Source organism: Dermacentor variabilis, chromosome 9 (genome assembly GCF_050947875.1).
Source record: "Dermacentor variabilis isolate Ectoservices chromosome 9, ASM5094787v1, whole genome shotgun sequence".
Taxonomy (NCBI): domain Eukaryota; kingdom Metazoa; phylum Arthropoda; class Arachnida; order Ixodida; family Ixodidae; genus Dermacentor; species Dermacentor variabilis.
Genome location: NC_134576.1, coordinates 60,720,170 through 60,831,649, shown reverse-complemented (window position 1 = coordinate 60,831,649; position 111,480 = coordinate 60,720,170). Strand labels below are relative to the sequence as shown.

Sequence of the window (111,480 nt, the reverse complement as noted above, 5' to 3'; positions counted from 1 at the left end):
AGTGGCTCTGGATTTACATGTTTTGCATTTGTCCGTAGGATATACATCCAGATATATGATGTGCGAGAGCGCAGGATTCGGATACGTCCTAGTTTGTAACTGCCGCCATGCGACAGACTGCTTTTTTGTCAATTTTGCGTGAGGTCGCGGGAACATGCGCCTCTCTAACCTATAATGTTTCGTGATGTCATTATATGTGGTCATTCTGTCCTCCCACTCCCACTCATTTACTGCACGTCACGTCCGGAGGGTGTTGGGGCGTCACTTGCGACTGCGGCTCGGTCCGTATGCCCTCGAGCCGCGTCGTGTGCCACGTCGTTGTTGCCGTCCTCCGCGAAGGTGTGAGCGGGTGTCCAGGTGATGTATATCTTTCTTTTGTAATTTTGGCCTCCTGCAAGAAGAATTCATAGTGCCTCCGGGGAGATTCGGCCGTTGGCAAAGTTTCTTATTGCCATCTGAGAGTCGCTGACTATCACGGTTGCGTTAGTCTGAGCCGCTGCGAGCGCTATGGCTACTTCTTCAGCTATCTCATTACTTGTGGTGCGTGTCGTCGCGCACGTCTTGCACCGTTTATCCCTATTGATTACCGCTGCCGTAAACCCCCGTCTGCGACTGTATCGAGCCGCGTCTACGAACACTGCGTCCTTGTCGCTGCCGAATTTCTTCTGTATTTGCTTCGCTCTGTTCTTTCTTTTGTCCTTATTGTGTTCTGGGTGCATGTTCTTTGGTAAGGGAGGTATTACCAATCTTTCCTTCGTATCTCTCGGGATGTCCACCTTGACACCATGCTGTGTGTGGCAACCTATGTCTAATCTCTCTAGGATGTGTCTGCCGGCTCTAGTCTTAGAGAGGCGTTCATATTGTGCCGTACATTGCGCTTCAATGAGCTCGTCTATAGTGTTGTGTAGGCCTAATTGCAGCAACTTGTCCGTGCTGGTGCTGATCGGTAGTCCTATGGCTAGTTTGTATATTTTCCGAATGAGGCATTCTAGTTTGATCTTTTCTGCGACCTGCCATTTTAAGTACGGCGCTACGTACACTATTCTACTTATTACGAAGGCCTGATTAACCTGATTGTGTTTTCCTCTTTCATGCCGCTATGTTTATTTGTTATCCTTCTGATTAGCCTCATGATTTGCGCTACAGTTCCCTCCAGTGAATAAACAAATGATTTTTACACAGTACAGAAATAAATGCGCACCATGCATCAGTCTACCACACGGAAGAGCGTCGCAACATACGGTAGCTGATTCACACAGGCCGTGTAGCCCACTTATCAGTCGTAAAGGGTATTATGGCTAATTCAAAATTTCAGACACACATGTGTTTATGTTTACGTTTGCACTCCTTGCTAATAAGACTCCCAGAACTTCCACAATAGAAACTACAACACACAAACGCAAAGAACACAGACATATGTCTCGTTTTCAACTCGGCCGTCATGCAAATGACATATAGTGCGGAAAAACGTGGACATGCTGTGTGTTAGCATCGTAAACTTCATACTAGGCAAGGAGCTAGCACACCACAATCCCGCGACAGCCGCTAATGAGACCAAGACGGGAGCACATGTCTGTGAACGCGCAAACGGAGCCCCTAAGCCACTCTGCTCCTCCACCACCCCCTCTGCACGGCTACATCACTCGTTTCAAGCACAGCACACCAAACACACATTCAGCGCTGAACAGTGGGTGGTCGACGCAGTTGCATTTGCATGACTTGCAGCGAGCAGCACATCCCTCGATGTCCGTTAAGCAAAGTCGGACACGGCGACGCCACATCGCGGTTCGCTGCCTTCGCTGGCAAAGCGCTAGGCCACTTCATTATTTCAATTGTCACCACTGCCGGGTTCTCAAGAAAGCACGGGTCACACAACGCAGATTCTGTACTGCCAGAGCTCACCGAGGCCAAAGCCGCATTGCCGCACCGCCACTACTCACGGCTTTCCGCCAAGTAACACAGAACCTACAACCAACACACAAGCAACGCACGCACAATCACATGAGCAATGTTGAACAACGCGCGGTCCAGAGAACGATCACGCCGAGGACGAACACGCCACAGCGTCGCTCGGCGCCAGCATCGCGCCTTCTCAAAAATCCCTAATCGATGCTGTAGCTAGGCACCTAGGATCAGGTCACGTGAGGGATTTTTGTACGATAAATAGACGTACGCGTAATATTGTACAGATGACGGTAGTCGACACAGAAGCGCCACGTGCCGTCCTTCTTAACCAACACCACAGGTGACGCCTAAGGGCTCGAAGAAGACTCAGTGATGTTTTTATATAGCATTTTGTTCACTTCAGTTTGAATTACTCGGCATTCCGATGCAGAAACTCGATACGATCATCAGTGAATAGGTGTAGCATCGCTAGTAGGAATCCGATGCAAGAGCGTGAGCGTCTGGCCTAAAGGGCGATCGTCGAAGTCCAAATATCTTGGTAGGACGAAAATACTTGGCAAAGGTCTTCAGTCTGCGCAGAGGACCAGTCCGTTGCAATAATTTTCTTTATGTTGGGATCGGCGCCCGAGGCTGGCGCCTGCTGAGCTCGCAAGAACCATCGGTCGATAACGCTGCCAAGTGATGGTCGCCGAGACAATCAATGTTGGCACGGCAAATACCTTGTGGTAGAATTTGCTTTGCCAATCCAAAGTTAAAGACAGACATGCGAGTGCGGTTTGCAATAACAGTAAGCATACTGTGAGGCACGGTAACGTCAAACCATAGTGGAATGTTGGGCAGAGGAGTGACGAGGTATTCACCATCAGGCACTGGTGGGGAAGACAACAGTTCAATATAGGCTATTGACTTTGGCGGCAGACGAAGAAAGCCGGTGGGTCATAAGGGGCACTGGGGTGCGTCAGAAGGTTCGGTGAGAATTGGTAACTCAAGGCAAAGGGTACTGGCAGAGCAGTAAATAAGAGCAGAATGCACGGAGAGAAAATCGAGGCCAAAAATTAGGTCGTGTGGGCAATAAGCAATCACGGTGAAGAGCACAGGAGTGTGCTGGCCGGCGATGCTGACACGTGCCGTACACATTCCGATGATAGGCACAGTACCACAGTACCGCCATCCGCAACACGGACGACGCATGCCGATGCTGGGGTGACGAGCTTGTTCAGCTGTCGTCCGAAGGCAGCACTCATAATAGAAAGATGTGTTCCTGTATTGATGAGTGCCCTGACAGGATAGCCGTCAACGTCAAGAAAATCTTGGTTCATAGGTAACGTGAGCAGAGGATTCGAGGGCAGGGTCGACAATGCAGCTTCACCTCCAGAAGCTGCAGTGCCTAGTTTTCCGGCTGGATCCGGTGGGTGATAAGCAGCGAAGAGAAGCGACGGGGTTGGGGCGAACAAGACTGATGGCGTCGAGGTGAGGGCGAGTGGCTGTAGCGAAGGTTCGGAGCAGGAACATCAGCGGCAGTGGGTTCATGGTGGGTAGTATAGTGAATAGAAGGCCCAAAGGTGCGAGAATGAGCGACGGTGTATGTCCGAGAAGGTGGTGGCCATCAGTTGCGGCAGTGATGAGCGACGTGGCCGATGTGACAGCAGTGGATGCAGGTCGGCGTGTCATCAGGGGTACACCATTCGGACGGGTTGCGGCAAGATGTGGCAAAAAAGGACTGCCGGGGACGAAGAGGGCTGCTAGAGAACTGGGGAACAATAGGTTGAGAAGCTGAACACACGGAGTTCAGACCCATGTTCGCAAATTCCTGTCTGACGAGAGCCTGAATCATCGCAATCGTGGTTGCTGGTGGATCGGGAGGTGTCGCTAAGAAAGCTGGCGAACAGGCGGCCTTGAGTTCGCGGCGAACAATACGGGTTACGTCGTCACATGTGGTAGTCTGACGCGGTCAACCCTCGCATGTCAACATAGCAGCAGTGCTGGGTAGCGGCGTGATGTGCTGTGAGATACGGCGGTTCTTCGCTTGTTCAAGGCGATGACATTCTTTTGTGATGACGTCGATAGTCGAAACGTTGCCGAAAACAAGTAAATTGAAAGCGTCGTCGACAATGCCTTTCAGCACATGCGCCACTTTATCGGCTTCAGACATAGCATCGTCAGGTTTGCGGCACAGAGCCAAGACATCGAGTATATGAAACGTATGGCTCTGTAGGTGTCTGAATACGAGACGCAGAAGCCTTTCTCGTGGCAACCTTGCGCCCAATGGGGTCACCGAACAGTTCCCGTAGCTTTTCTTTGAAACTGTCCCAACCAGTTATCTCGTCGTCATGCGTTTGGTGCCGCACGCGTGGGGTGCCGCCGAGATAAAAGATGACATTGGCGAGCCTAATGGTTGGATCCCACCTGTTATTAGCGCTGGCATGTCCATCACACTTGATCCATTCGTCAACATCCTGTCCCTCCAGGCCAGAGAACACACCAGCGTTGCGATGTTGGGCAACTGTGACGACTGGAGCAGTCGGACAAGCTGAAGCCATTGCAGAGGCGGTCTCCTCACCGGGAGGCATGGTGACAAGCACGATGTACTGACCACTTCGGAATTCCTTGGCGAGGACGGGAACCGCTAACCTGCACCAGAATGTTACGTGTGGAAAGACAAACGAAAGAAGCCATTTACAGGCTATTTACAGCGGAGCCAGAGAGCCAGGCCGACACTCGCTTGCGCCAAGGGCACAGACCCCCTTCGTCGTTCTTGCGGCGGCTCGTCTCTTGGGCATCTCGCGGATAATATCATAATAATATCACTAGCAGGTTATGAATAACATTTCCCAGGTTGGTGGCAAAAGTTTGTTTCCAGAGGTCTAAGCGTGGGTTATACCACAACACTCAGTAGTGTGAATGTTGCGCTGGCTGCATACTGGGCTGCAAAAGTGAGATGAAGGATTACATTATATTTGAAGGATGGTTTCTGGTATAAAATTACCCGCTGTGGTGCCGCAGTAGCTTTGGGGTTGCTCTGCTAAGCCCGAGGGCGGGGGATAAAATCCTGGCCTCGGTGGCTGCATTTCTATGGGGGTGAAATGCAAAAACACCTTTGTACCATGCATTGTGTGCATGTCAAAGAACTCTTGGTAGTCAAAGTTATTATGAAGCCCCCCACTATGGCATGCCTCACAATAATACTGTGGTTGTAGGATGCAAAACCCTAGAATTTCATTTTTGTAATGTTTCAAGAGCTGGTCACCACGCAATGAAAGAAAAGCATGTGCTAGATTTGTGGAATGCGGCACCTTGCATGAATAAGTGTGGGTGGGTGGCTAAAGACACAGACAAATGAGAGTAAATAACCGACATGCCGATTTTTTTACCTGCAATGTGCTGTGCCAATTAGGTTTGTGAAAATGAATCTCGGCATTACTTGACCTGAATTGGCCAGTTTTCATCTAGTCACGTTGCAAGTGAATTGTGTTATTCGTGCTATATGTGCGTCGGCAAACACTGCAAGCTGTAAAGAAATGAGAACGCGAAATAAGCAAACAAGATTTACAAATAAACATATTTATTACAAAATGTGTCTATCAGGAACTCCTAAACATACAGGCAAAATTTGTCTTTTGATAAACTCTGCACACTCGCTCATAAATTCTTAAACTTTTCATAACAACTCCAGGGAATACAAGCCCATTGCATTTGGCTATGTGTGCAATCAAGATGCATTTACACTCCTTTAAGATTGATTTTCTGTTAACACGGATATTGTGACAAACTAGTCATTCCATCTCAACCGTAGAGAGCATTTTGCACTTTTATTTATTTATGTTTTTTTTTTTTTTTTTTTGCTTGAGAAAGGCTTGCAGTAGACTTCTACTTCAGTTAAGCTCTTGAACACACATGAATGCGACAGTACAGTAGAACCTGCTTGCTTGTGAAGACGACGACATGGCTGCTAGAGGAGTAGGTGTGTGGAGCAACTCATCTGGAACATAGTTAACCACTTCTCCGCATCATGGTGCAAAAGTGACACTGTGCTCATTAGAACGGTACAAAGGTGCTGAACGGCATGTACTGTCTGGTGCTTCTGGCAGCCGGCGCACAGCAAATAAAGCAGGCAGAGTGAACAGTAGTCACTTGTGGCAACCAGTTTGTGCAGTGATAAGCTACAGGTGTCTGTTATTGCGTGTTTAGAAGTTGCTAAAAGATGTGGAAGCACATCTCCGAGGCTGAATAACGGAGGCTGCATAAATTAGTGGCAGTATTGCTGCCTCAAAGAAGATTGACACACACACTTATTTTTTTGCTCTGAAGTGTACGTCAGGGGGCCTAAACCAGCATTGTTCTCAGCTCTGACAAGAGCAGCAGCGGACATCAGTTGCGTGCCAACAGCGCTTTTACCAAGAGCTCCTCAAAAGTGATTTCACTTAGGTAGTCAATGAAGATGTGCTTACCAAAAATGTAATGATATGGTGTCTTTGCTCATTTCTATATCCTAATGCCCGAGAAAAGAAGAGCGAAACATTATATGGGACTGTTCTCACATAATGTACATACGTGATAAGCACCGTAAATTTACGCTTGGAGATATAAAAACAAAAAGCTGTGAATGAGGCTGCCTGCACAAAGTGCGATCGCTTCAAGATTTATGTGCTGGCGTTTGCGGAGCTAGGCAGCGCATACGTTCTGCCTCATGCTCACAGAATCCAGCAGTGGAAGCTTCTACGGCTGCCCCATTTTCTGGTTGTGCAAAAATTAGACTGTACCATTGCCCTCAATAAAGTTCAATTGGAGGTGAGTGTGTTTCTACAAAAGGAACCAATGGCCACACCATAACTCAGCAAGAAAGGTAAGTTCGCTTGTTGCTGAAATAGACAAAATATTGCCACCTACAGCGTCAAATGTAGTCAAGATTTTTCACGACTCTTTACGAGAGGTGAACGAATACCAAGACTGTATTATATGGGAGCAATGAGTTCAGCTCCAAGTGCAATATTTCTGCTGCAAACGGTTCTTACCAGCCGTGACGCCTAAGTGCGACTGTGCTGCCAAGAATGGTTGCGGGTTCTATTACCTTCTGTGGCAGCACATTTAAATGGGTTTGAAATGCAAAACCCTCGTATATCTACGTTTAGGTGCATGTTAAAGGACTCCCCGAGGGCGCCACAGTATGTGTGGTAATTGCTTCTCAACGCTGAACCTAGTAATTTATTAGATTCAAACAATACTTCGCCTTTAGTGATACTTTAGTGCCGGCTAGGTTTTTGTGTATAAGCTAGAAAAAACACGCATTTCGTATTTTCGAACAGCAAAATTCCCCATGCACCTTTGCTTTCACTGTTCAGAACGGCAATTTCTAAGCGTAAGTCATAGCTTAATCACAGCAGAGATAACCTCTAAAACGCCTCTGTCTACACTGCAAACGGATGACGATGTAGAAAGGAGCACCGTTCTACTGAGAGCAGCACCGTTCTTGTATGATGATGCGGAGAAGTGGTGGACTACGCTCAGTCGACACCACCACTCCCTTAGTCACCATAACGATGATTAGGAACTTTGATGGGGGAAATGCAAGATGTATCCAGGCTGACTTTTCACACCTGCCTTCAATTCTTGATGTGCAGTTCAAACCTCCATCCTTACATCTGCATGTCACTGCAAGCTGCATAATAATTTGACTGTACTGTATATGTATGGCCTCATTCGCAAACAAACAAGAAGCCATAAATAATATGTTCCATTAACTGCTGGCATGTGGCCTGGCACAATGGGATTGTATCACCTGTGGCACAGTTTAAGATATAGCAACCCTTGGCAACTTGTACTACGATGAGAACACAACGTATGTGAAAGGTTGAAATGACTTGCCGCCTAAACAGAGGAATGACAAAAGTGTGACTGTTGCAAATGTGTTTTGGGACCATAGAATGAGTGCAACATCTATTTAAAAAAAAATGTAATAGGTATTAGTATACTCACATTTATATTAAAACTTACTCTAATAGGTGACAAGTCAGGAAAGCAGAAGAAACTACCCCCAGGAAAGCATGATGCATCTATTTCATGTCCCTGCAGGTCATAAAGTACAGCTTCTACATGACGTCACCAGTGCAAAGATGAGAAGACCAAGATGTTCAAAAACAAAAAGCATCCTGCGATAGTATGCCATATTCACAAACAGAAATAAATTGCTAAGCACGTGGATGAAGACGGCAGCTCCACAGCTCAAACAGATCGTTTGTAAAGGGCTAGGAGATGCATTTGCATAGTAGGGCTTTTTTTCAAACTGCTCGAATTTAATTGTTAGAAGTAACCTTGATTGCATTTCTTGATATATGCTCTGAAAGGCAATGTTGTGTCCCCTTGTTGATCATGAGTTTTGTGAATGTATCTTATCTCTGTATAAGGCTATTGAGACGCTTTTTTTCCCCTTGTGTCGCCTTCATTACGCAGGTAAGTTATTTCTTTTGCAACATGCTTGCATTTTCTGTGCTTTGCGGACTTTTCACAGTGGTGCATCTCAGCTGAGTCCTTTTTGGCTTTAAAGTGTCTTTTTTTAAAACATTTTTTGCATAGTCCATGGATTTATCCATCGTAATCTGCTGCTTCCTGCACATACACCATTTACTAGTGTACCACTGCTTACTTCCTTCAAATGCTTAAGGGGCCAGGAGCCTCATGAAGCTGCAAATTGTGGGTTTTTTTTCATTACCACCGTAAGTCTCATGGAGAAATAAAAGTTCCTTTGAATGATTGAGTGATTTGCCCTAATGTCCTGTACAAGGTATTGTATTTATTTGAATGTAAGGCGAGGTTTTTTCCCCAGAATGCTTAGCCTTGAAGTCACCCCCCACTTTATATATGGGGCTGATATATTCAGTTAGCGTTTAAATATGTTGGCAGAGGCACCAGATATCCAGCGATTCAGATTTTAGACAGCAGCGCAAATTGTAGCAACTAATTAAATGCAGCATGTGAAGCAGTACTGTACAGAGAGTTCAAAAAAATTTAACAGCAAAGACAGATTGTAGGCTATTTGCGAAAGTTGCTCTGAGGTGCGACTTCAGGGCAGCGAGAATTCCAGCTTGTAATGTAGCTTCACGGCAACGCGGCACGCGCTGCCAAAAAGCCACATTATAAGGCGAAATTCACACTGCCACGAAGTTGCACCTTAAGGCGAAATTTGCATATAACTCGCACCGATTATACTGGGGGCTTCTGATTATTCGATACATTGGGCAATCCCTGTTGAGTTTAAAGAATTCCTCGGCTACTCTATATTGCCTTACATGAGTCTGCATACCTAAGTTAATTTTCTAAGGTCCCGCAACTTGGGCAACCTTGTCGTATAATAGTGACTGCCATATAATTAAATAAATATGGTACTTCCTTGCCAACACTCTCTACTCCCCAAGAGCGCACCACAGACAAGAAGGCTGAATGACCTGGCTGATCCCTTGACAATGGGTATCACTGGCACTTTACAAATGTGCTTCTCCTGCAAGGGAGAAGTTTCAGTGAAAGGAAGCAGATAACTAGCATATGGACGGAAAGGGATACCAGGGATGAGGGCATTTGCCGGCTCATGTACACACATTCCCTTTGAGAGCCACTTACTACTGCATTCCTGACCTGTCGTGACTAGGGACGAAGCATCAAGAAACGGCTGCATACGATGCTTAAACAATTATACAGACAAGCAAGCCCTTTATGACCATAATAGCCTTTAGTGGCCAGTACGATTAGTATAGACTGGAAGATACTTCAATTACACCGGTGAATTATCTTCCTTTCGTATCTCGATGCTTCAACATCATAATAAAAGGCTGTGCATGGTGCACTAACCAATCTTGCAAGCAAGTCATTTACAAAAATACCTTTCCTCAGTGGCTAGTCTTGACTGGAACGTGACTAAATATGAGGGCAAACAAGAATTCTTTAGCACCATACGCAAATCACCTGAGAACTTTTGCACCACCTCATTTCACTTGTTCAGGCTCGGCAAAGCTGTGTTACAGTGCAACGCTTTACTTTAAAACAGCGGCATTTGAAGTGCGTGATATGTAAATATAGTGTGACAAAATTCTGTGGTGCCCTGGACGTGTCTTCACTGGGCTTTGCTATCCCAGGCATCAACGTTGTAAGGCTCCAAGATAGGACGACAACATCACGCTGGCTAAAGGCGTCTTTTTGGACCACCGCTTGACAGTCGCTGACCTAAAGAAAGCAAAAAAGAAGGAAAACAAACAGTAAATGTGTTGCATGTAGCAAGGACCTGCACTAAAGGTGTGCAGATGTGTGCCGTAAACTCACAAATTTAAGGTAATGGTTTAAAGGCCAACTGGGGCTAAAGTGGCTATAAGTGCATAGCATTTAGCATCATCAACATTTGCTGGTTGATCGGTGTCTCTCTCGGCGTGCTTTCTCGTTGCAAGAATGCCAACGCATTGCTTGGCTGTTGGGTGCCTGAACACACACTTCAGCATGAGCGATGGCTGTCTAGTAGTACACAACACTGCGCAGAGGAATGCAGAAATATTTCCTATCCCACCTTTCAAGGCACAAGCGTGCCCCACACCGCAGCAGGCGAGTGTGCTGTGCAGCCAAGTATGTTAGACCTACGACAAAAGGATGCAAGCTAAAAACGGGCACATCGCCAACAGTTGCTCACTGTGTGAGGTCACAACAATTTGGAAAGTGCCCCATCCAAATTAGCCCACTGTCATGTACAGCTGGAAAGCGTGGTAACAGGCAGTCGGAGATGTTAGCTGAACACTGGGGCCCTGTTTGAAATGTGAAAATGCAAAACAAGGAAAGGCACTTGGAAAGCATTTTTAGCAGCAGCGGACGAGAATAAAAGGAAAGCGTTGACAACACCAATCTGCTAATTTCAACAAATTTATTCCTAAAAAAAACTTTTATACCCCATGTACAGTAGTGCTACACCCAGGGCTGGGCAAAGATACATTGCAATTGTATCATGATACGATACCAGATACTCTGGCAACAAGTATTTTTGATACAGATACAAGATACTTTTGGCAATTATTGTATCCAATAGGATACTTTCCATTTGTACCTTAATATAGTTCGATATATTCACAAATTTTTCATTATAGGTCTATACAATGTAGCAGCAAACGCATAATAACAAAAATGTTTGTTTGGAAATTTCATAACTCCAAGCAACCTTGTTTCATTTGAATGAAATGGCTGTTAGTATCTAAAAAATTTTATTTTTCTTGCTCAAAGTATGACATTTTCATTCCAAAACAGTTTGTATGGGTTGCTTTAGCCGCCTAACATGAAAGCTCTGTGTACACGGTGCTTTCGGCGATTCTTGCTTGTCCCTTTTGTATTTCATGGGAGTCGCCTCTCTGCTTGCCAACCAGCTAGCGAGTCACCATATAATTACAAGAACGTTAATAAGAAGCCCCTGCATGATGGCGTGAATACCACTGTGAAGTTTTACCTTGTATGTAAACATATCACCATTTACACAACACCAGATCACCGGACAGGTGTATAGCAGCAGCGACGCTGGAAGTGACATTTTTTGTGATGCATCATGTATACAGAGAGCACATGAGGCTACAATAACATCTCAAATTCAACTTATCTGCTGGCATAAAGCATTCGTTAGTGAATTATTCATTTATTCAGGTGGCTTAGTGGCAACAGTATAAGCTTGAGAAGCCGAGTTCAGCCAACATTTATAGTTTCGCATGGTGATGTTGCAATTGCCAGTATCTTGTAACTTAGGATACACGGTACATTCTTTCATGTATCAGAAATATGGATACTGATACACGTTTTGCCAGACGTATCGTGATGAATATACAAGATACCCAAGGAGTACCTAAGATAGTCCTTCATGCATCAGAAATATGGATACTGATACAAGTCTTGCCATATGTATCATGACGAAAATACAAGATACCCAAGGAGTACCTCAGATAGTATCTAAGATACATGTATCTTCGATACTGCACAGCATTGGCTACACCTGATTAATGTGTCAAACTGAGCTTACCCAAAAGGCCGTTTCTTTATCTAGCAGTTGGACAGATGGAGTACTTACACAGCTTTGACCACTCTGATTGATATCCTGTGTCTCAATAATTTCGAGTACATCTTTATCTCTGTGCCTGGCTAGAACCAAACAATGCCTGAACAGAGAAGCGCAGCCACATTCCTGAAAGTGAACAGACAGATCACCATCACAGTGATTCTTCACATTTAATCGATGCTCTCTTAAGTGGTCACTAACACATCGTCCTGTCCTAGGTACTCCTTACTGCAGGATAGCAGCGACTCGTATGCCATTTGAACAAAGCTTTGGCGCATGTAGAGCACAAAAATTTGGAGGACATTTAAGCTTCGCATTTAAGAGTGGAACGCGACAGCATTCAAATATCCTTGACTGCTTGTCATGCTTCCCGGCAACTGCAGCTTTCTTGCGGATGCACAGAGGTGAGCACTATCTGGATGGTGTTGTTGCAAGGAACCAAGTGGGCCACACCGCTCTGTGAGTTGAGTAGTAGAAACGCTGAAAAAGTGGTTTGTGTCTGGGCTTCTGCATAACAGAATTACGTTTCCTGGTACATTTAAATTACAATCCGACACTATCACGTCAGTAGGTTGTGTTCAAGTTGTACTTTACGATTGCTCTGATGCATTTTACTTTGAGGAATTTGTTCAGTAACGCCTCTGCACCACGCGAGGGGCCTACATTGTTGTGGTGCAGAATTGTTTTTCACGAAACAACGTCCGACGCACGATGCCGACACCAGGTTTTTTGCGACACAGGGCCCTTAACACTATCACATTGTTAAACTTTGCTGTATGTACTTCACATTTAAACAAAGCAAAGCTTTGTTTAAATGTGAACAAAAACAGGAACTTGCTGACCTTGCTGGTCAGCAAGTTCCTGTTGAAGTGCCTTAATAACCTAGAAGTGAAAGACCCTTTCCTTGTTCCTAACTTGAATGCTATCACTTCCTTTTTTCACGACAATAATATTTGCTTAGTGTTTTCTATAGAATAGAAGACCTGTTTTATTCTATACCGTACCGTGAATTGTTTGCTCCTCTAGATACACGTATTGATGACCGAGGTGAACCCAAGTTTCAGAATTGTGGTGGTCTGAGTGCTGATAATTTCTCAGCTTTACTAGACGGCTATCTGAGTAGCACTATTATCCTTTTTGACAACCAACTGTTCTTGCAAAAGAAGGGCATTTGTATTGGCTCATGCATAGCACCTCTATTATGTGACCTGTTTCTTTCTCAAATGGATAGAAATCTTGACGACTGCCTTAAGGGCACAAGTGTTAAAAGGTGTTAGAAACCGCTGTTTCTAACATCTCTGTGCGCAGCCTGTTTCAATGGTGTGCGTAGTTACATTGGTAGCATGCCTAAAAGAGCTCGCCGATGGATCTCGCGCTTCGTGCTTGCATCGAGCGGATGACTAATGAAATGGGCTTCGGCTCTTATGGTGCAATGCCTCGAAGGTGTACAACTCGGGAACCGGACAACCAGAGCCTCCAGGACCTCCACAATCAGACGTTCACAACATGAATTGGTACGTGAAAGCTTACATCATCATTGTACGTTGCCTTTACTGAGCGAGAAACATGCATTCAAGCTTCGCATCTATGTTGCTATTTTCCATGTGCTTTGCAACGTCTGTTATAATTGGCGCAAAAGTTTAGTTGCTGAAAATGTGGTCGGTTTCGCTTGTTTGCTTCGCTATGCAGACGCTGTCTTCTGCAAAATTCATCATTTTCTGGAAGCCTGTGTGCGAACACATTTGTGTGGGCAATGGCTGCTGGTATATGTGCTACTCCGCACTGACACACAACTGTGCTGTTGTCTTGCAGAGCATTAAGCGAGCTGTGTCCAAGCGGGTTGTTTGTGCTTGAACTGTCGTGTGCGTCTTAATAAGCAATATAGTGCGGCTGGACCAGCTGCCCGACTGCTTTTTATACTCTTGCTAATGAGCGCCAACCGTACCAGCAGCGTTGCGGTTGACAAATTGGTGGGGCAACAATGCGTAGTTACATTGGTAAAACACTAACATCGCTTGCTTTCAAGAAATATCTTGTTGCGTGGCAATGAACGCAGGTGTACCTGTAGGCTGTGTGTGGCGAGTGAAAACGCTGTGGATACCATATGCTGCTGAGATATTTCAAAGATCACTGAAAAAGGCAACGATGACTGCATAACTCGACATGCACACTTTTCAGGCCTTTGCTTGAACCCAGCAGTATTAGAAGAGATGTACTGGGAAGTGATGGAAAATGGCACCAACGCCACGGGGGAAATCCACAAGTATGACCTGCAAAGCATGCTGTTGATGTGGCTTTTTCATGCATACTTTTTGCTTACAGAAAATATCGCTTCGTGGCCTATCGGATGTTCACCCGGTGGATATGGAAGAGGCTTGGTCCACACAACCGAGTGGTGTTGCCTGCTTGCGTTGTAGTAAGAACAAGGGAAGAGTTCCCAGCTGCATCTTATGTCAGCTCCCAGAACCTGCACTATGAATTGGGCTTGAACAAGTATGGACATATGTGGCACACTTGTAGGGGTGTGCGGATATTCTAAACTTTTGAATAACAAATCAAACATGGTCCAATTTGGTTCCATCCTTGAAATGAATACTCACTATTCAATAACGAATAGTCACTATTCGATTAGGTCGTCAAATTGAACAGCCACCACTTGAAAATGCAAACATTTTGCTAATATTTAGTTTTGTCGACTGCGCACAATCAAGCATGAAACTGAAGCAAAAATGTCGCTTTTGCCCCATCCACAGAGGATGTGACGTACTAGAGCACATTGCATTGCTCAGGCCACCATACCTTTGCAGCTAAACAAGATCACTCGCAATAAAATGTTGTCAAGACATGGCATTCCGTAGTTGCGATTGTTGGTAGCCTATAGAAATCCAGCACCTTTGTCCTCTCAACCAATTAAATCAGGATAGCTTTTATTGCAACATACTTTATACAATAGCGTTGCCATCTGCTCGACCATTTGAGCTTGACAGTGTTTCTTTTTCACTATGCTATAGCTGCAGACAGTGCATATCTGGTTTGGCTGCGAAGGTATACACATATAATAAGCTGATCCACAATGTTACCTTTATCATCCTTGTACCATAATGCATGATCACATATGCTCGGAAGGGCCCCAATTTTCGGAAAATTATTAGTTGTTCCTAATCGTTCCTTTGCACTTTTAAGGAAGCATGGTTTATAATGAGACGTGTGCCGATAGAATATTTTCATTTTTTATGAATACCGAGATATGAAAATTGTTGGCGAGAAGGTTGTACATTGTTTGCAAACTATTTTGAAAGATATTCTACATTTGATTCACTTCTGGCACTATCATATTCTATCCGTCCCCAAAAATTGCTATTCGCACACCCCTACTAACTTGTATAAATCAAGAGGAGGCATGTGGTTTAGCAATTGCTGTGTTTCCATTGGGTACTCATTAACTTAATTGTTGCCATTGCAAAAGCTTGTACATTTTGAATTTCATCAACAATAATAACAATTCATAATGACCACAGTGTGCACACAGTTAACGTTGGTGAACTGCTGAGTTTTTTTTTTTTATTATGCATTCTGATCTGTGTACCTTCAGAATTGTTCCAGGCCTACTGCTTACTTATGTGAAGAATTTGACTGCAAAGGGATGACTCATAAAGTGCAGTTTGATTTATGTATTTTAAGACAGTCAGGGCCCAGGGGATGTGGGTGCAACAAATTAGCATAAAAATTATGCACAAGCAATGAAATCAAATCATGGGGTTTCACGTGTCGAAACCACTTTCTGATTATGAGGCACGGCGTAGTGGAAGACTCCGGAAATTTCGACCACCCGGGGTTCTTTAACGTGCACCTAAATCTAAGTACAAGGGTGTTTTTGCATTTCGCCCCCATCGAAATGCGGCCGCCGTGGCTGGGATTCAATCCCGCGACGTCGTGTTCAGCAGCCCAACACCATAGCCACTGAGCAACCACAGCGGGTCCCAAGCAATGAATAGGAATACGTGTACTTATGGAACAATATATTAGGTGAAATATCTCAAGATGTATTCACTAACAGCAGTCTAAACAATGACACATCTTCAGTGCAGGTAATGGGGGAGGGAAGGTGGTCCCACTCCGTGTGAGTTTTAGGAATGAGTAAAGTAGAAATTTTGTTTTTCAGGAGGGAATAGAAACTGCTTGGTCAAGATGTGATGGCACATAGACAGCTCTGAAATCACTTCCTTTTTTAGGGTTGGAGATTTCAAAAAAAGATCTTCTGGAATAAACAGTTGAGTAAAATTATTCTTCAAAGCTGTAAATTAAGAACCAGATGATCTGTCTACATGAAAGCAAGACCGGCTGTGCAGGAGAAGTTGGAAGAGGCAAAGTAAGCTGATCTGTTCTGAGCAGGTTTAGTGACATCGGCTAACATAATTTGTCCAGCATCCCACACTGATGACACAAACTCGAGTTTGATATTATTAGTGTACATTAACAACCTTAAATGGTGTAGAGCCTAGGAGAGTTCCTGTGTATCTAGCCAAGGGCTGAGTTTGCATCATAAGTAATATTGTTAGTGCTACGAAACAGTATATGCGATCACGAAGAGGCGAGCAGTGTGAAGACGACGACGACGATTAGAGGCTAGCGCGGGCTGTTGCCTCTTGGCCAAGTCCAGCGTATTTTCTTGTAAATACACTTGTACATAGCTTTTTGTCTGCGTCTTCCTACGTAACATATCTGGTGGAGGTGGACGTACCCTGTACCTCGTCACGAAGCTTTGCAGTGGACGGTACGTTGAGCCTTCCTTCAAGGCTCCCGGCGACGACAACTCGACTCCCCCGGCTCTGACACCTGCTGCCACTTCGAAGACCTACATCACTCTCCCCGCTCCCCGTGATCCTGGCGTATTCTCGGGCAAAGATGGGGAAGACGTCGATGACTGGATCAGCCTGTACGAACACGTCAGCTGCAATAACCGGTGGGACTCTACTATCATGCTCGCCACTGTAGTCTTTTATTTCGGTGGCACAGCTCGAGTTTGGTTTTGGGCGCACGAAGATGAGCTCACCAGTTGGGATTCACTTAAGCAAAAGCTTCAAGACTTGTTCGGCGACCCCTACGGTCACCAACTTGCTGCGCAGAAGGCGCTTTCAGGCCGTGTGCAAACATCAACAGAGCCCTATGTCACGTACTTTCAGGACGTCTTGGCTCGGTGCTGCAAAGTTAACGCACACATGACAGAGTCAGACAAGGTTTTCCACATCCTCAAAGGCATTGCCGATGACGCCTTCAACTTGCTTGTATTTAACAACGTGGCGACGGTGGATGCAGTTATAAAAGAGTGCCGCCGCCTGGAACTCGCTAAAAGCCGACGTATCGACCAACAGTTTGCCCGTCTGCCCAACACCCCAGCGACATCTTCCTGTGCCGACGCTCCTCGTCTCAACAACACTGGCGATGATACCAGGATCGTCCGGCGTGAGATTGAGGCCGCCTGTCCGGCTGCCTTCAACTCCAGCCCCATCAACGCATCTGCAGTCACAGTTTCACTGATCCAGGCAGTTGTCCGCCAGGAGTTCGAAAACATGGGTTTTCACACCATCTGCTCGGCCCATTGCCCTGATACTCGCCCAACTTCTTCGATTCCACCCCGTCCCGCATCTTCTTACCCACCACGGTTCTGCAACCAGTCTGAATGGCGCACTGCTGACGACAAGCCCATTTGTTTTCAATGCCATCGAACCGGGCACATTTCTCAGCACTGTCCCAGTCGCTGGAGTTCTCCGAGCCGGTCTACTTATACTGCCTACTTTTGCCCCCCAGGTGGCCCTTCTCGTCCCTATACTGCATGCTCCGATAATGCTGCCACTGATTCTCCTGCAACGAACTGCCCCTATTCTCGTTCGCCTTCGCCTCAACGACGACAATCTCGCTCCCGCCAGCCCCGTCGGTCCTATTCGCTGACTCCCTTCGGACGCCGCTCCCAGCCAGAAAACTAGACGATGCAGCGCCTCGAGGTGACGCTGCCATTGCTCCCTACGCCACCAAATCCTCTACTGACGTTGTCCACTCATCTGAACCTTCTTGACGTGCAAGTTGACGGTGTTTCTGTGTCTGCTCTTATAGACACTGGGGCGCATTTGTCAGTAATGAGCGCTGACCTTCGTAACCGACTCGAGAAAATAATCACGCCCGCCACGACGCCTGTTGTCCGTGTCGCCAATGGCGGAACAGCCCCCATAATTGGTATGTGTACCGCCCACGTCTCCTTCGCCGATCGCTCCACTATCGTGCTATTCACAGTCATCGCCCACTGTTCCCACGACATCATCCTCGGCTTAGACATCCTCTCCGCACATTCTGCTCTCATCGATTGTTCCGCCAGTACTCTCCGCTTTGACCTGCCTGTTTTGGATCCCACTGAACCACACCCCAGTCACCTCAGTTTTGTCAACTTTGTTTAGTTGCCACCTTCGGCACTGACATACATTGACTTAGTGTCATCCCCACCAGTCCCCGACAGTCACTACATCGTGACTCCTATGCAAGACCTCATCCTTACACACGGGATCACAGTACCTCATACAGTTTTATCTATTACGGCAAATTGCGTCTGCCTGCCAGTGGTCAATTTTGGCTTGACGACAAAAGTGCTGCCACGGGAGATGTCTCTGGCCCAGCTTTGCTCATTCGAGGATCACTAAGTAGCATCTATTGCAGTAGACAACAATTAATCTGATCCTCCTCTACCATCGCAGTCGGCAACTTGTACCATCGCCGACTTACAGAAAATGATTGCGCCCGACATACCGTCCGAGCACGCTCGTGAGCTCTACCACATTCTGTTTTTCTACCACGATATTTTTTACTTTAACGATCATTAAAATCGAAATTGTTAGAAGGAACTAAGTTATAACAAGACATGTTTGGTTAGGATAGGTTAGGTTAGGTTTCTTGAAGGCTGAGGGAGAGGGAAACAAGATTGATCAAATATTAAGTAAGTTAACAATAAGCTTATACTGGGGAAGACAATAGATCCGCAAATTCACAAGCGCTTCGCTGATCGAAGTGTGTTATTCTAGCTTGATAAGTTTGCCAAAAAAAAGTATTTTGCTATAATCTTCAGGTTTCTTCTGATCTCGCTTGCATATATATATTATATATGAAATACGCCATGAGAAACCCCTTTCTTCTTGTACAGACGCTGCTTGGACTGACAGGAACCATTCGGAACTGCGACCAGTCTTTGATTGTTCGGCACCATGATTCCGGAACGCTGGCTATCCTGCATCATCGTGAGCAGCACCCGACTGGGCTATCAACACGGCTGACAACGACAATCTTGCCGCCCGTGCATCAAGCATCCAGGACGATCACAACGACGCACCTGCACGCCATCCCTTCGGTCAACCAGTGACAGCGGCAACATCGGACGAAGCGTAAAAAAGGCTGCAGCAAGCGCAGGCCCTCTTCAGTGGGCTTGGTGGCACCGTCAAGGACGCCATGAAAAACCATTCTTCTTCTTGTACAGGTTAGAAAGAAATGTCCGTTTTCTAAGTGTCACAAAAGCGATGCTATTTGTTTTGTGGTGCTACCAAGCCTTGAGTGTATTTCGTGTTGTGTTTGTGAGTGCTTCCACATTGTCTGCTAGCTGTTGTTGCTTAATGGTGATATCGAGGAAAATCCGGGCCCAAACATGCTCGATGAGATCTTAAAAGGGGTTACGGAAATTCAGACCTCGCAGCACACTTTAGAAGAAGGATTGCAAGGTGTTCAATCTAGATTGACAGAAATTGAATTTACTTTAGCATCGCTTAAACAATATCGTGAAAAGCTGGAGCAGTGCGAACAGTAGGTCACCGCAATGAGCAAGGATATCCAGAGTCTGAGCAAAAAATAGACATGGAAAACAAGCCGTAGGAATAACATTATTATTTAAGGGTTGGAAGAACAAAGCGATGAAAGTAGTAAAGATCTAGAACAAGCAGTAGTTAACGGTGTATTCAAAGACAAACTCAGTGTAGAAACGAGATCAGTCGAGCGTGTACACCGTATTGGGAAAAAGAAGGAGAAGAGCACAAGGCCTGAAGTATAAGGTTTTACAATTTCACAGAAAAAATGTTCCAACTGTTCAGACAGACAGACTGTTCTTCGTAACTGTAAGAAGCTTAAAAATAGCAAGGTATCTATATCAGAAGACTTTTCGGCCTCAGTACGTGACATACGTAGGAAACTTTGGCAGTCCTTCAAAGCAGAACGCTGGTGATAAGGTAACACTTCTTTTTGATAAGCTTAAAGTGAACGATCAACTGTATATATGGAATGACATACAGAAATGCAGGCTACCTTTGAACAGCATAAGTCGCAACGACGCTGAGAAGTCCAGTGCTGACAAAACATGACGAGCAGGAGTTGTAAATTCACTTTCTTTAGTATGTTTCAATACAAGGAGCATTGTTAATAAAGCTGAAAAATTAGAAGATATCTTGCTAATTTACTCTCCTGACATTGTCGTCATAACGGAAACATGGCTGCACACTGATATTCATGATTCAGAAATAGTTCCTCCCTCTTATTTTCTTCTTCGCTCCGACTGCGACAGTCGCGGGGGCAGAGTCGCTATAGCAGTATGGCAGGGCTTATCTTTTCGCAAAGAGCAAGGTATTGCGGTATTTATAGGAAACCAAACGCGTCCGACGACTACATAATGAAAATTCACGACTTCCTTTGTGGCAGGTTCAAAGATCGTACTAAGCTAATTCTTACTGGTGATTTTTATCTAGCCACTATTGATTGGAATATGTTGACAGCCAGTAGCAGAGATGTTAATAGTTCTGAACTGCTTTTGAACATAGCGTTTAGTTTTTCGCTATATCAGCTTGTCACAGAGCCAACGCGCATTCAAGAGCAAACATTTTCAATAATAGGCCTTGCATTTGTCTCTAATGATCTAACAGCCGACATTACACTCAAAGAGGGCATATCAGATCATAAACTGCTGCTGTTAACACACTATCGGCATTAGCGGACCAGTTCCTGAATCACGTGTAGCTGTTAAAAACTACAATAGAGCTGGCGATGTCAGCATCATCGACTACCTTTAAGTAGCGTTGGAAACGTTTTCCATTGCAAATTATGATACAGTGAGTAATCTATGGCTTAAACTAAAAGACATAATAACACATTGTGAGGGAACGTTCGTTCCCACAGGACTGAAACGTACAAAACGCAGAAGCCTATGGATTACGCGTAGTGTGATCCACCTAAAAAGAAAACTACAAAGGATTCGGAAGAACAAAACGTAATCCTAAAGATATTCGCCGACTTTCTGGTGAGATAGAAAATTGCTTTACGGAAGGCAAGAGATGTTTTCTTTTCAACAACACTAATAAATTTTATGACACAGCATCTACAAAAGTTTTGGCGCTACCTATCCAGGTCCGAGAACTATGCGACTCAGATCGATGTAAATGACATTTTAGGTGATGCAGCTCACACTGTCGCTAGCACATTAAACAGATACTTTCAATCCATTTTAACATCTACCCCTGCACTTACAGAAAGTGAAACTGTGACAGATCCTCTGTTATCAATGTCTGAAGTAGTCATAACTCAAGAAGGAATACTTAATTTATTGCTACAGATTGAGGTTTAAAAAATCTTCAGGTCCTGACTATCTTTCAAATGCTTTTCTGCGGCGTTACACAGAACAGATAACTCCTTTCTTGCATGCAATTTTCGTAGCATCGCTTCAAACGGCCACCTTGCCGATGGATTGGCTGCGTGCCAAGGTCCTTCCGATTCAGAAAGGAGGTAATAAGTTACTGGTAAACACTTGCAGGCCGATTTCACTCACTAGTTCTTGTTGTAAAATGATGGAGCATATCATTAGCAAAGCAATTGCCACCTACTTCGAAGATAACAATCTACTTTACCCCAAATAACACGGATTTCGTAAAGGTCTTTCTACCGTAACTAAACTCCTCGAAATAATGCATGACTTTGCTACAGTAATTAACTGGAGACTTCAAGCTGACGCAATATTCACAGACTTTTCCAAAGCATTTGACAGGGTGCCCCATCCAAAATTAATTGACAGGCTTAAGAATATCGGAATTGACACTAACACAGTACACTGGATAACTGCCTATCTCTCAAACAGCAGTCAGTACGTTAAAATAAATGACACTGAATCTGAAAAGTTGGATGTCTACTCCGGCGTTCCACAAGGGTCTGTGCTGGGTCCAATTCTTTTTGTAATATTTGTTAACGACATTCATTCTCATGTTGAACCTGATGTAACAGTAAGGCTATTTGCAGATGACTGCGTCATCTACACCGCAGTACAGATGATTAACAACCAGATAAGTCTTAATTCCTCCTTAACTAACATTGCCAGATGGTGTCAAGAATGGGGAATGAAAATTAATGTAGCAAAAGCTTCATCCATGTATATAACTCGAAAAAAAGTACCCTTAACATTTGAGCATAATCTAATGGGATTAAATGTAATAGAAGCCGACACAGTTAAATACTTGGGTGTTACCATCACAAACAAACTAAAATGGGACATTCACATTAAACAGACATGCACAAAAGCATATAGACAGCTGGGATACTTTCACACGAAACTTGTGCTGGCACCTTCCAAAGTTAGGCTAGCAGGTTATAAGGCCCTTGTAAGGCCAATCCTTGAATTCGGCAGTATTATCTGGAATCCGCACCAAATCTACCTTCTTAATCAACTGGGGGGAATTCGAAATAAAGCTCTCCGGCTTGTGTATTTGCAGTATTCACGTTACGTCAGCATAACCGCACTACGCAACAGAGCAAACATCCAAACTTTGGCGATTCGCCAAGGCATGGCTGCCTTAAAGTTTCTCTACCTTCTTTATCATGACAGCATTAATATAAGCAAACACGAGTAGCTAAAACCACCATACCAGCACTCAGCCAAAACAAACCACGACAAGAGTATCAGGCCATTTATCTCCCGCTCTAATACATTCAAGTATTCCTTCTTTCCGTCAGTAATAGGATTATGAAATAAACTGCCAAGTGACATTGTGTCCTCAGAATCTGTCATCACATTTTCTGTCAAGATTGAAAATTGTTTTGATCAGCAAGTTGCGTCGTTGTAGAAAAAAAAAGAAGCGCTGCACACAGAGTGTGTTTTTCATGTGTATGCTGATCGAAGTTCTTTTTAGCGTATGCTTTTACTGTGTATGCTGCTTGTAGTTCTTATTCCGAAATCAGTGTATAATGGGGGAGTACCCTTTCCTGTTAGTCTGTCCTGTTTTAGGATTTTCGTTCATTTCTTATTTTCGGATCACTCTTCTTTTTTGTCTTGTTAGCAATCTGTACTTGTTTATTTTGTTCCTACTCCTGTAAAAACCTGTCAAGGCTTACAGTATTAATAAACAAACAAACAATACTCATGCACACTGACCAGCATGGGATCTGCCGTGTTGGAACTAAGTGGCAGTGTCGCGTCATAAGCTTCGTATGGTTTGAGACTACTTCTGGCGTTCAAAACCACTCAGAACAAACGAGGCACGAAGGCGGCGATGACGAAAAGGCAGTGCAGTCAAAAATTGTTTGGACTTAAGCGGGCGCGCTGGCTCTGGGTCAGACGACAGTTGGTTTCGCCCAGAAGTGCGTCATCCATATGAAAATTTAAAGCAAAGTTTTTGCTTACTTCAGCTATACTTCAGCCCATTTAGTTAACAGTGTCAATTAATATCCACGGTAACAGTAGGAACAAGTGCACTGATCCAAACACCCTTCTTGATTGACGTCAGCGATCGGCCAATAGCAGCCGTCTAAAGGAATGCGCTTTATGATGCAATAGAGCAACAAAAGAGAGCGAGAGTTTGGCTTCTTTTGAAACGAGAACGTTTGAGAAAAATGTGACTTCGCACTCCGCTTCTGAGCGCCATGTGTCACGCACGAGTGCAAAATTTGGCTCAGATGTTCCCAGCAGCATATGCCATCTGCTGAATGTGTTTTTTCGCAAAGCCCAAGGGGTGGTTCAGGGCCCCTTTAACTTGCCTTGACGAAATTAACAAGACTTTGGGTCTTTTAAGCTCCATGGTAATGGCCTATCTTTTACGCATGAGGTTCCAACTGATAATCAGTTGCACTTTTTAGATTTGAACATCAAGTTTGTAAATGAACATGCTTGTCGGTGCTATTCTCCGTTAGTGCAAAAACAACTCTTGCCCTACGACTCTGCCCAATTGAAGATTGTTAAAAGAGGTATAGTGACGCTCTGCCTAGAGTCCGCGCTTAGAACGATGTGTGTTCACCAGCTCCAGTCTAGTTTCAAGCATCAGGTCCAGCGGCTTTTAAATGCCGGCTTTTTCCCTGCCTTTCCCATCTTCTATTTCTCTCTCTCTCTTTTCCTCATTCGGCCATCACCTCAGTGGCAGGAACCTCGCTGCAGAAGCTCAAACGTAACAATAATTCCAAGGGGAGTGAGGGAAACGAGCAGGATTCCGGAATAAAGGCTCAGGTGGTACCTTATTACCACAAAGTGAGCCACGAGTTCAAGAAGGTGGCAAACAGGTATGGGGTACCTGCTGTGTTTTCTGTCCCGAACAAACGGGAAAACCTATGCCCCCAAATCACGAGATGTGCAGTGCGAATGTGCAAAGTCAAGCATGCAAAATGATACATGCAAAAGTTTTCCACTGCTGTGGTTTATCAGATACCGCTAAGTGGTGGGAAAACCTACATCAGACAGAGTGGCCTTTGTGTGAACGACCGAATGAGGGAACACGCAAACAATTTACAAAAGGATATGAATGCCCATCTCTCTGCGCATTGCAGATCATGCTGCTGTAAGCCATGTTTTTCTGAGGTGAGAATCTTAGGTAGAAGTAGAGATAGAACCGTGCGGGAACTGCTAGAGCCATATTGTCACGACTAAAGGCTAGCAACAGAAGAAAACGAATTGAAGGACACGAGTAGCGACCACACTCCTTTTGAAAGCTGAAGTTCGAGCGTCGCCTCTTGCAGTCGCTGATTACAGAGCTGGTTTTCGTTTCTATAATCCTGGTCCTGCGTCCTGTTTTTTTGACATCGTGAAACTGGTGGAGGTGCTGGACTTCAACTCCTGATGCGCGGGACTCCTCTGCGGAACGACAGTTCCAGTCCGAACCCACAACTACATACTCCTGTGCACCGCTGCAGTCGTCGACAGCGAGGTCTTAGCCCGGAGGTAATTCCCTTGGAACTCCCCAGGCTAAGCGATCCTCCATCTGAAGAAATGGCAATGGCAGGCACTTCACAGGTAACTGTTGAGCACCCTCGGATTCCCAAGACCTTCGATGGTGAGGCTTCCACCTGCCGTGGTTGCTCAGTGGCTATGGTGTTGGGCTGCTGAGCACGAGATCGCGGAGATCGAATCCCGGCCACGGCAGCCGCATTTCAATGGGGGCAAAATGCGAAAACACCCGTGTACTTAGATTTAGGTGCACGTTAAAGAAGAACCCCAGGTGGTCTAAATTTCCGGAGTCCTCCACTACAGCATGTCTCATAATCAGAAAGTGGTTTTGGCATGTGAAACCCCATAACTGTTTTTTAATGGTAATGATTTTGAGGACGTCGAGGACCAGCTTGAACAGTATGAGAGAGTTGCCAGGGTGAATCGTTGGACCTCGGAACAGATACTCTCGCACGTGTACTTCGCCCTGGCGGACTGCGCTCGTACATGGTACGGGAACCGGGAAGGCACACTGTCTTCCTGGGATGAATTTCGGCAGCAACTTTTGGATACCTTCGTTAAAAACAATCGTCGTGATTTGGCGCAGTAACTCATCTAATCGCGTATACAAAAACCAAATAAGAGTGTCACCATGTTCGCGGAGGACATGACCCGCCTCTTTTGCCGAGCTGACCCCATGATGCCTGAAACGAAGAAAATCCCACATTTGATGCGAGGCGTAAAGGCGCAACTGCTCGCCAGTCTTCTTTGCAACCCGCCGACAAGTGTTGCGGAGTTCATCAGGGAGGCTACTACGATCGAGTGAGCACTTCAACAACGGTGCCGCCAATACAACTGACAGAGGCAACCATTAGCGCCTCTGCACTGACCTTCGGCAGAGAGTGTTCCCTGCGTGAGCTCATCCAAGAGGCCGTTCGGGAGGAGCTTCGCAACCTTGTTACTCCGCAAGAACCTGTGGTGGCTTCTGTCGTAAAGGTTGTACGGCAGGGAATCAGCAAGCGTTTTCTTTGCCCGAATCACTGCCAGACCAGCGTTCTATAAGCTATGCGTCGGCGGTCTATCATCCAACCTCAGCAATGCACAGCTCGCAGTCCCTGCATCGATCTTACAATGAGACGTTAACCCTTCCATACTAACCGCTGCCGTCGCCAACCCCGCAGCTTAATGTGTCCATGGAAACGCCATCCTACTACCCTGCACCGACTAGTCCAACTTGGTCGCAAAGGCCGCCCATCAGTCGACCACTTGTTTGCAAGACGGACTTGTGGCGCTCCGTCGACCAACATCCACTGTGCTTTTATTGCTGGGAAACCAGCCATATTTACCGTTTTTGCCTGTATCGTGACCCTGGTTACCATACCTTAGCAGCCACCTTCCCTCGTGCCTGTTGGGACAACCGACGCGACACCAGCGTATCCACGCCAGCACAGCCATTCACCCCACCATATCCTCGACCCCGATCTCAGTCACTTGCACCAAGCACCATCGCAGTTACACCAATGTGGTTCAGGGTAAGTCCCCTAGTGCTCATCGAGGAAACTGAAAGCAGCGACCTCCAGGAGGAAGGTTGCCGCCCGTCAAGATGCTACAACACCCCAATGCCACCAGTACGGCCAGACGATATGACGTTGCCGACTCCAATAGATATTGTCAGCACCTATCTTGCCGTTTACTCAGACGGATGCCCAGTGACAGCGCTAGTACATACCGCCGTGGATTTCTCTATCATAAGTCAAAAACTCACCGATTGCCTTAAGAAAGTCAAGACTTATGTGGACGGATTCCCATATAAGAAGTGCAGGAGGGCAGTTGATGTCCACAGGCAAAGTTACCGCTAGAATATCGGTGTCTCGACCTTCGTTGCTGCTTTTGCCGTTTTGCTGGAGTGCTAGAGACCTGGTCTTGGGAATTAATTTTATGCGTGAATACGGTGCCATTATAAACATTCTGGACAGGTCGGTCACGTTTAGCATAGGCCCAGGTTCAGTTGTACTCTGTACAGAGCAGCGATGTAGTCCTTCACGTGTCCCTGATGAAAACATGACCATCCCACCGCGCTCATGCTCTCTTCTGTCGGTGACATGCGACATACCGAGCGACTCCGACGCTGTTGCCAAACAAATTCTGGCGCTGCTATTCAGCCATGGCATATCAGTTGCAAAAGGAGTCGTCAGCATTAACTGTGGACGCACAGAAGTACTCATAAAAAACTTTAGCCATGAGTGCTGGCATCTTACAAGAGGTATGAATTTCACGTACGTAGAATAGTTCAGTCAGGTTACAGACTGCTTGACTCTTGTAGAGCAAGGTGGTTCCACCAGCCTGCCTCCCGTGCCTCCATATCTATCTATCCATGTTGGCCGAAGCTTGCTGCGTGCGCAGAAACGAAGTCTCCTGGAACCTGCACATCAGTTTCAGGAATGCTTCTCATCGACATCGAGAATTCTTCAAATGCCGTTGACCAAACATCGAATTATCACTGATGATACAGCCAGGCCCATACAGCAGAACCCTGATCGGGTGGCCCCACCGGAACGCGAAGCCATAGAAAGTCAGGTAAAAAGAATGCTTGAAGACTACGTTATTCAGCCGTCGAAGAGTCCTTGGGCGTCGCCAGTGGTGTTAGTAAAAAAAAAAAAGGATGGCAGCTTACGTTTCTGCGTTGATTACCGCAAGCTCAATCTGAAGTAACCACATACTCCCAAGATCAACCGAGCAAAGAACGTTTATTACGGGTATCGCGTGCAATATACAGAACACAGCAAGAAAGAGGGGAAGGGACAAATAGAGAGTAAGGGAAGAATGTGATTACAGCAGGTGCGCCCAGCTTCATAGGCACGTGCGGTGCCATGACGATACAACAGTCCCCTCTTCTCTTAGGGAGAGAACATGTCAGGGGAACGTCTCGAACGGGTCGACCTTCGTAGTTCCAGGATTGTGGTCCCATCCGTCGTATTCGCACTAGCGGTCTTCTTGATGGCTCTGTCACCTCTGGATGAGAGACGCAGCTGCACTTGCTCCGAGTCCTGCACCATCACATGCAGTTGCACTTGGTCCAAGTGTCGTCACATTAGTTCACCCTCCGGTCCCTCGGCAGTCACCATACGAGACCTCTATGTTGTTTGGACATGTGCTTGAGTCCATGGGTCTCCGAGGCAACCGTAGTTTCACAGCCAAATTGGTTTATCCTTCTGCAAGAAATCATTGGCAAAAGGGTAACTGTAACGCTCTGTTTCTGACGGCAACAAGTTATCTAATCGGGAGCGTAGCTCACGCCCCATCAGCAGCATAGCCGGTGTTTTTCCGCCCGACAGTGGAGTTCGTCGGTAGCTGTGCAAGATCCTGGCCAGCCGCGTTTGCACTGATCCTTGCCTGTTTTTCTGCAGGCTTTGTTTTATGGTACGCACCGCTTGTTCCGCCAACCCATTCGATTGAGGGTGATATGGTGCAGCGTGCATGTGCTTTATTCCATTCACCGTAGTGAAAGTCTGGAATTCCTGGCTTGCAAAATGCGGCCCGTTATCTGTGACGATTGTGCGCGGCAACCAAAAAGTGCTAAAGAGGGTGCGCAGGGCATCTACGGTCGTCCCAGTTGTGGAAGTTCGCAAAGGCACAGCTTCCATCCACTTACTGTGGGAATTGACCGCAATTAATAGCATGTAGCCATCCACCGGACCCGCAAAATCAATGTGAAGACGAGACCACGGCTACCTTGTTTCCGGCCACGGGACTGGTACCTGGCGGGGAGGCATCGGTGCAGCTTGAACACATAAGTGGCACGTCTACCGAGCTGCTCAATCTGTTTATCAATGCCGGGATACCAAAGCAGTGAGCGAGCTAGTCTTTTCATTGCGGTTATTCCTTGATGTGTCTCATGAATCAGCTGCAACACTGCGTTCCTGGCTGCTTTAGGCACGACGACTCGGTGGCCCCAGAACACCAGGCCTTCTCTCACAGTTAGCTTGTCCCTCCGGACTAGGCACGGCTTCAGAGTGACTTGCTTCGCATCTAAATGCCGAGGCCAGCCTTCCTGCACCCACTTTCGCACCACAAGTAACTCCTCATCTTCGGCCGTATAGCGGGCCAGTTGTTTGGCTGACAGCACTCTACTGTCCAAACAGGCGGTGAGAAGTACGTACTCACAGTCATCAGCGCCGTCCTCGTCTCCGGACACTTCCTTGGAAGGCGCCGCCCGTGGCAGGCGGCTGAGTGCATCAGCCGGAACATTCGCCTTGCCGTCCTTGAACTTGACGATGTAGGAGTAGGTGCTCAACTGGAGGGCCGACCGTTGTATGCAGACTGCCGCCATGGCTAGAACCAGCTTATCTGGATTGAAAATACTGACTAATGGCTTGTGATCAGTCAGAAGTGTGAATTTCCTACCCAACAAATATGTCCGGAATTTCGCCACACCAAACACTAAAGCCAGGGTTTCCTTTTCAAGCTGCGAATACTTCCGCTCTGCGCCTGTGAGTATGCGGGAGCGGAAGCCAATGGGTTGCCTCATCCCGTCAACTGTGCCGTGAGAAAGGACGGCTCCAATGCCGACTGATGAAGCGTCACATTCTAGTACCAACGGTTTGTCCGGGTCGTAATGGGCAAGAAATTCTGCTTTACTTATCAGTGCTTTGACCTCTTGGAACGCCTGCTGCTGAGCAATGCCCCACTTCCACTCCGTCCTGGCGCGCAATAGTTCGTACCGAGGTGCAAGGATCGTGGCTGCCTGCGCTAGAAACTTTTGGTAATAGGTGTCCAGACCCAAAAATGACCTTAACTCGGGCACTCCCGTGGGTGTGCCGAGCCGACGTCCAGAAGAGCCTCAAGATTTTCCCTTTTGGCATGCACGCCCTTATCATTGATTTTGTAACCCAAAAAATCAACTTCATTCTCATGAAATCTTGACTTCTCCCGATTCAGCCGCACGCCGAACTCGCGGAACTTTCCCAGAACTCGGTGTGAGGTGGCGGCGTCATTCCGCTTTTCTGCAATGATTACGTCATCCAAATAGACCTGTGCTCCGGGCTGTCCTTGCAAAATTGTTTCCATGCATTGTTGAAATAGCGCTGGCGCAGAGGCTACTCCGAACGGAAGGCGTGTGAAGCAAAAAAGGCTCTTCTGTGTATTCACCGTCATGAGCAGTTGCGATTCTTCGTCTAACGCAATTTGATTGTAGGCGTCCCGGAGATTGATAGTCGTAAAAACTTCACCGCCGTTTAACGTCGCCATGATGTCCTCTATGCGCGGGAGAGGATACTGGATCGTATGTCAGGCTTGGTTGACAGTAGTTTTGAAATTGCCGCATAAGCGAATGTTTCCGTTACGGTTTACCACCGCCACCATGGGTGCCGCCCACTCCGAGTGTGCGACCGGGGCAAGAATTCCATTTTCAACTAACCGATCAATTTCGGCCTCCACTTTTGAGCGCAACGCGTATGGTATCAGCCGCGCCTTACAGAACCGAGGAACAACATCATCTCGCAATGGCAACCGGGCGGGCGGTCCCTTTATGAGCCCTAACTCGGGTCGAAACACGTCGTAAAATTCTTCTAACAAGACTTGAACGCCATTGTCAACTTCACGAATGGCTGCACTCTCACCTTCCTGCGTTGCGCTGAGCACTGGCTCCCCAAGAAGGTCGAGCACTGTCATGACGTCCCGGCCACACAGGTTCGGCCCGGAACAACTCAGCACCGCTAATGTGACTTTCGTAGTTTTTGAACCCAAGGAAACATCGAGCTGTAACTGGTAACGCACTGGCAGTGGTCCAAGGAAGCATGACAACTTGAGCGGCAATTCTTGCAGTTTCGGCCAGGCATCTTGATGCTGTAGGTAAGTGGGCCAAGTGATGATAGAAACCGGGGACCCTGTGTCCAGCTGCATCTTGATCGCTATTCCATTCCAAAGTAGAGTGCACATTATTGCCTTTACGGTGTGAATGTTTCCAACGAAATTATCTGCCATTTCAATGAGGAACAGAGCTTCTGATCCCGGATCGTCGCAGTTTCCTGCTGACGGATGCACGGCATTAATTTGCTGGTGTGGCCACGTGAACGATTCCCTCGTTCTGCTGTCTGCTTGTCCAGGACACATCTTGTGAACATGACCGCGCTGCTGGCACTGGTAGCGCTTCGCCGAGCGGAACCGGCAGGTTCTGGGGTCGTGCCCTGTTTTTCCACAATTGAAGCATGGTGGCCGACTTTCACGTCGTGCATACATGTTTCTTAACATGTGTACGCCTTCGTCTTCAGGCGCAGTCTTCAACGTCTTCATGTTTTCTTCCGCCATTTCCACTGCTAAAGCGATTTCCTCTGCTTTGCTTCTTGTTAAGGATGCCTTCGAAAGCAGTTGACGACGTACCGAGTCGTCTTGCAAGCCACAAACTATACGGTCCTGGAGCATCCTGTCAAGTGAAGTGCCGAAGTTGCAAGTATCCGCCAATTGCCGAATGGCTACAAGAAAATCTCTGACTGGCTCTCCTGGCATCTGGTTGCGTGAGAAAAATTTGTAGGATTGGGCTATTTAATTCGGCCTGGGCGAAAAATGCTTCTGCAGTATGTCGAGTGCTTCATTGTACGACACCTCGTTCACCTTTGTTGGTGCGCAGCGTCCACTAACGACGGCCACCGTGTGAGTGCTCAGCCCTGCTACGAGCAATGCTCGCTTCTTCTTTTCTTCCGCGATGCCGTTGCTTTCGAAGAAAGCTTCTAGCTGCCAGTGGTCCGTAGCTTCCTCGAACTGCGGTGGGTTTGCGTATCCAGCCATGGCTACCGGGGTGTCGCTGCTGGGTGGCAGGCTCATCCCATCCTCGTCGCCACTGAAGTAACCACGTACTACCAAGAAGATCAACTGAGCAAAGAATGTTTATTACGGGTATCGCGTGCAATAAATAGCACACAGCAAGAAAGAGGGGAAGGGACAAATAGAGAGTAAGGGAAGAAAGTGATTACAGCAGGTGCACCCAGCTTCATAGGTACGCGCGGTGCCATGATGATACAACACAATCAGATAAACAAGACATTTTTCCGCTACCTCATACAGACGATTCCCTCGATAGACTGTGACATGCACATTATTTTGTTTCGATGGATTTAAGGAGCGGGTACTGGCAAATAGAAGTTGATGAGAGAGACCGAGGAAAAACTGCATTCATGACACCTGAAGGACTCAATGAATTTAAGGTACTTCCCTTCAGCTTGTGCTTTGTGCCGGCAACATTTCAGCGGCTAATGAACACAGTTCTCTTAGGCTTCAAGTGGCAAACGTGTTTAGGATACTTGGATGATATGATGTTTTCTGCAACTTTGACGAGCACCTGAGGCGAGGACAGGCAGTTTTTCAAGCCACCCGATCTGCCAGTCTCATGCTGAAGCTGTAAAAATGCCACTTTGGCTTTGAAGAGCTTCTCTTCGTCGGTCATATGGTTAGCAATGAAGGTGTATGGCCTGATCCCGACAAAATAGCTGCCATTGCAAATTTTCCAGTGCCATCTGACAAAAAGGCAGTTAGACGATTTTGAGGACTGCGCCTATTACCAACGCTTCATTCGGAACTTTTCACAAATTGAGTCACCGTTGGCACGCCTCACCAGGGAAGACGTTGCATTTGTATGGGGTGAAGGACAGCAGCAAGAGTTCAACGAGCTGCGGCAACGTCTCCAAAAGCCCCCAGTCCTCGGACACTTTGACGAAGATGCCCAGACAGCGGTTCACACCGACGCCAGCAATGTTGGCTTAGGAGCAGTACTCGTGCAGCGGCAAGATGGCACTGAACGAGTAATAGCTTATGCAAGCAGAACCCTTTCCCGTGCGGAAGCGAATTATTCCACCACGGAAAAAGAGTGCCTTGTGATGGTGCGGGCCATTATGAAATTTTGCCCTTATTTGTATGGCCGCTCCTTTAATGTCATCAGTGACCACCACTCCCTTTGTTGGCTAACGAACTTAAAACATCCGTCAGGACTATTGGCGCGCTGGGGCCTTAAGCTTCAAGAATTCGACAAGGTTATTGTTTATAAATTGGGAAAGCGGCATAAGGATGCCGACTGCCTGGCTTGCGCCCCATTTGAATCTGCCAATGCAGAAGATGATGACGATGCAGCCTTTGTCGGAGTTGTCAATGCAGCTACAATCGCACAGCAGCAACACAACGACCCGGAATTGCAACCAATTATTAGTTTCTTGGAGGGTCGCACTTCCGTTGTCCCAAAGCTTTCTGCAAGAGGACTACCATCATTTTGCTTGCATAACGACGTCCTGTAGAAGGCGAACTTCTCTCCGAAAGGAAGCACCTACTTACTCATTGTCTCAACACCTCTCAGGAGTGAAGTATCACAGGCATGCCATGATGAAGCAACATCCTGTCATTCATGCTACACACAATTGCTGTGTACAGTGAGGCAAAAATTCTATTGGCCAAGACTCATGGCGACAGTTCAATAATACGTCCGGACATGCCTTGAATGCCAGCGGCAAAAAGCGCCATCAGTCAAACCAGCAGGCTTTCTCCATCCTTTTGAAGTACCCGTAACACCATTTGCTCAAGTCGGAATGGATCTTCTAGGCCCATTACCACCTTCTGCTGTGGGCCACAGATGGATTATCGTAGCCACAGACTACATCACTTGCTACGCCGAAACCAAGGCTCTGCAGCGGAGCACGGCAAGTGAAGCAGCCCGATTTTTTATAGAGAATGTTGTACTGAGGTGCGGCGCTCCAGCAATAGTATTCATTGACAGGGGAAGTGCGTTTACCACTGAGCTACTGGACACAGTATTAAGACTTCGTGGAACAGCTCACCGGCGAACAATGACGTAACATCTGCAAATAAATGGACTGACAGAACGCCTGAATAAGACGCTCGTGGATATGCTCTCTATGTACGTGGATGTGGAGCACAATAAGTGGGATGAAATCTTGCCGTACGTCACCTGTGCCTAAAACACGGCTCAGCAAGAGACAACATGAATGACACCGTTCCGTCTCCAACATGGTCGTGAAGTCGCAACTATGCTAGATGTGCTGCTGAATGCTAGATGTGATGCGACGAATGCTGAAGACCTTGAAGACTTCACTCAGCGTGCTGAAGAAGTGCAACAACTTGCTCACATACGTATTCATAGGCAGCAGGATTACGACCCGAGACGCTATAATCTTCGTCGCCGACCAGTCTCCTACAAGCCCGGAGAGAGTGTTTGGGTTTAGACTCCCATTCACCGTCGCGGCCTTTTGTAGAAACTGCTAAGGCGCTACTTCAGGCCGTGTAAAGTTCTTCGGCGACTCACTGATGTCAATTATGAGGTTGCTCCCGATAGTCCACGTTGCTCAAGGCATCGACGGCACTTACCAGAGGTTGTGCACATGGTCCGGATGAAGCCCTATTTGTCCAAGTGAATTCACTGCATCGCAAGCGTGTCCTAGTCCGGTTGCCGTGACGATAAAGCATCGGAACGATGCTTTCTAGGAAGAGAGGCTAATGTCACGACTAAAGGCTAGCAGCAGAAGAAAATGAATTGAAGGACACGAGCAGCAACCACGCTCCTTTTGAAAGAAGATGAAGTTGGCGCATTGGCTCTTGCAATCTCTGAACACGGAGCTGGTTATCGTTTCTATCAACCTGGACCAGCATCCTGTTTTTCTGATGTCGTGACAATATCGCATTCATATCAGTGGCCAAGCACGTGCTAGTCAAACATCTGTGTCGTTATATGATGCAGAAATGAAAATTTTGGGTTTGACGCAAACAAGATGACCTGTCACTTGCTCGTTGTTGCCCCTGATGTCGAGAGTGTGCGCTGCATATATGTAGCAAGCTTTGTGCCTAATAAGCAGTTGGGAGTGTAGTGCTGTCTCTCTTTCCACTCTTTCTGTCCTTTAGAATCTTTCTTTTTACAGTTTTTTGTGCTACAACACCACGTCGTTCAGCAAACACCAACTCGCCCAAGAAAAGTTGTTGTACTGCTAGGCAACTGTTCTCTTCCTCAACATATTCATATTACGGAGGTGTTACGTGCACAACTGCATTGAAAGTGCGCGCTCAAGTTGTGAAATGCAATGTCAAAGCAGTGCTCAGGTCACTTGGAAACTTTGCAGTAACACTGCAATAACACCTGAAAGCAGGCTCTGATCAATGCAAAGCGACTGTGTTTATTGTTCTGGTTCTATACAGGGATACCCAAGAATACGGACAGAAGGGTGGCACCATTGTAGCTCAAATGCTACACCACTGCACGTATAATGAACAAGATATGGGTGTGGCTCTCATCTGCAGTAAGCTGTCTTTTCGTCCACTTTCATTTTCCTTCACCTTATTGTCATAGCTTAAGCATGAAGAACAGAACACAGGGCAAACCGATCAACTGCACACGGCATTCTGTGACGTCATGTTGCTGGGCATACAAGTGCCGCTCTGCCTGTATTGGCCTGAAGAATGTGAATTAGGATCAAGCGACTGCATCGATGTAAGGTGTTTATGTAATACCACAAGACGTCTAACCGGTGCAGTGCGGAAGCGGTTGGATTCCAGGTGACGACAGCAGATGCCGAATTATCGAGAAGGCAAGAACACAAGAAGTGCCTTCTCACCCTGTTTTAGCCAAAGCTACGTCGAAGTTAGGCAGAACTGACCGAGTTGAAAGTGAATTGAATTGTTGAAAGAGTTGAATTCCAAGGTCCATATGTCAGACTCGTACTTGGAGCATTCTGAGCATTTTGCCAGTACCAATGACATAATTCAGGCAAAGAAACTCAGTATTCTTGACCGCAATCAGGGCAGAGGTGGAAGAAGTTCTTAAAAATTTTCTGGTACTATCATCACTTTCTTGGATGGAGACTTTCGAAGAAGTTCAGGTTCTTTTAAATAACCATTACAGCCCTCCGATATAAGTCATAGCTGAGAGGTGCAAGCTTAATCACCAGGTGCAATTCATGAAAGTGTGGAAAACCGTATTGTCGAGATAAAGCACTTTGCTCAAAAATACAATTTCATGCATTTCCTGCAGGATGCTATGCTTGACTGTGTGACAGGCTTGTGGCAGTGAACCATAGCAAAGAAATTCAAGGGGTCCTTTTCACGAAAAAAACATTTAACCTTTGACAGTGCTTGCAAGATTGGACTATCATAGTGAGTTGCTTCGCCCACTAAAAACCACGGATGACATAAGGTGACTCGATTGTGTCGTTTTAGCATTTGCAAAGCCAGGTTGGCCATAGTTTCTAACTGACCACGTGGGATCGATACACAGGTAAACAAGATATCGCAGCAGGCTGAAATTCTTGGTAGGTTTTCCTCTTTCTCATGTAGTTTGCTCTGATGGAATCTATAATGATGCGAGTCTCGACAAAAGTTATAGCTCCTGCAGTCTAGGCCTCTCCTCGTCATCACTTTCACTTTGTAGTTGTCAACGACATTTTCATGGCGCAAGCACGGGAGCATGCCAAGACTGACACACCACCTATCTCGTTGTGGGCGACCAACCTTGCATTCACAGAGCCATGTTACAGAGCGAATATGCTACAAGTATGACAAGCTTAACGAGACCTGTAGCATGGCATAATCAGCTCACAAGCCTTCTACATGTGTCTTGCACATGGCCACACATCCGTCCTTCACAATGGTGGCATAAACCCAATGTGCACACAAGGTTGTAGACATTATGTGAAAGGTTGAAGTTGCGGCATGCACTGTCAGCAAAGTCAATTAAACAGCATTTTCAATAGTACCCTTTTTCAGTCAGGTTAACCATTTCAACCAATTTTTAGCCGGCGATGGGCGACAGGTCAATTTTTCGCAGCTCCTTATTGGTGCATCATTCAGTTAACATCTCACAGAAATGTACCTGATCAATCACAGAATTTAAAGTGAAGTTCCAGGTTCTGGAACTTCACTTTAAATTCTGAGTTCTGATGTTCAGAGCCTGGAAACGATCAGCAAGACAGCAAGTTAGAAAGGATAGGAACAGCAAATCTGCGGCTTTAGGAGAGAGGTGGTCGATTTCTGTGCTGTGGTGACGATGGCCAGTAGCTGAGCTAATCGGAGTGGCACAATAGTCGACGGCAGACGTTGATTGCAGAATGGTGTATTGGCCGAGATAACAGCACTGCGTCAGGTAAGGGGAGGTATAGGGCAAGAGCGGTGGCGGGAGAAAGACAGCCAGAGGTGACAAATGCCACTGAGGAAGGCACCCCGCAAATGGGGGGAGGCGATTGACAAGGCTGAGAGATGTACAGCCACACGACGCGGAGACGGACATGCGGAGAGCCATGGATCATGCGCGAGGCGGCAAGGAGTGCCTGCCGCCGACAATGTGGCACTGCCGTGACAGCGGGAGAAGGGATGGGCGGAGTGGACGGTAGCGGCAAGGGTCACGGCAGCGGCGCTGCGCGGAGGAAGGGGGCGAGAGGATAGGCGAGAACACGTGATCCGGCTTTGGAGGACAAGGGGAGAGCAAGGCTCACGCCGTGCGCGAGAGATGCGCCAAGAGCGCGTGCAGCTGGAGCAGCATGCTGGCCCTGGCTACGGAACTGGTTACGGTGAGACACAACGGCCAGGTTGATTGCAACGCAAAACGTGGGAACGGGCGCCAAAGAGCTGCACTCTAAAATCTCAATGACGCGGTGCTTTGTTCCAATGTATTGCACTGGAGTGGCTGTCCCCAGTCGTGTATTCTGAGTAATTGCACCGAAATAATATTCTCAACAGAGAGAATATATAGAAAGCAGAAGTTCTGCAAAATAAGCGGGAGAGACAAATGAAAGTGAGCCAATGTGAATATATGACAAACGGGGTACTTTATTTAAATGTAGCCTCCATGAGCAATTAGACATTTTCCCACTAACTAATCATGTGATTCCTGTCTCATAAAACTCCTTGAGTTGCTGCTTCAAAAAGTCTGTAACTGACTGTTTCACGTGATCATCCAACACAAATCAGGTTCCCTTGAGCTGCTTCTTTCAATTGCCCCAAAATATGGAAGTCCCAAGGCGAGAGGTCTGGGCTGTATGGGGGATGTTGCAGCGTTTCCCACTTGAACTTTGTCAGTTTTGTGTTAACCACATCAGCAACGTGGGGACGGACATTGTCGTGGAGCAAGATGACCCCATTCGTCAATTTTCCACATTGTTTGTTTTTAATTGCAACACACAGCTGATCCGGTGTTTCACAATACCGGAAATCATTGATAGCCTCTTCAGGTTTAGCAAATTCGATCAGTAATGGCCCCTGTCGATCGAAAAAAAAGTCGACAACACCTTTTGGAAATGACGGCCTTTGCTTTCTTTGGGGGTGGTGAATTCGAATGTTTCCATTATAAGCTTTAACATCGTGTTTCAGGCTCATAGTAGTGACACCTTTGAAATTGTGTTGCGGGTGATTGCAAAGGTTGATGAGCTTCTTAGACAAGAACGGAGGATAAGCGTAGATGAACTGGCAGAGCGTGTGAACATCAGTCACGGCTCGGTTCACGCCATTTTTCATGAACATCTTGGTTATTGGCTGTTGTGTGCGCAATGGATGCCCAACATTTTCAACCACCACCAGAAGACGGAGAGGTTCGGCGCTGCCTTGACTCACCTGGTCTGGTATCACAAAGAGGGTGACAACTTTTTGTCTGCAGTTGTGACCGGGGATGAATCATGGTGCCACTACTACGAGCCTGAAACACGATGTTAAAGCTTACAATGGAAACATTCGAATTGCACGGTGGCCCTGGCCCGATCTTCGATCGTCTTTGCAACTTTCACATCCTTTTTGTACCGTTAGCTTCAATGCCTCACAGTGGCCAATGAGATGTAATGTTCAACGTAAAAGGCAGCCATACGGCTACTAATTTCTTTTTGAGGAACACCTCCAGCTGTCAAAAGCCTTGCGACACCATGCTGTTCAACTTTTGGAGCGTCCATTATGTCACGCAATCATGTTCAACACAGTGTTTGAGAGCATTAAAGAACATTTATGCTCACACCTGCGTGTCACATTTGCAAATGAGAGATGCCTGTGTGCTACGCACATGCCTCGCAGATAATGAACCAAACCATTGTTGCGCGGGGTGGGTTGGCTCACTTTCATTTGACTCGCCCTCCTACATTATTTGTTTATTTATTTATTTCAGAATACTGCAGGCCAACAGTTATGGCTCATGCAGGAGGGGCCATACAAGGCATGGAAATACACTGTGACATAAAAAAAAAAAAAAGAAGGGCAGTTTAAAAGATTGCCGCTAATATCAAGCAGAAAAATATGTGCACACATACACACATACATATTTATACATATATACACGTATACTGGCATATACAGCACTCATTCACTCAAACAAATGTTCTTCTAGAGCTTTAACAAAATTAGGGGACTGGAAAATGGCCCCCTGAAGACAGTCCTAGTCGGAAACGGTCCTCGGGAAAAAACTGTGTTTGAAGGTTTCAGTTATCGCAAAAATTGGTTCCAGTAAATGACTTCCTGTGTGGTGTGTTTGTCTAGACGATAACTGTTTAAGTACTGTGAGACGCGAAATGTTTAGTTTATGTGCTAAAAGGTTATGCATGGACAACAAACAGGACATTTTCCTATGTACTTGAAGTAGTTGGATGTTATTTGTTTTCATTAGTGTCGGAGGTGAATCAAGACTTCTGTATTTATTATAAATAAACCTAATCGCTTTCCTTTCCACCATCTCAAGCTGGTAAATGTCCTTCTTTATGAACGGGTTCCATACGACCGACGCATACTCTAATTTTGATCTAATAAATGTTATGTATGCAAGACGTTTAAGCTTACTTGGAGCGCCTCTAAGCTTCCGCTTCAGAAAGCACAGCTTAGAAAATGATGAGGAACAAATGTCCGCAATATGCGCAGGCCAGGTTAAATCGTTTGTTATTGTAACCCCTAAGTATTTATGATGTGTGGCCTCCATAACAAAATAATTAAAAAGGCTGTAAGAGAAAGGAGAAACCTGCTTTTTGTGCGAAATTCGCAATATGACAGTTTTATCTAGGTTAAGTTGGCGAAGATACAATGGAATCTACAAATGCGAAGATAAAGCTCGATAAAGGGCAAAAGAGTGTCAGTAGAAACAAAGTTCACTGCACGTATACACAATATCTCATAAGAAGAAAATTGAACATAAGAATAAGTCTCCAATAAATCTAGGTAGCTAAGAAAAAGTCACTATGTATAATGCCTCAAACAAGGCAAGTAAACATGTTGCGATATCAGATTCACAGATTAGAAAATCCTAAGGCCTGCCCCCACCCTCGCTCCACTCGCCCTGATAATCGCCAACGACCGAAGGCGGCGCACTTCCCCCCCGCTTTTCTCTCTTGCGCACACAAGACTGAGCCGACCCATGCCACCATCACCCCCCTACACTTTCACTGGCACTCGCAGCATGAGGCACATTGTCACGATGTCATCGCCCTTGAAGTTTACACGGAACATGAGGGCGACGGCAATGGCAGGAATGCGCCTGGAGTGTCCGTGTAATTGCTATCACAATAATATAAAAGAGTGTCCGGCAACTGAAGCGTCCCGTGGCCCATTACTACCCGCAAAAGAAGAATTGACACTATCGAACTTTCACCATGCGATACTTTGCTGCGCCGCAAAAACGTCTTTTTTTTTTCTTTTGTGGGGTGGGGGCATCAAAATGAAAAAAATGCGTGAAGGAAAGCATGTTGACCACAATCGAATGCCTACTTTGGGAACCTACCGAAGGAATATTGAAGAAAACGTGACACGCTTGGTCCACAGAGAACCATATGCATACTGCTCAGTACCCTACACCATTGAGACAAAATTTTCCGGAGAGGTTGCATTCAAGCGAACGCATTGCAATCCGTCGAGTCCCCACAGTGATGGCGGCGAGGGACCATTGTTTCTTTTTTTCGTCTGCTAGCCAAAAAGAGTCCAAAACTCTGCCAGGCAAAATTCCACTCGACCAGAGAAAAACGAACTCACACCGAAGTGTGCCTCGCGGTGGTCGGGGCCACACGAGAAAAACGAATGCACTCTGGCTGGCTCTGGCAGCCTGTGGGTAGCGAGAACAAGAAAATTGAGGTTCCTCAATGTGTCCTCGCGAATAAAAGTCGAAGCAGAAAAATAAATAAGAACGTAGTTACCTTTGCTGGCTTTAGCGTCTTCGCATGGATGCTTTGGCGCAAGTGAAAAAAAATTTTGATATTCTTTTCTGTGACATGACAGCACAAATGAACCACCACAACGCTTCGTCTCATCAGACTTTGCTGGATGCTTTGTCAACTTTAGAGTAGTACACTCTAGTCGGCTTGTCTGATGGTGTGTTGATTTGGCTTGTCTCGTTGTATGGTCCTATGTATGACTTTAGAAAAGTCAATGCAGCTTAGGCGTCTAATGTTTATAACAACATTAATGCCACAAAGTTCCGGAATTGAAAATTTAAAGCATGACTTTGGAAATGTCAATGCACCTTTTGCATCAAAAGTTTATAAGAACTTTATACCCATAAAATTTCAGAATTCAAATCCATGTGCTCCACAGATTCTGCGAGCTTGGCAAGATGCCGCGACAAACCTGCTCGCCACCGAAACGCCTTTGAAATTTTGTGCTTAGATGAGGCTCCTTGCTTTCATGACTCCCGGTGCATGAGCGTTGCCACAAAATCCAGCCAGAGTTTGCAATGATCATGCCGAAATGTCTTTTCGAGCATAAAAAAAAGAAGACATTCTAGCGAAAATCCGGAATGATTTCCGGTGACGGGGGTTGTTTTAGTCGGTGATGCATGAGAGCACGAAAAAAATTTCGGGAGGGGGGCTGAGGCCCCATAAGCAATGCCCCCTCCCCCTTCTGGAGGGGGCCCTGTGTGTCAGTGAATGCCACAGTAGCTCCAGAGACATCGGGAGAGCAAGAGCACGCAGGAATCGAGGCAGCCTCCACCTCTTATGAGTCACTGGAGGATGCGATGCTCTTATTCAAGAGCAACTGTATGAGACAGAGCCAAAGGAGGCGGCGAGCCAAAAGATAATGATCCGTATATGCAGATGACGATGACGTGCACAAATGGCGCTCACAACACTGACAATGATACAGAGCGCTCGTCTACTTTTCCATCTTGTCCTTATTACCTTATTGAAAAGCTCCACTTTATAATTTAGAGGCAAAAACCAACACGCCCAACTTGCTGTATAACTAGAACAGCTAGTGCTACTAACGGTAGCCACTTTATAATTGTTTCCTAATAGGGTGACCTGCAAACTTTAGTCAACCTGTGGGACCAGAACTGGTGCTCACCTGTATGCATCCTGCTGTGCCGCACCAGGTTGCACCGCTGGCTGAACGCCTTGGAACAGTATTCGCACCGGTACGGCCGCTCGCCCGTGTGTGTCCGCATGTGGCGCTCGACGAGGCTACTGGCGGCAGCCGTGTAGGAGCACAGGCTGCACCCAAACCGGCGGGGCACCATCGTTTGGCCAAGGTCGGCCATAATTGTGTGCATACAACTTCCTGCAACAAGCAGAGGTGAAGGAACACTAAAGCTAGACCTGTTCTAGACTAGCAATACTTCAATTCGGAGCTACACCGACGTTACTTGGGAACAGAAAGGTTGAATCAAGGAATGCATTTCTGGAAAGGTTGGTTTGCATGCAGAGAATCAATAATAGTAAAAAGTGAAACTATCAGGTAGATAGTTGCGATTTATGCATGCAATGTTGATAAGCTACGTGCATTCCTCAAACTTGGTTCGCTGTTTTCGGAGTGCCGTATTTTTGCACTAGCAATTGACTGCATCATTTTCTAAAATTTGACTACTAAAATGAAGGCCAAATTTTTATGTCGGCATCAGTGCGACATCATAGATATTTCACAGTGTTTTCTATATTTTGGCAGTCTTCAATAAGGAAGAGTTGAAAAATTCTTAAATTTGGAGCCCCGTTTGGTTTCAAATGCAATGAGATTTTCCTTATAAATAAACGCACTTGACTTGCCCCCATACCAGGCATTGTCAGAATTCATGACATTACAAGTTCATTGCAAGAATTTTCAAACTGGTGTTGTTAATACCGGACTTTTTTTTTTCGGTCACCTTGCTTCTGGCACACTTAGCCTTTGTTAACAGTAAGCCTGAGCTATATCATATTTCTAAAGTGTAGTCTAACAGGCTAGATAAACATCTTGTTGAGCAGTTAACATGAGTGTCACTTGCAATGTCAGCAGTGGGGTGTAAAGTGTGGCTTCAAACTTAACAGCTTTGTGCAATTTCACGTCCAGCTTTACCTATGCTTTGTTGAATTTCTGCACTGCATTACCGACTTCCCATGATATGCACCACAACCATCTCAGCATGTCAAAAAAACAAAAACGAAAGAAAAAAAAACAAAAAGGAACTTCGTTTTTAGGCAGTGAAGAAAAATCTTGAGGTTGCACATATACACTTCTTTTTTTTTTTTTTATGATCCTGGGCAATGAATTTTCTGCCCTTACCAATTACCGAAAATTAATTGAGTACTTTTCCAAAAGTACCCAAACTGCTATCAAGGGCCACAGTAAAGTAGTACCAGCTTTTGCAAGGCTGGAGTGAAAATGGATGAAAATGAACAAGTAGACGTATTGATTAACAAAAAAAAAAAATCACAGTGTACAATACAGGCACACTGAAATATTTGGAATATAAATAGGGTTGCAAATCCAGGATGCGTGCATATGAAACAAATTTAAAACATAAACACCAAGAGAGGCATGGGATTGTGAAGCAACGAAAACAAAACACCAGTGTTCGCATAATTTGCGCAAATTTGTCTGAACCAGAAATTAGTCACATAGCTGGCTGGTTAAGGGTAAGTACACCTAAAACACATAGCAATGAAAGATGGTGCTTGCTTCTGAATTGTGTGACATAAAACAAAAATAAAACAGTTGTAGTCCTATAAAAGAACCAATGGGGAGGGCACTGAAGATTTTGTCTTTGGTCTAAAAAAAGAAGATTTTCATAAAAGCACAAATAGCTGAACTGAACAAGTTACTAAAAGAGAGGTGAAAAAAAAGAATATCCAGAGCATGTACACTAAAAGCAACCTCCATAAATGTATTTACTTTTTCGCTGATCAAAACAACAATTTCATCACAACCTTCAAACAAAAGCCAAGATAAAGCAGACCCCCATGAGTTTTCACCATGAGCTCAGTACACAGGATGTTCAGAACTCCAGCATTATCAATAATGGTCAAGTGTTGCAACAATAAATCCTAATTCCTGCTAGTTTGAATGTATTTTCATGCAGGTGTACATTGGTTTTTAACAGCATTGCAAGTGTTATGTGGCTAGCATACAAGCCAGCTCCATAGAGTCAAATTGTAACGTACCACTTTAGCACTGTAAAAATATGCAAGACTAAATAGGTTTTTACAGGTCAAAGCAAAGAGATCAACGGTGAAAGGGAATGGAGGGTGGTGCACGACAACCTGCAACAGTTCTCTGGTTATTAGGAGCACTTCACAAGCAATATGGTTTCACAATGTAACTTCACTTCATGAACACTTTGCATTCTGATATTCTGTCCCCTTAAAAGAGGTAGGTCATGTCCAGAGACTAGATGTTAAGGCACTAACACTGCAGTTTTAGGTGCCTACAACAAGTATTAAAGCTACCATTTAAGACCTATATATACACCAATTACGGTCTTCTAGGCATGTATAGGCTCAATGAAAAAGAACTATGATGTGCATCTGTAAATTGTGGTTCTCCAAGAACACAGCCCACTAAACCCATGTGTTGGAAAATTAATTTTATTTTCTCAATAAGAAGGAAAGAGGCAGGTTGCATAGCTTACAAGGTTCATCTGAAACCTAGTGTGGTTAGACGCTACGGTAAAAGTTGAGAAAGCAGCAACAAACAAGCACCATTCCAAGATTTCCGGGTTTCATATTGTGCCTATTTTCAATGAGTATTAGTTTGCATCCACGAGAAAAGTAACACTCAACATCCACCAAAGTTAGCTTGAGAGAATGCTACGGGCTGCACAATGAGCGGCGGAACATAAAACGAAAAATGCAACACTAGGAAACGGGAAGACTGCAGTACGGACCAGAGAGCCAAATGCAGGGAGTTTACGATAAATAGGTTGACTTGCGTGCGTCATGTAATTTGTAGAGATGATGATCGGTGGGCTATTTAGAGTAATGAAATAGGTGCCATGGGAAGAGATGCACAGTTTTGGGCAGTGGACGATTTCGTGGCCTGATGGCGTGAGGAAACTTGCAGGCACAAGATGTAGTTTGTGGACATAAGGCTGCAGAGTTATGAGGAAAACAGAACATACGACGACCACGGCGAACAAATTATTAAAAAGCTTGACATTACGGAGCCAACACGAGAGCCTTGTTCGCAATGAATAAGAAACAGGAAGGGTGTGAGTTTACTGTGAATGAGCGCATAATGTAGAGTGCAAGCACAATGTGCTCAATCCCGTATAAGTCTGCGTTCTTCTTGTTTCCTGTTCATTGTGAGCGAGGCTCATGTATTTAGTAATTTCTTCAGATTGGTTGGTGTCTGTTCTGTTTTCTTCATGATTCTTCCCAAACAGATGAAAGTTTGTCAGACTCTTGACATTGAGGCAGGGGTAGCCGGCAATCCCTAGGTGAGGCCTTCAACCTGCAAAGTGCATAAATAGGCTGATGATGATGGTGACACATAAGGTTGGTGTTCGAATAAATCATCACCACAAGCCCAAAAAGTCGCCAGGCTATAGCGACTCTTTGACTTCCTAAACTCAATTCTGGCAAACAGCGATTATAAGGTCCCTGATTCCCGGATGTGTTTAGATAATCCCACATGCCTGCGAAGGACTCCAGCCCTTGCGGAAAACATTAAAGAAAATGCCAGTGCTGCTGGGACAACTCCTGGAAGCTCAATGCTAAAAGGAGGCTCCCCCGCAATTTGAAGACAGCAACAGAGTGCCATTCATTGAAAGCAGGAGACACAATAAATTTCCAGTTACCAAGCACTCCAGAAGGTGGCTTTTACTGACTGCGCCACTACTCTCAGTGCATTACTTTTTTGGTGACAGAACGATAAAGTTTTTAGATAATTGGAGAGGTTAGCTTAGTGTAAGACATGGCATGCTACTTCAGGTGAGATGAGCAGGCATGAAAGGAGAGTGAGATGAAAACAAAGTGCGTGCACACACACACATGCCCACACAAAAATGTACGGCGATTACAAAAGTGGTAGGCAGTGCAGAAGGAAAATTGAAAACCAGCTGTCTTGTAATCTATAAATCACTATTCACACAAGTGTTTGGTTGAAGCAAACAAATTACATGCACGAATTAAAAAAAATACGTAAGAAGAGGACATAGAGCTCAAAGGGAAGAAGTACTGTTTTCAGAAAACATGACAGTATTCTTCAGGAGAGATTTCCACATTAAAACTCAGTGACAGTCCTGATACGATACAACCATGTTACATTTGGTGGCCTCTTGAGCTCAACGTTCTCTTCTTCCATTACAATATATAAGAATAAAAAGAATGTAGCTAATTCTAAAGCAGCAATACATGATGCATTGAAATATCAGTGGTGCGGTCAACACAGTCATCATTCTTGATGGCCCCACAAGTCGTGCAGCCTGTAAAAGATATCCAAGTTTCTTAAAAGAAGCGCTGAAACATTCCGCATTGTACTCTGGCAACAATGTTATGTGTAGACGCTCTGTAGCGCCTTTGTCATATTTCTAGGAATTTCAGTAAGAGCTTGGCAAGCTACGATTATGTTTCAAGTTCTACTCCTACAGGAACATCTCGCACATGCACGTTTTTCCCCCACCGTGGTTGCTCAGTGGCTATGGTGTTGGGCTGCTGAGCACGAGGTCGCGGGATCGAATCCCGGCCACGGTGGCCGCATTTCGATGGGGGCAAAAACACCCGTGTACTTAGACTTAGGTGCACGTTAAAGAACCCCAGGTGGTCGAAATTTCCGGAGTCCTCCACTACGGCGTGCCTCATAGTCAGAAAGTGGTTTTGGCACGTAAAACCCCATAATTTAATTTTTGATGCACATTTTTCGAAGTGGTCACCTTGGTGACCAAAACACCAATCTGTTGCTGTCTCCAGCTGACATAACAAAATGTCACAACATTGATCTCTATGACAGATATTCTATCTCTTGCGTTCACAAATGCAGAAAGTTTGGCCAGGCTGGATTAAATTTACATTATGAATACATTACATTACAAATTATTTTATGAATAAGCGCGGCTCATAGAGTGAAGGAAGCAAGACGAACACGAGGATACAGGGGGAGTGGGGGGCAGTAATCTCCCAACTGATCAATTTCGTAAAGCCAGAGAAAGCCGACATGGTCAGTGCAAACAACAAAACACACACCTCATTGTACACGCGCCGGCAAGCTAAGAAACGTCAATTCTTTACATGATAAAGCTACAGACAGCGAGCAAACATACATCTGTCCAAATCTTGATATAGCTTCAGCTTCTTTTATTTCACGTTTCATCTGAGGATGACGTCCTACAACCGCACATATTCTGAAGCCTTGGCTGCAGCCACAACTCGTGCACTGAGTTCAGGAATTTGCAGTGCAAATTTATGAGAACGTTACGCAATACCAACTAGCTGAAACTGCCATCAATGCTTAGTGAGCGAGCGAAGAGTGAATTCACACACTCAAGAAATAGCAGCAGATCACAAGCACGCGAGTACCTTCATTAATGTCTTATTCACTGAAACATCAGAAGAATTAGAAAGCGACGAAGGAAAAAAGAACAGCCAATAGCTAACCCCACTGCGACCATGACTGAGTTGATTCAAAACATCTCCAAACCTGTGAGGCTACTCCATTCAGCATGAATCAGCATGCATGGCTTAAAGCGAACGCAAATCAGTCGCATATTCAGGCTGTCAGCCATATATTGCGGCTAAATCATTTCTAATAATCGAGAGTGGGTCAATGGGCGATTCTATTTCGCTATAACAGCCAGCAATCGAAGCTGAGCGATCAAAACGTTCACTAGTGATCATCGGCAGATAGCACTGGCATTGTAAAGTAGCAGTACACGGTGCGCTTTGTTCTAACAAAGATTTTTTGATGCAATGTGACGCAGCTGAGCGCTCACTATTCAAAACGGCGATATTAGCCTGCATTGTGACATTGCCACACATAGTACTTGACATAAACGTTCCTCAGAAGTCTTGAGAATATCTGTACAGTGAAACGAAGCTATCTATAATCTTATATGCCGCGCGTAAGAGAGTTCGAAAAGTGTCGCAACTGGTTTAAAGTTTTGAACTTACTTTGATGTTCATGATGCGTTACTTACGGTCTTTTCAACACTCCGATCGATTGGAACAACACTTCACCTTGTCATCTCCACGCGTACCGCTAGCTAGCTGTAAAGTAAGTTGTTTTCAATGATTCTGAGAGTCGACGCTGCTGTTTAACTTTATCACGAAGCTAATTTAAGCTTTCAAAGCGCGAACGCAAGTCCAGGTGCACTCACTCTTGGGGGCAGCCATCGCGTGGTGCCGATGTCTATAGGAGGCAACTGAAATACTTGGTTTCAGTTTTGGTTTCCAGATGTACTGCTCTCTAAAAGATGGATATTTGTGGGATGCAGGACGGAAATGCAAGGACCATAATTCTAAGAACTATTCTATATCTAGCTCGTGGTAATATAACAAGTCAGGAAGCGGCATGCAAGCTCGGAGAAACACAGAGCGTAATAACTGCGAGACATTAAGAAGGTGACGCACAACATCCTATCACATAGCGTCTGATGGTTGTTATAAGAAAGCATCACACCTATGCTTATGAAATTGCGACAAATTTCCGCATGTTCACGAGATGTTACGCGCCTTCCGGATTGATGCGGTCCACAATTACAACGTAGGTAATACGACCATGACGGGGTATTTGAAGTGGTCGGTGCCGTCGCCATTCCCTTGAAAGCTCCTCGCGTCGACTCTGCCGCCAGACATAGATCGCGGCATTCATCAAGCGGTCTTTCTACAGAATGCCTGGTTGTTGCGTTCGCCAGTGCACTAACAACGGAAAAATGGCTTATTAGTATTTCCATTTCCTAGAGACCCGAAAAGACGGCTCCCATTAGGTACGACTCCCTTAAAGGGACCCTGAAACGCTTTTGACGATTTTCTACAAACGTATTGAGTCGTTAGAGTAGGTCCTTCTGATCATTAATTGACACATATAAGTGCTCCGCGTAAAGCGTGTAATTTATTATAAGGTTTTAAATATGCACATCGCTGCCGATCGCAGCGCACTGCTCGGCGGAATTTTAAGCCGCCCCTACCCATATGACCGAAATCACCCACACGACGTCAGTGGGGCGAGCTATCCGATTGGCTGACAAGGGCGCGTGATCGATAATTTTTCCAACTTTATGGTAAACAAATGATCTTCGTAATAGTTTGAATGTTAGTTAATTTGTTTTTATCAAAAGAAAGTAACATAAAGAGAATGCACAAGAATAATTTTTCAGTACGCTTAAGCACTTCCGGCACACAGCATGTGTCGTCTGCTTGTGTTACAACGTACTCCATTTTGAAGAGAGCGCCGCGGTCAGAGTCGGTCTCAGTCTTTTCGCGAGCACTATGATTCGACTTTGTTGCCTTGTGGACTGCAAACGTAGCGACTGGCAATATGTCACGCTGCGACATCGTGTCCCTCTGCAAGGCAGCGTCCGAGCGAACTGGCTGCTGCGCATCGGACTGCCGCTATTCGATCGGCGCCAGGATTTGCGCGTTTGTGGCCGTCACTTTACACCGGAAGATTACTAACGCAATAGCGTTTCCCGAGTCCGGTATTAGGGAAAACGCAAGCGCAAGGGGACAGAGTCTGGCCGCTTGACTTTGCCGTAACGGGATGAGCCATGAGATGAGCAGAAGGGCAAATGCGAATGGTCTGCACGGTGCAGCCACCTGGTGGCACAGAGCTCAACCATACACAGTAGCAGCAACGAAGTGTATTCTTCTTTGCTGCTGGTGTGTATTTTTCGCAGGAGTGTAACACGTTGTTTTTATAAATGTTTAAAATGTTTTACACTTGGTTAGAGCAATATTAGCGCTTTGTTTGGCTGGTTAAGCGCTGCACCAACAAGTGTATCGACCGCGCAGACCGATCAGGCCGCTCACGTACGTCTACGCTAAACTTCCTTCATCAGCTTGAGTTTATGCCTGCAGTCATTTGCCGAAATGACCAGCTTGCCTGTGGTTACCGGAATACAAGACACGTTCGGCGCTACGACAGAATGCTCGCAACGCACGCTGCTTCGATAGCTCTCGCTTGGGGTCGACGGCCAAGCGGCTAGCGGAGCGGTCTCGCGCGGGCGGGGGCGGGCTCCAAAACAACCGGAAGTGGACGATGTGACGTCGCATCGTGACGCTGAACCAGTGAAGGCGGAGCTTAGCCCCACTCGCTCGGCGAGCGAGTTGAGGAGGAAAAGCATGGCTAGGGAGGAGGGTAGCTTCTAATCGCTTGTAGCTCCATTAATACGTAACGCTTCACTTAAATTGTGGTGCGAATGTTCCACTTAAGCTGTATCCTACGCGTCTACAAAATTTGTCCGAACCGTTTCAGGGGCCCTTTAAGAGGAAGCTTTAGCTCGGGCCCAACTCCGACGCGGCCTATTCAAATACATGTAAAACGCAAAAACGTTTTTATGAAATAACCCCTGGACCGATTTTAATGAAATTTGTTGCATTTGAAAGAGAAAGTTGAATTCTAGTGACTGTTGGAAGCGGAATTTCTATTTAGGGCTTGAATTTTCTTAAAACGATTTTCAAATATTTGACCGTTTGAAAAAAATAGAAGCACAATTTTTAAAAATTGATAGCTCTGTATCAAAAACAGATATCGCGGTTATGTGAACGGCATCCATTAGATCATTGAAAGCGGACAAATTCGATATGTCATTTTACATCTTACGTGAATTTGTTACGTTGTTTACAAAGGTTCTGCAAAAGCTGTATTTCCATGTTTATAAATTTTTTGAGATTCATGTGTAATATATCAGTTTTGTCCGCTTTGGATGTACTATTAGATGCATTTCACAGAATTGTATTATCGTTTTTCCTTTAGGCGTTACGGAGTTGTAAACTTGGCAGTTTTATTTTTTGGAAATTTCGGATTTTCGCCAGTTTTCAATAAAAGGTTGACGCCCTAACTCAAAAATTCGAAACCAACAGTCACTAGACTTTAAGTTTTTCTTTTAAATGCAACAAACCTCGTCTAAATTGGTGCAGTGGTTGCCGAGAAAAACGAATTCTCTTTTTACATGTATTTAGATAGGAGCACCCGAGCTAAAGCTTCCTCTTAAGTGAAAATCAAGCTAGAAAATTAAGTGACAGCTGATGAACTTCTCGTTTATAAGTGGTCTGAGTACCTGACTTGGCTGCAGCGCTTAATCCATTTGTGGGCATAAATAAGCTCATCCGTCGGGCTGTTTCCTGCAGTTCTGGGCAATGAACGGTACTATAGCTATAATGCGATCGCGTTAAGATCGAGACACGTGTCACAGAAGATCTGGCGTCGGTGTCTGTGGCCGGGAAAATTATCCAGAACCACATTGACGCTCTGCGTGGTACATAGGCGTTACTGAACTAATTGAATTTCTCAAAATATAATGAGTCAGAAAAATTTGTAGAGAACGACTTACACACAACCTACAGACATGATAACCTCGGAATGTAATTTGAATATACGAGAAAAAAACATAATTCTATTATGGGGAAACTCCAACACAAACCCCTTTTCCAGCTGCCGCTTGAGGTCTGTCTTAGTAGGAGCGGCGCGGCCCAGTACGCTTCCTTGAAACATGATAAAAAAAAAATACAGAAAGCTCGTCTTCGTGCATAGCGCTCGCCGCCAGCGTTTCCAGGAATTGATTACGGTTACATAAGGTGCACTTTCAGGGAAGCTTGAGAAGCAGTCAGGTATCCTTGAATGCTCTCACTTTCCACTCTCAAAGGCGAAGCTTAAGCGTCCTCGCAATTTCTTTTTCTTACGAGGAGGCTTCTCCGTGACTGCCTCGAGAACCTCTTCGCTGTAGTGCGCCTCATAAAGCCAGTGCGAACTGCATATGATCTGAAGAGCGCTCTGATGCTTGTGAGCGTGGATTGTGATACACCCCGCGGACGACAGGCTATGAGCTTGATGATCTAGAATACCTTGTCGACCTCTTTTATCAAGCGAACATGCATTGCTCAGAAAATTTGTGCGGAGAAATTGACGACTCAGATATTTCGTGCATTGTGCCGCCGACATATGTTGTATTTCCTGTTGGTAGTGACTACAGTGACAGGGCCAGGCACTTTAACATCTACACTACAGGGACGTGGCCCGGCTGCATTGAAGCTTCTTTCTGTTATGCTCCACTTGGTTATACAAAAGCGGGCATTAAGAATCATGACGCACTCGAGAACCGATACACCCAGCAGCGCACTGTTCAATCAACTAAACGTACCCGCCGTGGTTGCTCAGTGGCTATGGTGTTGGGCTGCTGAGCACGAGGTCGCGGGATCAAATCCCGGCCACGGCGGCCGCATTTCAATGGGGGCGAAATGCGAAAACACCCGTGTGCTTAGATTTAGGTGCACGTTAAAGAACCCCAGGTGGTCAAAATTTCCGGAGTCCTCCACTACGGCGTGCCTCATAATCAGAAAGTGGTTTTGGCACGTAAAACCCCAAATATTATTATTATCAACTAAACGTATTGCCATTCGATCTTATGCGTGAGCATAAAACAGCTAGCTACGTAAACAGTGTTGTGAAACGTAATCATCCTTCCCTGTGTCCATATTTTTTTTTCATCATCCCGTGCTACTAGAAGTACTGCCGCTGGAAATTTCTATCGGCCTCCGGTACATAATGTATATGGCAAAAGACTGCTCGAATTTGTTGGAGTTAAGACATAGAACAACCCAATACCCTCCAAAATAAGAAACACGAAATTTCGTCAAAGCACTATTTATTAGCTATAAACCACTGATTTTGTGCCTGTGTTCTTGGGGCGCTATAACGTAAAACTATTCCAAACTTTTCTATTCCAGTTCGGCAATCAGCCTTCCGCCATTAGTCAAAAACTTTTTGAACCACCCCCACATCGCCTGTCAGTCAAGCGACGTCACGAAAACCGCGATAGCTCCCCATCTGATATGACGCGTACACACTGATTATGCATGACTGGACCGAACAAAAGAAAAATAGTTATTTATGATTCGATGCCTTTCGCCATTAGCCCTCGGCTATTAGCCAAAAGTCAAAGTGTCGTGTACACATTAAAGATGCATTAATATGCCGAACAAAACTGGATTTTTTTTCTGAGTAGCCGCAGGTTGCCCCGTTCCAAAGGGAATAAAAGATGGCTGCCGCCGATCGCTTGGGCACTGGCTACTCGCACCTGCCGGAGAGCATGGGTTTATTTACGTACAATAAAACTTTTTGCGTGGGCGTGTAACATTATCGAGCACTTTCGGCGTGTTTATGACCTCGCTCTGCCAACTCTTCTTTGCTGAGGATGTGTTTTAGCGGCATTGTTGAAGTTAAAACATGGAACGACATGCCCTCCAAAATAACAAACACAAAATTTCGTCAAAGCCTTATTTATTAGCTATAAACCACCGATTTTGTGCCTGTATTTCTGGGGCGCTCTAATGTAAAGCTACCACAGATTCCGTGGTAGAGCATGGGTCATAGAGGTCACTATCTATTCCAAGGCTCCCCTCCCACCGTCAGCCACTTTTGCCTTCGTCACGCCCACATGTTTGTGAAACTATGGCTTTTGTTCTAGCAAACATTCGTAGCTATCTTCCGAAGAGAGAGTCAGTCACGTCACGCCCACATGTTTGTGAAACTATGGCTTTTGTTCTAGCAAACATTCGTAGCTATCTTCCGAAGAGAGAGTCAGTCATGTCACGCCCACATGTTTGTGAAACCATGGCTTTTGTTCTAGCAAACATTCGTAGCTATCTTCCGAAGAGAGAGTCAGTGGAAGCTTTTCTTGATGATAACGGCACCGATATCGCTATATTTACAGAATCGTGGCTATCCGAAAATATCCTAGACGAGGAACTGCTTGGCAACAATAAACTGTTGTTCATCTACAGACGTGACAAGGTTTCACGCAGGGGTGGGGGTCCGTTAGCCTTTATTAAAACCAGCCTTAATTATTCTCTCCTTCCGACTCATTCCTGTCATGAAATTATTTGTGTCAGAATTACCCTTTCCACAAGCACATGCATAGTTATTGCATGTTATCGCCCTGCTGACAGTGACAGTTCCTTTACTATTGATATTTACTCGCTTCCGCGCGATCTTAATACTAGTTTTCCTAAAGCCAATTACATCCTCTGCGGTGACTGATATCCCTGACATCGACTAGGGAAACTCGTGCGCATTTTCTCGTCAATCGAAAGATTTCCTTGACGTTGTCATGACATTCAACCTCAGCCAAACAGTAAACTTTCCTACACGTGGCAGCAACACCCTTTATTTAGTCTTTACGTCTAGCCCTGAGCTCATCCAATCCATATCGAGCACTGACGGTTTCAGTGGCCACAACACAGTTATTTTCAACCTATCACTTCCGTTTCCCCAACGGCAGCGCTCTGTTAAGTTCATTCGCGATTATAAAAAGGGAGACTTCGCCCGTATCAACTCAGAGCTTGAGAACATTTTTTTTTTCATTTCAGGCAATCTGCATCTAATAGGTCTGTCGAAGAAAACTGACTAGCTTTCAAAAATAAACTTTCAGAACTGGTCGAAACCTATGTTCCGCTGATATGCATTCGCGGCGACTCCAACAAGCCCTGGTATTCTAACTCCTTAAGGAGGCTTTCTCAAAAGAAAAAGCGTCTTTTTCGTGAAGCTAAAGGAACTGCGCTGGCTTATAAATGGAAGAAATATTTTGCGTGCCTACAGGCGTCTCCTAAGGTGTATAAAAAGAAATTTGATCCACAATGATCTGTACCGCATTCTACAAACAAACCCAAAGAAATTCTGGCGGATGTTATCACCCAAATCAAGCAACACTCATTGCATTACCCTTTTATATCCGGATGGTTCACAGGTGCCTCCAGAACTTCGACCTGACGTCATGAACTCTTATTTTACATCAGTCTTCACACATGAGCCTGCCTGGAATACACCACTCCAAAAATTTTTTAACTTTCCTGCGATGGCCCCTATCAACATCACTACTGCTGCCTCCCCTCCCCCCCATTTGTGCTCTGATAGACAAACTAAACTTTTCCAGTGCCGCCGGGCCAGACAACATCACTGCGAAGATATTAAAACCTACAAAAAATGTTTCTTATCATTTTATAAAAATAATCCTTGATCAATCTCTTGCGAACAGTTCTATACCTAGTGACTGGAAAATTAACAAAGTTGTTCCTGTGTTCAAGGCTGGTAGCCGGAGCGGCTCGTCGAATTAGTCCTATTTCATTAACTTGCATACCATGCAAATTTCTTGAGCATATTTCTTGAGCCCTGATGACTTGATGGCCTCTAATACTGTCGCAAACCGCTTAAGGCGATCGTCGAAATCTGATCAGCGGGTCCAGCGCGTCGGCTTTTATACAGCAGTCATCGAATGTTCCAGACTAATCGTTGGGACCCGCGTGCCTTCCACAAAGTTCTACACCATTCGCGTCACGCGATGAGATCAGATAACACAAGGTTCGGCGACAACAGACAGCGGATAGAAGCATCGATAACTTTCCAGAAACTTCTGATACATGCAGGCGCGTCCCGCGCTGTGCGATAACATTTGTTAGGCGGCGAAACGTGGTCGCCCGATAAAGTACGCGTGTCAATACCCCCCTCTTAAAAAGCATCGACCCGATGCTGCAAACAAACGAAAGTAATAAAGAAAAGCATTGGCAGTAAAGAAAATAACGAAATAAGGAAAGTTCGTCAGCGTCCGTAAAAGGGTTTAAGCCGCACCACGTGGACCACTTCAGATCGTGCGCGGCTCCGCTGTGAATACGAAATGCCGTCTGGCACGACCTCATAGTGCAGTGCGCCAATACGTCGGATGACCTTGTAGGGTCCGAAATAGCGTCGCAGTAGTTTCTCACTCAGTCCTCGTCGGCGTATCGGGGTCCATATCCAAACGCGGTCGCATGGCTGGTACTCGACGAAGCGTCGTCGGAGGTTGTAGTGTCAGCTGTCGGTACGCTGCTTGGTCTTGATCCGTAGGCGGACGAACTGTCGGGCTTCTTCGGCGCGCTGGAGATAGGTAGCGACGTCAAGATTCTCCTCGTCAGTGACGTGCGGCAGCATGGCGTCTAGCGTCGTGGTCGGGTTCCTGCCATAAATAAGCTTAAACGGCGTGATCTGTGTTGTTTCTTGCACCGCCGTGTTGTAAGCGAATGTTACGTACGGCAGGATGGCATCCCAGGTCTTGTGTTCGACGTCGACGTACTACATTGCTAGCATGTCGGCGAGGGTCTTGTTCAGGCGCTCCGTGAGACCATTCGTATGCGGGTGGTAGGCAGTTGTCCTCCTGTGGCTTGTCTGGCTGTATTGCAGAATGACTTGGGTGAGCTCTGCTGTAAAAGCCGTTCCTCTGTCGGTGATGAGCACTTCTGGGGCGCCATGTCGCAGTAGGATGCGCTCGACGAAAAATTTCGCCACTTCGGCTGCGCTGCCTTTTGGTAGAGCTTTAGTTTCAGCGAAGCGGGTAAGGTAGTCCGTCGCCACGACAATCCACTTATTCCCGGATGTTGACGTCGGAAACAGCCCCAACAAATCCATCCCAATCTTCTGGAATGGTCTACGAGGAGGTTCGATCGGCTGTAGTAATCCTGTTGGCCTTGTCGGTGGTGTCTTGCGTCGCTGACAGTCTCGGCATGTCTTGACGTAACGGGCGATGTCGGCGGTCAGACGCGGCCAGTAATACCTTTCCTGTTTCCTCGATAGCGTCCGGGAGAATCCGAGGTGCCCAGCGGTTGGATCGTCATGTAGGGCGTGCAGTACTTCTGGACGCAGCGCTGACGGTACAACAAGAAGGTAGCTGGCGCGGACTGGTGAGAAGTTCTTCACGATCAGGTTGTTTTGTAGCGGGAACGAAGACAACCCGCACTTAAATGCCCTAGGGACAACGTCAGTGTTCCCTTCAAAGTACTCGACGAGGCCTTTTAGCTCCGGGTCTGCTCGCTGCTGTTTAGTGAAGTTTTCCGCGCTTATTATCCCAAGGAAGGCGTCGTCGTCCTCGTCGTCTTGCTGCGGGGGATCGATGGGGGCGCGTGATAAGCAGTCGGCGTCAGGGTGTTTTCTTCCGGACTTGTATATTACGGTGACGTCATATTCTTGCAGTCTGAGGCTCCACCGCGCCAGCCGTCCTGAAGGGTCCTTTAAGTCAGCTAGCCAGCACAACGCGTGATGGTCGCTGACGACTTTGAATGGCCTGCCATAGAGGTAAGGGTGGAATTTTGCTGTAGCCCAAATGATGGCGAGGCATTCCTTTTCAGTCGTAGAATTCCGCTTCCGGAATTCTACGACCGGCTAGCATAAGATATCACCTGTTCAAGTCCGTCTTTCCTCTGGACTAGAACGGCACCGTGGCCTAGGCTACTGGCGTCAGTGTGGATTTCTGTATCGGCGTACTCGTCGAAGTGTGCAAGTACCGGCGGCGACTGTATGCGTCGTTTGAGTTCTTGAAATGCGTCGGCCTGCGGCGTTTCCCATAGGGCCCTGGCGCGGTCGCGGAGGGGGTCTTGACGGCGTGCGACGCAGGCGTAGGTCATCGCTTCTGGCTGGGGCTGCGGTAATTGTGGCTGTACCTCAGGAAACCCGAGTGATCGCTGAACCTCATTTTTCACGATGTAGGCGATCGAGGCCACTTGAGGCTGCGACGAAGGCAGGATCTTGCGCAGTTCTTCGCGCACATTGGCCCTGATGGTCTCTTAAAGGTCTTCGGAACCCAGTCCTTGGATGGCGTACTGCGGCGCGAGCCCCTGGCGGTTATATTGCCGGGTGCGCATCTCCAGAGTTTTCTCGATCGTCGATGCCTCTGCAGAAAACTCAACTACAGTCTTCGGTGGGTTACGAATAAGTCCGGCGAAAAGTTCTTCCTTGACGCCCCGCATCAGGAAGCGGACTTTTTTCTCCTCCGACATTTCCAGGTAGGCGTGCCGGAATAGACGGGCCATCTCTTCCGTGAAGATCGCGATCGTCTCATTTGGCAGCTGCGCTCTGGTTTCTAGTAGAGCTTGAGCTCGCTCTTTTCGCACGACGCTCGTAAATGTTTGCAAGAAGCCGATTCGGAACAGGTCCCACGTCGTTAAGGTGGATTTTCGATTCTCGAACCAGGTCCTGGCGGCGTCTTCCAATGCGAAATACACATGTCGCAGCTTGTCGTCGCTATCCCAACTGTTAAACGTAGAGACCCTCTCATACGTCTCCAGCCAGCTTTCCGGGTCCTCAAGTGTGGAACCGCGGAACGTCGGTGGCTCCCTGGGCTGCTGCAGAACTATTGCGGCCACTGAGGCTGCCATTGGGGCTGTATTCTTGGTCGTCTCTGGACGGTCTTCTCGGACGATCTTCTTGGTCGTCTCTGGTAGAATTCTGTGTTCCGGGGGAAGCTGCTGTAGCCGGCGGCTTGTTCGATGTTCCGGGACGACGTTGCTGTTGCCTTTGCGGTCCGGGCTTGAATTACGGCTTGTGGGGGGCGTCTGGTACATGAACGTAAAGCACCTCCAGCAGATGTCACGTGGTGGTGACGTTGAAGAACACAGTAGCAATACTGTGAACGACAAAACTAACTTTTATTGGGCGAACCTGTGCCCACAAAACAGGCTACACTTATAGCACAACGATAGCGGCGAACACGGTCGGCGATCGTCGGAATCTGATAAGCGGGTCCAGCGCGTCGGATTTTATATAGCAGTCATCGAATGTTCCAGTCTAATCGTTGGGACACGCGTGCCTTCCACTAAGTTCTACACCATTCGCGTCACGCGATGAAATCAGATAGCACAAGGTTCGGCGACAACGGACAGCGGATAGAAGCATCGATAACTTTCCAGAAACTTCGGATACTTGCAGGAGCGTCCCGCGCTGTGCGATAACATTTGTTAGGCGGTGAAACGTGGTCGCCCGATAAAGTACGCGTGTCAATACTCGCATATTGCATCCCTCTGAATTCCAACTCCTTCTTCTTCAAAAATCTGCATGGGCTTCGTCATGGCTATTCATGTGAATCACAGTTATATGAGTGTACCATGGACCTTCACTTAAACCTTGATTCTTTGTCTCAAACCGATGTCATCTATCTTGATTTTTCCAAAGTATTCGACCGTGTCCCACATCAGCGTCTTATGTCCAAACTTTCAGGTCTTCACCTTCACCCACTTGTTTTAGATTTGATTCACAACTTTCTCACAGCTCGCTCTTAGTTCACCGTAATAGGCGGACTTCGTTCAAATTCTACTTGCGTCACCTCCAGAGTACTACAGGGATCTGTGTTGGGTCCGCTTGTCTTCTTAATTTTTATTAACGACCTCCCACTCAACATCTCATCCACCATCCACCTTTTCGCAGATGATTGCATTATCTACCGGCGTATAAGTACTAAAGACGGTCAAGCTGCCCTCCAGAACAATCTGAAGCTTATTGAAAATTGGTGCGCATTGTGGATGATGGAACTAAATACTAGGAAGTGCAGCTTTATGCAAATTTCTCGGAAGCGCTCTAATTTAACTTATACTTACTCTTTATTTTCTGAGGACCTATTGCAGGTAGAATCTTATCGTTACCTTGGCATCACAATCAATAACAAATTAACTTGGGTTGATCACATTACAGAAATCACGGCCGACGCTTCACGTACACTTGGTTTTATCAGAAGATCACTTCCCACTTCCTCCGCTAACATACGAAAACTGGCATATGAAACTTTTGTCCGCAGTAGGCTTGGATATGCATCCGCGATCTGAAGTCCTCATCAGTCCTACCTAATTAACATTCTTGAATCTGTCCAGAACCGTGCAGCATGCTTCATAACCTCGACATACGACTTTCATTCTAGCGTAAGCTCCCTTAAACTATCATTTGGCCTCACTTCCTTAGCTCTCAGACGAAAAGTTGCGCGCCTGTTTATTCCATATTTCAATTTCCGCTACCTGCGTGGTTCCCTTATATCTCCTCCCATTCGTACATCACGCCGCCTATTCAATTCAAATAGCGTCCAACGACTTCACGGCTCCACTAATGCTTTTAACAAGTCCTTCTTCCCGACCGCAATTGAAGAATGGAACCTGCTGTCCGATTCACTAACTAATGAGCACGACGCGACAAGGTTTACGGCGATGTTGTTAAATCATCTGGGTTGACATGTTCTTTTTGCTCCGTTTTGTGTTCATATGAAATTTTATCCTTTTTCCTGTATTGAGTTTTTTTTTCTTCCCCTGTAACCATTGTGTACTCGCCCTGCTGCCCTATCATTCGCCGACGTGTGTGGCGCTCGTGGCATAAAGGCAATATTGACAAGCACCATTTTAACTATTGCGTTCTTTGCTTCTTTTTATGTCCCTGTGTTGCATTGTTGTATTTTTTTACCTTTGTTTTCAATATCTACCTTGTATACGCTCCCCCCTTATGTAATACCCCTACAGGGGACTTTAAGGGACAATAAATGCTGAGGATTCTAAACCTTCCGTTGCATGCCGCCGCGATTTTCGACTAGCCACGTCAAGCCAAGTAAGGGAAAGCGGACCAATCGCAGACGCCGGCACCACCCTCTTCATGCGGTCATCGATTTTCAGTGCACTAGCTCGGCCCCATTGAATCCCTCTCCACTTGAGCGAACCCCTCGCCTCTTGTCAGCCAATTAGACAAGACAAGCCGCTCAGCGTAGGCAATGTTATTCGTTTTTAAAGCAAACAAAAGTGGCCTCCTATAAATGAGGAGATCGTTTGATTGGTCTGTTCAGAAAACCCTTCGAGTCACCGCCCGATGCTTGAGTCGGCGGTTACGCAAATTTGACGTCAGGAGATTGGAATAAAAACATATTGGAATAGTTTTACGTTATAGAGCTCTTGCTTGGCGTTCTGTTGTTTTCGGTTTGATAATTTATGTAACTGGTGATAATTTTTATGCATGCCGTAGAAAAAATCGTTTTTTTTTCTGTTTTTATGTGCGAACGTGTTGCATTCATCCCCTGTATTGATCCCCCTATGCTTGTACCGAATGTCTATTATATTTCGCATATTCGGACCCATCCACTAGCCTGCGGCTGTTGGGTCCAACATCCTTTTGCGTATGCACTGTAACACCTATGATAATAATAATAAAGAAAGAGAGAAAGAAAGTTCACTGCAATGGAAAGGGAACGCTAAAAAGCACAAAAAAAAAGGCATGGCATGTATGTTCATGCTTGTGTAGTACCAGACAATGAATATTGTACTGGATTAAGAAAAATAAGCAGCCGGTAATTGCTCGTTTAGAAGAACGATAAACATACAGTGGCATGCAACTTGAGAAATAATTATATTGAAGCTTCCAAGACTTTATAAGAAAAAAAACTGAATCGTCACGACACCACATCACAAGTCACCGCAGGCGTCGAAGCCTAGCTATAACGATAATATTTTTGAACAGCTCTGGTAGTGACCATGTAACAATGGTTTCTTGCGCACTGTCAAATTCTCATATACTGTGGCATAAAGCTCATGGCACGGTGCGAAAACGCACTCGCAGTAAAAGTGAAACATTATGCGCAGACATGCATGCAGACGCGCAATCGATCACCGCGAACCCGTGCGATCGCTGCATTGAAGCTTCATTCTGCTTTGCTCCATTTGGTTACACAGACAGCTCACTATAAGAACACATTTCACATAGTTTTCTCTCAGCGACTGCCAACCTTTCACGCAAGAAACTGGTCTGGGGAATGGACTGCGGCTACCACGCGCAGTGTCTGCCAGTTTACTGTACGTTGTAGGTGAAGAGGTAGCGTCTGTAAACCATTCTGTGCTTCCTGTTTGTCCAAGACTATTATTTTAAAGGTAAAATACTTCTGTCATTTCGAGAGTACTTGCAGAAATGCCCAGGAGGGTTCCCGCGTAGTATCTTTATTTAGAGCCAATAGCCAAACCTATGCGGAGCGCACCGCGTTATCCCTCAGACTACACAAGTAAGGCGCTTCCGACAGATGGCGACTCCGTAGGTCCTCGCCCCCATAGTTGTATGAAACTCTACGCTCGCCCACAATACCCACATTATTCGGTCATTCCAGCGACTATAGGCGGCGCGGCGGTAGGTCAAGATGGCTGCCGAGACGGTGATAAGTCGATCTCGCAAGCGTGTGCATATCGAGCAGCAAAGCACGTCAAGCCCTCTAGTTTCGCTGCAAACCATACTTTCTCTCTTGCTAAAGAGATGCAAGGGTGTGTAAATGAAGGCGAAACTACGTTCAACGCCGGTCGCATCATATGCTGCGGCATCAAGTCCATTGGAGACGATTTTAAAGCGAAAGCTTTACTGGCCGCGAACTTGCGATTTCGCCCTGGCGGTGCTCCGAGGAGGCACATGGCGTCACAACGCGCGCCTCGCCACGGATATTTCTCTCTCTCTCTCTCACTCCCTAGTCACTACTGCGCATGCGCCACTAGTAGCACCGAGCCACAGGTGTACCGCCGCTGCGCAGCGCCGCGCCTTTCCGCCGCCGCCGTTTGGTATGACGTTACACCGCGTTCTTCGTCGTTGCGCTCGACTCCGCTCGCTTCGCCAGCTGCATGTATACACAGCTTTCACGGCAACACTACTCAGCTAGCGCACAAGTTACGAGACCAATACTTGTGCATGATGACCTGGAAGTCGAAAGCTTCTATGAAGACGTGGAATCGCCGATGGGTAAGGTCAAAACAAAATACACTGTACTGATGGGCGACTTCAATGCCAAGGTAGGCAAGAAGCAGGCTGGAGACAAGGCAGTGGGGGAATATGGCATAGGCTCTAGGAATAGCAGGGGAGAGTTATTAGTAGACTTTGCAGAACAGAATAAGATGCGGATAATGAATACCTTCTTCCGCAAGCGGGATAGCCGAAAATGGACGTGGAGGAGCCCGAACGGCGAGACTAGAAATGAAATAGACTTTATACTCTGCGCTAACCCTGGCATCATACAAGATGTGAATGTGCTCGGCAAGGTGCGCTGCAGTGACCATAGGATGGTAAGAACTCGAATTAGCCAAGACTTGAGGAGGGAACGGAAGAAACTGGTACATAAGAAGCCGATCAATGAGTTAGCGGTAAAAGGGAAAATAGAAGGATTCCGGATCAAGCTACAGAACAGGTATTCGGCTTTAACACAGGAAGAGGGCCTTAGTGTTGGAGCAATGAGCGACAATCTTATGGGCTTAATTAAGGAGTCTGCAATAGAAGTCGGTGGTAACTCCGTTAGACAGGATACCAGTAAGCTATCGCAGGAGACGAAAGATCTTATCAAGAAACGCCAATGCATGAAAGCTTCAAACCCTACAGCTAGAATAGAACTGGCAGAACTTTCGCAGTTAATCAACAAGCGTAAGACAGCAGACATAAGGAAGTATAATATGGATATAATTGAACATGCTCTCAGGAACGGAGGAAGCCTAAAAGCAGTGAAGAAGAAACTAGGAATTGGCAAGAGTCAGATGTATGCGTTAAGAGACAAAGCCGGCAATAGCATTACTAAAAATTCACAATATATACAAATACAAATTATTAAGAACCTATAAAAACGCCACATTAGGTAGGGCGGAACCATTCCAAGAATTATCAAATCTCAGGAAAAGTACAATTTCCTACCCATTCCGATATCAACCTCCATACTACGTTCCCTCCTCGCGCACCGATTATGGGAAAGAAAAACTTGACTACGCCCTGGCAACTACACTAAATGAGCTAGACCGGAAAGGTGTGAACGTTCTGGCCCTTACTAACAAAACCTTATTTGACCTGTTTGTTTGACTGTATTGAAACTGCTTATGTTTCTAATTATTCTTGTAATTGTCATTTGTGATCGGACTGCCTGATCGTTTATTTGCTGATATGTTTATATAACTGAATCAAGATAATAAATCGTCGTGTCACTGCTGTTGTACGGGTGGCTAGAGCTTAGTCAAGCTGCACAGATGCAGCTTTTTTCTCTGGCCCCCTATTTTCGCAGTAACAATGCATTGCCTGCGGCGAAAATAAAACTTGATTGATTGATTGATTGACTAATATGGATGAGATAGTTCAAATGGCTGAGGAGTTCTATAAAGATTTATACAGTACCAGTGGCACCCACAACGATAATGGAGGAGAGACTAGTCTAGAGGAATTCGAAATCCCACAAGTAACGCCGGAAGAAGTAAAGCAAGCCTTGGGAGCTATGCAAAGGGGGAAGGCAGCTGGGGAGGATCAGGTAACAGGAGATTTGTTGAAGGATGGTGGGCAGATTGTTCTAGAGAAACTGGTCACCCTGTATACGCAATGCCTCATGACCTCGAGCGTATCGGAATCTTGGAAGAACGCTAACATAACCCTATTCCATAACAAAGGGGACGCCAAAAGCTTGAAAAATTATAGACCGATCTGCTTACTGTCCGTTGCCTACAAAGTATTTACTAAAGTAATCCCTAATAGAATCAGGAACACCTTAGACTTCTGTCAAGCAAAGGACCAGGCAGGATTCCGTAAAGCCTACTCAACAATAGACCATATTCACACTATCATTCAGGTGATAGAGAAATGTGGGGAATATAACCAACCCTTATATATAGCTTTCATTGATTACGAGAAAGCGTTTGATTCAGTCAAAACCTCAGTAGTCATGGAGGCATTGTGGAATCAAGGTGTAGACGAGTCGTATGCAAAAATACTGAAAGATATCTATGGCGGCTCCACAGCCGCCGTAGTCTTCCATAAAGAAGGCAACAAAATCCCAATAAAGAAAGGTGTCAGGCAGGGAGATACGATCTCTCCAATGCTATTCCCAGCGTGTTTGCAGGAGGTATTCAGAGACCTGAATTGGGAAGAATTGGGGATAAAAGGTAATGGAGAATACCTTAGTAACTTGCGATTTGCTGATGATATTGCCTTGCTTAGTAACTCCGGGGACAAACTGCAATGCATGCTCATTGACCTGGAGAGGCAAAGCCGAAGGGTGGGTCTAAAAATTAATCTGCAGAAAACTAAAGTAATGTTTAACAGTCTCGGAAGAGAACAGCAGTTTACGATAGGCAGCGAGGCACTGGAAGTGGTAAGCGAATACATCTAAATAGGACAGATAGTGACAGCGGATCCGAATCATGAGACGGAAATAATCAGAAGAATAAGAATGGGCTGGGGTGCGTTTGGCAGGCATTCTCAGATCATGAACAGCAGGTTGCCATTATCCCTCAAGAGAAAAGTGTGTAATAGCTGTGTTTTACCAATACTAACCAACGGGGCAGAAACCTGGAGGCTTACGAAAAGGGTTCTACTTAAATTGAAGACGATGCAACGAGCTATGGAAAAAAGAATCATATATAAGAAAAGAGCAGATTGGGTGAGGGAACAAACGCGAGTTAATGATATCTTAGTTGAAATCAAGAAAAAGAAATGGGCATGGACAGGACATTTAATGAGGAGGGAAGATAACCGGTGGTCAACAAAGGGAAGCTGAAGAGTCTGGATCAGCCATTCCAGCTGCGCGATCTGCGGGCAGCCCTGGCGAAAATGAAACGTGGCACAGCCCCGGGTCGGGACAGAATTACAGTCAAATTACTCGCTAACTTACCCGACCCGGCCTACCAGTCCTTATTGGATTACATCAATTCAGCCTGGCTCGCGGACGCGCCACTCCCCAACGATTGGAAAACCGCTCTGGTCACTTTCTTTCCCCAGAGCTGGCAAGGCCATCAACACGGACAACCTTCGCCCCATCGCTCTCACCTCGTGTGTGGGCAAACTAATGGAGACGATGGTGCGTGACAGGATATCCGAGTTCATGGAGAATCAACACATCTTCGCAGACTCCATGTTCGGATTTCACCCGCACAGGTCCGCACAGGATGTTCTGCTACAACTCAATCGAGACATCCTTGACCCGGTCGAACGCCCCCACCATGATAAGGTCGTGCTCGCCTCAGACTTGAAGGGGGCCTTCGACAACGTTACTCACGATGTAATACTTACTCATCTTTTCAAACCGGCTGCGGCCGCAACGCGTTCAGGTACATTCGGCAATTTTTGACAGATCGTGAATCCTACATTAAAATCCAGGACACTGAACACGGCCCCTTCCGACTTGGAAGCAGAGGAACACCACAGGGTGCCATGTTGTCTCTTCTCCTATTCAATCTATGATGCACCTGCGGGCCCAATTGGGTGCTGTCGCTGGTGTGCAGCATGCGCTGTATGCGGACGACATCACCCTGTGGGCTACGCAGGGCTCCCTCGGAGACATTGAGGCCAACCTGCAGCAAGCGGCGACCATAGCGGACCGTTATGCTCGCCACTATGGCCTGCAATGCTCCCCTCAAAAGTCTTAATTTGTACACATACGCCCCTCACCAAAGTGTACCGCCAAAATTGAGCTCTCTCCGGAGACAGGACCAATTCCTGAACACACAGAAGTCCAGGTACTGGGGCTTCTCATTCATCAACATAGACGGTCGGACACTACCTTGGCGCAGCTCCGTAAGGTGGGGGACCAGGTGGGCCGCGTGGTCCACCGGGTTTCCAACAAACAGGGGGGGGGGGAGGGTTGCGGTGCAAATGCGCCATGTGGCTGGAGCATGCATTCGTGACCCGTCGAATCTTATATTCGACTCCTTACCTCCACCTTCGGAAACAAGAGGAGGATGCACTCGAAGTCATCCTCCGCAAAATTATTAAGGGAGCCCTCGATCTCCCCGTGAACACCTCCAACCAGCGTCTCCTGGGTCTAGGCATGGTTAGCACGTTCCGGGAGCTCTGAGAGGCTCACTTAACCAACCAATACACACGCCTCTCTAAGGCACTGTCGGGTCGCCGCCTCCTTGCCCGACTACACATTCAACACACCACCCTTATGGAAGAGCGAGTACGACTCCCTTTCGAGTGGAGATGCGCCCACCACGTACGCCCTCTTCCTAACAACATGACACGTGAGGACCATAATAGTCGGCGCCTGGCGCGGGCGGAAGCCCTGGGCCGCCATTATGGGTCGAAACCGGGCCCTTATTACGTGAACGCCTCCGGCCCCCACCATGGGGGTTGGTACACGGCCGCAGTCGTCCACCAGTCCAAAATAGTTAATGGGGTTACGTTTCGCGCCCGTGACATAACTCATACGGAGGCGGTCGCTATTTCACTGGCTGCTACCTACTCTGATTCCAAAATAATTATCTCAGACTCGCGAGGGGCCTGTCGGAACTACGAGCAAGGCTGGTTTCCATACTTAGCCTGCCGATTATACTTCTATGTTGCACTTACACCGGGGCCCCCGCTCACCGGAACATAGTATGGGCTCCTGCTCATATGGGTCTCGAGGCGAATGAGGCAGCCGATGCCGCCGCCCGCGCGCTCTCTCTCCGGGCTTCCTTTCTCGACCCCCTAGATCAGGATCTCAAATTAAATCCCGCGTATTCCTTTAAAGACATTGTCCTGCATTATCAATCTGGTCATAGCCTTTACCCCCGCCCGAGTAAAGGACTGTCTAAGATGGAGGAGCGGCTTCTACTTCGTCTATATACCAACACTCTGCTGTGCCCGGCAGCACTCAAGCATTTTGATCGTTCTTTCATGGGCAGTTGTCCGCACTGTGCGGAGAAGTCTTCGGACATCTACCACATGGTGTGGGCCTGCCCATCCAACATTTCCCCTCACCCCAACCCCACTCGGGAGGACTGGGAGGCGACCCTGCTCGGCTGCTATGAGCTGCAGGCCCAAAGGGCAATGGTCGAGCGCGCCCGGGCAGCGGCCGACGCCACTGGGGTCCCGTACTAGGAATCCCACCTAGTACTTTAAATGCCCGGCCCTTAAGGACCGGCTCACGCGTACCTCCATGTGCTTCTCTTCTGAGAGCAATAAACGTTTTTCAACACCATCATCGCCAGCTGCGTCACATGCCTGATAACATGTCGGAGTATTGAAAAACAGAGCTCGCGTGCGCCGCAACCACAGTGGAGGCGGCAGTATGGATGGCGACAATTCTGATAAGCAGGAGGAGGCCTGGAATCGACATGGGAACGAGATGAAGAGGAAACGAATCGCCCAGGAAACAGACGAACAGCGCTCCCAATGACTGGCTAAACGCCGCAACACAGCTAGACAACCAGACTAACCTGGACTTGCAATCAAGATTAACCAAGGCTAACCATGCTATGCCTTAGCTTTCGATACGTATATCCTGGCATAGCCGAGCTAAGCTACTGCCATTTTTTTTTGCAAAGGGGAGCGCATAAACGTTGTGGTAAAAGGAGGCGCGGACAGGAGAGACGCTCACTTGCAACTAAGTATATATTAGAGACAAACCACAAGAAACGTTATTGATCATGCGCTGTCGTCAGAAATTGTAAAAAAAATGTTTATATTTTGATATATATATATATATATATATATATATATATATATATATATATATATATATATATATATATATATATATATATATATATATATATATAATTCGCTTAATAACGGGGCATGCATCACTGCATCAATAATGACAACTGCAGTGTCGGTGATAGCAACAACGGCACGTGCAAATGGCCTGACAGAAGTCATTCCAAAAAACACTTCGGGGGGAGAATGACAGAGGAGGTGGAGTATAGAAACTTCAGCCAAGGGCGAGGAACGTAAATTCCTTATCCATCAGATGCACTGACGGCGTACTAATACAAAGGTTAGCACGAGCGTTAATCTGACCAGCCTCGAGGTTTTCCCTTTCGAGTCTGCCTTTAGATCTGCTAATAATTTCGGTTTTACCGAAAAGGGGTCCACAGCCACAATCCCTGCAGGGTGCAGAAAGGTGCACGGGGTTGCTCATGCAGGGCCTTTTAAGATGCAGAATGTTCTCTTAGGCTGTCACTTAGACAGCCCCCTGTCCGCCCAATGTAATCTTTCCCACAGTCGAGTGGGATCTTACATACCCCTTCGGTGGCACAGGAGGCGAGGGGTTTCATGCGTTCCTTTTCACAGGTCTTGTTCTTCTTATGGCCGTCTTGCAAGGGCGCAAAACAGAGAAACCTTGACAGGAGCTGTGAAGGCGAGGTCAACGCCGTGTTTTTCCCCGATCCTTTGTAGGTAGCGTGAAATCTTTTTGTCTCTGAAAATGTACTTAGTTGCAAGTGAGCGTCTTTCCTGTTCACAGCTCCTTTTTCCGCAACGCTTCTACGCTCCCATTTGAAAAACTCATGTCAATCTAACTAGCCCAACAGCTTACTATTCCATTAGAGACACTTAGGTCAGGGTCGAATGGCTCTGCCTGCAGACGAGTGCAATCAAGGGGCCGCCTTGCGTTAACGCTGCAGTACGTGAAGGTCCAGGCTCTGTAAAGGTGAGTATGTCGTTACTAGCCTTGAATATGATCACGGGCATGAAGCCATATATTTGTGTTTTCGCAAACACTTAGTAAACGCAAGCGCGTACCGGTAACAGACGTTAGTTGTTTTTCACGCGCTCTTGTTCTCAACGAATTAATCCTGTGCAGTAAGAAACAAACTTTCGCGTTTCGAAATATTAACTAAAAAAAAAACGGCTGTATAATACAACGATTCACGAAAATTTTAACGTAAAGGAGTGATCACGCTCGTCTAGAGCCTCGAGCAGCGTACGGTGGAGCAAATTAACTAAAATTTAGCGTAGCTGTTTGACTAAGGACAAAGTACTTGTGCCCGAACGGTTTTCACGTTTTTCCACTTGCGTTTCGAGATGTACTCGGTACCTCCCTTAAAATTAGTTTCTTCCTTGCGCAGAGTTCGGTTCGATCGCTGTAGACAAGTGGGATCACTTCTGTACGCGATTCAGTGTTGTGTAAATGTAGTACGAGCTTCGTAACTGGTTCCAGTGCCTCAGATCGTTACGCCTGTCTTGAAGTACAGTTTAAAGATACGTTAGCAGTGAACACTCGGTACGGCGTGGTTTGAGCACTTCGGCAAGCAATTACTCTTCCCGTTTTTCCTCATCGGCGCGTCCATAACTACCGCGAGACCGAACCGCCAAAATGCGCCGCAGATTTCTATCACCGGGTGACTGCTACGGAGGAGGGCCGCGTGGCGCCGCCTGCGTCACTGGAATGACCGAATACCTAGTCGCTACAGTGTTCTTGTTAAAGGGACGGGCCCCGTCACTGTAATGCTGATGTTAAAGTACCGGGCCTCGTCACTGTAGTCACTACCTTTCATATTACCTTGGAGGCTTCATCCTCAGAAGCATTTCGTAGTTCGTGTCCTGACTCCATTGCGAGGATGATCTCCTTGCAGGGGTCATCAATGAATATCCCTCGTTGACAACTCTCAAAGAATATGTGAGCGACGGGTGTAACTTGATCTGGGCAAGCAGTGAAGTGACCCGCACCTTGAAGAACTACGAAAAGCGCTTGACTGGCATAATTGCGTAGTGTACGAACAATGTACACGCGATGAAGTCGCCACACCGATCCTTCACTGAATGCGTCGATAAAGCAGACCAACCGTGCCTGCAAACATGCGCAGGCCACAAGGAAGCAATAAGCAAGATGATGATAGCCACCTACACAAGGCTGAAGCTGCGCATTCACCTACGCCAGTGGTCACACAAGGCAAACTTTTGTTGCCGTTAATCTTTCTTGTAAACCATAACTAGTACGAACTTTCTAGTACACAACGAGTAATAAATTTAGACATAATAATCGCAAGTTAAATTATGCCTGCACTGAAATATGCTGTTTATGATTATTTTGTTCGTAATGTATTTCGTACAAGTATTTAGTAAATCTACTTCGTTGCACATTAGCTTTTTATGATTTCATTCCTGATATACGAATGACACAGCTTGGCCGCAACGCATGTTGCTAAAACTCAATCACAAGTACCCGTCAACGCGTAGTAGTGCCGGTGGGTGTCCGAGTGCCACGCATGCGCACGTCCGCAGCGATTGCTTTCATCATTCGGCTACTTCGCCAACTTTCCCCTAGGTCCGTGTTTATCTGACCGCTTTCTGGGCATGCAATATCGACGTTGCCGCTGCCTACAACGGCAGCGGCAAGGACGGTGTGATGGCGATGGTGTGACGACGGCGAGGAAGTTGTACGACTATTGCCGGCCGTCGTCGTTGTCACCCACCTTAAAAAAAAAGAATGGTAATCGCAACAATGGTCGCCAATTAATTTATTTGCATACATACATTCGTCCTGAGGCGTTGCTGTATGGAGGTGTTAGACTGGAAAAAGTGCCAAACATAGCAGAATCACAACTTAACGACAACAAAAAAGACATCTCCAAAGAATGAATGCACCTCTGAATGTTCGCATTTACATTTTATATGCATAGAGTGAATATCAAAAAGAGAAATATCAAGAGTCCTAAATGCACCAAAATGCGCCAAGCGTCTCAATGCGCTCGCGTGCTCGCGGCGAGTTGCTAACTCGAAGGAACGCTCAGCGGCGTTCAGTTGGACATCAGTGCTTTCGCATTCACAACTCGTAAGTGCTTAGGTGTGCTCCGATTTTTTGAGGAAGGGTAATCGCTTGGGTAATCCATGTTTCAACGGGTAGATCATCGGGCTAATGTGCTGAGCGAACTAAGGTCGTAACCAACCGCTGGGACTACTTAGGTCTCCGGATATGTGCCGCTCTTCAGTGAACCTCTTTGTCGGCCACTTGGGCTCCTACGTATGTGCCACTAGGCGTTTGCCCTTATTCAACGACCAACAAAAGATCTTTAAGATTTCTTTTTGTTAATATAGTAAAAAATATACAAAACAAAGATTACTCCAGTGCTCGGCGGAGAAATCAGAACTCATTAATTCGCCTCATAAAAGAAACAAACAAACAAAGGACTGACCCGATACTCAAATTCGAGATCAGGCTGGAAGGGAAAATTATTCCGGAGAGGTCAATAGTTGACCATTGAGGATGTGGCTGTAATCAAATGACAGATGCCTCTACGCTTTAAACATGAGCAGAAAAACAACGTAATAGATTGACCGGATGATATCCCGTGTGGCTCATAATCGGACAGGAATGGCGGAACAAGACATGCTCAGATTGGTGAAAAGCCTGGTAATTAGTAGGCTGATGTACTCCCTACCATACCATCTCATGAATAGGAATGAAGAAGAAAAGGCTGATCAAATAATAAGGATGGCATATAAGACAGCCCTGAGGCTGCCACGCAGCACTTCGCATGAGCAGCTTCTGGCCCTCGGCCTCCACAATACACTTGATTAGCTGGCTGAGGCCCAACTCGTAGCGCAGGGAAGTCGATTGGCGGAAAACGACAGCCGGCGTAGCTCTTCTACAAAAAGTCGGCTCTTCTACAAAAAGTCGGCCTTTGAGAATGCATGTATACAAGCACACCAAAAGCCCAAAGAGCTACCCTGCCAGATAAGAGGTTTGTATAGGGTATCACCAATACCACAAAGCATGGATCCGGCATTTCACGCAGGAAAGAAAAAAGCTAGAGCAGAATACATAGAGAGAACAACAAAGTACTTGGTCACTGCGAGATTAACCGATGCTTCACCCTATCGGGCCAAGGCGAAGAATATGGTGGCAGTTGTTGTAAACCGAAAAGGTAAAATTACGGCCTGCGATTCGATTTCTGGAGCAACCGTTATGGAAGCAGAAAAGATAGTCTTTGCCTTAGCTATCGGAGTATAGGCATGGAAAGCAACGCTCCACTGACAATAATCACATATTCTCAGGCCGCATGTAGGGACTATCAGGGGGGAAAGTCTGTGCGAAGTCACTACAGATACTTACCACAATCAACAGAGAATTCAACATCAGGTATACCCAAACAATAACATGGGCCTCGGGACACGAGGGTGTTACTGGGAATCTCCATGTAGATGAGGCGGCTCGATGTTTCACTAACTGGAGAGCTGCCCATGGCAACATCGTGGAGGACCCGACACCTATCGATCCCAGTTATGAAGCAATCTTGCAATACTACAGGGAATTCAGAAGACTCCACCCAGCACCGCACAAGAACCTTTCAGCTATGGACTCTGTGACGTTATACGCATGGTCCAAACGGACACATATACAAACCTCCAGCACCGCACAAGAACCTTTCAGCCATGGACTCTGTGACGTTATAGGCAGGCTCCAAGCGGACACATACACAATCCTCCATAGTGTTAGGAATTTCTTCACAAACACACAGATATTAAAGAATGGTGCTCTTTAATAAATAAATAAAAGAAAAGAATAGTTCGAGAAAGCGTGACGACTGCCTTCCTTCGCGGCCGCCATCTCTCTCCCTATGTTGCCAGCCTTCGCTTCCGATTCCGCTAACACTCGGCCATTCTGACAGCGAACTGTGCTCAGTTTACACGGTATAGTTCCGAAGATACAAAGGTCTTTTGGACACACGCGTGATACGTCTCGGCACGCTGTCTTCCTCGTGGGTGCTTGATTGGTTGGACAGTTTTTGGCATCTGCAACCCCATCTCTTCAGTTGGCTGATGTGGGCGGTAGTCAAGTAGACCATTTTTTTCCGTTCATCTCGGTCGCTCTGTAGGTGTCCGCTGGGAGTATTTCAGTCACAGTCAGTGGACCTCTGAACTTCTGGGTTTTTGTTGGGGCGCCGTTGTGCTCTGGAACGTAGCGCATGACCACTATGTCTCCAACACTCAGCTTGTCCGCTGTGAAGTGATGCTTGTTGAAGTACTGCTTCGACTTTTCTTGCTGGCTAACTATTCCTTTTTGAGCCATCTCTTGAAGTTGTTCCGGACATACTCACTCGTTATTCTCCGTGTTTAGCCATCTGAGGACATCATCCTGCATCCTTGGTTGATATCCACGCAGAAGCCTGAAAGGGCTAGTGCCTGTTGAGGCATTGTATGCAGTGTTTAAGTAGCTCTCTAACTCCTTGATGTTCTGATTCCAGTCCTTATGAGTCGGGTCCTTGATTGCAGCCATAATACACGGTACCAGAGTTCGGTTCACAAGCTCTACCTGACCATTAGCCCTTGGATGATGAGCAGAATTCTGTGTGTGAGCCACACCATTTTCTTGACAGAAGGCTTCGAAGCCATGGGACGTGAAACAGGAACCACGGTATGAGATGATACGCTCCGGTAGACCAAACTTGGTTATAAAACTCTGCATGCACCGCAGTACATTTCTAGCTGAGGTGCCTCGCACGGGGTAGAGACGCACAAACTTGGTCAGATTGTCCACCAACACCAAGATCCACTGTTTTTTTCTTGGAACTTCTCACGAACGGACCAACATGGTCCACGTGTACCACTTGAAATGGTCTCTTCCCAGGTGGTATCGGGCGCAGAAGTACAGGTTCCTTCCCTCCTGGAATCTTTGTGAGCAGACACTCGAAACACCTATGGAGTGCTTGTCCACGTAGCGCTTCCTCTGAGGAAACCAATAAAGTTCCTTGATTTTTGTCACTGTTCGGTCTGTACTAAAATGTCCCTGTAAGTCGTTAAACTTGACACGCAGTGTTTTGCGCATGCTCTTAGACATCACGAAAAGAAGTCGTCCGTTTTATTCCACGTAAAACAGCCTCCCATCCTTCAGTCGTAGGTTTTTGACCTTGACACTTTCTTCCTCGGTCCTTTCCTTGATTGGCTTCCCGAGAATTCGTGCGAGGTTAGCCAAGTCCGCATCAGATAGCTGGATGATCACAATTTGGTCCTCTAAACTCAAGGCAAGGCACATTTCGATCCTTGTCTCGACAACCTCATCGAGCGTTTCCTGTGGCGCTCCTACGGGTTCACGACTCAAATAGTCCACATGTACCATTTTCTCACCTGCTCGGTGCTTCACCTCGAAGTCACACCCTTGAAGTAAGGCGAACCACCTTGCTATCTGTGGTTTAAGAGTCTTATGCGCATTGAGATACACAATTACTTGGCAATCTGTTACCAGCGTGAACGGAACGCCTAGGAGGAATGGACGAAGTTTTTCCATACTCCAAAATATTGCCATTAGCTCCAGTTTTCCCGCATGGTAATTCTTCTCAGCCTGAGTGGTGCGTTTACTGACACAACACACCAAGTGCCAGCGTCCTGACTCATCTTGTTGACGGATCATTCCCGCAAGTTCATGTTTGCTCGCGTCCGTGTGGACTTCTGTTGGAGCCAAAGGGTCATACAACTTCAGAACCGGAGGCTCTGTCAGCTCTCTTCGGAGCTGGTCGAACGCTTCCTGTTGCTCCACTCCCCATATAAGCTTTGTGTCTTTCTTGGTATGAGAAGTAAGTGGTTCTAACGCCTTCAGAGTATAATGGGGAATGAACCGTCTGAAAAATCCTGTCAGACCCAGAAATCTCTTGACACTGCGAACATCAGTTGGCGTGCTAGCGTCCAATATAGCTTGTTGCTTCACTTCACCTGGCTGCAGGTAGCCTTTCACAATCTTGAAACCTAAGTAGTCGAGTTCGTCACTTCAAAACACACTCCTGGATAGCTTAAGTGTTAGACCAGCAGCTCGCAGAGCATCCAGTACTTGTTTGAGCCGAAGCAGCAAGTCTTCTTGGCTGGAATCAACAAGTCATCCATGTAACACAATACTACAGTGTTGCGCAGAGATCCGAGGACCTTGTTCATTAGACGTTGAAATACAGCAGGACCGTTTCTCAACCCAAACACCATACTTTCAAACTGCCCAGTCTCATCAGGCCTGATGAATGTAGTTTCGGCCTTCGATTCCACATTCAGTGGAAGCTGGAGGTATCCGTTTGCACAGTCTAACACACAGTACATTCGTGCTCCGGACAGTCGTTGCAGCTGGTCATCAATGTTTGGCAAGGAAAAGTATTCCGGCACCGTCTGGCTATTTAGCCGTCGATAGTATATGACGACGATTTTCCCCATCTTTCTTTTTCACAAGTAGCACTTAGCGTATGGCGAGGATGCTTCGGTTACAATGCCAGTCGCCTTGCTCTCTTTGACAATTTCTTGGATTGCTTTTCTTTCCTCAGCATTAGTCGTGTACGGTTTGCAGCTGATTGGAGTGCTTCCGGAACACTCTGTGATAGTCTTCTCCAGTTGTTTACAACACCCCAACTCTGACAAATTCAGTGCAAAGCAGTCCCTGCATTCATTCAGCATCTTCAGCAGTGCATCCACTTGTTGTTCATTGACATCTTTCCCGACATTCAGCGTACTACTATCAATGGGCTTCGGCTGAGGCACATGTCTCACGGGGGTTAACTCTTCGCTCCCTGAAAGCAGTCCAGCATGAGCCAACAAACTTCCCTTGATCAGCTGTTGATCTTCATCCTTGTCGTTCAACATTGGTATCTCTACCATTTCGTGTTCGATGTGAAGTAGCATTCCCTTAACAGGTCCACTAGGTAAGGTTTCAGATTTCCTTCACTCTTACCGGTCTCCACTGTCACCCAACACACGGTTCTTTTGGGCAGCACAATGGTTTCCTTGACACGAAGTGGTTCCTTGGAAGGCTTCATCTGGGCAACGTCGATGTTAAAAAATAGAAGATCATCTTCGTAGCCAATCCTGAGTTCATCTCCCATGCGTAGGTATGTAATGTGGTTTTGTTCCGTCCAGGTTCTACCAACCAGCATGTCCACGGGCAAGGCACGGTTGTTGACGACAGTCACCTTGACGTTGCGGAATACCCCATCATCGATTTCTATGTCCACCTCCGAGGTCCCGATAGAACGAACTTTAGATGTGCCGTTGTTTCCAAACACATACAAGTGTTGGTCCCTGCATACAACTTGTAGGCTGCACTTTTCAGCCGCTTGATGACGCAATATACAGTCTGAATTTCGCAGGTCAATCATCACCGAGAGCTGGTGAGTTCCATTGATGGTCGCAGTTTTCAGGAACTTTGATGGACCACTGTCACTTGTTGGATTCTCATTCAAAACAAAAATACCAACAGGGTTTGTTTTCGGACAGTCTCTCGCTATGTGCCCATAACTTTCGCAACTTTAGCATTTTCGCTCCGCTTTATCACGCTTGAGCGGCTCTGGCGTTTTCCTCGGTGGTCCCCCACCACTTGTTTGGTCTGTGACATATGCATTTGTGATCACTTGCTCAGGTGGCCACGCGACAGTCCAAGATCTTGAGGTCGGAGGCTTGGCACGAGGTGTCGTTGCACATGGATCACCACCTTGTGGCTTGGCCCCTGATGACTTCTGCATTCTAGCTTCGCTTATTCGCTCAAATCTTCGCAAGTCTGCCAGCAATTCATCCTCATCCTTGTGTTCCTTTGCCGTCATGAAGATGCATGCGTCTCTAAACAGCAGCCCCACCAAAACTTGCTCTTTGGTATCTTGCATACAGAGGCCCAATCTCTTGCATAACAAGGTATTTTCGAGGAAGTATGCCGTGATGGACTCTCCCCTCATCTGGACTCTTTCCTGCATTTGCTTCCACTTTTCGGCCGTACTTGCCTGGACCACAAATGTCTTTCTGAAGGCAATGTTGAAGTCTTTCCACGTAGTGGAATCATCGACACGGGTCTGAAGCCGAAATTGAGCAGGTCCCTTCATGTGAAGCCTGGCGTTTTCAAGTCTGAAGCGGTCCGGCCAGCCGTGCAGGACCGCCATGATATCACTACTCTTCAGCCACGCCGCAGCTTCGTGGGATGAGCCCTCGCCGTCGAAATTGTGGATAGCTTTATTCAGGTCCGGCATCACGTGGAACGCTTCAGGTTTCCTCCCGAGGAGCTCCAGTAACCGCCGGTTTTGCTCCAGCAGAGCTTGCATCATTTGGTTTTGGTGAGTTCCGCCGCCGTCTGCCATCTTCCGGGTTGTCTAGGCATCTCCCTAGGCGTACACACAGTTTTTCGCCTCCAGCTGAGCGTCTATAGGCTTACGACGTCACAGAGAGCGTCCGCACACTCGTTTCTGAGGTGGCACAAAGACACGTTTTCGATGTCGGTACTTCACGAAGACGGTACCGTTGCGTCTCGTAGACGTCACACAGAGCGTCCGCGCGCACATTTTCGAAGCAACACGTAGGGTCCCTTTTACGGTCAGTACCTCACGATGACGGCACAAACGCAGCGTCCGTTGAAGAGTCAGCGAGCATCACCGTCGACGCAATCCCGCGGCATCGGCTTTCAGGATCGCTTAACCACGAAGGTTTCGGTGCATCCCACTTCTGAGATGTTAGGAATTTCTCCGCAGACGCACAGATTTCAAACAAGGACGCTCCTTAAAAGATAAATAAAAGAAAAAAAAAGAGTTCAAGAGAGCGTGACGACTGCCTTCCTTCGCGGCCGCCATCTCTCTCCCTATGTTGCCAACCTTCGCTTCTGATTCCGCTAACAACAGATTGTAGATGCACTACGCAACGGCACACAAAAACATATGCCCGTGGTGTGGGAGCACACCGACATTCTACCATATCAAATGGGAATGCACGGCTCACGCTGAAGACCAAGAAGAGAATAACACGAGAGTGAGGTGGGAGGCATTGCTATCCAGCTCTGCCCGCGGGGACCAGCTCAGGCTGGTCCCGTGGAAAGAAAGGATGGTGAGGGGCAACGGTGGCTTGGAAAGGGGCCTGACTACACGGTGTTGCCCCGTTTAAGGGTAACGAAGTCGTTGTTGTTGTTGCCTAAAAACATGGCTTGTGCCCACAGAGGGGATTAGCCACACTGGGTTGACTGTCTTTTGCGCGAATAAAGTTTTCTTCTTCTTCTCCTGTGCTGGACAGAATCGAACCCGTGTCATTATATGTTCAGACAATTTTGCCTGAATATATAATCAGACTCGCTCCGCGCTTGGATTTCGCGGCGGCGCGTTGGATGGTGCAGCGTGTCCATAGGGAAGGGCGAAAGAGGAGCCCTGCTGAAGTACATGCCTCATACACGACGCGTTTCGGCGACTGCAACACGGCGTGTCGTTGCATTGTTTTCATTATTAATCGCATTAATGTCGACATTTATCGTTAGATGGGCTGTGCCGGAATTTTTCGTTGCGAGGAGGGGTGTATTGAAGCAAACTCTTTAGGAAGCTGCCAAACCTCTTCTGTTTGAAAGAAAAGCGGCAGCAGAGTGGAAGAAGTAACATATTCCATGGCTTCCTGAATTTCTAATGGGTTCTTAGCAACTTCAACTTCTCTTCCCCTGTAATACTTCCCCTTGTGGCGTCACTATGACGCCACCTTTAAACGACTTCAAGAATAACCAGCCCGGCATTCTGCTACCTTGCGCGCCACGTAGGGAAGCAAAGAAGAAGGAGAAGAAGAAGACCCTATAGCAGCCGCAGCGATTTGTTGGTCTACTGTGTAGTCTACTGGACGCTTTTCTGCTACTGTAGCTGAGCACATCACTGCCTTTGTACACGACAATAGCCGCAGGAGAACGTCGTCAGCCACCTGCCACACTGCGGCGACAGCGATGGGGGCGGAAACCGACGTCTCTGGGTTATCCCGGCCGCCATCGGGCGTGAAGAGACGTTCGACGGCGCCCACATTCGCCATGTACCGCACGCTGGCCGCAGCATGGCTGGGTTGTCTCTGCGCGGGCGCAGCTCTGGGATACGCGCCTTCCGCTCTGCGTACGCTAACGGCCGTGCCTACCGCCCAGGGCGACAACGTGTCCCCGACCATCTCCGCCGATGGCGCCATCTGGTGAGCAGTAGTGATCTCCTCACACTTTCCGGTGCACTAGAATAGTGTACGGCCCAGTATTCTAGCACATTGTACCGGTGGTCTGCATGGGAGAACGCTCGTCAGAGTACCGGCATCTTAGTCGCATGCTGCGAATAAGGAGGGGGAGGTGGTTTGGGGCCACAGACATTGCGGTAAGTTCGTGCTGTTGTCGCGTGACGCGGGCGGAGGACGCGCCGTTGGACAACAAAGAACGCACCTAAGGCGGCTAATGTACAGGCGCGGATGGAGGCACGAAGCGGCAGCAGGAGGTAATGTTTATTAGGCCGCACTTCAATACATAGGGTTAGTGCCTGATGACTTCACATACATTCATCAAGGAACCGTCACTAGGGACACACTAGGCAAAAAAATACTTTAGAACCAGAAATATTTCGCAACACCACAGCTGTCCCTCCTAAATATAGAGTTTCAGAAACAGAGGACCAAAAATGATTGAGATATTGGCCTTGCGCGTTGGTGGATGGAGTTTCAAGTAAGCAATACACGAATTGTGAGAGACACCGTAAGTCATTGCTCCTGACTAATCGAGACAAGCACTTTGTGGTGCTTTTCCCTTCTTCTATTTTTTGATAACGCGCACCTAGCTCTTGCACACGATAGTCTCTGCATTTCGCCTCCACCGATATGCGAATGCTGCACGTATCGGGAGATCCAACTCGCGCCTTCGTTCTGTACAGTGAAAGGCAATAGGGGGTTTTAGGCTTTTGCGTAGCTAAAGTTAGGAGGCGCAAAGCGTCGTGCTAACAAAAGAACGCAAGCGGGGCCGGGTGTGCTTTGGGTGCGCTATTTCTAAAGCTTCCTGATTTCAACTGTACCACCGCGGCAAGTTTAGCGGCGAGTCACAGTTTCGCCTGAAAGGCCGAAGCATTGATAGCAATTAATAGCAATGCATCCGACAACTACCGGAAGTAAGGTTCGTAGTTTAGTCGGCCGTATAAATTGGGAGTCTACATTCGCTTACTGATAAATTAACAAGCGTGGTGTCCCGCGCGCGCGCGGACACACATGAGCAGATCTCACTCCGTGTCCTCGAACACTTGCTGCCACAATGCTAACGCGAAGACCGCAGACAGAGGAGAGCGAACGGTTCTGCTGCTGTTCGCTTCAACGCGTCTCCGAAACTTGAGATTGCAGGACTTCCAACACTATAGGCGCGGCAAAACAGCGCATCCATGCAGCCACAAGGCGCACCGGCTCGATATCGAAATCGGCGCAGTGAATTCCGAGAAAACCGATTTCTCCGTTTCTATGTATTTGGGTAAACAGGTAAGGATTCTTCCGAGAGTACTTTGAGCAGAGATTTTTCTGCTCCCGATATAAAGATTCCTCTTAAAGGTTCAAGTGCGGTCCTTTATAAGGGGCAAATTGTTCTTCGACGAAGATTCAGTCGAGCGTGCCTTTTCCACAAAGCGCTATAGAAACGATGGACAAGTTCAGCTTCCGATCCGTCTTAATATGCTGAGCTGTTGAAGTCCGCTTCTATCGACGTTCGGCAGGCGCCTGTACCATAAAACTACAACCGTTAATCTATCTTCTTCATTAACAATGCTAGCTGAGCTAACTTTTATCTGGAAACACTACAAGTCCTTAGAAGGACGGCTCAACGGGCATGTTAATAGTGTTGCATCTTTGGTTAACAGCGCGGCAATCTAAACGGGAAGTCAGAGAAGTGACATGTAAGCGCTCTTTTCTGTCACCTTTCTCACTTCCCATGTAGATTGTCTCGCTGATATATATCCAAAGATATAAATCCTTGAATGTTCATTCGGTTGGCTCATTTCTTTCTGAAGAATCTAGCTAGATCCACGTACACTGCATACACTCTATGATGAAGCATTAGTAAAGCTCGCAACGACGAGCCCTTGCGCAAGTAGGCGAAGTGGCCTCAGAGAACATTGGCCGTGAGATGTGAGCTTCAAATTCTTTCAGGTGAGATCCTATCAAAAGCATTGACTCACGAACGCAGACAGACAAAAGATCACTAAGTTGCATCGGCGTTATAGTGCAAGCGAAGTTTATTTTGTCAAGGTGTTTATTTGCAGGGTGCGCAGAAAGGTAGAGGTTGAACTCAGTGCGGAGGTTTTACAGTGGGAGCAGCTAGAACGTTGGTAATGCGCCTGGCTGACCGGCACTTATTCTTCGTTACAATTTATTGTCTCGTATTTTGCGCTGAAGACCGAGGTTGCGAGCATGATTAGAACAACCCAAGGTACGCTGGTGTGATTTTTGTCGTACACGAGGGCTAACGCATGGGGTCTTTCGAAAACGTTAATCGCAGTTTCGCCCTAAAGGCTATGCAAACTGTAATAGCAAATTATTAGACAGCTATGTGTAGTAAGGTATTGACTGTTGAACTGCTGCAAGTATTTGCTTGCTAACTAAATTAATAAGCACGGTGTCACGCACGCACACTCAAATATGAACATATCTCGCTTGATGACTGCGGACACTCGCTGTCATTATGCAAGCGGGATGATAGAGTGGCAGGATCGACGGCAGGAGTGCAAGCGGAGAGGTGGGCTACGCTCTTCCCCTACCCCATGCCACCCCCGCGCTTTCTAGCGCGCGTACATCTCCCCCCTACCCTTTACGCGCGCGAAAAGCCGGCGCGGCCAGAAATTCCGACGGCGCGATTCCCCTGGAGTATCCGTGTAATTGCTATCGCAATAAAAAGAAAAAGCCATATGCCCCCTAACATCCAATAACCTGATATGCTGGGCTCCCATATAACGAACGACACACTGCAAGTGTGAGTTATATGGCATTAGTGGACATGTGTTTATGGAGTCCAGTCAGTCAGTCAGTCAGTCGGTCGGTCGGTCGGTCGGTCGGTCGGTCGGTCGGTCGGTCGGTCGGTCGGTCGGTCGGTCGGTCGGTCGGTCAAGAACTTTATTGAAGTGCTGAGGAGTTTCAAGCCGTTTCAGATCCCACGCGGGGAACTCCTCCGGCCGAAACCGTAGGCGACGCCCAAGTCTGGACGGGAACATGGTGACGCTCCGCCAGTTCTTGGGCCCTCTGGACGGCCTTGAGTTGGACTTTGAGGTCCGGGCTTTTGAGGGCTTCTTCCCATTCGGGCTCACTGGAGAGAGGGCCCTTTGGTAACGCGGTACATTGCCATAGCATGTGCGAGAGTGAGCAGTAAAGTTCTGGGCAGTCTGGGCAATTTGCCGGGATTTCTGAGTTGTAGTGGCTTAGTAGGCCTCGTGACAGATACGAGTCCGTTTGTAGCATTCGAAACGCGGCCGTCTACGCGCGTTCGAGTTTGGCGTGCGGGGGCGGGAATTTGGTTCTGCCTTTTCGATAGTGTGAGGTGATTTCTTGGTAAGTTAATAGCCGGTCATGAAATTGAATGTCCAGCCCCTCGGAGGCCGTGGACCGTCGCGGCGGGCAAGTTCTCGCGCACGGTCGTGGGCCGTTTCATTGAGGTTAGCTTTTTGCGGGTGAATGTCTTTCCCCATGTAAGCGGGGAACCAGGAGAGGCACCGTTTGCTCCCTTTTGAGCTCGCTAGTAGTATACGCGCTCCTTCTTTAGATACGTTGCCGCATTCGTAGGGCCGAATTGCGGCACGCGAGTCCGTGAAGACATGAGTAAATGTGGGTTCTTCCATGGCGATGCCTACGGCTGTTTGTTCTGCTTTAGCGCTGGTGCTCGTTTTAACCGATGCGGATGATCGTAGTGTTCCGTTGCCGTCCGCGACTGTTATCGCGAAAGTGGATGTGCTGCCGTACTGGGCCGCATCCGCAAATGCGGTGGCTTCACGATTCGCGTCGATGCGGTCGAGAATCGCGCGGGCGCGGGCCCGGCGCCTACCCACGTTGTGTTGTGGGTGGACGTTTCTGGGAAACGATGAGACTTTGTATTTGTCTCTAATTTCGCTCGGTAGGGTAGCCGCGTGCTCGAGATAGGGAGAAGAGTAGACATTGGCTTCGTTTAGGATGAGCTTACCGGCTTTGGACGAGGATAGACGGAGTATTTGAGCCATAGTCTGAGCCTCGATCCCTTCGTCGATGTTGTTGAACATGCCTAGCTGATCAACCTTTGCTGTACTTGCTCTTTGTGGAATGCCCAAGACCTGTTTGATGCTCTTGCGCATGAGTGTGTTTAGTTTCGTCTTTTCTATTTTTGTCCAGTTGTGGGCAGAGGCGACGTAATTAATGTGACTCATAAGGAACGCGTCGTATACGCGCAGAAGGTTATCTTCGCAGAGACCCTTCCTGCACCCCGAGACTCTGTGGATGAGTCTGATCATGTTTTCGGTTTTGGCGGTTAAGCGTTTGATCGTTTGTACGTGGCATCCGGTGGCTTCGATTAGGAGCCCAAGAATGCGTATGTGGTTAACTCGCGGAATCTGTTGTCCGTCTCTTGTGTGTAGAGCGATCGCAAGTTCCTCTAGAGGAGTTAGGTAGCGGACTTCTTGGCAAGACTTGCGAAATAGTAAGAGTTCCGATTTCTTGGAGGATAGTTTGATTCCTGTGTCTAGTAGGTACTCTTCTGCGGCATCTAAAGCAGACTGTAATGCCTGCTCCATGTCTGCCAGGGAGCCTCCCGGGCTCCAGATGGTAATGTCATCTGCGTATAGAGCGCAGTTTACGTTTGCGAAGTTTCGTAGTTTATGGAGAATATATGTTTTTTTTTCGATAAAGAAGCTTCAAAAAGCTTTCTGTGAGTTACACTGGAAGTGGACAACGGAGGAACATGATTGTATTGGCCGTTTCATTTTGACTACACTCCGCCTTTCCACATTACTCATCGCGTCGACTTTTATTTTTGCGATCGTAATTTTATGGACACTCCAGGTGCGTTTTCGCCATCGCCGTCACCGTGATGTTCCATATAAAGTCCAAGGGCAATAACACCATCGCCGCGCGTCGTATACTCTATGTGCCAGGGAAAGCACACAAGGGAAGCCTACGATGCTGGCGCAATCTGGCGCGCGCGTAGGAGAAAGCGGAGACCAAAAGCGCTTTATTAGGTCGCGCGAAAGGCCGCGGGGGGATGGGAAGGAGGGAGGGGGGAATTAAAACCCCTCCATACACGTTTTCGTCGTCCAGGTTAAGCACCGCCAACCATAGAGTTACTATACTGACTCTAGAGGACAAGCTACCCATAGGGCCCATGCATTGAAATCGGGAACCGCAAGAGCGCCGCCATGTTGCTACGCGCCGAGGTTGCCAGCTCCTGAGACGCTTGCTAGACTTGGTGACAGTAGTCAGTTTTAATCCGGCAACCGTAGCAGCGTAGCAGCATGGCGTCTCGCTTGTGGTGTTGTGGTGTGTGCGTGACGCCGTGTGTTTGGGCTTTATAAGTTGGTTCTTTGGTCTATGTTGCGGGACGGTGTGGGTGTGGTCCATGTTGGCCGTACAGGTGGCAGTTGTGCAACCGAGGGATGATCCTGTTGAAGTTTCCGGCGGTATGCGGTTTTCAGCGGTCACGCCTGTTGCAGGAGTGTCACTCGACGAGGTTACGAGCTGGAAGCTTTGGTCAGATTCCTCGTTGGCGTTCCGTAATTCTCTTCGCACGGGCGCGGTATGTTGCAAAACCCGCTTTCGCGATCTATCGTCGCGATGATAGATCGGGTTTTTTTGTTATTATAAGTACTGATCCAGCTGTAGGGCACACGTAACCGACAAACGGAAGTCTCAGGAGAGCACCTGAGATTATAATAAAGCAGGCGGCGCAGGAACTCCAGGGCACCCAAGGGACAGTGGGGGGATCAAAGCTCGAAGCAGAACGGTATTTAGGTTGGGGCCGCCGAGGCAGGTGTGTGCCAGGGAGTGTTCGCACGGACAGCTCCCCTGGCACGCGCGGCAGTGCCTCGCAAGGTCGAGATACCTTAAAGGCACCTGTGCCCATGATATTTCTTTTGCCTCGGTGCAGTGAGCACGATTAACGGGAATAATATGGAGGGCATCCGGTGCAGTCGCGAATGCGTCATGGCAAATGTAGCTCGCGTCGCCTGGCGTGTGTAGTAATATCAGAGTTGGTTGTATGAACTTTATGCATAATACGCTTTGTTACGGTACCTTAACGGAATGGGTCTAGAGGACGGTGTTCGTACATTTTTTGGTACCGCCCTAATCCTATACCCCCTCTACAAACACACGCACATACCCCCCCCCCCAGCTTTTTTTTATTTATACATACAATTCCTTGCCATGACGGATCATAGCCTCCTTTATTTTTGAAAAATAGAGGAGGCTATGGACGGATTAACCAGCTGAAGTTGTCAACGTGTCAGTAACTGTCATAGGAATCACTGTAATAAACACAATTCCACGATCGGATTGTTTACTTTCATTTTTTGTTGTAACACCAAGGACTACATAGAACTTTATTTTGTATATGTGAGAGAAGTATGTGGATATCACGAGCTTAAGCCACTGTGCGATACACAGACAAAGCAGCTGCTACAACATGAACTGCATTGAGGGCCATACAACACATACGTAATTAAAGGTTCAAAATATAGGGGGAAGCTGCAAAATACGCTCTGTAGCACTGCAAAGTAAAACATATATTGTATGTGTGCAATAAATGTTCAAAAATACAATGCATCAATGTCCCATTTGCCTTCAAGTTTATTACCAAGTTCAAGTTTACTGAAGTTTATTATGAGTGTATGTACAACAGGAATCTACTGACACACCCGCAGTCAAGGTGGCTGTTCGAGGTGTGCTGGCTGCCTCAGTGTAAGAAAAAGAAATTGGGTAAATGTCGACACCAGTGCCACTGCTTCTTGCCTCTGACCTGCACGTGCCTCCGCAGCATCTTTGAGCACAAGTGTGCTGGTGTGGCGAGGCGTAGGAGTCATCCGAGAGAAAGAGTATCGTTTACATGGAGAAGTGGCTGTTCACATTGCCTGTCGCTTTCCCTCAAATGTTTCCTTGGTGACTACGGTGACACACCCGCAGTCAAGGTGGCTGTTCGAGGTGTGCTGGCTGCCTAAACGAAAGAAAAAGAAAGAAATTAGATGAATGTCGATAACAGCGCTATTGCTTCTTGCCTCTTACCTGCATTTGCCTCCACGGCCTCTTGGCTTGCGGGGTCTGTATGAGGAAGCTGCTGTGGTTAGGCGTAGGCATTGTCTAAGCAAAAAGAAAAGGTCATTCAAATGGGGAATTATGGAAATAAATGCAGTTGTTATGTCTGCTTCTTGCACTCTTCTTGCCTAAAAGTTTTGAAACATAGTGTCCAGTACACACCAGCACTTTGACTGCTTCTGCTTTTTACCTGCAGGTGTTGCTGCGAGATCCTTAGTATGGCTGCGTGCAGCATTGTAACACTTGGTGGAGGCATTTGAAGTGGTAGCCAAAAATATAAAGAATCATCCTTGTCTGCATGAATGCTTTCAATTTCTAAATGCAGTGGTAACTATCACTATTAGTGCAAGGCCCCCTACATCTATGCGGCAAGTGCCATAGCTCGAAACTGAATTTTTCCTTTAGTGTTTCACAAGGCGTCTGATACGTCCACATTAGATGGGATGTGTTTGTTTTCATTTATCCCAGTGTGGAGAGAGCATCATTAAATTGTTTTTTTTTATTTTTGCGTGTTGTTTTTTGGTTTATTTCTGAGTTTATCAAGCACCAGTCTCATAATGCTAAAATGACTTATGTAATGGCAATCAGCTTTTGTTTTGCAGAAAAACAACGCATTTCCTGACCCATTGTTTGACATCCCCTCACTTGCATAATTTTGCAGAGTATTCTACCTATATAGACTTGCTTGACCTCCACTAAAGAGTCTTGCATTTTCTAATACGACTCTTTCCTTAAAATCATTCGGCACTTCTCATAATTTCTGTACCTTGGGCTTCTGATACTCTGCATTCACCATTTTTGCTTGTTTCTGACTAGAAATGTCTTCTTTAATTTAGAGCTTAAATTTTACCTTTGGAACACACGGAAGGGCTCGCCATTGCATATCTGCATAAAAGAGAAACATGTTTCATTAAACATTTGCAAAATCCAATTGAAGATTGATGAATGCAGCTTGCAGTGTGATATGACTGAATGAGCCATAAATGTAACTCATCTCACTTGGTAAATTAAAGCACATATTAGTGTGATGTACAATATATGTTACACTAACGTGGTGGGTTTTCTTGCTTATACAGCAAAATAATCGGTGCGCGAGAAAAAAATTATTTTTGCATACCCCTTGTACACGTTGATTTAAGGAAAATGAGTTGGAGCTGTCCGCATGATCTACTTATTTTACCTGCGAGTATGGTCAACAAAAATGTGTCCCAGCTGCTTAGTGGTATTTGAGATTATGTCAGTATTGCATATGTGCCTGTTGTCTAAAATAATTGAATTTTGAAAATGCTCGCAGGGATCTGATTTGCATATCTGCAGTTTATGGATACATGTAAAAGACTCAGCATCAAGGGCAAGTGAACGGTCCCACAGGCCCGGAGTCGATCATGCAAATAGATTCGCTGCACAAATTTGTTACCAAGAAAGATATTCCACATAAGATGGCATGCAAGGAAGCGTTGAAAATATTGCACAGTTAATAAAACGCCTACGCTATTAATATGTGGGTTGATGCACTCGTTATGCAAAACGGAGGTGAGGCGTGCACACAGGACACAAGAGTAGAGTATTTACAAGCAAACAACACGAGCGCCGCCCACTTCTCTACTCTTGTGTCCTGTCTGCACGCCTCACCTCTGTTTTGCATGATGAATCCTTACCAACTAGCTCAGCTTTCTGTCGTTCTAAGTCTCGATGCACGAGTGTGCTATAGCGTCCGATGTCGACGTGCGATCGCATGTCAAACATAAACTGCACGAAACTACTACGCATCCAAAAAAAACAGATTCGAAACCGAAATTCGCGTCATCCTTTATTCCATGAATGCGTGCATCTTGATTTACATAAGTCACGGACTTAGCGATGACTTTCTGTAAGCATAATATTAACGCACTACCTTCATAAAGCCATCAGGTATGCGTATTTAGATGACAAAGCATAAGGTGACCTGTACTTTTTTTAGCTTTTTCAATAGTAATTGCGCTGGCCACATTGACCAGTAGCAACAGGGCGGCGCCCTAGAGGTTCCCACTTTTCCGGCCCAGCTTTTCCTCTAGAGTTGTTCTACTAACTCTATGCCGCCAACCTACCCTCCTCCTCCATGCTCCTTCCTCGCTCACCCCCTCAGCTTCTGGCGTCAAGCGGAACTTGCGTAGTACCGGCTTCTCATTTAAGCGGAAGCGACGTCACTTCTGCATAGAGGTGCGAGGGTACAACAAGCAAAAATTCCGGAACCGGAAATTCCGGAAGCAGAACGACCCGAAACGGAAACCCTGGAAGCGGGAACTGTGGAAGCAAAACCGGTATGGGCGACGAATCAGGAAACAGCGGCGCACAACAAAGGTTGGCGCTACTTGGCAAAAGCGGCGTTGTGCGTGGATTGAGGCGTTTTAGGGGGAGTCACGTTGTACTCCGGCAGCAACTGCGCATTTCGCGACCGGGCGCAAGGGGAACTCGCGTTAGCCACTCAGTTTTGTGCGCTATATAGTGCGCTATATTGGCCTCGAGCTCCACCACTGGAAAAGCTGGCGCCACCGTCGGCGTGACGTGCTAGGAGGGATCACGTGGCCATAGCGGCCGCGTCGGCTGCTTCGGGCGCGCTGAAGCGAGCTGAAAACGAGAGTTTAAATTCCCTCGTGCGCTGCGGTCCTCATTTAGTGGCGAGATTCTCCCGCTTCGAGGGTCTCCTTTACAACGCTTGAAAGCACTACAATAGGTAGTGGCTGCCTTTGAAGGCGCACAACATGGTAGGCTACTGCTCGGTGCCGCAGTGCCGGACGCACGCAACGGAGCACGTTGTCAGCCGTAGGTGTCAGCCTTATTCACACGTAGCCGCAGGACAAGAAGCTGTGTGAAGCTTGGCTCGCGAAACATAAAACCGGCAAACAGTCATCGGCTACAACTCGGGTATGCAGCAAGCACAGACGCGAGGAAGATTTCTGCTACGGCGCCCAGTCTGCGATGTTCTGAAAACGCGCACTGAGACGCTCGCCCGAGTCCGCTGCCCGACTAATGTCATGACGGTTTGGTCTATGAACTTGTCGATGCTATAGAAACTGGCAAGTTCAGTGGAGTGGAAAGGCAGCGGTAAGAAGCACATTTAAAAAAAGCATGGCATATGGTCATATTTGTGTTATGAATTAATGCACTGGATTACAGAAAAGGAGCAGCGGGGAATTGCACGCTGAGACCACCGATAAACATACAGTGCGACGCAACTCGAGAAATAGTATTGAAAGGTCAAGGAATTTAGAAGAAAAAAAGATTGAATCGTCACGACGGCACATCACAGTCCCCGTAGGCGTCGAAGTCTCTACAATGAAATTATTTTTGAACAGCTCTGATAGCGCCCACGCAACAATGGTTGCTTGTATGCTGTCGAATGCTCATATTCTGCGGCCTAAAGCTCATGGCACGGTGCGAAAACGCGCGCGCGGAGAAAGCGAAACAGTGCGCGGACAAGCATGCAGACGCGCAGTCGGTCGCTGCGAATCTGCGCGATCGCTGCATTGAGGCTTCATTCTATTACGCTCCATTTAGTTACACAAACACTATAAGAACATATTTCAGATAGTTTGCTCTGAGCGTTTACGTACCTTTCACGCAAGAAGCCGGTTCGGGAGACTCCATCGCGGCGACCGCGCGCAGTGGCGTTCACTGTACGTATTTGGTAAAGAGATATAGCGTCTGTAAACGATTGTGTGCTTTCAGTTTGCCCAAGATTATTATTTAGACAGTAAGAAACTTCTCTCGTTTCGAAAGTACTTACAGAAATGTCCGGGAGAGCTCGCGCGTGGTGTTTTCAGTGAGCGCTGACAGCAAAACCTATGAGGAGCGCGCCACGTGATCCCTCATACTACGCCAGCGAGGCGCTTCCGATAGATGGCGACTCCGTAACTCCTCGCCGCCAATATTGCGGAAAGCGGGGAGGCAGCGCGGAATGGAGGGGGTGAGGGTGGCTTTGACTCCGCCAACAAGTGCGTACTTTGCACGACCGCGCGCGGTCGCACGCGCCCTCTCACGAAAGCGATCTGCAGACGGCTCATACATGTGTGTGGGCTGTGTTCTCGCCGCTCTTGCGTTGAAGCGGTAGGCCACACGATGGTCACTTCGCTCGCTGCTGCTGCCGCGCTTCCTCCTACCAGTGTTTTGACAGCGACTGTCCGCGCTCATCGAGTGTGAGGTGTTCATGTTTGCTTGTGAACGCGGAAACCATGCATACTAATTCAGTTATTAAGCGAATGTTTCCGAGTTGATACGGCAGATAAAGCTACTGCCCTTACTTTGTATAGCTGTATACTAATTTTCTATCGCAACCGATGCTTCACCTTTCGGGCGAAACTGCGTCTTTTTTACAAACACGCTTCCGCAAGGTCTTGGATCAGTTGGTTGAAATGCTACAACCTTTAGTGACGTGGATTTTCTTCGAAGATAACAATAATGTGATGACCTTTTCAAACAAGTGCCGCCGAATAAGGCTGTTTCAAATTTTTACATTAGAAAGAAGAAAGAAGGAACGATCATACTTGGTTCCTTTGAATGCGGGGTTGATACTAGTATCTTTTGACGTTGCTGCACAATGGATTTCAGCGCTCCCTTGGATTTACAATTATGAACGTTGTTTATAATATTCTCGCGTCGCAGGTTTAGCTCGATGCTGCCGCTAGGCGCCGTTGTGGGCAGCATGTGTGCCGGCAATCTGTGCCAGTGGCTGGGCCGACGCAAGGCCATGGTTGGCTGCTCACTCGGGTTCCTCCTTGCCTGGCTGTGGTTGCACTCGACCGACAGTGTGACCGGTCTGTACTCGGCTCACTTCGCAGCGGGCTTCTCCGTGGGCTTGGTGTCCCTCTGTGCTACTGCTCACATGGTGGAGGTGGCCGCGGCTGTCAATCGAGGATTCGTGGTGCGTGTTCGGCACGTGTGAGCGCATTATAGTCCCATAAGCATAAACTACGACGGGAAATCACAAGACTGAATGGTCAGGCTTCGACAACAACAACAACAACGATGACGACAAGAAATTGGCGGTGCATCCATCCTTTATGTATGATTGGCGACTTCAATGCTATTAGCAATCTGTCTTGTGGTTGGTAGGTAATTGCTGATGATGTGTTTACATAAGGATTATTATGAAAGGCTGCACGTGCCCTGTGAGATATACCCAGTGAGCCAAGTTGGCAGAAGGAGGTTCATTGAAGACTAGCACATACCCAGTGACTCAAGTTGTCCAACGGTTGGTTTTGAACGCGGTTCCTTCAGCACAGCAGCCGCCCGACGCTCTGCCCATTTGAGCATGGACTACCCGGTGACCCACTTTGGCGGCAAAGAGGTTAGGCGCGGACATGCAGATGGAGACATGCCACAAGCGGGCTCAATTTCCCAAGGAGTACTAATAGCATTAACAAGATCATTATCATATATATATATATATATTAATATATATCATATATTAACAAGATCATCATGAACCTGACCTAGCAGCCATAACAGAAACATGGCTCACACCTGATATTTTTGATCACGAGTTCGCACCGCCCAACTATTCTGTGGTCCGGAAGGACCGCCCCACACGTGGTGGTGGAGTGGCGTTATTGATAAAAAAGGGTCTTTCCTTTATAGCCCTTCCAGAGGTACAAGGCGCAGAAGCCATTTTTTGTAAACTTCTTTGTGACGGCACAAACATATTCATAGGTTGTGTTTATCGGAGCCCAAACTCTGATGATGCTTCTATCAGTGTCATTCATGATTACATAGAACGCCACGTGTTTGGTTCCCGCGTTGTCCTCTTGGGCGACTTTAATCTGCCAGACATTAACTGGAATAGTATGTGCTACTCATCATCAGCTTCGGATGCATTGTTTGACCTCATGCTAACCTTCAATCTTCATCAGATCGTTTCATGCCCCACCCGCTCACAGGGAAATACTCGGAACATACTAGATCTAATCTTTTTCAGTAACCACTTCGACATAAATCGCATAAAAACTGATGTAATTCATGGTATATCAGACCACGACGTACCAGTGTGCATCGTGCCTCTTGGTGGCAGCATAACCACTCATTCTTCTGTATCTATAGTAACAGACTTCGAAAACGCTGACGATAACAGCATACTAATGCACCTCGCTCATGAATTCCAGCATTTTTCAGAAATTGGCTCCGATGCTTCAGTAGATGTAAATTCCCTTTGGTTTCACTTCAAATCGGTTGTGCTTTACTGCATCACTCACTACGTTCCTACAAAAACAAAGCGCCCTCCAAAAAATAATCCATGGATCACGCGAGAAGTTATTCAAGCAAAGCGACGTTTGAAAAGGTTACGTAGGGCAATAAAAACAAAAGGTTGTGGAGAATCCAGAATTCAGAAATTACCGGATGCCATCGCGGAATTCAAGCTTAAAGCTAAACGTGCTAAACAGCACTACTTTGATGTAACACTACCTAATTTTCTTGTTAATAACCCTCAGAGGTTCTGGAATTACTTTCGTACTAATAAAAATGCTACATCACATTCTCTTCCCGAAGAAAAAACTGCTAAGGCTAACGCATATAACGATTTTTTTCGGTCAGTGTTCACTACAGATGATAACATTATTCCCCCATTTGCAACGCAACATCACGCGAAAATCGCTAAACTAGACATTACGGATGCCGGTATTTTCAATCTACTGCTTAAACTTGACCCCAAGAAAAGTAGTGGCCCTGACGACGTACCTAATACTTTCCTCAAAAGATATGCAGAGTGGTGCAGTAAATATCTTGGCCTAGTCTTTCGGAAATCACTTAAGACTTCGCAACTACCTCATGATTGGAAAATTGCAAAGGTAATCCCGATCCACAAGGGAGGTGACACTGCATTACCTTCAAATTTCAGACCCATTTCACTAACGAGCACGTCATGTAAACTTCTAGAACACATAATCTTAAAACACATGACCGTATTCCTAGAGCGCATTAATTTTTTCTCACCCAACCAACACGGTTTTCGCAGTGGTCTATCGACAGTAACCCAACTAACGGAACTAGTCCACGATCTTGCTGTTACAGTTAATAACCGCGGTCAAACTGACTTGGTTCTACTCGATTTGTCCAAGGCTTTCGACTGTGTATGTCACAGCAAATTAATAGCTAAAGTTGAAAAGGTTTTTGGTATAGGAGAACTTTCTGCTTGGATAAAAGGTTGCTTAAGTAACCGCTCGCAATTTGTGGTTTACGAAAAAACGCTTTCTAACACAGTCGCAGTAACATCCGGAGTCCCCCAAGGGTCAGTGCTTGGACCATTGCTTTTCTTACTCTATATTAACGATATCACAGCTAACATCAATTGCAATATAAAACTATTCGCAGACGACTGCGTCATATACAGAGAAATTAACAATTACAATGATCATATTAAATTAAATGATTCTCTAGCTGACATAGCTGATTGGTGCTCCAAATGGCAGATGCAAATAAACATACAAAAGTCCGCGATCATGTCTGTAACCAGGAAAACGGTATCATCAATTTTTGTTTACACAATTAATGGCACTCCACTTAACAAAGTTGTAGAACACAAATATCTAGGCGTTACATTAACCTCGGAGCTCAAATGGGTCAAACATATCAGTAATATAATCTCAAAGGCGCTGCGCAAATTATTTTTCTTAAAAAGAAGCCTGGCGCTCGCAACCAAGTCAACGAAGCTGCTAGCCTACACATCATTTGTAAGGCCTGTTCTCGAATACGCTAACACAGTCTGGTTTCCGCATACACAGACTAACATAAGTAAGCTAGAATTAATACAAAGGAAAGCTGTGAGGTTCATCCATAACAAATATAGACGTACAGACTCGCCAACACATCTTTTAACCCAGTCCGGTTTGCGAACGCCATCCACAACAGCGAAACACGCTCGCTTAAAATTCTTGTTTCAACTACTAAAAAATAACTACAGAATAGATGCCTCCCGATACATTTCATTCTCCGAAACTCGACCTACACGTAACAAGCATGCGCACACATTGACAGAATACACATGCAAAAATGTCACATTTAAGTATTCTTTTTTCCCGCTCGCGATAGCAGAATGGAACCAACTTCATCCTACTATCACCAACACTGAATCATTATCCGAATTTATCTCACAAATAGAAAAAACTGTGTGTGAATAACAGTACCTATTATGCATGCAGGGACACCGGCACAGATTGCTTTATTCGTTAGGAAATTTTAATAAACACTGTAATTTTCGACAGCTTATTCGTTTGCCATAATGATTCCCTAACACACGTAGTTTATTAGTTATTTCTGTTTTATTACTTGCCCTTAGTAATATCTGTGCTTTTGTTATAAAGCATCTTGCTCTTTTACATCTTTTTTTTTTATTATTTACTGTTACGTTTAATCTTATCATGGTTTACTTGTATAGTGCTATGTATAACTTGCACTGCTTATGTCGTTTTCTTACTTTTTGTATAATCTATACTTTGATTTCCTTGCATTGTACAGCTGAATTATTGTACTGCCCAACTGCCACGCTCTCGAAGGAGAGCAGCAGTATTGAAAATAAATAAATAAAAATAAATAAATAATCACCCGTCGTGAACAACAGCTACAAAAGCAACCATACCAGCTTATCAGGGTGCATATTTTGAGGCGTAACCGCCAACATTAGCAAATGACACAAACACATACCGTGCTTGCGCGCGCCCGTGGACACACATGTGGAAGTTCTATATCGTCGTCTTTAAGAATGGGGGAAAAATTCAGGAATTTTACATGCCAGTACCACGATCTGATCATGAGGCACGCAGTAGTGGGGGACTCCGGAAATTTTGGCCCTCTGGGCTTCTTCAACGTTTACTTAAATCTTATAGCACGGGTGTTTTCGCATTCTTCCCCATCGAAATGCGCCGCCGCAGCCGGGATTCGATCCCGTGCTAAGCAGCCCAACAGCATCGCGGGTTCGAAGTGGAACACGCAAGCTAGCGGCAAATAGCCTCGTCATCCGCATGTTGCCTCATGCGCCACGTGAAAACAAAATTCGAGGGTGATGCGGTTCCTTCTTATACCGCCTGCATCCGACCTTTCACATTTCCTTCTTCCTACCTTTATATCGCATGCGAACGAATAAGGACGGAAGAATCTAGCAGAGTGGTCAACGCTACCGGTCATGCTCGCGATTGGCCCCAGTATTGCTTCCCTCCTAAGTGTCTACACTGTTACACTTGAATAAGCTTAATTTACAATTTCAATTTCAAGGTTCGACAGACAGAGTGCCTGCATATAAAAATCGAATAGCTTTTGTTTGGAGGTGCGCAACAGGAAATATATGAAGAAAGAAAGAAATACATTGAATATGGGGGTGCGAGCAGAAGGAAAGCTCTCCTTTTTGCGTCTTTCAGTTCAATCAAAATAGGGCGTCGCTCGCTAAAACCGCATGTAACGTTGCACGTATGCATCCAGATGTAGCGAAAACGTGCAGTACTATAGCACTACCAACGTGCCTTACTTTGGTATCGTTGTGTAGAGAAGCGGAGCCATTACTCGATCACGCGTGTTTCGCCTGAACAGATGGCGCCGGTGTCGTGCCATGCAGGACGCAATCGGAGCTAAATTTAGCCTCCCGCTCGGCGTTCAGATAGGCGTATACGCCGGCAGCACGTTTGTCGATCCCAGCGGGAGTTTTAGCGTTTGAGAGAACTCACTCTGTCATAGTAGGGATAACGCATGAAACTCAAATCTGTACTTACCAGGAGGGATATGTAAGGCTTATGAGTCTACAATTTGTTGCAGAAATCTGGCGGTTGCTCAGCTTTGGCGCACCCGCTTTGAACGCGTAGGGGTTCAGAAATGGCGTGAAGAAACCCAGACAGCGAGACAGAGGGATGCCGATTGGCGACCACCAGCGTTGACCACGGTGGGACAACTACGAATTGGAAGCAAGCACATTTGTAATATTACACCGTTGGACGCCCACATAGCTGTAGCAAAAAGAAGCTTTGTAATGTGTGAACGACTGCGTGACTGCGTGTTGTCCACTTCTCTACTCCTGTGTCCTGTCTGCGCGCCTCACTTCTATTTTGCATAATGAATCCTTACCAACTAGCTCAAGCTCAGCTTTCTGTCGTTCTAAGCGTGAACGAATGTTACTTGCTTAATGGGTTACTTAGTTTCTGTAGCCGTAGTTCCCATACACCATCTGCAACACGCACAAGACGTTTCACGTACCTCAACAACGGTTGCGGCCACGATAAAGCCTACGTGCTTACAATTTTTTGTTCTGGAGGCTTTTTTGTTGTAGAGGAGTATGACTGTACCGAGCCGCACCGCGCAGGGTGGCGGCCTATTCGTGGCAGTGACTGCGGGCATGCTCTATTCCCACTGCCTGGGCCTGCTTCTGGACTGGTCCTGGCTGGCCCTGGGGTGCGCCGTTCCGGCGCTGCTGTTCGCAGCTGTGGCGCCCTTCGCGATCGAGTCGCCCCGTTGGCTCTTGCTACATGCACGGAGGGAGCGCGCTGTGCAGGTTTGACTTATTTACCTTGTGTTTAATTGCAGAGAGTGCAGAATGCGTCTTTACTTGCTGTTTTACCTGTGTATTCATTGCGTGCTCCCTAATTATACGAGAAACTACTGGGCAGGTTGTCTTTTCTGTTTATTTACGGTGTTCTTTTCTAAATTTATCCAGGCTACTTTTGCTTAACTGGAGCTTTATTATAAAATTTGTTTGTTTCGTATAACTCTGCTTACTTGTTTACCAATTATCAGATTGCATTGCGCCATGTTGTTCCCTTAACGTCACTTTAACTTCTATTCAGGAACCATTTGTTTTACTAAATAACTGTAATTTTAATGTACAATTTCATTATTATGTAGAATTTCCTCTTTGCATAATTTTTAAACATTCTCGAGATGTAACTTGTGTTTTAATCGAGTGGTTTTCCCGTAACAGTCCCTGATGGAGTTGGCAGTATATCCTAAATAAATCGACAATAAAATAAAGTAAATACTGACTTTAATTTTGCAATGCTCTAAAACATGCCAAGAAAAGTTAGAACATAATCTTCACCTTTATTTATGGCCTCGGAGAGCGCGTTCGTACATAAAAGGAAAATGAAGAAAATCAAGCGGCACTTTAGTTGTAAAAATAATTAGCGTAGCACCTATAAACTAGTAACATGGTTTTTGGAGCCATCAATAACTAAAACGTCGCTCCAGCGCACCGAAAAACGCTACCACGAGCTCTGCGTTAAGTTTGCGGCGCTGGAATCAGCATCCTGATGTGTCAAACTCTGTGTATCAAAAATGACGACGGCGGCACGCTAGTGCAGAACCTCACGTCTGCGTTTACGTAAACCACCTCTCATCCCGAGCCACCTCGGTATTATATGCGGTGCTGTTTCGGGCTTTGTCCTGTACGTACTGGCCGATCGTGCAAGACAGCAACTTTGTATCATTGTTTTCGTCGTCCTCGTCGTCATCATCATCATTATATTTTATGCCCACCGGCGATCTGCAATTACCTTTATTCTGCGCTAACGGATTCCAAGTTATGCCTGAAAATTTTCTAATTTCATCGCACCATCTCCGGCGTCCTCGACCACGCTTGCGTTCTCTCGGCCCCCAATCTGTAACTCTAACACCAGTTATCTGCCCTACGCATTCATGACCTGCACTGCTCCATTTATGCCGTTTAATGTCAACTGGAATATCGGCTATCCCAGTTTGCTATCTAATCCACACCGCTCACTTGCTGTCTCTTGACGCAACGCGAAAATTTTTCGCTCCATCGCTCGTTGCGCGGTTCTCCTGTTGAAGCTCCTGCCCCACACGGTAGTACCTCTAGAAAGTAATGATGGTACGCTTTTCAAGGATAGCAGAAATGCTACCAGTCATGACTTGGTGATGCCTGCCGTATGTGCTCCTTGCCATTTTTTAATCATCTTTTATCTTTGTGTACATATCTACAAATATATCCACAGGGGTAACGACCAACCCTAGCAGAACCCAACCACGCCGAACCCGGGAGGGCAGGCAAATAAACGTTCGCTTTAGAAGGCGCAAGTTCAACGCACTGTTGGAATCTAACTAACGTGAAGCTTGTTTGAGGTACCGAGGTTGCAGCAGTAGCGAATGAGAGGCGCATAGCTTCGGTGCCTGTAGTTGTTACATGTCTGCGTCACGAGGACGATGATTGTCGAGGGAAGAATGTTGATGGCAAGCTTGTAGGAACAGGCCCACCATAGACAAGGCGTCTAACTACGATGCCTATATCTGCCAGCCGTGTCGGGCTCGTGGGCACCACCTACAGCCGCGCATCATTTCCTTCTTCCTCTTATGCTTGCTAATTCTGCAAGCCTCCTTAAGCTGTTGGAAGAGGGTGCTACAGGGCCCCCCGCGCAGACGGGACATCGAGACGGACAGATGCGGACACGGCGGTGAGACAGATCCGTGACTGTCCCAGGATAAGCGAAGGGCGATATCTAGGTGTACGCGAACGGTTGAGCAACAGATTCCGCAGCGATGTCCGGTATGAGCACAGCCTCGAGCCAAAGCGTAAAGCGGTGCACGATCGTTATCGGATAGCTGTAACCACGTGACGAAGGAAGCGGTCCAGCCGTGTCGGTCTGCACGTGGTCGAAGTGTCGGACACGGGTGGCAGGAGAGGCTGAGCCGGGCACTTCGTGTGACGCGTCACTTTGGCGCAGTGGCAGGACATACAAGCGCGAGTCCGGTTACGCATGTTGGTGTTCGAGTGAGGCCATACGTAGCGTAGCGCTACGCGGCAAGGCGCTGCATAGCTCGGTTGCCAGGGCGGCAGATGTCGCGTAACGAGTGGAACAACAGAGCATGGCAGTAGGTCACGGATACGAAAGGCCATGGAAGGTTCGCTGATGTGTCACACCGAAGCGTTCTTGATGCACACTGATGAGGTAACAGCTGCACTCGAAGAGAAGGGGAGCTATTACGTAGCGCTTGCATTTCGGCGTCTTCAAGCTGCGGAATCTGCTAGTTCTCCCAGTCTACGGCATGCTCAGGGAAGCTAATGGCAGCTACCCGGGAGGGTGCGTCAGCAGCCTTATTGTCCGCATCCTTACTGTACCGTATATCGGTGGTAGACTCGGACACGTGAGACGATTGACGAAGTTTCGTACTGACCTACTTTGAGGAATTGGTTAGCAACACTTGGGCAAGAGGCTTGTGGTCCCTGAGAAGGTGAAACTTTTGACCTTCCAAGAAGTCTGGAGCGTCGGTTTGGATTTGTTCATAATTATTTTTTTATTTATTTATCCTCAGGGTCAAAGACATTGTAGGGGGAGTGGTCACAGATACAAGAGAAGTGGTCGTTCGTAATTATACTATAATAGCTTAACATAATAATAGCTTAATACAATACTAGCCTAAAAATGAATTTACAATATATACAATAATAACAGTGTAACACAGCGTATAAAAATCTACAGCAGTTGCAGTAAGTACAATATATGCAAAAGAGTTATAACGTCACTGTTGAAGCAGGCAGGAATAATTCACAATCTTTACTTTCAGCCGTTTGTGTGGGAAGGCAATTCCACTCTTTCGATGCACGCGGTATGAATGAATTAAGGAATGCGTAAGTTCTACTTGACGGAATTGGAACTTTATGGATATGATCTAGTCTGTTAGAAACATATTGGGGAACAGAAATTAGTTCGTTACGCAAGTGTGGATGGTGGTAAAGCTTATGAAAAAGGACTAAATTATGCATTTTACGCCGGGATGCGAAAGAAGGCAGATTAAGATTAGATTTTATAGCTGTTATACTGGCGGTGCGGCTGTTTTCTAAGAAAATAAAACGAATGGAATTGTTCTGAACCGTTCCGAGTGCGTGAGACATTTTCCTGAAAAGGGCCCCATATTGGTGCGGCATATTCAAGTTTTGATCTAATAAATGACTTATAAAGGAGAAGCTTTAAGGAAGAAGGGGATGTGAAAAAATTTTGACGAACGTAGCCGAACATGCGATTTGCGTTATCTGTAATGTGTGTTATATGATCATTCCAGGTAATGTTATGCGTTATGTGTACACCAAGATACTTGTGCGATGATACGGATTCCAGTGGTATGTTGTTTAGTCTGTAGAGAGCGCTGTTTTCGATCTGGTTATGTACATAAATTTACATTTAGTTATGTTTAATTCCATTAGCCATATCTTGCACCACGAACTGACTGCGTTAAGGTCAGGTTGCAGAACGGTTAGTCATTATCAGAAGTTACTTTCTTAAATATTACGCAATCAGCTGCAAAAAGGTGAATATTTGAGGAGACGCAAGAAGCTAGGTCGTTTATGTATTAAAATAAAGAAGAAGGCCAAGCACTGGAACCTTGCCGAACACCAGACTTTGCAGCGCTAAAGCCTGAATTAGTGTTCTTAGCTGAAACAAACTGAGAATGATTATATAGGAAACATTCAATCCAGGTTAGAAGTTTAGGATCAATGCTAAGTGGACTAAGCTTATATAAAAGTAGTTCATGGTAAACTTTACCGAAGGCTTTAGAGTAGTCGAGGAAGACGCAGTAGGCTAAAGAGTTATCGAGGATAATATTTAACTTATGTACAAAAGCCGGTAGTTGTGTGTCACAGGAGTAGGCTTTACGAAAGCCGTGTTGCGATGTTGAAAAAAAAACGAGTTAAATTCAACGAAGTTTATAATATGCGAGAACAGGATATGTTCAAGCATTTTGCATGGTTTGCTTTAGTAAGGGAGATGGGTCGGTAGTTAAGGGGGGAATGCCTGTTAGCTGATATATAGAGTGGAATTACCTTCCCAATTTTTCACTTTGATGGACGAGAACCATTATTCACAGTCTGCTTAAAGATTATAGTCAATAAAACAGACCAATAGGCCGTTGAACTTTTAAAAAATTTTGGTTCGATTTGATCAGATCCTGGCGTGGAAAATGATTTTAGTGATCTAATAAGTTTTCTTGCACCATCGAAGTTGGTTATTACAGGAAACATGGCTGTGTAGTTGCAAGAATGCGAGGGTGGTACTGACGGATTTGCGTTTGAGGATAAATTATTTGAGAAGGCCTCGTTAAGAACTTGACAGCATGCGTTTTCGGGAATGGTGCAGCCTGAACTATCAGTTGGGGTGATGCAATAATGTCTGCTTGGCTTTATCGTGCGCCAGAATTTCCTTGCTTCGCTTGCGAGCATAGATGGCAGAGTTATGTTTGAAAAGTTATCCCTAGCTTCTTTTACTGCTTTTATGTATTGGTTAGTTGCTGTCAGGTAATCTGTGCAGCGATCATTCGCAGGCAAGTTATTAGCAACCTAAAAAGACGTTTCTTCTTGTTCTATAGCCGCTTTAGGTGTCTGCTGAACCGTGGAGCATTCCAATCCGTGATTATGGTGACAACTGTAACATATTTATTTGTTAATTCATCAATTTCTGCGGCGAACATACTCCTATTAATTTCAACGTTGCGACTGTCAAAATCGATCTCGAAGATATCAAGAAAGGCAGCAAGCGCTTCGGTTATTACATCAAAATTAGCACTTTTGTAATCTTTAATCCGTTTCTTTTATGCAGTAGGCCTGGGTCGGAAGTCGTTCATTTCAAATAATAGTAGGGAATGATCGCTAAGACCGGGCAAGTATTTAATGTCAAAAACAAGGTCGGAATGAGATGTAAGAACGATGTCCTGGGTGTTAGCGACTGACTGTTTTATTCGAGTTGGTGGCTTAGAATAGGAAGATTGTGGTTTGAAGCGAGAAAATTTAATACATCATGTAATTCACTGATGAAACTGATGATGATTAGGAGCTCGATAGCATGCACCTAGAATTATTTTTTGATAGGCCATTTGGGTTACCGCCCAGACGGTCACTAAGCTACTGCCTACTTGTATAACGTGAGGCGGTAGGTCTTCGTGTATGCCTAATCAAATGCAGCTACCCTGACGTCCACTACGATCATGACGAAATATTGAAAAATGACGCGCAGCGGAAAAGATTTCACCCTCTTCAATTTCGGGACCAAGCCTTGTTTCGGTTAGTGCTATGATATCAGCATTAGATGTGTCAATTGCAGATGATAAAAGTTCGCTCTCGATAAGGATGCTACGAATGCTGCAAAAAAGAAAGGTTACATTTCGTTGCGCAGGCCCGCTTCCCGTCACTGATTCCTGTGTCTCATCTTGTGGTGCAGAGGAGGACTGAGTATAGGGTGTTGGTGGGGCACGCATGTGCCTTTGCTAAGACAGAGGGTTAGATACGGGTACGGTGGGAAGTTCTTTTATAGCAGCAGTTAAGGGATCGTATACGTACTGTTTCTTGTTGATCACGAGCTTTTTATAACGCAACTGATAGCTCGCTTTACAAGGTTGGTTTTCAGCGTGTGGCAGGCGAGAAATCCTCACTGGCCGTAATATTTCTTTTTTTTTAATTTCTGGCGAGCGGAAAACACTGCGTTTTTAGTGCCAACTTGACAATAATGGTGCGGCATTTGCTAGCAGCATAAGTACCGACACTTACATCTTTACCGATTCCGTCAGGCGGTAAGCTGACGGAATCAGCTTACCGCCCGACAGCACCTAAGCTGGTGCACCTAAGCTGGTGCACGGTGGTGCCCGCTCGGTGCAGGCGCTGAAGCGGATTGGTCTCAGCGGCGCCTACGCGGATCGCGAGGCGCGCCACATCGAGGAGGCGTTCACGTGCCTGCCACCAACGGCCGTCAACGTGCTCCTGGTGTACCACGTGATGTTCGTCCAGCAGTTCTCGGGCATCGGCGCAGCGCCGCCGTACATCGCTGGCTTAGCGCAGGCCGCGGGAGTGACCGTGTCACCGGCGGCGTTCGCCGTTCTGCTGTCATCGCTGCAGGTGCGCGGCGGAGGCTGCCGACAGCCTCGCCCAAGGGGCGACGCGGGCATCTCGCGGTGCATAGTAACGAGTTCGCACTGTGCCAATCGCTCTAGTGTCCACAATTCAGGGCAAACGACGCGTTTTAATGTGAAACCATTATACAGGACGGTAATTGAGGTCATGTGATGTGACGCTGTCGCCAAATTCACCCCCTCCCTTCCCCGCCCCCTCAGGGAGCCGATAAATGGGGTGATCGCGCGAGCCCGATAGGCTGGCATTGTACAGTGAGCAGGAGTGCTGAGAGGGAGTGCGCGCCGGTGCGGTGAGTGCGACGTGGCCAGTAAGGAGCTGGAGACGCCACCGGAGAGGGTGAATGGACCGCGGCTGCGTGACCTGGATGTATGGCATTGCTGCAGCGCGTGAAGGTCACGCGGAGATAATCGTAATTATTTTTCGTTGTTGGAATCAAAAGACGGGGACGTAGGTGCTGTGGAAGCCCGGAAAATTATTTATTGATGCTGTGAGGAGTACACGTAATGTTCAATGAAGCGAAATAGTATATACTCATTTCGTGAATTCCTGATATAAACAGGAACCATAATATTCGTTAAACTACTCCATGACCACTGCGAGATAAATGCCTCACCCAGACATTTCCGATTAGTCTTGTCTGGCGTTGGGCGAGATCATCCTATGCTTGCATATTTTCTATTTTCGCCGCACCACTCAACTTTCTGATGTCTTCGATAGCGCTTTCCTTCTCTTGGCAACTGATCTCTAGCGCGAACAGACTATCGGTTTTCTGCTGCACACAACTAAAGTCCTGCCCAACTTTATGCTATTCTTTGTTATCTCAACTAGAATACTGAGGTGCGCGTTTGTTCTCTTTCGTACACGTTTGTTCTCAATATTAGTACAATTGTAAAATTACTGTGTAAATCATTGGGTAAACTATTCAGTCAACACATAGTAATTTATTGAGTAACTATTGTACATTTTTTGTATTGATTGCAATAATATTGTAATTATTGAGTAAATTATTGAGTAAATTAAGATAGTAAGTGATTGAGTAAACAGATAGTAAGTTATTCAGAACACTGTGCAGGCACTGAATGCCTGCTCTGTGCGGTCCAACGCATTTTCGTTCGTCTGGTATTTTCTATCTTATGATGGTAATCAGTTGAATGGTTTTTCTAAAACTAGCTTGTTGTTCTGGTCGATTAAAGTGATGTGTAGCGCTGATTTCATTCGAAATTACCTTTAAGAATAGTTTGTACAATACCGACAGCAAGCTCCCGTCTAATACGTTAACATTGTGACGGCACGCTTAGAATTCTCTGTCATGCACACGAAGTCATAAGGCTTTGTGCATAAAGTGTCACAAGCTTTCCCCGTCAAAATTAATCAGATTGACTGTCATTCCGTTCCCTTGCCGCTTTCACCTGTTCACATTTTGCAAAACTCTTCTTACCTCGTCCGTCTAGTTGTACGCAAAGCTTCAGCTTATTTGCCGCTAGTGCGCAAAATAGTGGCTACACAGCAGTTTGGGGTAATTTACAACGTATCGTAGCATTATTTTTGGGCCCATAATGTGTCATGGAAATTGCTGGGAACATTGCCACGTTTACCTTTCACTGCACATATCTTGTGCCCGCCAGTACAGGTCTCCTTTTTGAGTATTTCATGCTTCTCCCGTTCGCTTGTTATTTGTGATATAAAAACAAACACGTAGGTGTAAGCGGGATACCGAGTTGCGTTGTTGCAGAGTGAGTCAAAGTTAGTTGGTAGTTATTGGACTGTGGATGGGAATAACGACGCTTGGTGGCGCCAGCCGATCGCGCAAACACGGAGTGGTGGTAGCGCGACGGGAGTGTGCTGGTGCTGAGTCATCCTCCATGCGCCTCCTCTTGGGACGATGTTGAAGGCGTCGTGGCTCACGTCTCTACAGCCGCATCTTGTCAGTTCTTGTCAGTTGGCGTGGTGCGTACTGACGAGCATTGAGTTCCCTACACAAGGTACCAGACGAAAAATTCTGTCGCTGTGTACGGGCCGTTTGAAGCATGGTGATTCAGCCAGTATGGGCATGATGATCAGTGCGTGGATTTGTCCCAGCTTCGTCCTTCTGGCTTCAAATGGCTTTGTGACCTTGAAAACTGATCACTTTCCACAAAATAGTCTCCCATAAGTGCTACAATTCACAGTGTATATCCATGTGCGCAGAGTCTTATTGTCTCCTTTATTTAGAAAAATATGATTGCTTTTAACTTTACATCAATAAAGGCGGATAAAGCGTAGTAAACAAAGCCGTAAGAACGTCTGAAGCCACAAGCATGAATATGAGACGAATACATGTACTAGCAATCATTCCTGCGGTAGCTTGACAATCGCAGCGCCAGAGTTCTCTCCAGTAATTTTAGTAAGGGAGCATCCGCGCCTGTCCTGTGTGTTTCCTTCTTTGTTCTTTGTCGTTTGCATGGTTACATGATGCATTCCAATATCGACCACCAACTAGCCCGTCTCTCAATGTTAGACTTTGTGCTAACAAGGATTCGTCTATTGTTACGTTGTGGCAGCGCTCGAGGCAACATGTCAACATGAAGCAGAATTGGCGAGTGGGCAACTTGGCCTTCCAACCGATAGTCAGTTGAGTCAAAGGTCAAGTTTGAGCTGCTACACGGGTGGTTTCGAAGGCCGCCGAGTCAATAGTCTATCGAGTCAACGGAGCACCTTACCACTCTATCGAAATTTCGATGGCCTTTGAGTAACGGAAACAGAAACAGCACGAACATGCCCTCTCGTTCACATTGTGCTCCTACTCTCGGTTAGAAAGAACAAGTCAAACCAAAATGCTTTAAAATACTATATATATATGAGTGTTAATTATTTAATAAAGTTTTTTTGCCACTTGTTATGTGCGAACTGCACGTACTCTCGACAACAGCGACGTGCAGTGACGCAAACGTTGCCGCAGTCTCGCTACTCAAGAACTTAAAAACTAAACATATATGCATGGCAATGTATGAAAATTTTTTTTAACGTATGAACAAACATAGAAGGAATTACAGTGCTTTTAAGTAGTTTTAATGTTGTTTAATCTTTCGTGACATGAAAACGAAAATAAAAATCCGCAGCGCCAAACAATTTTGCGAGAAACACCTGAGCCACTCAGCGGCCTTTCAAAAGTGCCGCGTAGCAGCGTGACAACTCCTTTGAGTCGATAGAGCTGTGGCGTTTCGAAGGCCGTAGGCTGGAAGGCCTTCCAAATGTGCCCGTGTGACACAGGTATACCCAAGTTTAAAGCCTCTCCCTGCACCTTTCTCCTTTCCCTCTAGTTGTTCAGGGCGTTGCAAACTGGGAATTTTACCTAGGTGGACAGTGAAAAAGAAAAGACAGAAACGCTAAACCTACGTGAGCTTAGGCGTCAAGCATGGGAAGCGCGCGCTGATCGTAGTACCCCCACCAAACAGAGGAACCCGCGTGAGCGCAGTCTGGTTCCACGTGATCATCTTACACGATCACGTGCTTGTGATAGAATTCCCAGCATCCCCTTAGATTCTCCTCTTCTATTTCTTTTGGCTGGGCTTCGAGTTTGTCACCTAAGGCTCTCACTCACATTTTCTTTATTCCATGTTTACAGCAGTACCTTTGCGATAAGCCTCCGCGGTTTCATGACTGGCATCTTGCGTCGCAGCTTGTGATGACCGTCGTCTCTGCGGCTGTCATGGACGTGCTGGGTCGACGCAGCCTCTTCCTCACGTCTGCGGCCGCATGTGTTTGCTCGCTGTTCGCTGTGGGCACCGTCAGTTCGTGGGGCCGCGGCAAAGAACCGCACCCGGTGGCTCTGGTCATCGAGCTGGCTCTGCTGGTAGCGTATGCGATAGGCTACTCCTTCGGCCTCGGGCCAGTCACGTGGCTTCTGGCAGCTGAGATGGTAAGGCCAATGAAATCAGCAGGCCTATTCCCGTAACACTGTATGTTCGTGATCGTCGTCACGATATATGTTCGGGACCATTGAGCAACGCCGGCGGAGCTTCTGGAACTTGAGAAACAAGGGAGCCACACTTACACCCATATTCAAAAATGCTCAATTACTTGGAAGTCATTGCTTGACTTGGGGGGGGGGAGGGGGAGGGGGGCGTGGAAGCAAGAGTCCACTTAGTGAGCTGTTCATTTTGACTGCTGCTGAAGTACTGATTGGCTGGGCTAGGGTAACAATGAGAAGGAGGAAAGCGGCCCAAGCCAGTATTCTTCTAACTAGCAAGGCTCCAGTAAGTCAGCGGCGGACGGAATGGGCCTCTTAAACAATGCCCTGCTCGGTCAAGTCCGGCTGAAGGTAGTGAGTAACGTGGTGAAGAGGCCCACTGCGTTTCCTTGGGGGCGTTCACGTCACGCGTTGTCTTGAGCAGGACTTGATCAAGCAAAGTCGTGACTTCAGGTTAAGGAGCATTTCTAAATACGGGTGTTCGTGTACACTGCCACAGTGCGTAAGAAATACCGCGAAATGACTACAAAGGAACACAAGTGGACGTTGAGGTTTTGATTAGTGTTCTAAACCGCTTGGGTAAACTATTTATAAAACTTCATATTTGCTAACTTGCATTTTGCTCAGCTAAGCGGTATTTCTAGCTAGAGTGTGCCACCCAGTTTTGCCTCTGGTCTACGTTCTTCATGTCTAAAATTATTGCACTGGTGAATATAAGAAATGTAACGGGATTGAAATGATGCCTTTACGAGACATCCTTAAGCGTCATGCGTAACAGTGATAGACCTGAGAGACTGTTCTGAAAGTATGGTAACAGGCAAGTGAGTTTGTTTTTATGGCATATCGGTTGATTCAGCTACCCTGCGCCTATATCGTGTATGCTGCTACTAGTCGGATGTATTGTTAACACGACCACAAGCGCGCCCAATAGCCACGTAATGGCTGCAACAAAAAATGGATTACGTTTTTATTAGGTGTTTTACAAACCCAGGGGAGAACTAACGTGGCTGTTCACACTTACACCACGTAACATTCATGCATCGAAATAAATAAATAATTTTGCGTGATTGTTAACTTGACTGCCATAACTCATAAAACAAACGCAAACGCTCTCTTTATGGTATACTTGTTTATTGAAGAGAGCGCTCATCCTATGCAAGAAAAATGCTGCTAAAATGCTAGAACACTTCGTATATTATTTAACTGACAAGCATAACTGTATTCTTTCTTCTTCTATCTTGTTCTGAGATGTACTGGAAGATGACCTTTCTTTCACTTTTTCTCCTTGACAACAAGTTTATAATTTAGATGAACGTAATTTTTTCGCCCTATATTTGTTACTTGTTCTAATGGACACTGAAAAAGAATAGACATGGACACATGGTACAGACGCCGAACAACATGCATTGCAACGTGGTCGTCACAGTTGGAAGGGCCTTCTCATACGCACTTTGTGCATGCCAACCGTCCGGGATGTTAGATTGTTAGGGTGGTGACTCGGGCAAGTTGGTTAATTCATAGTGAACTTGCTTCAGTGCGGACCGACACCAGCAGAAGAGGTGGCACAGGGCAGACGAAGCGGTACTTCCAAGTAACGCTTTTGTGGAAGAAAAGCTGTCACGTGTTAGATGGCTGTTTTTCCCAGTACTAAATCAGTTCGAAGTAGCACTTCGTGCGTCCTGTGCCCTTTCCCATGTCCGTGTACGTCAGTGCTAAACAAAGTTCCCACGGATGTTAGAAAGCTGTCCTAAATTTTATGAAAAACTCCTCAGTTCGGGCCTCCCCCTAGAACGCATAACCGGTTCTCCACTCACAAGCATGATTCTGCCACAAGCATAGTTAAGAGTGTGTTATTTGGAGCTACCCCAACGACTGTTCTTCTTTTTCATACAGAAGCAAGGTTCGAGCGAAAACACCTTTCGCTTTCGTGGAAACGTTATCGATAGATCACAGGATCGATTGCGTGCGAGAGAAAATATCGCGGATCCCAAAGTAAATGTGCACTGCCACCTAAATTGTGGCAAATTCCACATTCATTGAGATGGATTGCGGTATGCAGCTTTGCAAGCCTGTAACTGGAAATAACTTTACTCGTCTAGAATTTCTCGGAAAGGACAGTTCGCTGCCCGTACCTACCCCGTCCCCAGCATGCGCAAAAGTTGAAGGTAAGGCATAATGACTCCTCCTACTGGGACACTCAGGGACCAATAAGGAAATGATTGCCTGAGGGCGCAATCTTTTCTGGCTCAGTACATTTCGTGTATAGTGACCTTGAGCCTTGTCGTTATTGTAGACTCCATTAATCGAACGGAGTGCCTGCAGCTGTCAGAATGAGCTGAAGGGCAGTGATGACACAGCCGCCAGCTGGTGGCGGTTGTCAGTGATTTATAAGGGATGCGCTGCCTCGAGAAAGCTATGCGCCTTGTTTACGATACTAAAAAGGGTAGGCTGCGCATGGTGCGTGGCCGCCATAGACCACTACCGCTTCGCTGTGCTCTAGAACTTTTTTTTTACGACCGCGCTGAAAGACTTGAAAGCGCATTCTTGCTATCAGATCCGTGATTTGATTTTCTTTATTTCATGCTAATATGGAATATAATTCAGTGATAAACACATAAACCGTGGTGATATCCATAACACCGTGGAGTTGTGGAGAGAGACGGCTAGAAATCAGAATTCATTTTCATCGTAACATTTATTGGACTTAGTTTTTTTTTTCGAAAACATCGTACCATTTGCGGATTACCGGGTTACCCAAGGAGCAAACATGACTGGCCGGGTTGGCGGCGCCACCTGGTTGCGAAGAGTTCAACCAGACAAGCGCATAGCTATGGTTGTGGTAAGCAAATTTATTTTACTTTGCTACTGGTTTAAATTTTCGGCAGCGGCGTAATCGCGAACACATTGCCTTTTTAGAATTTTTTTACCAAAAATCTCTGGAAGCACGAGAACGTGTACGCAATGCATTGCAGTTAGACGAAGCATCCCAAGCTGTCGCTACCAGAGTCCGGTAACCCGATATCACGCAAACGTCGTCGCGTATACCGGAATGCCAGACGTGCTAAAGCTCCGCACTTTTCATCCACTTACAACTATTGTTGTGTACAGAGAACACGTAGGCGGCGTTCATGCCGCTGTCCGGTGCTGTTCAGATCCCCTTGCAGGGCGCTGGCCTCCTGCTAAGCCTAGCATTCGCCTTCAACTGGCTCAGCTTGTTCGCCGTGACGCTGTTCTTGGACGGGCTCCGTGGGACGCTGAGCTTCTCCGGCTGCGGCTGGTTCTTCAGCGCCGTCACCCTGGCGGGCACTTCGCTGGTGTACTGGTTCGTGCCAGAGACCAATGGCCGCAGCCTCGAGCAGATACTGATGGACGTCAACGCGGAAGGCGAATAGTATCTCTCACTCATCTCGCGCCAGAACTCGCTCTTTGTGAAGCCATGATTGAGAAGCGGACCCATCATGGGGGAGGGGGGGAGAGGGGGGGGGGCTCCGCGTCAGATTAGTTATGCGGTTACCAATTAAGTAACGAATCTAACGAATAACCGGTCAGATGACCTGCCCTGTTTGAAATAAGCGATTTACACTTTAAACACGTACAAGCTAAGTGTCCAGAAGGTTTCAAAATAAAGATAAAATGGACAGATGCACGTGCATGTGGTTCTACAATATGGGCCCCATCCAGATGCGCGCTCGCGCACTAACACG

The 111,480-nt window shown here is 46.5% G+C and overlaps 2 protein-coding genes, 1 long non-coding RNA gene and 2 pseudogenes across 9 annotated transcripts; 1 reads left to right on the top strand and 4 right to left on the bottom strand.

The window, feature by feature from the left end:
• Positions 1 to 5,450: 5,450 nt before the first annotated feature.
• On the bottom strand, positions 5,451 to 48,667 carry LOC142592726 (zinc finger protein 784-like). Of its 7 annotated transcripts, none has more exons than XR_012830789.1 (4): positions 48,449 to 48,667; positions 42,438 to 42,650; positions 14,289 to 14,440; positions 5,451 to 10,116 (listed from the first exon to the last, which is right to left on the bottom strand). XR_012830789.1 is itself a non-coding variant. In XM_075704321.1 (4 exons), exons 1-4 carry the CDS (start codon positions 48,458 to 48,460, stop codon positions 9,892 to 9,894), a joined length of 597 nt encoding a protein of 198 aa, XP_075560436.1. In that variant the 5' UTR covers positions 48,461 to 48,667; the 3' UTR covers positions 5,451 to 9,891. The 7 variants fall into 7 exon arrangements, 4 of the variants coding, with proteins under 4 accessions (XP_075560436.1, XP_075560438.1, XP_075560437.1 ...); XR_012830790.1 differs by having other exon boundaries at positions 14,289 to 14,435; positions 48,475 to 48,667; XM_075704321.1 differs by having other exon boundaries at positions 14,289 to 14,435.
• On the bottom strand, positions 30,447 to 31,943 carry LOC142557879 (uncharacterized; annotated as a pseudogene).
• A 24,886-nt stretch (positions 48,668 to 73,553) lies between the features above and the next one.
• Positions 73,554 to 78,049, bottom strand: LOC142558372 (uncharacterized; annotated as a pseudogene).
• An 8,447-nt stretch (positions 78,050 to 86,496) lies between these two features.
• LOC142592724 (uncharacterized) lies at positions 86,497 to 88,679 on the bottom strand. The gene is made up of 4 exons (XR_012830788.1): positions 88,628 to 88,679; positions 87,820 to 87,854; positions 86,940 to 87,014; positions 86,497 to 86,871 (listed from the first exon to the last, which is right to left on the bottom strand). It is a non-coding gene; the product is annotated as an uncharacterized LOC142592724 (long non-coding RNA).
• Positions 88,680 to 91,621: 2,942 nt separating this feature from the next.
• LOC142558021 (facilitated trehalose transporter Tret1-like) lies at positions 91,622 to 111,225 on the top strand. The gene is made up of 5 exons (XM_075670188.1): positions 91,622 to 91,869; positions 97,285 to 97,473; positions 103,576 to 103,812; positions 107,486 to 107,725; positions 110,929 to 111,225. Exons 1-5 carry the CDS (start codon positions 91,651 to 91,653, stop codon positions 111,166 to 111,168), a joined length of 1,125 nt encoding a protein of 374 aa, XP_075526303.1. The 5' UTR covers positions 91,622 to 91,650; the 3' UTR covers positions 111,169 to 111,225.
• The last annotated feature ends 255 nt before the right edge of the window (positions 111,226 to 111,480 follow it).

Coding starts and splice junctions, on each gene's coding strand:
- LOC142592726 (XM_075704321.1), bottom strand. Junction 14,436..42,437: donor GCACAGCAGGATGCATACAG/GTGAGCACCAGT, acceptor TTCATAGTGCAG/GTTCTGGGAGCTGACATAAG. Junction 10,117..14,288: donor GCCACGAAGCGATATTTTCT/GTAAGCAAAAAG, acceptor TGCTTTCTTTAG/GTCAGCGACTGTCAAGCGGT.
- LOC142558021 (XM_075670188.1), top strand. CDS start 91,651: ATGTGTGCCGGCAATCTGTGCCAGTGGCTGGGCCGACGCAAGGCCATG. Junction 91,870..97,284: donor CTGTCAATCGAGGATTCGTG/GTGCGTGTTCGG, acceptor CGCACCGCGCAG/GGTGGCGGCCTATTCGTGGC. Junction 97,474..103,575: donor GGAGGGAGCGCGCTGTGCAG/GTTTGACTTATT, acceptor CGCTCGGTGCAG/GCGCTGAAGCGGATTGGTCT.